The sequence below is a fragment of the Chiloscyllium plagiosum genome, unplaced genomic scaffold (genome assembly GCF_037043375.1).
Source record: "Chiloscyllium plagiosum isolate Xiang-an unplaced genomic scaffold, Cpla_swu_hap1 HiC_scaffold_27, whole genome shotgun sequence".
Taxonomy (NCBI): domain Eukaryota; kingdom Metazoa; phylum Chordata; class Chondrichthyes; order Orectolobiformes; family Hemiscylliidae; genus Chiloscyllium; species Chiloscyllium plagiosum.
This window is the reverse complement of record NW_028270165.1, coordinates 29,086,839-29,231,017: the sequence shown is the minus strand read 5'-3', so window position 1 is coordinate 29,231,017 and position 144,179 is coordinate 29,086,839. Positions and strand designations below refer to the sequence as shown.

The 144,179-nt window shown below is 43.8% G+C and overlaps 6 protein-coding genes across 17 annotated transcripts; 5 read left to right on the top strand and 1 right to left on the bottom strand.

Moving 5' to 3' along the window:
- Positions 1 to 24,670: 24,670 nt before the first annotated feature.
- LOC148143502 (putative G protein-coupled receptor 139) lies at positions 24,671 to 27,971 on the top strand. The gene is made up of 2 exons (XM_087975218.1): positions 24,671 to 24,759; positions 26,993 to 27,971. Exons 1-2 carry the CDS (start codon positions 24,671 to 24,673, stop codon positions 27,969 to 27,971), a joined length of 1,068 nt encoding a protein of 355 aa, XP_087831344.1.
- Positions 27,972 to 43,964: 15,993 nt separating this feature from the next.
- On the top strand, positions 43,965 to 49,260 carry LOC148143501 (putative G protein-coupled receptor 139). Its single transcript, XM_087975217.1, has 2 exons — positions 43,965 to 44,034; positions 48,335 to 49,260. The coding sequence occupies exons 1-2, from the start codon at positions 43,965 to 43,967 to the stop codon at positions 49,258 to 49,260; spliced, it is 996 nt and encodes a 331-aa protein (XP_087831343.1).
- Positions 49,261 to 72,833: 23,573 nt separating this feature from the next.
- On the top strand, positions 72,834 to 81,618 carry LOC148143500 (putative G protein-coupled receptor 139). The gene is made up of 2 exons (XM_087975667.1): positions 72,834 to 72,903; positions 80,664 to 81,618. The coding sequence occupies exons 1-2, from the start codon at positions 72,834 to 72,836 to the stop codon at positions 81,587 to 81,589; spliced, it is 996 nt and encodes a 331-aa protein (XP_087831793.1). The 3' UTR covers positions 81,590 to 81,618.
- Positions 81,619 to 93,514: 11,896 nt separating this feature from the next.
- Positions 93,515 to 110,622, top strand: LOC122543625 (uncharacterized). Of its 4 annotated transcripts, none has more exons than XM_087974216.1 (4): positions 93,515 to 93,794; positions 94,384 to 94,544; positions 97,136 to 98,516; positions 109,227 to 110,622. In XM_087974216.1, exons 3-4 carry the CDS (start codon positions 97,246 to 97,248, stop codon positions 109,231 to 109,233), a joined length of 1,278 nt encoding a protein of 425 aa, XP_087830342.1. In that variant the 5' UTR covers positions 93,515 to 93,794; positions 94,384 to 94,544; positions 97,136 to 97,245; the 3' UTR covers positions 109,234 to 110,622. The 4 variants fall into 4 exon arrangements, with proteins under 4 accessions (XP_087830342.1, XP_043538383.2, XP_087830341.1 ...); XM_087974215.1 differs by lacking the exon at positions 93,515 to 93,794 and adding an exon at positions 93,826 to 94,199; XM_087974214.1 differs by lacking the exon at positions 93,515 to 93,794 and having other exon boundaries at positions 93,826 to 94,544.
- Positions 110,623 to 112,352: 1,730 nt separating this feature from the next.
- LOC122543467 (uncharacterized) lies at positions 112,353 to 133,783 on the bottom strand. Of its 9 annotated transcripts, XR_015751235.1 has the most exons (3): positions 119,858 to 120,373; positions 115,388 to 115,578; positions 112,353 to 112,906 (listed from the first exon to the last, which is right to left on the bottom strand). XR_015751235.1 is itself a non-coding variant. In XM_087974238.1 (2 exons), exon 2 carries the CDS (start codon positions 118,981 to 118,983, stop codon positions 118,309 to 118,311), a length of 675 nt encoding a protein of 224 aa, XP_087830364.1. In that variant the 5' UTR covers positions 118,984 to 119,355; positions 133,439 to 133,783; the 3' UTR covers positions 116,106 to 118,308. The 9 variants fall into 9 exon arrangements, 6 of the variants coding, with proteins under 6 accessions (XP_087830364.1, XP_087830359.1, XP_087830360.1 ...); XR_015751234.1 differs by lacking the exon at positions 112,353 to 112,906 and having other exon boundaries at positions 115,196 to 115,578; XR_015751236.1 differs by lacking the exon at positions 112,353 to 112,906 and having other exon boundaries at positions 115,196 to 115,578; positions 119,862 to 120,373.
- Positions 120,219 to 124,755, top strand: LOC148143499 (uncharacterized). Its single transcript, XM_087974223.1, has 2 exons — positions 120,219 to 120,496; positions 122,167 to 124,755. Exon 2 carries the CDS (start codon positions 122,512 to 122,514, stop codon positions 123,436 to 123,438), a length of 927 nt encoding a protein of 308 aa, XP_087830349.1. The 5' UTR covers positions 120,219 to 120,496; positions 122,167 to 122,511; the 3' UTR covers positions 123,439 to 124,755.
- Positions 133,784 to 144,179: the final 10,396 nt, after the last annotated feature.

The following is a 144,179-nucleotide window of genomic DNA, read 5'->3' as shown; positions in this document are numbered from 1 at the left end:
TTTGCCTGACACGATCTGTCCTCATGGTGCCTAAGGCAGCACGTTTTCACTGTATCTAGGTATATGTGGCAACAATAAATCAATCAATTTTACTCTTAGCCTCACTGACATATGGCACAGGAAGTAATCCTGAAAATAAAATTCTAGAGTTTCGGTTCTCGTCTTCTGACCCAACTCACGGAATCCCCTTCACAGGACCTCATCTCTTTTTCTACCTGTCTGGTCAGAACCTATATGAACTACAACCTACGGCTGTTCATTCTCCCTATTCACAGCATTCTTTGCCCGCACTGAGACAAGCTTCATCATGGCACCAGAGGAGCAACGTAACATCCTGATATTTCGTTTGCGACCACTGCAACTCCTATCAGTGCCCTCACTACAGAATCCACTATCTGCCGGCCTGCAAGATTTTTTTGTCCTGTTATTTTTAACCATTTGTCTTGAATATGAATGCATTACATCTTTATACACTTCTGAGAATGCCTCAATAAAGTCGATTTTCTCCACGTAATGAACATTTGCATTTATTGAGCGGTTTGGATTTCAAATGGTTTGGTTATATCTTTGTCCTGTTAAGACTTTTGCACGAATTTAAGGCACATTAATTTCAGCATTAGAAAGGGAAACATTTCAGAATTCCAATTCACCTGCTCTGAGGAGGGATCAGTGAACCTGAAACGTTAATTCTGATTTCTCTTCACGAATGCTGTCAGAAACAGCAACTTCTGTTTTTTTTATTTTGCTTCATGTGTTACTTCTGTTGGCCTAATACAGAACTTACACTCTGAGTTACTTCCGGTTCATTTAGGCGATTGTGTTCGTGTCCTGCGGACTTTACAATTTTTCCCAACATATCACCTACTATCTGGTCTCCATGGACGTTACTAAAAATACTGCTGGTACTGCGTTTATAATCAACCGTTTTCGTGACAAATACTTTCCAGGCAATTGTCAATTTACAAGCGTATGCTGACAATAATGCCATTGTCCATGAATCAAGAGACACTTCTGTCTGGGTTAACGTTGCTTTCATACTTGATAGACGTTTGTCCATTTTTCTTCTGAAGCTGAAAAGAAACTATTTCCCTGACAGACGACAGCAACGATTAGAGGAATGATTTGTGTGCTGAGACGTTTGAAAGGCATTTTCTTGATGAGCCCATCTATGTCATTGATAACATCACTTGTTGGTGCAAATTGCAAGATATCCAGCGGGTCTTGAGAAGATTTGGACCTCAGGTTGATGTTTTTGATGTAGTTTTGCTCACTGAGCTTGAAGGTTCATTTCCAGACGTTCCAACATCCACAAACGAAGCTGCATCAGAACATTATTTCAACGAGCGAACACACACAGCAGCACAGAGGAACTACGCAGAAGGAAATCACCTATACCGTGTATTCAAAGGGAATGGGCACCCAATGAACACAGTCCGCAGATTTCTCAGCAACAAACCCAAACAAGCAGACAAGACACGTCCAGAAACCCTAGCCACTCTCCCCTGCAACAAAGACATCTCGGAAATGACTGCCAGACTACTCAGACCCCTTGGCATCATGGTAGCCCACAAACTCACCAACACACTAAAACAGCTCATGAACTTGAAAGACCCCTTACAGACAACAAGCAAAGTAATGTCACTTACAAAATACCGTGCAAGGACTGTAACAAATATTACTTGGACAAACAAGCAGAAACTTAGCCACCAGGATATTTGAACACCAACTTGCCACAAAAAGACATGACCCTCTCTCACTAGTATCCGTCCATACGGAGGAGGAAGGACACCACTTCGACTGGGACTTCACATCCATCCTAGGACAGGCCAAACAAAGACACGCACAAGAATTCCTCCAAGCATGGCATTCCAACCGGAACTCTATCAGCAATCACATCGAGTTAGACCCCATCTACCACATCCTGAGAAAAGGGACCGGAAATGACTTCACCACAGGAAATTACATCACCACAGGAAATGACATCACAAACCCAAAGAAACCCAAAGATATAAATAGAAAGCAGAAATTTTCAGCAGTGCTTCGTCTGAGGCCCACTGAAGATGTTACATAGTAAGGTGACGAAACATCTGGAAATGAACCTTCAAGCTCAGTGAGCAAACCTACATCCTGGAAGATATCTACTTTATCCCACTTGTGGTCAGTGTTTAATTATTTTACTCATTTTTGCATCCCTTGCCTGCTGTTTGTTTTGGCTTTTTCCCTGATTACTCTGACATGCAAGCATATTTTACTGGTTCAGTACTGCTTGGAAATATTCTGCTATTCGGGCAATAAAGACAGTCATCATGACCATGCATGGAAATCCTTCATGTTAGTCCTCACCATTCCGGGCGACTTTAAGCACGTGTGTTCCTCAGTTCTCTTATGAATGTTTTGCAAATGATTATACGACAAATATGGCACCTAATTATGTTCCAAGAAAGTGTGAACGAGGTTCAGTAGCTCAGTTGCTGCACAAACACATTTATTGATGCAAAGGTTCAAAGAAAAGTTAGGGAAATTTTCCAAAACATGCTGTACCATCCGAGAAATTAATAAATAAATTGGTTTAATAAATTAGTAATTCGCGGTCTTCATAATAAATATTGCAATTCGATATGTTGTGACGTGGAGGTCGACCCTCTGTCAATTCAAGCCAAACATAATCTGTAAAAATGTGAGTTAGTGACAGAGAACTCCTAGTTTCCACTATTTGAAGAAAAATAGCAATTTAGTTACCTTACTCTAATAGTGAACACTCAACAAAATCTATTCATAAATGCAAGCCCCTTTTTCTTAACAACTTATTATCTGTCCCCAACTCTATAGAAATGTTGTTCCAATAACACACATTAACTTAATCTCAAGTCCACACACTCTCTGTCTTCCCGGATGTCCTCAAGCTTCCACCTGCTGATGTCCCAAGGTCTTGTTTCTTTTTACTGCAGGTATGTTTTCCATGAAAAAATCCTTTTGATAGAGAGTGCTTTCTAATTTCTCTCAGAGCAAGATGTTCGATGGCGAGTTCGCTCTCCAGTTCAATGGCAGTTGCTCTGCTGTTTGGTGTCAGTTACTCTCCGACCAAATTTTCAAAACGCCCTGGTTTTATAATCTCCAACTTTGCTCCCTGCTTTTGGTCCGATATTGTGAAAATAATAAATTCAAACTCAATTGGGTATTAGTAACCTGAGCATAATTTTAACTAATTGGTTAAATTCGAATTGTTGTCAAAACAACAATCAAAACTCAGGAGTCAATTTCACAGCCATTAGCTGCATGTACACTTTGGAATAGAGCATTCTCCAAGCCTTTCCATTCAGCCAGCTGAGTCCGCACTTTAGGTTTACTTCAATATTCATAAAATACTCTCGATCTTAAAGTGAGCATACACTCATTCGACCTCATAACACCTCCCCACCCCCACGCTCCCCATTTAAAAATAAAATTAACCATCACAATGAAACTATGGCTTCATTTTGTTTTCCCTGATTCATGATACAATGACCATGAAATGCATATGCTATTATTCAAGTTATACCTCTCATACCTCGCCAATCTTATCGATACGTTTTCTTTAAAATTTGCAATGTCACAGCTGCTATCACATTTTTATGACCCACAATATGTACAATTAAAAGTCTGCAAATTCAGACTCCATCCATGTAGTCGCATATATTTATCTTAAAATATTTCCAAGAACGTGAAAGGTTTGTGGTCCGTGTGCACTACTCTCTCCGACGCATTGTTTGTCACATAAATATAGAAATGTTGTAAGGCCAGTACAAAACTCAATTAGTCTTTTTTTCGATGGTGGAGCATTTTCTTTGGTGTGGACTGAATTTCTTTGAAAGTAGCCAATTGGCCACTCACTTCCATCATCGTCTTCCTGCATCAATACAGATCCAACCCCTATACCGCTAGCATTGGTTGCAACTTTGAAGGCTTTCATAAAAAAATTGGTGTAGCTAAAACTACTGGAGTATGTCGCTTAAGTTGTCAAATGCCTCCTGACATTGTTATGTCTACCGAAATGTTGTCTTCTTCTTTAGTAAATTCATCAGCAGTGCCACCACGCAGCTGAAATTTGGAATAAACTTCCAAACACGGTTAATCCGAAAAAATGTAGCACCTCTTTCTTCGAGGATAGTTGCACAAAATTCCTCAATAGCTTTGCTTTTCACAATTGTTCAAAGAGCTCTTCCAACTGTGCCATGTGACCATTCCATGAATGGCTAAAGATCATTGTATCGTCGAGATGAACTGAACAATTTAACAACATAAATCTGTTCATGAGACTTTGGCATGTGGCAGTTGGGTTCTTCATTCCAAAGGACATCACGTTGAATTGATCTCATCCATTTGGGGTTGTAAATATAGAAACTTCACTCTCATAAAGGTACTTGCCGATAACCACGCAGTAAGTGCAACTTTGTGATCTAATTGGCTTTCTAACTTTCTCTATGCAGTCCTCCAACTTGTATTGCATAGGAGTCCGATTTAGTTACAGTGTTGACCTTCCAATAATCAACACAAAATCATTCAGTCCCATCAAGTTTGGGACTAACACGACCGGCAAACTCCACCCACTCTGAGTCAGTTCGATGAGGAGTAAGCCTGTAGGTGTGTTGTTTTACTGGGACAATAGTCCCTACTCCTACCTCATGCGCAATAGTTTTAGTTCTTCATTTTCTATTCCTGAATATAGCCTCATTATGCTGTAACAAACCTTTCAACTCAGTTCTTTGATCCTGAGTCAGATAGTGCATGATCCTATTCAATTCTTCAAGGACTTCTTCGCCCTTTAACGTATTTTGACGAACATTAAAATCCACACCATCTGGATTGGTTCCTCACTCTACAGGGCAGTAACTAACATCTGTTTTTTTTTCCAGTTGCCTGTCTCTATTATAGTAAAGTTTCAACATATTCACATGACATAACTGAAACAGTTTTTTTTTTCTCTACCTGGCATCATTAGCAAATGGATTACCTGCCTCAACTTTTTCTCAATTTGATAGGTACCACGAAATCTGGCTTTGAATGGATCTCCTACTACTGGTAACGGGACTAATATATCATCTCCACGGGAAAACGTCCGAATTTGTTTTTTTTCTACCTCCTGCTTCTTACTATGCTGTGCCCTCTTCCGGTGCTGTTTAGCGAATTCGACTAACCGATTCAATCTCTCCCTCGCCTCAGATATTTAATCCATGTGTGAGATATCTGACTTCAATCCTATCAATTTTTCTTTAAATGGTTTCTAAGGCCCGCTCACTTCATGCCTGTATATTAACTCAAAGGGAGTAAACTGAGTAGACTCGTTTGGTCACGTCGTAAGGTAAAAAATGTGAATGCAACACCTTGATCCCAATCATTCTGTTATTCCTGACCGTATGTTTTTACCATGGTTTTCAGTGTCTGATGCCACCTTTCCAATGCTCCTAAGGATTGAGGATGGTACGCACTTGATTTAAAGTACTGTATGCAGAAACAATCCATGACTTCCTTAAAAAGACGAGCAGTAAAATTAGACCCTTCATGTGACTGAATCTCTCTGGGTAGCCATACCACGTGTAGAAAGCTACTAACTCCTCCATCAATCGTTTTGCCCTAATATTTCATAATGGAATTGCCTCCAGAAACCTGGCAGATACATCCATTATGTTTTGTAAGAACTTGGTGTCCCCGTTTAGCTTTAGGGAGGGATTCAAACAATTAATGGGAACCCACGTGAAAGGTTCTTCGAATGCGGGAATTGGCTACAAAGGTGCTAGTTTAATTACCACCTGTGGCTTACCTATCATTTGCCCTGTATGGCATGTAAGACAAATGGTCACCGCATTCTTGTGCATTCCTGATGAAGGGCCTATGCCCGAAACGTCGATTCTCCTGCTCCTTGTGTGCTGCCTGACCTCCTGTGCTTTTCCAGCCCTACACTTCAACAGGATGGAAAGTGGGAAAGGGCAGGCCCTTCACTACAAAACAAAGACTAGATCACACTGGGAGCAGTTTACCACAGGTAGAAAAACAAGCCCTGGGGGTGAAAAGGAAGTGAACGGCCTCAGGTGTTTCCACTGTAATAGGGCGGGACACGTAAAAATACGGCCCTAGTCATTGAAGGAAGGGACTCTGGGTAAAATGTGGTAAGTTAAGTCAGTGGGGTTAGTGAAAGTAGTAATGGAAACCCCAGGAAAAGTTGAGAAGGTGCAGGGGAGTGCACAGCCTAGGAGCGGGCTGATTAATGAGTTAGTGCCCGATCTCTTATGAGACTTCAAGTCAGTGATTTAGTTTAATCAGGAAGAACAGCGAGAGGAGGGAAAGCAATTACAATTTTAAGGTATCTCCCCAGTCTCTACTTGTAAGAGATAAAAATATTTGCACTCTTTAGAACATAGAATATAGAACAGTACAGCACAAAACAGACCCTTCAGCCCACAACGTTGTGCCGACCATTGATCCTCATGATGTACCCTCAAATTTCTGTGACCATATGCATGTCCAGCAGTCTCTTAAATGTCTCCAATGACCTTGCTTCCACAACTGCTGCTGGCAACGCATCCCATGCTCTCACAACTCTCTGTATAAAGAACCCGCCTCTGACATCCCCTCTATACTTTCCTCCAACCAGCTTAAAACTATGACCCCTCGTATTAGCCATTTCTGCTCTGGGAAATAGTCTCTGGCTATCGACAATATCTATGCCTCTCACTATCTTGTATACCTCAAATGGTCCCCTCTCCTCCTCCTTTTCTCCAATGAAAAATGTCCGAGCTCAGTCGAACTTTCTTCATAAGATAAGCCCTCCAGTCCAGGCAGCATCCTGGTAAACTTCCTCTGAACCCTCTCCAAAGCATCCACATCTTTCCTATAATAGGGCGACCAGAACTGGATGCAGTATTCCAAGTGCGGTCTAACCAAACTTTTACAGAGCTGCAACAAGATCTCACGACTCTTAAACTCAATCCCCCTGTTAATGAAAGCCAAAACACCATATGCTTTCTTAACAACCCTGCCCACTTGGGTGGCCATTTTAAGCGATCTATGTACCTGCACACCAAGATCCCTCTGTTCCTCCACACTGCCAAGATTCTTATCCTTAATCAGCTTTAAATTCGACCTTCCAAAATGCATCACCTCGCATTTATCCAGGTTGAACTTCATCTGCCACCTCTCAGCCCATCTCTGCATCCTGTCAATGTCCCGCTGCAGCCTACAACAGCCCTCTATACTGTCAATGACACCTACAACCTTTGGTCGTCTGCAAACTTGCTGACCCATCCTTCAATCCCCTTATCTATGTCATTAATAAAAATTACAAACAATAGAGGCCCAAGGATAGAGCTCTGTGGAACACCACTCACCGCAGACTTCCAGGCAGAATATTTTCCTTCTACTACCACTCGCTGTCTTCTGTTGGCCGCCAATTCTGTATCCAGACAGCTAAGTTCCCCTGTATCCCATTCCTCCTGACCTTCTGAATAAGCCTACCATGGGGAATCCTATCAAATGCCTTGCTGAAGTCTACATACACCACATCCACAGCTCGACCCTCATCAACGTTTCGAGTCACATCCTCAAAGAACTCGAAAAGATTTGTGAGGCATGACCTGCCCCTCATAAAGCCGTGTTGACTGTAATTAATCAAGCCATGCTCTTCCAGATAGTCATAAATCCTATCCCTCAGAATCCTTTCTAACACCGTGCAGACCGACAGACTTATTGGTCTGTAATTGCCGGGGATTTCCCTATTTCCTTTATAAAGAGAGGAACTACATTTGCCTCTCTCCAGTCCTCAGGTACGACTCCAGTGGAGAGCGAGAATGCAAAGATCTTCGCAAGTGGTGAAGCAATTGCATTTCTCGTTTCCCAAAGCAGCTGAGGACAAATCTGGTCTGGGCCTGGCGACTTGTCAATTTTTAATGTTTGACAAAATTTTCAGCACATCAGCTTCCTCTATCTCTATCCATTCCAGCATGCACACCTGCTCTTCAAAGGTTTAATTCACTACAAAGTTCGTCTTTCTGACAGGTTAATCGAGAGATGGCGATTTGTGGAATAGATGGACAGAAAATTTGTGTTCCTGTGTGTAATATCAGATTGGAGACCCAAATAAAGACTGGGGAAATAATAGTGGGAATGATGGACAAAGTATCTGTTCCAGGATTACAATTTATTCTTGGAAACGCCCTAGCAGAATTCAAGATGGGAGTGACGCCCCTTGTGGTGGAAAAGCCAAGTGAAAGCTAGGGAATGAAGGAGTTAAAAGAAAATGTCCTGAAATTTTTCCAAACTGTGATGTAACAAGATCCAACTTCCATAAGTTACAATAAGAAGGAAAAACTAAAGAGAGAGATGAAGGAGTTGATATTCAGTTGGCTGACACCCTGTTTGATACAGTGGTACAGGAACAGCCCGAACAAGTAGAGGGTCAGGCAGGAGTGTTTATTCCTGAAAAGCTAATGGACTTAAACAGGTAAATGGTACACTAAAAGATATATATACCACACACACACACACACACATATACATACGCATATATGTATGTATATGGATATATGCTCAGAAAAGAAATCCGAATTTATTCACAAGAGTTATTATTCTAAGGATAGAATTCTAAAACGAAAATGGAGACCACGGCAAATTAGTGCAGAGGAAAAACATGTGGCTGTGCACCAGAATGTGTTGCTGGTAGCATACGGACAGGAATTAATGCAGGTAAGGCATGAATTACTAGTGGGAGGTCACCTAGAGGTGACGAAGACTCAGGCTAAAGTGACAAAAGCACTTCTATTGGCCTGGACTGCATAAAACTGTGGTCGAACTTTGCTGTAAATGTGGCAGAAATGTCCACTTAGTCCCAGACATCACAGTACTGCTCTTTTTTTCCCGATATCATATGAAATTCTCGAATTACGTTTGTTTTTGCATACTGTCGGGCAATCTGTCCATGTCCATTAAGATGGCCAAGCAAGGTGACTTGGGCTTTGGCAAATTAAATCTCAGCCATGTTTAACACCAAGCCTGCCGACTGACGTTGATTGAACAGTTCTGATCAATGTTGCAAATGTTCTTTTCACGTGTGACCGAAAACGGCTGGGTCATCAATACAAACTACACAACTGCGAGATGCGAAAGTGACCTTATTGGTTGGTCTTTGCAATATGGCTGGCGCATTTTTCATACGCAATGGCATGACTTTAAATTGATACAGTCCAGTCGGCATGACGAAAGCCAAAAGTTTCTTCGCTCTTTCAGAGAAAGGGACCAGCCAATCCCCTTTGAATGAGTTCAACTTAAAAATGTAAGCTGATTGCCTCTCATTCTCAAAACAGTCTTTCAAACGTTGAATTGGTTTTTTTTCAAACTTTGTAACTGCATCGACTTTAAGATAGTCCACACATAACTATTGAGTACCATATGGTTTTGACAACATTGCTATTGATGAACTCCATTGACTGCAACTCAATTCGATTATGTCGTTTGGAGCATGCGTTCAATCTCCTTTTAAACTTGAGAGTGTGAAACCAATAAGAATGTTGCTTAATCAGAACAACATTTCCTATCTCTACGTCATGCATAATGAGGTTAGCACTTCTTAGCTGATTTCCACACTCTCCTTTTGATTTCCTTCCCTGTCAAAACATATTTTGAGCATATTCACATGACACACTATGAAATTTCTTTTCATCTGGAGTCCTTACCTAATAATTCACCTCACTCAATCTTCTTTCGACTTGATCTGGTCCACTAAACCTTGCTTTTAAAGGTTCACTTACCACTGGAAGTAACACTAACACTTTACCTCCGATCGCAAAATTGCGAGTTTTTCATTTGTTAACTGCTTCCTGTTTCACTGAATGCTGTGATACTTTTAAATGCGGACTAGCCAACTCCCCCGCTCTATTTCGCCATTCCATAAAATTTGATAGAGTCCAAATGTGTGTTCTTTGAATTCTGACTTGCCAGTTTCTCTTTTATTAATGTTAGCAGTCCTCTCACAGCATGCTGAAAAACCCATTGAAATGAATTGAATTTGCTCGATGCATTTGGCGCATCTATGCGTGCAAAATGTAAAAAAAAAACAGAATACCCTAATCCCAATCATCTGGATAGTCTTGGCTATAACGCTTCAATTTGAATCTTAATGCCTAATGGCATCTTTCTAGCGTTCACTGCGATTCTCGATGGTGTGCAGTAGATTAGACTTGCTTTTTTTTCCAGAAGCTGTCCATAACGTCCTTGAATAATTTTGACGCAAGGTTTCAACCTTGAAATGATTGTGTCTCTGTGGGTGCTCCAAAAATTTGAGTAACTCTTCTTCAATACTTTTAGCTTTGGTAAGTGTAACGGAACGGCTTCTGTAAATCTAGTGGACGCACCCATTACTGTTAACAAACACTAATTTCTACTTTTTTTGTTTTAGGTAGGAGTCCTTCACAATTAATTAAGACTCTTGTAAAAGATTCCTCAAATCAGGAGCAGGTATTAAAGGTACGGGCTTTATTATTGTCAATAGTTTTCCAATAACCTGACATGTATTACAGTTGAAAAATGTGGTGCTGGAAAAACGCAGCAGGCCAGGCAGCGTCTGAGGAGCAGTATTACAGTGTCTGGCAAAATTCAACGACATCCTTGTGCAGCCCGGGCCACTAAAAATGTCTTTGCATTTTGGCTTGAGCTTTTCTTACCTCTAATTGACCTTCATGTGCTACCCGCAACACCTCCTTTCTGTAACTCACTGGCAATATGACTTGGTGAACTTTTGCCCATTTCTCATCTGCCTGAATCTGCCATCTCATCATTAAGACATAATTTTTAAGATAATCGCACTTAGGAATACATTCAGATTCTTCCTCTGTGTATGTTTTTTGATATGACTGCTTTAGTTTTTCATCTTTCTGCTGTAACTCAGTTAATATCTCTAAGCTAAAGATGTTTACTTTATCGTCCATCTCCTCCTGGCGTGTCGCAAACATTTGATCATACAGGCTCTCCAATAATTCCACTTAAGCTTTCTTATCCGAACTCTTTGATGTCTCCTGTTTCAACTAGTGACTTTGTGACCTCGTTGCCATGCAGTCCAGAAAAGTTCCTTTAATAGCTCAGTTTCCCGATTTTACAGTGGCAGCGCTCCTACGCGTGAACCAGCAAGGACAAATGGTATTCCTGGAGACAAGATGTCCAGTATTCTTGCCACATTTGTCTGCACTTCACCGGACACCTGAACATTATTCTGCATAATTCAGTACTTCTTGTCCTACTGTGAATTCCCGTTACTTGCACTTTTGTTTTCTGACAATAGACCTCTAAAGGTACATATCTCGTCATCTTTCAACATCAAAGATTGAGAGGATCCTGTATCTCTTAATATTGTAACCTCTTTAACTGCTCCGTGAGACAGGTGTGGGTAAACTTTACCTTCGCAAGTGTATGGTTTAAGAAATCTGGCACTTACTTCTTAACCAAGCTCCGACCAGTTTGTACATTCTGGTGCAACTTTTTAATCTCCACTGTGTTTTCTGTTACAACTCCAACCAGATTCAGTGGCTTGTCCTGTTTTGCTACGCCTGTCATCCCAGCGTTTGTTTTCTAAACCACCAACACTGACATTTCACATGGCTTACTTTATTGAAGTGAAAACACCAGAGCTTTTTAATTACTCTTTCCCCATCTAGAGTTTCCCTTTTCTCCCCTGCAGTAAATTACCCTCGTGATCTTCACTGAAATCTATTGAATTCATTGAGGATGTGACAAGACAGTTGATGCAGGTCGAGCAGTGCATGAGGTGTGCATGGATTTCAGTAAGACATTTGTTAAGGTTCTACCCGGTATGCTTATTCGGAAAGTTAGGACCTCTGGGATATTTGGACATTTGGATGTCTGGGTATAGAATTGGCTGTACGAAAGAAGACAGTGAGTGGTGGTGGATGGCAAGTATTCTGCTTGAAGGTCAGTGAGCAGTGGTTTTCCCACAGAGAACCGTTCTTAAGCCTCTGCTCTTTGTAGCTTTTATAAATGACTTGGATGAAGAAGTAGAAGGGTGAATTATTTATTTTGCCGATGACACAAAGGCCAGTGGTGTTGTAGATAGTGTCACGGGTTGTTGCAGGATACAACAAGACATTGACACGATGCAGAGCTGGGCTGAGAAGTGGCAAGTGGGTTTCAACCTGGATAAATGCGAAGTGATTCAGTGTGGAAAGTTGAATTTAAGTGCTGTATACAGGGTTAAAGACTGGATTCTTGACAGTGTGGAGGAACAGCGGGATATTGGGGTCCACAGACATAGATCCCTCCATGTTGACACACGGGTGGATAGGGTTGTTAAGAAGGTGTATGGTGTTTTGGCTTTCATTAACAGGGGGATTGAGTTTAAGACCCGGGAAGTTTTGCTTAAGCTCTATAAAACACGAGTTAGAGAACACTTGCGGTATTGTGTACAGTTCTGGTCACTTCATTATAGGAAGGGTGTAGAAGGTGCAGAGAGGGTGCAGAGGAGATTAACCAGGATTGCCTGGTTTGGAGGGTTTGTCTTATGAAGAGAGATTGATTGAGCTCAGTTTTTTTCACACTGGAGAGAAGAAGGAAGTGATGTGAGTTGATAGAGGTGTACAAGGTAATGACAAGCAAAAATAGATTAGAGAGCCAGAGACTTTTCCACAGGGCAGAAATGGCTGTCACGACGGGGGAGTGGGGGTCATAACATTAAGGTGATCGGAGGAAGGTATAGGCGACAGATCAGAGGTAGTCACATTACACAGAGAGTGGTGGATGCACGGAGCGCACTGCCCGCGGTCGTCATGGAGTCAGAGACATTAGGGATATTTGAGTGACTGCTGGACAAGCACATAGACGGCAGTAAATTGAGTGGTGTGTCGGCTAGGTTGATCTTAAATTAAGATAAATGCTCGGCATAACAACGTGAGTCGAAGGTGCTGTACTGTACTCTACTGTTCTGTGTTCTATGTTCTGTATTCTACCGTGCTTACAACACACTTAAGACTGACTGGTCTGCAATTCCCAGGGATTTCCCATTTCTCTTTCTTGAACAGAGGAACAACATTCACCTCCCTGCGATCATTTCGTGCTACTTCCGTGGAGAGTGAGGATGCAAAGATCATTTGCAGAGGTGCAGCAATCCCATTTCTCACTTCGCGAAATAACCTTGGATATATTTGATCCAGTCCTGGGGATTTATCTATTTTGATGCTTCCCAGAACTTGCAGACCCTACATGCTTCTCACCAAATTTTAAAAATGCTTGAATATCTTTAAACAGATCCCCACCAGGCCTTTGCCTATCCTGGGTTTGCTCATCCTCACTCCCCTCCTCACTAAGCATGCCTTCAGCCTTCATTTCCATCTTTTGACACCAACCTTCTGGTCCAAGTGTTGGAGAGAGGCGCGTACCCTTGTTACAACTGATTAAATAACAAAGTGATTAAATAATAATAAAGCAGATATATCCATACAGAGAATATCTCAGAAAATGTGCATCTTTCAGCAAGTAGAGCATGGATGACACCAAAATTGGAGGTGTAGTGGACAGCGAAGAGGGTTACTTCAGATTACAGCAGGATCTTGACCAGATGGGCAAATGGGCCGAGAAGTGGCAGATGGAGTTTAATTCAGATAAATGCGAGGTGCTGCATTTTCGGAAAGCAAATCTTAGCAGGACTTATACACTTAATGGTAAGTTCCTGGGGAGTGTTGCTGAACAAAGAGACCTTGGAGTGTAGGTTCATAGCTCCTTGAAAGTGGAGTAGAAGGTGGATAGGATAGTGAAGAAGGCTTTTGGTATGCTTTCTTTTATTAGTTAGAGTATTGAGTACAGGAGTTGGGAGGTCATGTTGCGGCTGTATAGGGAATTGGTTAGGCCACTGCTGGAATATTGCGTGTAATTCTGGTCTCCTTCCTATCGGAAAGATGTTGTGAAACTTGAAAAGGTTCAGAAAAGTTTTACAAGAATGTTGCCAGGGTTGCAGGGTTTGAGCTATAGGGAGAGGCTGAACAGGCTGGGGCTGTTTTCCCTGGTACATTGGAGGCTGAGGGGTGACCTTATAGAGGTTTACAAAATTATGAGGGGCATGGTAGGGAAAATAGGCAAAGTCTTTTCCCTGGGGTGGGAGAGTCTAGAACTAGAGTGCATAGGTTTAGGGTGAGAGGGGAAAGATATAAGAGATCGAAGGGGCAGCTTTTTCACACCGAGGGTGGTATGTATGTGTAATAAGCTGCCAGAGGAGCTGGTGGAGGCTGGTACAATTGCAACATTTAAGAGACATTTGGATGGGTATATGAATAGGAAAGTTATGGAAGGATATGGACCGGGTGCTGGCAGGTGGGACTACATTGGGATGGGATATCTGGTTGGCATGGAAGGGTTGGACCGAAGGGTCTAGTTCCACGCTGTACATCGCTATGACTCTCTTGCTCTATGACACGACTATAATGGATTGAACCATGGTTCCAACCGCTTCTTAAAACCAAAGCAGCTACAGCTCTGTTATTGTCTGGGTATTTCACTTTGGAATCTTGTCAGGTCCCTTGAAGAAATATTTAATTTCACCAAAATGTAAACACCAGCTGAATAATAGCTGCAACAACATGTTGGGTTTCCATGAATTTAATTATTGCCGAAACTGGAACAAACTAATCATCTCTCTGGAGGATAAGATGAAGTATAATTGTGCCTGGTTGTCATCAAATTTCAGAATGTACTTCGACTTTCCGATAGAAATGCACGCTCTGCTGAGAGGCCTGGTGTTTGCCATTTATTATCCCATCATTGCAGTTATCGGGGTTCCAGGTAAAGTACTACAGATATTTAAGAACCATTGAATCATACTTGTCTGTGCCAATCTATTAGGTTTATCAACAGAACCTTTTCATGTTCGATATATCATTTATTATATTTAATGGAGATACCTTCTCCTTTCTGCGATTTAATGTCTTTATGGTAATTTTTATCTTCCTCCCTGCAACGGAGTCACTTTTTCCAGTTTTAGTAGTGAAGTTTTATTTACTTTCCGCAAAAGTTGCGAGTATTAATTCTTAATTCTTCAATTTATCAAATTTAACATCGTCACTCTCCATTCAATCAGAACAGTCTGATCATAATAAATGGCATAGTTACTTCCCATGGAAGTTGTCATTCCATCGTTTCAATTACGTAATTTCTTGCGTTAATATTTCATATTTAATGCGTCAAAGGTTGCTCAGTTGTGTTCGATCAGTTGATCAGTTCATGTGGGTAAATATTCACACAGCTATCACGATCTAAACGAAATTCTGTCAGGTTATTGTCACCCTTGTTGTGCATTAGTTATCAAGTTGTGCCTGTGCCATTGTGAAATTGCACAAAACCCAGGATAAGAGGATCTCAACGAGCCTTCCGCTCGTCAGGGATACTATCACCTACATGCAAGACACGGGGTGTGGATATCTGCCTTATGAACCTGGGCAGGAGAAGGCATTTGACAGGATATTGCACACCTGCATGTGCGTTGTTCGGATGGATTGGATCTGACTGCTCCATACCAACATCTTCGTGCAGTCCTCATCAGAAGTGGTAATCAGAACGACTCCCACTCAGGTCCGGAGTCAACAAACTGTCCACTTTGCCAGCCTTGTTTGTGTTTGTACGGAATTTTTGCTGGGCAAGCCCAGCAAGGTGAATACTCCAAGCAGTGAAGACATGCAGAATAAAAGCTCGCTGTGCTTGAATGACGTTATCATTTTCTACTTGGATCCACCGTCAGAGCACAAAATCCTGAACGTTACCTACCAGTGCAAACTGGCCTCTGGAACCGAGGTGTGTGCAGTCAAGAGCACGTTCATGTTCTTTGAGAACTGGACTTATCAATCGTTTGTCCCCTTCCGCATCAGGGCACATTGTCTGAAAGTGTCAGGAATACGCTTCAGAGGACCTGTGGTGTGCACAACTACTTGGGAGGAGCGTACCACCGGGGTGAGGCAGTAACCGGGCTTATGGGAGCACCACTCCCTTTTCATTGCGACTAAAAACCTGATCAGCAGGTGTGAGGTACCCTTGGTGTTGCTGTACGTGGCCTAGGTGTGTTCCACTCCCCGAACCTGTACCCTTGCAACTACCCAAGTCATCTTTCATTTCTTCTTGAGGTCAAGAAAGGAACATATTCACAGAGGTATCATGTACAAAGCTCTGGATAAGGAGAGGTGAAAGGCATACTCAAAGCTGCACTCGTCCTAATGGCCGCTTTTGTTCACAAGCTGCATTAACCTGTGCATAGACCCTCAAAATACAAGCACCACTGTTACTACGTAACTAACGTTCTCCTGGTCCCCGGTGTGTTGAAGGATGGATCTGACCACATTGCAGCTGAATATTGACAACCGTTAGACTTTTCCAAATCACCTATCTCTCTTTCATGGAGAAATTTAGATGGAAAGCGCCTTTAATGATCAGGCCATCAGGGAATTGTCAGCATATCGGGTCCTCAAGACAATATGGCAAAAGCAGAGAATAGATCCCTTCACGTGGATCGCTGAGCAGGCAGTCAAAGTCATTAAGCAGACTGCCTCATCGCGAAAACTTTCCAACAAGCACCAAGACATCTTCTGGCTGGTGGTGAGAAGGGAATTGCCTGGCAGATCATTCATACATGCACAGACTCTCTCCACACCGACACACTGCACTCGATGCAGCTAGGGCTTGGTGAGGGTGAAGGGTGTGTGGGGCAATGAAAGAGGCTTTCACGCATATCCTTCTGGAATGTGCATTTGCAAAGAAGATCTCGAGAGAGAAGCATAGTTTTTGTCAGGTTTCATCCCAAACAGTTTTGTGACACAGGAATCTTCCCTATGAGCTTTTCCATGGAATGACCATTGACTGTGAATGGAGAGCCATCAATTTGGTGAAAAAGACTTATTGGTCTTCCAGTGCAGAGCTGACCTCGACTGGATGTTGCAAACTGGCACATTTCAAGGTCCAGGATCACGTCCTGATGATTGTATTAATGCTAGGAGCTGCTGCTGCCAATATGGGGAAATATTGCTGTCTAAGGTACTTCTTCCAAAGTATAGAGAGGGTTTGTTCAGTTCTGAGAGCCCTTTCAGGATTTATCCGAGAAGTATACAATTCCAATGCATTTGTTTTTATCTCTATATATATAAAGAGTAAGAATTGTTTAAGGGCCACTTGTACGAGTACATGCTTTTTTTTTTTACGAATGAACTTTATGTTTGCAGTGATGGAAAGTCTGTGATGTATCCTTGGCAGATGAGGAATAGTTCCATAAAACGGGTTATTAAGTGAATAAAGAAACGTTATTCATCACCAGGATATCGGACGAAATATATAAAATGTAGTTCTGACCTCAGGATAAGAACCCCAGCAACAGCACACAATTGTATGATTGAATTTATATTCAGTTGAAGTGGAGAAACATGAGATAAGACTAGCATTTCAAATTGAAATAAGGGCAACTATGCAGACAAGAAGGCTGATCTGGCTGACATAACCTGTACTTCTTGAAAAGAGGATAGATTATTAGAGGTCCATTGACAGTCATATTATGGGACGTTCTCGAATGATCAGAAGTAGGATAACCCCACAATAGCGAAGATCTCTAAAGAAGGGGACCACCTTCACTATTTAACTAAAAAGAAGAATCACGCCAAACTTAAGGGAAAAAAAATCACTGCACAAAGAGGAGTGGCAAGTCAATTGACTGAGCAGAATGTTGTGATTGTCCAAGCCAGACCCACTCAAAGCATTTCAAGCCCAGACGCCAACTTTGCTATTTGTTTTCAGTAGGTGTAATGCGGATTTTCTGGGAGGGCTGCAGTTGGTCAAACTGCTTAGTTTTAAAGGAAACAACATTTATTTACAAGATTACCGAATGAAATACAAGCAAAAGGGAATAGAATACAGAATAACTTAAACTATCCGAAAAAACAACTGATCATCCCAACTTAATGGTGCTGTTCCAATTGCTTGTAACACTCCCCATAAACACCCCTTGACGTAAAAAGTGAAATGGTACACAAGGTCTTACAGGGGAAACGTCAGAAAGAGGGTACTAACGTGAACCTGCTTCCTTAGGTCCAGCAGCTTCAAAACACTACTGTGCTAAAACCAAACCAAAGCCGAGCTGGGAGCACTTTCATTGTGCAAGTCTTCTTTTTAGAAAGCTTAAAAGCCTTCTGTGTTAGCTAAAATAAAACTGGCCCAATAACCCATCCAAATCTAAACTTTTCAGAGTCTGTGTCAGTTCTGAGCACTCTGAAAAAAACGAAGGAAAACATTACCTTGTCAAAGGAGAAGCATCGTCACAGTATAAGGAAAGACTGAGAATCACGGAAAGGTTAATCATGAGGAAACGCGAGATGAACCTAGTTAGAATCGTGAAATGAATGATAACAGATTCTAGACACAATAATACAGAAGAGGAATGGAAAGAGTAAGCCAAGTGAACGTTGATCATCTCCTGAAAGAGACTGTGGAGATTATGGCGGATAATAAAGAAGTGGTGGGTGATTTTTTTTTTGTCTTTCCTACGGAAGATAAAGAAACCATCCCACCTATAGCTGAGAATCAGATACAAGGAAGGGAGAGATGAACTTAGTGAAACAACAGGCATAGGGAAGAGGCATAAGCAAGTGTGTAGCTCGGCGATTCACAAGACTCTGAGTCCAGAAAAGTTCACGACAGGCCTTAAAGGAACTTCTCAATGAGGTAATAGATATGTTGGTGCTAAATTTATGAAATGTCTTACTGTCATGATAGGTTACATGGGAAAGGAAAGTAGCAAATATGCCCTTTCTGGAAGAGAGGGAGATAGAAAACGGGACATTGTAGGCCATTCTGTGTGACATCTGTCTGTCTCTGAATAAGGGTTTTAAAATGGAAGATCTCGAATCTTCTGGGACATTCCCTGAATCTAAAAATTCATCGACGATTATTACCACTGGTATTCCTTTTTTGTAAATCCAAGAACACAACCCAAAAGCTCCAGGGATGCTGCTATCTCCCAAACACCCATTCCCCTTCAGCCCTGAAATATTTGGAATTTTTGATATGTTATCAATGCTCTCCACCAAGAAGACTGATGCAGATTAATTACTCAACTTGTCTGCCATTTTATGATTTGTTATTATTATTTCCCCAGCCTCATTCTCTAAGGGGTGTTTGTTCGCTTTGGCTGCTCTTTCCAGTTGAATATTTTTAAAGAAACCATTATTGTTCGTCTTCATAATCCTCCTTTCTCTGACTCACTAGTTTATTCCATCCCTCTTAATTTTAGATGACCTTTTGTTAACTTTAATAAGTTTCCAAATCTTCAGGTTTACCAGTATTATCTGCATATAATTGTATCATTTTACTTTTCCTTTTTCATTTTGATACTGTTCTTGTCTGTCATCCCTATGTCATTAATTCATTTAAATTCTGTACCTGATCTAATTTTCACACTCCAAAACTAAATGATAAATTTCACCAATAGAGGAACTCTTATTCTGAGATTATTTTTTAAATTGGTTTCATTATACATTTAATGATCTCAAATTGCCTGATCAGAGATTGGATTTATAGCATATTGTTCCAGGAAGCTCTCCCAGATACACTCCATGAATTCTTCCTCATGCCAATCTTTGCCAATTTGATTGCTTCAAACTACATGAACATTTACCCCATTTATAGTTACTGTGTTTGGCTTTGTTTTCAATGATGTAATTCCGTTATTCTGTATTCTCTGAATGCTGCTTTTGTTCGGGGCCCTATGGTGTAATGCCTTCTGTGTTTTGGGTGTCCAAAAGATGTTGGAGCACAATTAGGCCATTCTGCTCATTGCTCCACCATTCAATTATGGGTAGTACACTTTTAAATTCCATTTTCCTGCTTTCTCCCTTTGATGTCTTTCCAAATCAACTACTTATCTATGTTTATCTGATGTGCACTGAGATAGATATGTTCTTCTTCCCCTTGATAATTCTGGTCTCCACATTGTGGATTCCACACTACCAAATCCAAGACCTTTTTGTGTATCACACTCATTTTACTCATGCTAGCAACGCTACTGCAACATCCTTTCTTCCATGCCTTATCTTTTGACAAGTCACGTGACCCTGAATATTTAGTTACCAACTTTGACCTCTTTCTAACTATGTCTTTCGTAATAAAATCATGCCCATTAACTGGTTTTTCAGTTGTTAATTCATTTTGTTTTCTGAATAAAGCACAAATTTAATTAAAAAGTCAATAATTTTGTGCTTTTATCATTTTTCCGACCTTGATACTTTTGCTTTCTTATGTAGTTGCACTCTGTCGTTTTGGTTCACACCTATAATATCGTTATATAAGCAGTTGCCCTGTAATGCTGACATACAATTTGCTGTGTGTGTCGACATATTTCTCACAGCGAAACCTCCTCACGCTCTCATTAGTTTAAATCCCCCACTCTCCAGCCTTTGCTATTTGCTGATCCCAAGATGGCTTAAATAAAGCTCGTCTCATTGAACTGTGTCTTTGTACTCCAATATTAATGTCAATACCCCACAAACAGAAACTCATTTCAATCACAATATTGTTCAAGCCATGCACTTAACTCCTCACTTTTTATACCTCATGTTAGTTATCCCACAGCTCAAGCAATCATTACGATATTACCTTTAGTTTCTCTGGAGCCATAACACTATATTCGTTGCTCTGTTCTATTATAGTCAAGCTTGTGGTGATGGAAAAGCAGAGCATTTCATGCTGCTGCCTGATCTGATGTACTTTTCTAGTACCACACTCTCGACTATGATCCCCAGTCCTCACTTTCTCCCCTCTGCTGTGTTCTGTTACCCTCATACACTTTATTTGGTGTGATCTGCCTGTTTGGCGTGCAAACCAAAGCTTTTTTTCTGTACCTCGGTATATGTGACAATAATGAATCAGATAAAATCAAATTGTTTGAGCAGAACATGCTTTCAAAATAAATATATGTCTCATACCAAAGAAGATCTTTGCAACTGTATCCGTGTTAAGGATTTCGCCAGCTCTGAGGCAATGTGTTTCAATCTTGCATGAGGAGAACACAGCCATTTTGACTGCTGCTCTTGGTTCCAAAAAGGGAATTTATTTCCCAATTATACTATCTGCCAACACAATTTTATTCGCATTCCTCCCCGCACGTAGAAGGCTCCTTATATCACAACGCATTGTCACTTGTTCATCCTCCCTGCCATTCTCATTCTCGTCCATGCATCTTGAAAGAACATCAAAACTGTTGGATGATTGTAGGGAAGGAAGATCCTTGAGGAATCCCACGTGAGTTCCCATAGCTACCTCAGCTGCATTCACGTCTATCAGTCCCTGATTACAGGCTAAATTTTAATTACCTCCTCTAAGGGTTGTGTCATCCACCTAGAGCAAAGCTTCCATGTAACTATCCCCCTACCTGATGCAACGCAATGACTGCACCTCAGCTTCCAGCTCCATGGTTCAGTTCTGCAGCTGCTTGAACAATGAACATTTGCTACTGAGGCATTCGCTGCAGATCACTTAGATGTACAAAACCTTCCAGTGCTACAGTAGTAACAGAGTCAACATTTCGAGATTGATGTAACTCTGTTGAGAAGGGAAGAAAAGTAATATTATGCAGTTGGTAGAGGGGCAAGAAGAGATAGTGGAAAGGTGGCATGGGTGCCCAAACCAAATGGTGTGCACGTGATGGGAAAGGAGTGATTGAGACGTAAGATACGTGTTGATTGTACGTGTGTAAAGGAGAAAATTGGTCATCTCTGCTTGGACCAAAGCCACCAAGACAGAGATAAGGCATGGTGGAGAGGGCAGAGGTTGCAACCGAAATGTAAGAGAGTGAAATGCTCTATATTTGATGAACCCATTATTGATTCCGGAAGGATGCCCATTCAGAAAATGAAAGTTATTCCAAACCTTTGCTCTTCGAGTTTGTTTTGTACTCTGCTGGTACATAGATGATTGACTTTGGGACTCTGTAGCTTCGAAGATAGTGGAAATAGGCTCATTGAATACTTATGGTCGCAATTAAATCGGTTCCTTTCTCGCAAGTGAGAAAAAAAGTTTATTTGGTAAACAGGAATGTTGTACTCCACAGATGAACTGTGTTATGGACCAAGTCAGAAATCCTCAATACATTTTAAGAAGGTTGCCCTAGACCCTAGCTTTTTCATACTTTAAACACAGCTGTGAAGTCCATGTTTCAGGTGTGATGCAACTGGTCAAACCACTTAACTTTAGGCAAAACAGAATTTATTTAAATACTACACGTGAAATTCAAACAAAGCAAAGTGGAATTTAGAATGACTAAACTGTTGGAAAACTTAAGCGACCCGATATTACTAAGTAACTGTTCCTATACAATCCCATGAACACTCCCCTTGCCACAAAGGGAAATTCAAGCTCAGATACTTACAGGCGGGAGACAATAACATCCAGAAGGGATATTTCACAAGAAGTCACGGAATTCTTTGCTGAAGCTCGCAACTCACACATCTTGAAACTGCTACAGGTAAAAGAAAACTTCAAGAAACATGTATTGGGAGAACTGGCCTTTCCTGATGAAGGGCTTATGCCAGAAATGTCGATTCTCCTGCTCCTCGAATGCTGCCTGACCTGCTGTACTTTTCTAGCAACGCATTCTCGACTTCCCTTTCATTGTTCATCGTCCTCTTCCGATTTCTCTTCAAAAAAAAACAAACTCAAAATAGTCTTTTTTAAAGTGATAACATTTTCATATCTCCCACCTTTAAAACATGAACCATCAATATACAAAGCTGGCTTCGTTTTAAACCCTTTAGTCTCATTCTGTTAGTACACAACAAAATATACATATTACATTGACTCTAAGTATGCAACATTTCACGATTCAACGAAATTTTCTGCACTTCTTCAATAAGTCAGTGAATGGAGCAAGCACACTGCTAACATTTGGCACGAATACTTGATTAAAAAAATCCATGCAATCTCAGGAAACGTAGCACTCTCTTTTCGTCGATGTTTCGTCCTCAACAAACTTTGTTTTCACATTCTGTGGGGGTCATCTGTCCATGTCCGATAACATGGCCCAGTAGTGTGACTTGGGCTTTGGCGGATTAAGTCTTCACCATGTTTATCGACAAGTCTGCATCCCAAAGCCAATTGAATACTTCCAATAAATGCTGCAAGTTTTTCTAATGGGAAAAGGTGCAAACGATTTTCTTTATCCTAACCGTCTGGATAGCCTTGACAAGGTGCCCATAACATGCCCTTTAAAGTTTGATGCCACCCTTCTAACTTGCGCTGCAATTCTGAGTGGAACGCAATGGATTGGAATTGATTTATTCCTAAGCTATCATTTCTGCCTTGAATATTTTTGATGTAAAATTTGACCCTTGATCTGTTGTATCCCTGTAGATAGTCCGGATCGAATGTAAAATTTTAATAACTAATAGACGTTCCTTTCAGTTGTAGTATTGCGTAATGGAATGGCCTCTTTAACTATAGTGGATACATCCATTATTGTCAACAAATACTGATTCCCACGGTTTGATTTAGGTAAGGGTCCTATGCAATTAATTAAGACCATTGCAAATAGTTCTTCAAATACATGAATGGGTTTTTAAAGTGCTGCTTTTAATACTATCTGAGGTTTTCCAATTACCTCTCGTGTATGACATGTCTGTCAAAATCGAACTGCATGCTTATGCAGTCCAGTCCAGTTTAAAGATATTTTTTGTATTTTGACTTAAGTTTTCCCCACCCCTAAATGACCTCCTATTACCCATAACACCTCCTTTCGTAACCCACTTGTAGTACAATGTAATGAATTTCTGTCCATTCCTCATCCAACTGAATATATAATGGATCTACATTTCCTCGTCAAGTTATCATTTTTTTAAGATAGTAGCATTCGGCAATAGACTCAGATTTCTGTTCTGTGCCTGTTTTCCAATACAATTGCTTCAGATTTTCATCTTTCTCTTGCAACACAGTTAATTTCTCTGAGGTAGAAATATTCACTTTGTCCTCCATCTGCTCTTGCTTTGACTCAACCATTCGATCAAACACGGTCTCCCATAATTCCACTTCAACTTTATTATCTGGATTCTTTGATTTCTCGTCTTGTTCCAATTGGTCGCTTTGTGACCTTGTTATCACACAGTCCGGAAATATCTCAGGATGTGCTTCCAGTAATACCTCCATTGCCTGGCTCTCCACTAGCTTTTCAACCACAGTAGGCAGCACTCCAGCCTGTGACCCAACTATGTTGTCAGCAAGAACAAATTGCATTCCTGGAGCTGAGAGTTTTTCCACTACTCCTACCAGAACGTCTCTACTTTTCACTGGACACTCTAACCTGCATAATTGAGCAGTTCTTGTCTCACCATGAATTTCACACACTCAGATATATTCCAGTAAGAATCCTTCTGAGTTGCATATCTCTTCATCTTTCAACTGCAAAGATTGCATGATCCTGTATCTCGTAATACCGTAAATCATTTATCTCCTGCTCTTGACTGCTGCGAATAAATCTCATCTTCATGAGCAAATGCTTTAAAAATATCCGGCACTTCCTTCATAACAAACCTCTAATCAGCTTTTTGCCTCCACTGTTCTTTAACAAAATTGGCTGGCTTATCCCGTTTTCCTACATCCGTCTTCCCAGTTCTTTTTCTAAACCACCAACGCTATGAATTTATGTAGCCTACATTATCACAGTGAAACACTTGAGGTTTTTAACTTCTCTTTCCCGTTCAAGGGATTCCTCTTTACACTGTGGTAAGCTATCTTTATTATCTTCAATGAGATCTACTTTCATAACCACCTGAGGGTTTCTATCCCCCACAGATTGAATTTGATCATGGAAACCAAGATTTATGAAGAACACATAATCTTCAGCCATTTCAGCAGCTAAACGTGCCGTTTTAACTCTCTGCTCTTCCACGAGAGTTCTCACTACCTCTGGATGTGAATTTTTTAACTCTTCCAAAATGATCGTCTCTCTAAGACCATCATATTTTTATTGTCCTTATCCACCGATCAAAATTATTTTGTTTGGTTCTTTCAAACTCAATGTATGTTTGAGCAGGGTCCCTTTTTCGATTCCTGAAGCGTTGTTCGTAGGCTTCTGGCACAAGCTCATATGCACTTAAGATGGCTTTCTTCACCTCCTCTTACTCCCTACATACCTCCTCTGATAGTGATGCAAATACCTCCTTGGCTGAACCGACCAACTTTGTTTGGATCAACAAAACCCATATATTCACTGGCCATTTCATTTCTTTCACCACTTTCTCAAATGAGATGAAGACGTCTTCTACATTCTTCTCATCAAATTTGGGCTGTACTTGGATATATTTAAATAGATTCCCACTAGGCCTTTGGCCACCATAGTTTTGCTCATCATCACTATCTTCACTAAGCTTACTTTTTACCTCCATTTCTTTAAGCCAACTTTCCTGTCTAATTGCAAACTTCTGAAGTTCAAACACTCTCTCTCTCTTCTCAGTTCTCTCTCTCTCTCTTCTTCCCTTCCTTCTGCGACGACCTTCCTCTTCTTTGCTTTTTGTTCCGCCAGAGTGAAGCTTTCCTCTTCCGATTCCTTTGCTTTTTATCATAAATCATGCTGTTTCAGTTCTCTTTCATGTTCAAGCTGTTTCATATGCCATTGAATTCTACCCATTTCCTAGATTCTGATGGTGTTTCCAGCGACCTTAAATGTCGAGCTGTTGCTGTAATTGCTTCTCGTTTTCTCACAGCTTGCCTTGCAATTTCAACAGCTTTGCGTTGCTCACCTTTTGTGAAACTCGCAAAGTTATTTCCTCCACCCCCAGAAAACTCGTAGTGACTGAAAGAGCCATTGCTTCACAAATTAAAGCGTAACACAATCGAATTCAGCACCTACCTATCGCTCTGTGTGTGTCGAACAATCCAAACGCTCAAGTGGAATTATAGAATCAATCCTAGACGATCCCCCAATCTGTTATGGACCAGGCCAGACGTCCACAAAATATTTTATAATGTAGCCTAGACTCTCACCTTTTTCTTAAAGTCAGATGTGAAGTGCGTGTTCCAGGTGTGATGCAACTGGTCAAATCATTCAGCTTTAGGCAAAACAGAATTTATTTAAACGCTACAGTTGAAACACAAACAAAAGAAAGCAGAATTTAGAATAAATAAACTATTGGAAACCTTAACCGACTTGAAACAGTAACTAGCACAAAGTAAATCTTCCGATGCACGCCGTCAACACACGCCTTGTTAAAAAGACAAATCCAAAAGATAATTCTAATAGGCAGGAGGGAACAACATCCAGAGAGGGAGATTTCAGAGAAAATCAGAGGAATTGTTTACTGAAATTTGAAACTGTCCGGGAATCACACATCTTGTGACTGTACAGCTAAACACAAACGAGACAAAACATGACCTGAGGTAACTGGTCACTCTCTTTCCATTGTACACATAGACTTCTGTATCTCTGTCTTTACGACTTCTCTTCAAAAAACCCATCGTCACACCTCGCACATTAAAAAAAAATCATCAACATTCAAAGATGGCTTCATTTTAAAGCCATTAGTCTTACTCCGCAACATCTAACTAACAAACAATGAGAACTCTGACCTGAGAGAGCGGGCTACTCCCCTTCCATTGTGAAACTAGACTATCCCGCGCCTGTGCTTTATGGCGTCTCTTTTCAAAAAAGAAAAAAATAGCCTTTTAAAGTGACAGCCTCGTCACAACATTGCTTTTACACATGTCCGATAGGGTTAAGGGGGCTGATGTCTCATTTTTGCTCCAAATTTACAGTAAGCATACACTTTGGTCGGTCTCACTGAATTATTTTCAGATCTTATACACGTGATCTGCTAAATTGTTTACCAGAATGGTTGTATTAAAACAAGGAAATAAGTACCCAAAACAGACACAATCTTTGTCAAAGTTGTGCCACGTTTCAAAATGTATATTTCACACAAAAGTCTGCAGCATTCGTTATTTTGTTGGCTTACAATAGTCATGTCCACAATCTTTTCTATCTTTATATCTCTGTCTCTCTATCTGTTACAGCTAACCTGGCAGTAATTGTGATCCTGTCTCAAAGAAGATGTGGTCTATCTGGATGTATCACATATTACATCGTGTCCATCGCAGTGGCAGATCTTCTGGTTATGTTCGTGACCGTAATATTAAACCGGATTGCTGGGATTTATTTTCCCTACAGCTTCCTGTCTATCACACCAGTATGCAGTGTACGTAATGCTCTAAATATGGCAGCTACTGACAGTTCTGCCTGGCTGACAGTCGTTTTCACCTTTGACCGATTTGTGGCCATCTCTTGCCAGAACCTGAAAGTAAAATATTGCACCAAGAAGATGGCAGCGTGGGTTATAGGAATTGCATGTGCATTGACCTGCCTAAAAAATATCTTCCGGTATTTTTATTTTGAACCAAGGTACGTAATTAATGGCATACCCTGGTTCTGCGACATCAAATCAATATATTATACTTCACCAGCATGGACTGCATATGATTGGATTCGGCCTATTTTAAACCCTTGTCTCCCATTCATTCTGATTTTGCTGCTTAATGCCCTGACCATCAGACACATTCTCGTGGCTAATAGAGCCCGTGAGAGACTTCGGAATCAGAGAAATGAAGAGAATCAGAGTGACCCAGAGGTAGAGAGGCGCAAAAAGTCCATTATTTTACTCTTTGCCATCTCAGGCAGCTTCATCCTGCTGAATTTATTATATTTTGTAACAATCCTCTATGTCCGAATTGCGAATGCTACTTATTCCTCAGGTGCTGATGTCAATAATTCCACATTTGTTCTCCAGCAGAGTGGATTTATGCTTCTGCTTTTGAGCTCTTGCACCAACCCATTTATTTACGCTGGGACGCAACGTAAATTCAGAGACGAGTTAAAGAATGTGATTAAATATCCAAAGAACCTATTCTTTAAAATAGTCAAACTGGAAAATAGAAAAATCTAACATGACCTATTTTTTTTACCTTATGTTTTCCTGAGGGACGCCATTTGAAATCTGAATGTAGTAAGGGAACTTCAGTATATATTAGAAGTGCTGCAAATTTCAGTTTTACTCGCAGATAGAGTTCACCTCTCCCTCCTGTTCTGATTCAGGTTTTGCATATTCCCAATTCCTAATTGTCCTCCTCAGTGCAGATTTTGACCTGCTCTCATGCTTTGTATTCATTCCTCAACTGGGAATACTTAATTACGCAAAATCATTTCAGATATCACATAATGCTCACACACTGCAATGTCTGCATCTGCAGATTGACAAAGATTCCAAGGTCATGACACCAGCCTGAATGATGAAGATGACTGACCGTTGTTTCACGCTTGATTGGTTGCATGCATTATTGCCTCTTCTACCCCACAGCATCCAAGGTGTTGCGAATGGCCAGGTACACATTGTTTCACACAGAGACCTCGCAACCTAAACTTTCCAGGGAGACGTTCTGTGAAACAGGTCTAAGCTGCAGATGAAATAGCTTTGCAGTTCCTAGTCAATAATAATACAGTAGATTCATGCAAAATCACAAGTGACAACAGATTGCAAAACCGACTAAGGACACATAATTTCACACTGCTGTAAACCACCAAAGTTTCAACTTAGGCACCTGATAGTCTCGAATTCTGTGTACCAGAATGTTCCCATATCGTTACATGTGCATTTTCTTCACTTAAGGTCACTTTCAGCAGATATAATTTTCGGCAGAAAACCAACATTTGAAGATGGCACACAAATGATCGCACAGCCAAGGTCAACAATCATTGCAGTGAGCTTGAACATGATATAGACAGTGCAGTGAAACAAACTGCTTATGTTCAATTTCCTCTTCTAAAACACACTAACCAGATTGCTATGACTCCTGTCAATCTCACAGGGCAACGTCTGATAGACATTCCTAAACAACTAGCACATGGCAAATCCTAAACTATTTCATGTTCCACCCCTTCCTCCCCTTCCTCTTCCCATTGAGCTCTCAGTCAAGTAGTTTTTGATGTAAACCGAATGCCAAACTTTACTTCAAAAAAGGGGAGTAGGGATCCACGATGCAAAGCATTGAGACGTGAGCTGTTTACTGATGGCAAGTTAAAGAGACATGAGCATAGCATTGCCCTTGCACTTCCATAATGATTCTAAGAATGAGCACTGTATCCATCTTCCCAGATTAAGTCTCCTTCCACATTTGCGGACGTTATTGGGCTATGAAATTGTGACATGTTCACACTAGATTTCAATGTGAGGAAATTAGAGTCGGACTGATCTCATGCTGTGCAGCGCTTGGTACTACAAGACAGTGCAGCACAGGCTGTGGAACAGTGCCCGTTTCAATGTGCTCAGCTGCAGGAAAGGGATTGAATCTTCCCTGCACGCCCGCCAGTGCCAGTACATCCTTTCTCAAGTAAGGAGTCCAAAATTGCAGGTTTGGCCTCACAAGAACCAACACAACGGCAGCATCATCTCCCTGTTTGTAAATGTAATCCCTCTGAAGGACAGTCTTCCATTTGTCGTCTTGGTTACCTGCTGCACCTGCAAACTAATTGGTTTGACCTGACTGGTTGATCGAGACTGATATATGTCCTATTATAAAGAGCAGGAAGTTAAACCTTTCACATTATCGCTGAGTATTTGCCGTGTACCAATATCTGTATATTCGCTATATTCTGTGCTTGCAAACCGTTGCCACCTTTCTTTTCATGCCAGCATTCCGTCTCTACTTTGTGTTATGGTTTTACAAGATGTATTCATCACTGGCCAGAACCAGCATTTTATTCTCCATCCCACATTTGCCGGGAGAAAGTGGGGATGAGCTGCTTTATTGAATCACTGCAGTCCTTGAGTTCAAGTTCGTGAGTGATTGCAGATGACATTTGTAGTTCTGGTGCAAAGCATCAACACTAGCTCTACTGATTATCGTAGAGCTATTGACCCTTTTAAATTTTCAATCTGTAAGAAATGGCTGTTCATGTCGGCTGTTCATTGCACATAATGTATAAATCTTCATTGACTGAGGACAGAAACCAAGCCCTGTTGGTTAAAACACGAATTCCTAGCCACGAGAACACCACAGAAACGGCCTCTAAACTTTAACACTTCATTTGTCTGCACTATCTTTCCACTTTCCTCTTTCAGTTCCACCATTTTCACCAGAGTCAAGTTTCTCTATCAAAATGGTATGTTTAAGCAGAACTCAGCCAATTCCCTCAGTGAATTACACCCGTTGCTTTGAGCTGGCATGTAATGCCGACACTTTTCCTCCTTTAAGACAGTTCCCAAAGCCTACTATCTTTGCCCAAGCTTTGTCTCAACTCCCCAGAAATGTATCTCGATGTATAACTGTGCAGAAGATGCGTCTGGGCAGCACCTTGGGATACTTCATGACTGCTAAAGAAGTTATGGCAATATAAATTCTTGCCAGACAGAAACAGACAGAGACAAAATCATCTCTTGTGAAGAGATTCTTCACAAAACCTCCGCCAGCAGGAGTTATCTGATTAGCTACTGTGCCCAATACATCAGGGATTGGAAGACTTCAGAAAAATACAATCTTCTGTTTGCACGGCAGAGTAGTTCCAACTAGTCCCAGAGTTTTCCACAAGTGCCTTATCCCAGCTAATAGCCTTCTTAATATTCTGTGGAAAATATCTCGTGTTTTCCAATTTTCAAAATGGTTAGTGCCCAGAACTGGATGCAAGTCCTTGGATGAAGCAGCTACAATCATGACAAATGTTTTCTATGTCTCACTGTACAAAGTCTACAATGTCCCTCGTTCATCTTGGTCTCAATGTATCGTGGTGTATTCACATTTCATTCAAATATGCATGCCAGGAGCCTCTGTTTATGCAATATGTTTGTAGTTACATACGTTCTGTTACATTGATTTATTGTGTTCTTTTAAAAAGAATTGAAACACTTCACAGTTCTCTGCATTAAATTTCATCTCCCTCTTGGCAACCATTCTGAGAATCGCTTTTTATTCGCTTTGATGTTCTATGTTATGAACGCACTTATCGACTATAGCAGAGTCTCTTACTGTCCATAAAATTTGCAGTTGCGCCTGGTGCACCAAATTCAAGTCATCATTAAACATCAAGAAGGCAGGATCCTAAACTTGAACCATGAGGGGTTTTGCTATGACATTGTATCTGGTCGGGAAATTGAAATGAAAATCGCCTCGGTGAATAACACAATTCCACCAGCAATGGGAATTTAAGTTAAAAATAATCAAAGAAAATGCTGTAACTTAACAGAACATCGGGCAGCAAATGAACAGCTAGAATAGGCTTTACTTTTCATGTTGTGACATCCACCCATACCTCTGACTGATCTTCATTTTATGTTTTCTCTGAAAGTATTTAATACAAAGGTCCACGCAGAAAAATAGAAGTGATTCAGTAGTCCGGAAATAAATCCACTTCGTTCACCAGAGGGGAAAAAAAATCTAAAATGTAACACACTCTCATGTCCTTTGTTTTATGAAAAGTTAACGAATCCCTTGCACCATTATGATTAACATTTGTTTGGAAATATAGTAGCAATGACCAAATGTGTAACTATCTACCTTTTATTAACAATCACCGGGGGAGACTTTTCAACCAAAAAAGTACGCAATGTGAAGGCGATAAAGAGCAATCGAGAGAAAAAGAAAACAAATTGGGTAATAGATGTATGCTAAATAAGATGAAAGAAACAGACAAATTACTATAGACAACCGTAGAGACACCACAAGGAAACAGAACTTATCCATGAGTATGGAACCTGTGCATCCAGTCGTTTTCTTTTTAGTGCAGATTCATTCTTAATCCCAAAACCACTTTCAAATTATCTATATATTCGAGAACGACTTCCTGAAGTTTCACGATGGCCACAAAATAAAGTTCAATTATTCAAGTAATTCAAGGCATTCACTTCTTGACTCGTATTTTGTACATACGCTGGCTGTTAGCCAGCCATACAGTAGCTCTCAAGTTCCTGTTACAGTCTACACTGAAAAATTGCAATTAGTTATTTACTGGCACCTTGTATCACTTTAGATTGCCCTTTATTGAGGAACAACATAGCTTTCACGTTCACAGTTGTCTGAATGAAGAGATCCAAAGTGATATAATGAGAAATCGGAGAGAGTGAAAAGAGGACCTCGTCGGAAGAAAATATCGAAAAAGTAACTGACAAAACTAACTAGAGCACACGCAAACATATGGGCACAAGCATGAAACATCTATTCACAAGAATGCAACAACACGCAGACACTCAAAAATAAATGTTTACCTGCGTGTAACAACTTGCATTATTTTAGACATAAATTGCAGTGGTCAAGCTCAGAAATAGTGGACATTATTTGACTGATCTGTTGAAAAGATTCATACATTTAAGCACCTAACAATATGGTCAAGCAGTTAGCACACAATACATGTGACCTCAGGACTGACCTTCATCTTCAATGAGTGGCACTGAAGCCTGTTTCTCAAACAGTTCAACGTTACTTTCATTTCATGATCTTGTACTTCCATTAAGTCACCAAGGCATTAAAATAGTCTACAGAGTTCAAAGTTACCTACATTTCCAGCAAAGCATTTCACAAATATTTGAAAGATCACTATTGTTCAGGTTCAAATGTTTATTTTGTTTTCTTTTTTTTTAGATTAGATTACTTACAGTGTGGAAACAGGCCCTTCGGCGCAACAAGTCCACACCGCCCCGCCGAAGCGCAACCCACCCATACTCCTACATCTACCCCTTACCTAACACTACGGGCAATTTACCATGGCCAATTCACCTGACCTGCACATCTTTGGATTGTGGGAGGAAACCGGAGCACCCGGAGGAAACCCATGCAGACACGGGGAGAATGTGCAAACTCCACACAGTCAGTCGCCTGAGGCGGGAATTGAACCCGGGTCTCTGGCGCTGTGAAGCAGCAGTGCTAACCACTGTGCCACCGTACCGCCCACTTTCTTCACCATGTACTTTTCATTTTTTTTTTCTTTTCACTTTCGTAGATTCACAGAGTTATAGAGACCTACAGCACGGAGCAGGCCCTCGGTCCCAAATTGGTCCACGTTGAGCAAAATGTCCATCAACGCGAATCCTATTTCCTTGCAACTGGCCCATATTCTTCTGAACCTTTCTGGACCATGTATTATTTCCCTTTTTTGTCTTTAGGAGCGGTGTCAGTGGGGACAGTGGCTGTAGCATTGGCAATGAGATTTGGGAGTCCTAGTGGCTGTTGGTTAGAACCTTGGCAATGACAGTGGCCAGGGATGGGAATCCAGCAATAGTAGTCGGCGGCACGGTGGCACAGTGGTTAGCACTGCTGCCTCACAGCGCCAGAAACCCGGGTTCAATTCCTGACTCAAGCGACTGACTGTGTGGAGTTTGTACATTCTCCCCGTCTCTGCGTGGGTTTCCTCCGGGTGCTCCGGTTTCCTCCCACAGTCCAAAGATGTGCAGGTTAGGTGAATTGGCCATGCTAAATTGCCCATAGTGTTAGGTGATGGGATAAATGTAGGGGTATGGGTCAGTTGCGCTTCGGCGGGTCGGTGTGGACTTGTTGGGCCGAAGGGCCTGTTTCCACACTGTAAGTAATCTAATCTAATCTAATATAGACTCAGAGCCTGGACACTTGACAGTGGCAACAGAGCCAGCATATCTTGGAGCTTCGCCATCGTTACTGCTGTTTGAAAATGGGACTCCTTGTGGAGCGGAACACGTTACAGAAGCTTCAAATATACATTGAACAGAAGATGTACTCTTATTTCAGTAATTTGTTTTTGTAACTCAAAATGACACGGAGTCTGACGAAGTAATCATTCAAATCATTCATTTTATGTTAATTCAGACAGACAGAGTACAGACAAACTCATGTTACAGCTTTACAAAACTCGGGTGAGGCCGCACTTGGCGTATTGGGTACAGTTCTAGTCACCGCATTATAGGAAGGACGCAGACGATTTCGAAAGGATTCAGAGGCGATTTAGAAAGGTATTGCCTGGTATGGAGGAAAGGTCTTATGAGGAAACGCTGAGGGACTTGAGGCTACTTTTGTTAGAGAGAAGAAGGTTGAGAGGTGAAGTAATTGAGATATATAAGATAATCAGAGGGTTAGAAACGATGGAGTGGGAACCTTTATCCACAGATGGTGATGAATAGCACGAGGGGTCATAGCTTCAAACTGAAGGATCACACAGGATAGGTGTCAGAGGTAGTTTCTTTACTTAGAGAGTATTGGGGCGTGGAACGCCCTGCCTGAAACAGTGGTAGACTCGCCAAATTTAGTGACATTTAATGAGTCATTGGATAAACATATTTATGAAAATGGAATAGTGTAGGTTAGATGGGCTTCAGATTATTTCCACAGGTCAGCGCAACATTGAGGGCTGAAGGACCTGTACTGCACTGTAATGTTCTGTGTTCCATGTTCTATGTGAAAGTTTACAAATATTACTTATGCGAATTTGAAGTTGATATGGTGCAGTAAATCAAATATAATATACACGTTTTGATATAACAGTCTTGTATTTAGTGGCACTAATATAAATGTTGCAACTAACATCCAAAAAGTTGCAACTAATCCCAAGGACGAATATAAATGTTGCAATTAACATTCAGAAAATAACAGAAGCATCCACGTTTGTTTGATATTGCAACGAATTTGGGTAAAGTAACAACAGATTAAATGTTCTAAATATCAAGTTAAGAGTTAAAATGTTTTTGGATTAAAGAGCTGAATTCTGCTGGCACGATTTTGATGTGACCAGTAATCTCTTCTGCTCCAAACTATTCTAAGCTCAAAAGATTCTATGAAACATCCTCTCATTTGGGAAGATTGGAGGAATGATCACTCTGATTCTCATTCAACAATGAAATCGAAGGATTCGTGGGTAGTTGAGAATTAGAAGTGTAAAGAACGCGTTTGTGTTCTTACAGACTTGTCCCACTCGCCTGTGCCAAATAGATATCCTGAACTGATCTCGTCCCATTTGCCAGCATTTGGACATATTCCTGTAAACCCTTCTTATCTTTATGCCAATCCAGATGACGTTTAAATGTTGTTATTTTGCCCACTTCCACCAACGCCTCTGGCAGCTCGTTCCCTATACAGAGGAACCTCAATTATCCAGCATCCGATAATCCGAATCTCAGTTTATCTGGTAAGATCAAAAGGTCCAGATGCTTGGCTGAACTGTTTTATGTGGCATTCGATTATCCGAATTTCGATTATCCGGACAAAATACTCCCTGTACTTTACTTATTGACCTATCGAGCAAACTTCAGGGGTCAAATTATTCACTTAGGTCCATAAATCAGATTTTTGCAGCTTGTTTTTGTTTTGGTAGACAAGTCAACTGATGTTCAAGAGCAAAGGTATATGGATGGAGTGAAGGCACAAATGAGATATGATCCAATTTACAATCAAGCAAACCTTGGGAGAAAACGCAGAGTGGATAAAGGTTAAGTTTGTGCTTCGAGAACTTGGGGAATATAATCTGGAAATTAGAAAGACACTGTTGGGGAGAGTGAATAGGAAGCACATCAGGTGATAGATGTTTGGAAGTCTCCTCCACAAACGAAAGTGCTCCATGGATTAACTGATCATTTTAAATCTGAGACAGATTTTTATTTGTTTCGCAAAAATATTAAGAGAAATGGGCCAGAGGCAGGTAGGTGGAGATTGGCCACAGATCAGCCGTCATCACATTGGATGGTGAACAGGTTTGAGGGGTTGAATTGTCTACCCCTGTTCTTATGTTCTTGAAAACCCATTCCTATTCTTTTAAATGTATTCAGCATATTGAATATAGAGCAGATTGAACTTTGTAATATCTAGGACCATGTAGAATGTCGAACCCTCAATAACTCTTCTGAAACCATTCGACCACCTTATGCAAGAACCAACAAATCATGGGGAAACAAAGTGTGAACTGTGGATGTTGTTCTCTGACGATCCGAGAGTTGATAGCATTATGATTATCTTATATATCTCAATTACTTCACCTCTCAACCTTCTTCTCTCTAACAAAAGTAGCCTCAGGTCCCTCAGGGTTTCCTCATAAGACCTTTCCTCCATACCAGGCAATACGTTTCTAAATCTCCTCTGAATCCTTTCCAAATCTTCTGCGTCCTTCCTATAATGCGGTGTCTAGAACTGTACCCAATACGCCAAAATGCTAAAAGAGAATTTGCAACTGACTGACATTTATTCGAGAAGTGAATTCAAATGGAAATTTCTTTTTTTTCACGACTGATTACTTTTCACAAAGGGTCGAGTAATGCATTTAGTAATGCAATTGAATTCCAGAATTTTGGCACGACTGAGGCAGTCTCTGAATTCTTTCTATCACTTTTGTTTGAATAATTAGCAAACATATGGTTGATGACTAGATTGCTGAACAGAACTCAAACATAAACGTACAGTGATTTTACTTTAAGCAGAATGAAAATTAAATACTGGACTCACAAATAATTCATCACAATTCAATATTAAGAGCAGGCTGCCAAATTCATGTGTACAATTTGCACGTTCAGTTTTCTTCCCCTCTTCACTTACGACAGATATCGGACTCAAAATGGTAACTCCACTTTCCCGCCACAAACACTGCCAGACCACTGACTTCCTCCAACAATTTCTGTTTTTGTTTTTCCCATTGTCGTTTTAACCTTTCCTAATGCTAATTCATAGATTCCCACGGAAAGAAGCCATTTTGCCCATCAGATCTGCACTGAACCTCTGAAGAGCATCCCACCCTGTCCTTGTCAGCTTACATTTACCAAGGCCTACCCATGTTGCCTGCAAATCCGGGGACACGATGGGGCAATTTAATATGTTCAGTCCATCTAATCCTCATGTCTTTGGATTGTGGGAGGAAATTCACGCAGGCACGGGGGAAATGTGAAAATTCTGCAAAGTCACCAGAGGCTGGAGAAGCAGCAAGGAAAGCGACCAGAGCGAGGACCCGGGACTGCCAGGAAGGCAAATTAACATTTGAAACACATACCTCATTAGAGGAGCGGTCTTCATTACAACTGAATTGCGGTTTGGAAACGTGAATGAATTGATATAGCTTCTAACTCCAGGTGGCTCATTTGCAATATAATGTTTTCTAACTCCACTGCAATTGTCCGTTTCTGATACACCTAAGTGCTTGACCAATTCCATTTCGGATGTAGCTTTCCCTTTGTCCCTGTTTAAGCCCAATCCTGACCTCTTTCCTAATTCTAAAATTATATTCTTCCTCTGTCTTTCTAAACTTTCTTGGCTAAATTTGGGAAGCATCTTCAATCTCTTCAAAATTTTTAAGAGCCATTTTCTTCATTTTTAATCGAAATTTTAAATATTTTCTAACTGAAGTTTCATTTAAAGATCTACGAGACTGATCGCCAAGTGTTTCATCTTGTTATGCACCAGGGCAGGGTCCCTCAAAACATTTTAAGAAGGTAGACCAATACCTAACTTCTCGTGCTGTTTTAAGCAAATTTAAGGTGAATATCTCAGGAGCAAGATAGATGGGTCAAACCACTCGGCTCGAAACAAAACAGAGTTTATTTCCACACTAAAGAAAGAATATGGAATCTGGAATAACACAACTATTTGAAAACACAACCGACACAAAAATGAAACATTACAAAGAGCTGTTCTGATTTCCTGCTACAGCTAATAACACGCCCCTTGGCAAAAAGGTAAATTCACTCAGGTTCATACAGGAGGGAGATGTCAGAAAAAGACAGGGAGCTCTCTCTTTGGGACCCCAGCTGAAACTAAACCAAAACTCGAAATAACATGGAATTGGGAGAAATAACCGCTCCCCTTTCATTGTGCAAGTTTCTTTTTTTTAAGAAAAACGCTAAAACCTTTTCTGATTTTTCATTTAGGTAGCATCAGTTAGTCATTATTTAAGAAGCTATTTCAGTCATCTTATTACCTCCGGTTTTACGACCCCTCCCCCCAAAAATTAAAAACTTTGCAACAGGAGCAGAATCGTCACAACTTCACCATTAAAAAATGAAATAGTAATATTCAAAGACGTCTTCATTTTACAGCCTCTGAATCTTACATTGTCAGTGCAGTACAACACATATACTTTACATTAACTATGACCACCCAAACATGCACTACTGCGTTCCATTTCTATCCATTTTACCCCTGCCACCGAATGACTCGGTTTCTCATTCAACTGTCAACAATGCGTCAGAATCAGGTTTTCTCATCTTGCCACAAGCACAACTTTCCAATTAAAAGTCTGTAACAATGAGTTCCGTCTGAACAGTCTGGCATTTTTGTCCTTTAATTGCTCCCCAAATTTCATTGGATTGTGTTCAGTATTTATGATAATCTCATATACATTACTGGTGACATAAATGTTAAAATGTTGTAACGCCAACACAAACATCCAAGTCTCTTTCTCAACTGTTCAATGTTTCGTCTGATGAATGTTGAATTTCCTGGAAAACCTTCTGAAAGATGTTTCTTCCTTCTTATTGTCTTCACGTAAGAGCACAACATCGAAGTCCACATTGCTCCCATCGAAAGCCACCTTGAATGGCTTTGCATAGTTAGGTGCAGCTAATGTCGGGGCGGTGGTGAACACAGCTGCCAGGCTGTCAAATACCTTCTGACAGTCAGCTGTTTAGGGGAGCTTCTTGCCTTTCTTTATTACGTCAGCGTGTGAGTGCAGCAGCCACACTGCTAACGTTTGGCACAAATTTCCGATAGAAACCACGCAATCCCAGAAATCCCAGAAATCCCAGAACTGCACTGTTTGTTGATGGTCTTTCAAATTCACCAATTACCTTTGTTTTATATTCTGTGGGGCCATCTGTCCACGTATAGTTACATGGCCCAGGAAAGTGACTTGGGCTTTGGCAAATTCAATCTTAGCCATGTTTAACACCAAGCTTGCCGACTGAAGTCGACAGAACAATTCTGATAAATGTTAGAAATGTTCCATCCATGTGTGACTAAATATCACCGGGTCATCAATACAAACTACATAAGTGAGTAATGCGGAAGTGACCTTATTTGTTAGTCTTTGAAATGTGGCTGGCGCATTTTTCATACTAAATACCATGATGTCAAATTGATGCAGTTCAGTCAGCATTCCAAAAGCCGAAATTCACTTCGATCTTTTAGACAAAGGTACTCGCCAGTATACTTTGAATAAGTTCAACTGAGAAATGTAAGTTGTTTGTCCAACCTTCTCAAAACAGTCTTCCAAACGTGAATTGGTGATTTTTTAGACTTTGTATCTGCATTGGCTATAGAATAGTACACATATAAGCGTTGAGTACCATCTGGATTTGACACCATTACTATGGGTGGGCTCCAGTCACTGCAACTTACTTTGAATATGCCATTTTGGGGCATGCGTTCAATCTCCTTTTGAACTTGTGCCGACTTGAGAGTGTGAATTCTGGAAGGATGTTGCTTAATCGGAACAGCATTTCTGATCTCTACATCATGCATAATGATTTTAGCACTTCCCAGCTTATTTTCATATTTCTCCATGCGAAAGCAAGAGCTCATTCATTTCATTTCGATTTTCCTCTGGAAGGTAACTCTATAATTTAGCCCAATTTTTGGCAACTTCCTCATTGTCCAATTTAATTTGAGGAATGTCAAACTCTGAATCTTCAGAACTTGGTTCTTGACTCTGTATTGTAACAAGCTTCACTATCAAAATATCTTTTGAGCATATTCACATGACACACTCTGTGCGACTTTTTTTCATGTGGAGTCCTTAACAAATCGTTCACCTCACTCAATCTCCTTTCACCTTGCTAAAGTCCTCTAAACATAGATAAGCTGCAGAGCTGGGCTGAGAGGTGGCAAATGAAGTTTAATGCGCACAAGTGTGAGGTGATTCACTTTGGTCGGAGTAACCGGAATGCAAAGTATTTGGCTAATGGTAAGATTCTTGGTAGTGTAGATGAGCAGAGAGATCTCGGTGTCCAGGTACACAGATCCTTGAAAGTTGCCACCCAGGCAGACAGGGTTGGTAAGCAGGCATACAGTGTTTTAACTTTTATTAATAGAGGGATCGAGTTCCGGAACCATGAGGTTATGCTACGGCTGTACAAAACTCTGGTGCAGCCGCACTTGGAGTATTGTGTACAGTTCTGGTCACCACATTGTAAGAACGATGTGGAAGCTTTGGAAAGGGTGCAGAGGAGAATTACTAGGATGTTGCCTGGTATGGAGGGAAGGACGTACGAGGAAAGGCTGAGGGACTTGCGGCTATTTTCGTTGGAGAGAAGGAGGTTGAGAGGTGACTTAAAAGAGACATATAAGTTAATCAGAGGGTTAGATAGGGTGGACAGGGAGAGCCTTTTTGAAAGTATGATGACGGCGAGCACGAGGGGGCATAGCTTTAACTTGAGGGGTGATAGATATAGGACAGATGTCAGAGGTAGTTTCTCTACTCAGAGAGTAGTAAGGGTATGGAATGCTTTGCCTGCAACGGTAGTAGATTCACCAACTTTAAGCGCAATTAATTCATCATTGGGCAAGCATATGGACGTATATGGAATAGTGTAGGTTAGATGGGCTTCAGATTAGTATGACTGGTAGGCGCAATATCGAGGGCCGAAGAAACTGTAATGTTCTATGTTTCTAACTTCACTTTTAAAGTTGCACCTATACTTGGAAGTAACACCAACACTATCACCGATAGTAAAATTGCGAGGTTTTCATTTTGTAACTCCTTCCGGTTTCATTCAATGCTCTGATACGTTTAAATGATTAGATTAGATTAGATTAGATTACTTACAGTGTGGAAACAGGCCCTTCGGCCCAACAAGTCCACACCGACCCGCCGAAGCGCAACCCACCCATACCCCTACATTTACCCCTTATTACCTAACACTACGGGCAATTTAGCATGGCCAATTCACCTGACCTGCACATCTTTGGACTGTGGGAGAAAACCGGAGCACCCGGAGAAAACCCACGCAGACACGGGGAGAACGTGCAAACTCCACACAGTCAGTCGCCTGAGTCGGGAATTGAACCCGGGTCTCTGGCGCTGTGAGGCAGCAGTGCTAACCACTGTGCCACCGTGCCGCCCAAATGCTGTTGAGCCAACTCCCCCGCTCTGTGTAACCGTGCCCTAAAATTTGATAGATAGTCCAAATGTGTGTTCTCTGAATTATGACTTAGCAATTTCTCATTAATCAATTCTAACAGTTTTTTCACTTTACACACGAAAACTAATTCAATACACTGAATTTGTTCGATGCATTTAGCGCTTCCCTGATGGCAAAAAGTACAGACGATATTCCTTTGACCAACTCATCTGGATAGTCTTGACTTTCAGCCCTCGACGTGGTGTTTAATGTCTGATGGCACCTTTCTACCATCTGCTGCGTCTCTCGATTGTATGCAGTAGGTTTGATTGTTTTATTCCTAAGTTGTCCATAACGTCGTTGAATAATTTTGATGTAAGGTTTGACTCTTGACCTGATGGTATCTCTGTGGGTAGTCCATTTCTAGCGAAAAATGTGAGCAACTTTTCTAAAATCCTTCTAGCTGTGACAGGCTTCTGGAAACCTCGTGGATTGTGCACAACACTGATTCAAACTTTTTGTTTTAGGTAGGGGTCCTATGCAATCAATTAAAACTCTTGTAAAATATTCCTGAAATGCAGGGATAGATATTAAAGGTGTGGTTTTTCTTACTGCCTATGGTTATCGAATTACCTGACATGTTCGACATATATGGCAAAAATCAACTACAACCTTGTGCATCGCAAGCCAGTAAAAATGTTTTTGCACTTTAGCTTAAGTTTTTCTTACCCCTAAGTGACCTTCGTGTGCTAAATGTGACACCTCCTTCCTGTAACCCACTGACAATATGACTTGATGGACTCTTACCCATTTCTCATCTGCCTGAGTATGTAATGGCTTCCAATTCCTCGATAACGCATCCTTTTTAAGAAAGTCGCACTCAGGAATGCATTTCGTTTATTTCTTAGTGTATGCTTTTGCATATGACTGCTTAAGTTTTTCATCTCTCTGCTGTAACTCAGGTCATCTCTCCGAGCTAAAGATGTCTACTTTGTCATTCATCTGATCCTGGTTTGTCTCGTCCATTTGATCAAACAGGGTTTCTGATAATTCCCCTTCAAACTTGTTATCTGTACCTTTGATCTCTCCTGTTTGCACTGGTGAATTTGTGACTTCGTTACCACACAGTCTGGAAAAGTTCCATTAATGGCTCGGATTCCTGATTTTACAGTGGCTTTTCAACCACAGTCGGCAGCACGCCTTCCTGTGAACAAACTGTATCATTAACAAGAGCAAATGGTATTCCTGGTACCAAGATGTTGTCCAATACTCCTACTACGACTTCTTCATTCTTCACTGGACACACTAACATCACTCTACATAATACAGTGCTTCTTGTCTCACCGTGAATTCCAGTTGCTCGTACGTTTTCGGGCAAGAGCCCTTTACAGGTACATTTTTACTCATCTTTCAGCGTCAAAGATTGAAAGGATCCTGCATCTCTTAATATTGCAACCCCTTTACCTGCTCCTCTTGATCAATGCAAGTGAACTTTACCTTTGCAATTATGTGGTTTAAAAAGATCTCCTTAAAAAAGCCTCCGACCAGTTTGTATATTCTGGTGCGACCTGTTCACCTCCACCGCACTTTCTGTTCCCACTCCAACAAGGTTCAGTGACCTATCCTGTTTTCCTAAATCTATCTTCCCAGTGCTTTTCCTCACGCACCAATGCTGCGATTTCATGTGGCCTACGTTATTGCACTGAAAACACTGGAATTTTTTTACTTCTCTTTCCCCTTCAAGGATTTCCTTTTTAACCTGTGGTAAGCTGTCCTTGTGATCTTCACCAAGATCGAGCTTTCCCTGACCAGGTGAGGATTTTTTTTCCCTAATTTCTGTCCCTCACGAATTGAAATTGATGTTAGAAGCCAAACTTCGATTTATGGACCAGCTCATAATTATTAACCATCTCAGCTGCTAAATATTGCTGTTTTAAATCTTTGCTCCTCCACATGAGATCTCACCATTTTACTCTCCACCAAAATAATTGTCTCTCTAAGAGTGTCATAGGTTTGCAGTATCTTTAAAGCCCTTATCCACCTCTCAAAATTACTTTGTTTGATTCTTTCAAATCATATAGGTTTGACCAGGATCCCTGCTGAGATTCTCGAAACGTTGTCTGTCGGCTTCTGGCACAAGCTCATATGCAGTTCAAATGGCTTTTTTCCCTCTCTCATTTGCCCCAGATATCTCCTCTGATGGTAATGCAAATACCACACTAGCTCTGCCCTCAAGATTTGTTTGTATCAATAAAACCCACATGCACTAGCCACTGCATTTGTTTGGCCACCTTCTCAAATGAGATGCAACTGTATTCCACATCCGACTCATCAAATTTCGACAACGCTTGAATATATTTAATCAAATCACGACTGGGTCTTTGGCTACCATCCTCACTCTCTTCCTCACTTCGCTGCCTTCAGCCTTCACCTCACCCTTGTAAACCGACTTTGCTGTCCAAGTGTCTACGATTCGGAGAGAGGTGTGTACCCTCGTTCCTCCTGATTAAATAACAAAGTGATTCAGTAATGATAAGGAAGAGACAGCAGGACTGAGATTATCTCAGAAAATTTGCATCTTTCACCGCGTTGATTATGGAAGCCACTGCTATAGATTAAACCGAGGTTCAAGACCGTTTCTTAAAAATACAGCTGTGCAGCTCTTTGACTTCTGGATATTTCACTTTAGAACCTTGTCAAATCCCTTGAAGAAATATTTTGTTTCATAAAATGTAAACACCAGCCGAATAATAGCTGCAACAATTTGTTGGGTTCCATGAATTGAATTAATGCCAAAACTCGAACAAACTAATTGTCTCTCTGGAGGATAAGATGAAGTATATTTGTGTCTGTTTTTCAACAAATTTCAAGGTGCACTTCGACCTTCCGATAGAAATGCACGCTCTGCTAACAGGCCTAGTATTTGCCATTTATTACCCCGTCATTGCAGTTATCGGGGTTCCAGGTAAAGTACGACAGACATTTATGAACCACCTGAGTCATGCTCGTCTGTATTAATTTATTAGGTTTATCAACAGAACCTTTTCATGGTCGATACATCATTTATTATATTTAATACGGGTATTGTCAGTATTAATTCTTCAATTTATCAAATTTCGGATCAAAGCTCTCCTTTTAGTCAAACAGTTCCATCATAATAAATGGCATAGTTATTTTCCATGAAAGCTGTCATTTTGTCGTTTTAATTACGTACTTTCTTGCGTTAATTGTTCATCTTTTCTGCGTCAAAGGTTGATCGGTTGTGTTGTTGGGACTTTGCAGTTCAGAGGCAGCATAAGTATATTGCTGTCACAGCCCAATGATGATTCTCGTGATATTGGCTGTGCTATTGGGAATCAATCAGTGAGCAGTCACTTTGAGAAAAGAATTCCTGTGTGAGTTTCGGCAATGTTCATGTGGGCGAATATTCTTAGAGCTATCATGACCTAAAATAAATTCTCTCAGGTTATTGTCACCCTTGTTGTGCATTAGTTATCAAGTTGTGACTGTGCTATTGTCAAGTTGTACAAACCTAGGATAAGAGGATCTCAGAGAGCCTTCTACTTATCAGGGATGCTATCGCCTAGGTGCAAGACACGGGGGTGGATACCTGCCTCACGAACCGGGGCCAGGAAGAGGCCTTTGACAGGATATTGCGCGCCTATATATGTGTTTTTGCGAGGGAATCCCAAATTGGATCCGACTGTTCCATGCCAACATCATTTCTGCAATCTTAATCAAGGTGGGGTGGGGGGCGGTGTCAGAACGACTCCCAATCTGACCTGGAGTCAACAAACTGCCCACCTTTCATGCCTTGCTTCTTTACTGTGTGGAACTTTTTGCTGGGCCAGCCCAGAAAGATGAATACTCCAGGCAGTGGTGGCATGCAGATTCGAGCCTCCCTGTGCTTGAATGAGGTTATCATGTTCTATTCAAATCCATCATCTGAGCGCAGATTCCTGAACACCACCTACCAAAGCAAGCTGGCCTCAGGAACCAAGGTGTGTGGAGTCAAGAACGAGGTCATGTCCTTTGGGAACTGAACTGACCAATCCTTTATCCCCTTCCACATCAGGGCATATGTCTGAAGGCGCTAAGAACATGGAGCCAAGGAGCTGGGATGTGCACAAACACTTGAGAGGAGTGTTTCACAAAGGTCACGCAGTAACTCGGCTCATGGGTGCACCGCTACCGCTCCATTACGGGTAGAAAACTGATCAGCAGGTGTAATGTGCTCTTGGTGAAGCTGTATATGTCATAGGTCTGGTCCATTCCCCGCACTGGTGTCTTTGCAAATCATCTTTCACTTCTGCTGAAGGTCTGCATGGGGGTGGGGGTGAAATACATACCCAATGCCACCCTCACCCCAATAGACGCCTTTGTGTACAGTTGACTTAACCTGCGCATATTCCCTCAGCATACAAACACCAGTATCACTACAAAACTAAAGTCATTCTGGTCCCCAGTGTGGTCAAGGATGGATCTGGCCCCATTGCAGCAGGATATTGCTACTGGTGAGATTTTTCCATGTCACCTGTCACTCCTTCATGGAGAAATTTGCAGACGAGAACAACTTTGACCATCGGGCCATCAGGAAGTTGTCAGCGTGTAGCATCCTCAAGATAGTATTGGAAACGGGAGAGTACATTCCTTCACGTGATTGTCTGAGCAGATTGTCAAAGTCATTAAGAAGAATGCCTCATCGCAAAAACTTTCCAACACGCACCAAGATGTCGCCTTGCTGGAGGTGAGAAGGGCACTACCTGGCCGATCCTTCATGCATGCCCGGACTCTCTCTGCACCTACACACTGCCCTCGATGCAACTGAAGAGCGGTGTAGTTGGGGTGTGTGTATGTGGCAATGAAAGAGACTTCCACACATGTCCTTCTGGAACGTGCCTTTGCAAAGAAGATCTGGAGAGACAGGCATAGTTTTTGTCAGGTTTCATCTCGAGCAGCTTCCTGACGCAGGAAGCTTCGAGCTTTTCCCTGGGATGATCATTGGCTCGGAATGGAGGGCCATCAATTTGGTCGAAAAAGCTTAGTGGTCTTGAGTGATGAATGCATTAATGCATGGAGCTGCTGCTGTTAATGTGAATTATAGAAAGACTGTTGTCGAAATTCTTTCTGCCTAAGTATACAGAGGGTTTGTCAGTTCTGAGATTCCTCGTTGATCGAATGAATGGAAATAGTTTATTTCAAGAGTAGCAAATGCTTTTGTTTAGTAACTGCAAGGATTCTTCAAGAAGTGCAAACTTCCAATGCATTTGTTTTTTTTCTTCTCTCTCTCTGTACAAAGACTAAGAACTGTTTCACGACCTTTTGTACGATTTTTATTTTGCGATTGAACATTGCCTTTGCAATTAAAAAAATGTCTGTAATTTGTCCTTAGCAGTTGAGGAATAGTTCCATTAAACAAGTCATTGGGTGAATGGCTGGAACCATGCTTCAGACTGAATAACATTTACATTTAAAGAACGAACGTTATTCATTACCATGATATTGGAAGAAACATGTAAAATATAGTTATACTTTAACTGGTGATTTTTTCTTTGCCCCATGACTCAGAGAGAATTGTGTTTCAGTTCTCATTCACTGATTCTAACCTGCCCATATCTTCAATATAAAATTCTGCTGATGAGTTTAAAGTGATAACTGCTGTTGTGTAAACTAATTTTGTTGCTCAGCACCAAGCAAAGCCTCCAAATTTCTTCCCAATTTTCCTGTTTTCCACATCAAGAGAAGCACAGTAGCTATTGTATATCTCATGTAAAGCGTAAGACATTTCATGTCAAATAGCAAATACAAAATCAAGTTGATCCATTATTCTGACAGATCACGTTTGCACAAAATAAATGTTGCAATGCTGATGGGACTTCCCACCTTGCCCATCTGGAAGCTTCCCCCAACAGCCAAATGTTCCACCTACTATTACTGGTAGTGCGGATTAATATTTAGAATGCTTGCTTATCCAACTCCGGGTTGTAATGGCCTCACACCCAAAAATATATCTGTGAAGTTGGTGTGAAAATAATTCACACTAGTGGGTGTGTATTGGTGCGAATAACTAGTGGGTGATTTTAGAGACTCAATAACAGTTACCATTATGAAGAGAGAGAAAAACCAGATGAGAAGGAATATTGAGTGCTGTGAACAATACATTCTAAGCTTCATAGAAACTGCAAGAAAATTGAATTGGCAGCCGTCGAGTCGATAAGGAGTTTATTGAATATTTTCTCACAGCAACACATTCTGGATCCAACTAGAGAGCAGCTTAAGTTAGATTTGGCCTTGTATAATGTTGCTAGGTTAATTCGTGATTTCAGGATATGAACCACTTTAACAGCATATAATTACATGAATGAATTTACTTTCAGTTGAAGGGAAGAAGCGTGAGTTAAGACTAGCATTATAAATTGAATAAAGGCAATTATGCGACATGAAAGCTGATCTGGCTGACATGACCTGGCCAACTAGAAAAGAGGGTAGATTATTAGAGGCCCTTTGACAGTCATATTATGGGACGTTATCGAATGATCAAAAGTAGCATATCCCCACAATAGAGAATCTAAAGGGGGGGACCACCTTCCCTATTTAACTGGGAAAAAAAATGAAACACACCCAACTTGAGGAAAATAAAACGATTCGGCGCACAAAAATGAGTAGCAGGTCAAATGACTCAGCAGAATGTTGCTATGGACCAGGCCAGACCGCCTCAAAACATTTCAAGAAAGTAGCCTAGACCCTGACTTTGTTACCACTTTTAAGCAGGTGTAATGCAGATTTTTCTGGGAGGGCTGCATTTGGTCAAACCACTTAGTTTTAACAAAACAGAATTTATTTTCAAGACTACCAAATTAAACTAGACTGCTCCACGCCTCTGCTTTCTCACCTCTCCAAACAAATCGCAATAAACATTTTAAATTAACAGCATCGTCACAACTGTGCTCTTAATAATGTCAGAGAAGGTTAAGTGACAGAAGCTTTATTTTTGCTCCACTTTTACTGTAAGCATGCACTTTGTTAGGTCTCACTAAATTCTTTTCAGATCTTATGATTTGATCAGCTAAATCTTTCACCTGAATAGCTGTGTAAAAGCAAGGAAATCAGTACCCACAATACAAACAATGATTACCAAAACTGTGCCACATTTCAAAATGAATATTTCACACAGAATCCTGGAAGATTGGTTATTCTGTTGGACTTCAAATGTCATACACACAATCTGTTATATAGTTATCTCTGTGTTTCTCTATCTATTACAGCTAACCTGGCAGTAACTGTGATCCTCTCTCAACGAAGATGTGGTCTGTCTGGATGTATCATTTATTACTTCGTGTCCATAGCAGTGGCAGATCTGCTGGTTATGGTCATGACTGTAATATTAAACCGGATTGCCGGTATTTATTTTCCATACAGCTTCCTGTCTATCACACCAGTATGCAGTGTACGCAATGCTTTAAATATGGCAGCTACAGATAGTTCTGCCTGGCTAACAGTCGTTTTCACCTTTGACCGATTTGTGGCCATTTCTTGCCAAAACCTGAAAGTTAAATATTGCACCAAGAAGATGGCAGCATGGGTTATAGGAATTGTGTGCACATTGACCTGCCTAAAAAATATCTTCAGGTGCTTTCAGTTTGAACCGAGGTACATAATTAAAGGCATACCCTGGTTCTGTGACATAAAATCAATATATTATACTTCACCAGCATGGACTGCATATGACTTGATTCGATCCATTTTAAACCCTTGTCTCCCATTCATTTTGATTTTCCTGCTCAATGCCCTGACCGTCAGATACATTCTCGTAGCTAACAGAGTCCGTAAGAGACTTCGGAATCAGAGAATTGAAGAGAACCAGAGTGACCCAGAGGTAGAGAAGCGCAAAAAGTCCATTATTTTACTCTTTGCCATCTCAGGTAGCTTCATCCTGCTGAATTTATTATATTTTGTAACAATCCTCTACGTCCGAATTGCTGATGTTACTTATTCCTCAGGTTCTGATGTCAATAATTCCACATTTGTTCTCCAACAGAGCGGATCTATGCTTCTGTTGTTAAACTCTTGTGTCAACCCATTTATTTATGCCGGGACACAACGTAAATTCAGAGACGAGTTAAAGGATGTGATTAAATATCCAAGGAGCCTATTGTTTAAATTAATAAAATTGGAAAAAAGAAAATTCTAACATGAAATATTGATTTCTTCCCTTGCCTTTCCTAAGGATCACCATTTGAAATCTGAATGTACTAAAGGAATTTAATAATATGCCAGAAGTGCTGTGAATTTCTGTAAACTGCTCCCAGGTAAAACTTAGCTTTTTTTTCTGTTCTGATTCACGTTTTTCACATTTCCAATTCTCAGTTGCCCTTCTCAGACCAAAGTTTGGCCTGTTCTCATGCCCTGTGTTCATTCCTCAACTGAGAATATTAAATTGCCAAAATCATTTCAAACATTGCTTAATGCCCACACACTGCAATGTCTGCATCGGCAGCTTGATGAAGATTGCAGAGTCATGACGCCAGTGCGAACAGTGAGCCTGACTAAGTGTTATCTCAGAGTAATTTGACACCTCAGCGGCTACATGCCTTACTGCCTCTGCTGCCCCATGGCATCTAAGGCACTGCTAATGGCCACGCTTACATTGTTTCGCATAGAGAACTCACAACCTAAACCTTACAGGGAGATGTTCTGTGAAACAGATTTAAGCTGCAGCTTCAACAGCTTTGCAGTTTCTAGTCAAAACTCATACAGAAGATTCATGTAAAACCGTAAATGACAACAGCTGGCAAAACCGACTTAGAACACAGAATTGTACACCACTGAGAACCAGCTAAGTGTGAACTTTGGCAGCTCGTCGTCTCGAATTCTGGGTGCCCGAATTTTCTCGTGTAATATCTTCACTTAAGGTGACTTTCACCGGAGACAATTTTCAGCAGTAAAGCAACATTTAAAAATGTCACACAAATGCCAGCAATCATTGCTGTGAGCTTGAAAATGACAGAGACTGTACAGAGAAACAAACTACTCATGTTCAACTTCCTTTTCCAAAGCACACGAACCAGATTACTACGACTCCAGTGAATCTCACAAGGCAATGCCTGATGCGCATTCCTCAGTTAAAGTAAAACAAGTGACTCATGGCAAATCCTAAACGCTTTCATGTTATATCTCTTTTTGCTTCTGTCCATCCCTCCCCTACCTCTTCCCATGCAGGACCTAGTCAAGTAGTTAGAATAAGGAACATAGAACATTACAGTGCAGTACAGGCCCTTCGGCCCTCGATGTTGCACCGACCTGTGGAACAAATCTGAAGCTTATCTATCCTATCCTGTTACATTTTCATTATTTATATTTCATATGGAATTTGTTTATCTATTGACTATTTAAATGCCCTTAAAGTTGGCGAGTCTGCTACTGTTGCAGGCAGTGCACTCCACGCCCTTACTACTTTCTGAGTAAAGAAACTACCTCTGAGATCTGTCCGATGTCTATCACCCTCAATTTAAAGCTATGAACCCTAATGCTCGCCATCGCCACCCGAGGACAATGGCTCTCACTGTCCACCCTACCTAACGCTCTGATTATCGTATATGTTTCAATTAAGTCACCACACAACATTCTGCTCATAAACGAAAACATCCTCAAGTCCCTCAGCCTTTCCTCCTAACACCTTCCCGCCATACTAGACAACACCCTGATATACCTCCTCTGCACACTTCCCAAAGTTTCCACATCCTTCCTGCAATGCAGTGACCAGGACTGTATGCAATACTCCAAGCACGGATGCACCGGAGTTTTGTGCAGCTCCAGCATGACCTCCTGGCTCCAAAACTCAATCGCTGTACCAATAAATGCTAACACAACGTATGCCCCCTCAATGTTGAGTGGTGACTTAATTGAAACATATACAATAATCGGAGCATTAGATAGGGTGGACAGTGAGAGCCATTATCCTCGGATGGTGATGGCGAGCATTAGGGTTCGTCGCTTTAAAATGAGGGGTGCTAGATGTCAGACAGATCTCAGAGGTAGTTTCTTTATTCAAAGAGTGGTAAGGGCATGGAATGCACTGCCTGTATCATCCTGAGCAGCAACTTTCAGTAATTTTACTTGATGAAAACCCAGGCCGAAATTTTACTTCGAAAATAGAAAGCAGGGATCCAAGATGCAAGACATTGAGGAGTGAGCTGTTTACAGACCACAAGGCATGAGGATACAATTGACCTTGATCTTCTACATTGATTCCAAGAATGTGCACTGTGTATATTTTACGCAGATGAAGTCTCCTTCTACAGTTGTGCACGAGATTGAAATATGAAATTGTTACATTCTCGCACTGAATTTCAAAGTGTGAAAAGTAGAGTAGCAGTGATCCCATGGTGTGTGGCACTTGTACTACAAGACAGTGCAGTACAGGCTGTGGAACAGTCTCTGTTTCGATGGGTTCATCTGCAGGGAAGGGTTTGCATTATTTAAAGAATCACTAAATCAGTCCTGTTCCGAATGTGTAGCAAGAAATGACAAGAAAACATCCCACTGCATTTGATCATTGTCTTAACTTTAAAAACACATCATAAATGCTGAGGAAGTAGATTTCATTGGACTGGGTTGGAAAATGTTAAAATGGCTGTGGGTGAAACCGCGATGACATTGGAACTTCGAAACGATAGAGTTGAGGCACAGAAAGCGATAATTCAACAAGGTGCATTGCTTTGAAAGAACAATTACGAGTCGGAAGATATGAACGTTCAGTAAGATCATGTCTGATGTTTTCGTGGACTCAGCTCCATTTACCCGCCAACTCATCATAACCCGTAGTTCCTTTAAATCTACCTATCTTTGTCTTAAAAGCATTCAATAAGGTAGCTTCAAATGTTTCACTAAGCAAGGAATTCTACAGACTCACAATCCTTTGGGTGAAAAAGTTCCTCCTCAACCCAGTCCTAAATTCCCTCCCCCTTATTTTGCGTCTGTGACGTCTAATCCTAGTTTCATCCTCCAGTGGAAACAACCTCCCTGTTTCTATCTTATCTATTTGCTCCATAATTTTAGATGTATCTATAAGAACCTCCTTCCTTTTTTCTAAATTCCAACGTGGGTCTGTTTCCATACTGTAGGCATTCTATTCTATTCGAAAGTCCCAGTCTTCACAATTTCTCTTCATAAACAAGCACTGTTAACTCTGAAATGATTTGGAGGTGCCGGTGTTGAACTGGGGTGGACCAAATTAAAAATCACACGATACCAGGTTATAATACGACAGGTTGATTTGGAAGCACTAGCTTTCGAGGGGCTGCATCTCCATCAGGTAGTTGTGGAACATAACCATACAGTACAGAAACTATACCAAAGTCATTACAGTGTCCTGGAGTTCTAATGATATATTAAACAACTTCAGTTGGAAGTCACACAGGACCGGTTTCAGTTCTTCAACAAATTTAGACGAAGACTTTAGTCTTTGAAAATGACATGTAGTGAATTCGGTTCTTTAATATATATATCCCAGAGTTATATTGTCAAGATGGCATCAGCTTATCTAATAATAGGTGTCATCTCAGCTCAGACAATGCATTAAATCTGTGAAGATAAAGTCTGTTACAATGCTTAGTCAATTCTAATTCGAAAGTGCGGCCGACAGAATCTTACATGGATTCATGAAGTTTCTGAGTGAAACAAAATGCAATTCTGCAAATATAAATTCACCCCATAAGCGTATATGTGTGCTTGTGCAGGAGAGACAGCATGGGGTTGTATGTGTGAGTGTGTGCGTGTGGGTATGAGTGCATGTGAAAGAGTGTGTGTAAATCTGTGTTGAAGCTTGGTCAAGTACGTGTATGTGTGTGATGGTGTGTAAGCCTGAAGAGGGTGCGTGCGTGGGAGGGTGAGTGTGAGGGACGCATGTGTGTGCGTATGAGAGAGAGCTTGTTTATGAGAGAGGGTCTGCGTGGGTGTGTGAGTATGTAGGAGTGCGTATGCGTGCATGTGTGCATGCGCGCACGCTCGGGCACTAGTCTGTGTGCGAGAGAGAGAGTGTGAGAGAGAGAGACAGAGAAAAGAGAGTAGAGCAGTGGTGTCTCCTGTAGTGTGACATTAACCCAAGGTCCCAGTTGATGCCTTCCCCATGGGTATCCAAATTGGCTATCAGCCTCTGCTCAGCCACTCTGTGTTGTTGCTTGTCCCGAAGTCTGCCCTGGAGGATCGTCATGCAGAAGTCGAATATCCCAGACGGCTGGCGTTTTCTTCAACTGGGAAGGAGCAGTCTTGTCTGGTGATCATTGCACGGAGTTCCGAAGTACCATAGCAAGAAACCGTAATGACCTCCTCTGGAGACAGGCACGAGCTGCAACTAATAGTGTACTTTTCACTGTCCAGTAATTCCCAGGAGCCGAAAGACTATGCCATGTTCTTCGCACCCTGCAATGCAGTATCGATGAGGACAAGCACCTCGCCAAGATCTTCCCCACGCCTCCACTCGCTTTTAAAAAAACCACCAAACCTCCTGCAGATCATTGTCCACGGCATACCGCCCAGCATTCAGGACAACATAGACCAAGACACCATACAACCCAGTCACTGCAGCCGCTACAAGATGTGTCAGAATGTGGACTCAGACACCACCATAACACGTGGGGACACCTCCCACCATATATGCAGCAGGTACTCATGTGGTTCAGCCAACGTTTCCTATCACATACGCTGCAGGAAGGAATGTCCTGAGGCTTGGTACATTGACGAGACTGAACAGAAGCTACAACAACTGATGAATGAACACTGTGCAGCGATCAGCAGGCAAGGGTGTTCCCTACCAGTCGGAGAACACTTCAGTGGTCCGGTACATTCGGCCTCGGAAATCTGGGTGACCTTCCTTCAAGGTGTAGTTCCAGTGCAGAGGAGGATGGAAGTACAGAGGGCATGGAAAGGATTTCACGGTCTCAGCAATGTGCTGGCAGACAGCAAACTGGTTTGAATTGTGTCTACTTCAATGCCAGAATTATCCAAAATAAGGTAAGTGCGCTTGCAGCATGGATAGGTAACTGGGACTTCGATGTTATGGCCATTTTGGAGTCATGGATACAGCAGGGTCAGGAATGAATATCGCAGGTTCCAGGGTTCAGATCTTTCATTAATAACCGGGAAGGCAGTAAAAGAGGGGGAGGAGTGGCCTTGTTAGTCAAGGACAGCAAAACAGTGGCTGAAAGAATTTTTGAGGAGAAAGTGAGGTCTGCAGATGCTGGAGATCAAAGTTGAAACTTTATTGCTGGAACAGCACAGCAGGTCAGGCAGCATCCAGGGAACAGGAGATTCGACGTTTCGGGCACAGGCCCCTCTTCAGGAATGAGCAGAGAGTGTTCAGCAGGAGAAGATAAAAGGTAGGGAGGAGGGACTTGGGGGAGGGGCGTTGGAAATGTGATAGGTGGAAAGAGGTCAAGGTGAGGGTGATAGGTCGGAGTAGGATGGAGGCGGAGAGGTCAAGAAGAAGACTGCAGGTCAGGAAGGCGGTGCCGGGCTGGAGGGATCCGGCTGAGACAAGGTGGGGGGAGGGGGGATGAAGAAACTGGTGAAGTCCAAGTTCATCCCCTGCGGTTGGAGGGTTCCCAGTCGGAAGATAAGACGCTCCTCCTCCGACCGTCGGGTTGTTGTGGTTTGGCGGTGGATGAGTCCAATGACCTGCATATCCTCGGTGGAGTGGGAGGGGGAGTTGAAATGCTGTGCTACAGGTTGGTTGGGTTGGTTCGTCCGGGTGGCCCAGAGGTGCTCTCTGAATCGCTCCACAAGTAGGCGGCCTGTCTCCCCAATATAGAGGAGGCCACACCGGCTGCAGCGGATGCAGTAGATGATGTGGGTGGAGGTGCAGGTGAATCTGTGGCGGATATGGAAGTTTCCTTTGGGGCCTTGGAGAGAAGTGAGGGGGGAGGTGTGGGCGCAAGTGTTGCACCTCCTGCGGTTGCAAGGGAAGGTGCCGGGAGTGGAGGTTGGGTCGGTGGGGGGTGTGGATCTGACAAGGGAGTCGCGGAGGGAGTGGTCTCTACGGAAAGCTGATAGGATTTTTGACAAGGACTATTTTACTGAGGTAGTATGGGCTGAGGTTAGAAACAGAAAAGGAGAGATCACACTGCTGGGAGTTTTTTATAGGCCTCCGTGGAGTTCCAGGGATGTGAGGAGAGGATCGGCAAAATGATACTGGGCAGGAGTGAAAGGACAAGGATGGTCATTATGGGGGCTTTACCTTCCCCAACATTGACTGGAAAAGCTCTAACTCTGGTATATCGGATGGATCATTTTTTGTGCAATGTGTGCAAGCCACACTGGATCTGATGCTTGGTAATGAACCAGGCCAAGTGTTTGATTTAGTGTCAGGTGAGCACTTTGGAGGGAGTGACCATAATTCAGTTACATTTAATTTAGCGATGGAAAGGGATAGGTCCGAACCACAGGGCAAGAATCATATATGGGCGGGAGGGCAATTATAATGCGATTAGGCAATGCTAAGGATGCATAGAATTGGGCAGCAAAATGCAGGGGATGTGGACAATCGAAATGTCGAGCTGGTTTCAGGAACAGACATTGCATGTCTTTGACAAATGTGTCCTTCTCAGGCAAGGAGGAAGTGATAAGGTAAGGGAACCGTGGTTTATTAAAGGAATTGCATCTCTTATTAAGTGGAAGAAGGGAACTTATGTGACGATGAGACGAGATGGTTCAGATGAGGCGATGGAGAGTTACAGATTAGCTAGGAAGGATTTAAAGAGAGAGTTAAGAAGAGCAGAGAGAGGACATGAGCAGGTGGAATAAAGGAGAACGCTAAAACTTTCTATAGGAATGTGAGTAATAGAATAATGAATAAGGTAGAAATAGGGCCAGTCAAAGACAGAAGTAGGAGGTTGTGTGTGGACCCTGTACAGATCAAAGAGGTGCTAAACGAACATTTCTCATCCGTTTTCACTCAGAAAGGGAGAATATTGTAGAGGAGAAGAATGAGATACAAGATATTAGAATAAAGAAAGAACAAAGAAAATTTACATCCCAGGAACAGGCCCCTCGGCCCTCCAATCCTGAGCCGATCCAAATGTACTGTCGAAACCTGTCGGCCAATTCCTAAGCATCTGTATCCCTCTACTCCCCACTGACGCATGCATTTATGCAGATGTAACTTAAATGAATCTACCGTGCCTGCCTCTACCACCTCTGCTGGCAACGCGTTTCAACGCGAACCACTCTCTGTGTGAAGTACTTGCCGCGTGTATCCCCGTTAAACATTCCACCTTTGGACTAGAAAGGATCGAAGTTTGTAAGGAAGAGGTGTTACCAATTCTAGAAGGAGTGAAAGATGACAAGTCCCCCGGACCAGATGGGATTTATCCAAGGATTCTCTGGTAAGCTAGGGAGGAAGTGGTGGAGCCTTTGGCTTTGATCTTTCAGTCATCATTGCCAACCGGTTTAGTACCGCAGATTGGAGAATTGCAAATGTTGTGCCCTTGTTCAAGAAGGGCAGTAGAGATGACCTCGGTAATTGCAGACCAGTGAGCCCTACGTCTGCTGTAGGAAAAGTTTTGGCAAGTGTTATAAAAGGTAGGATTTATAATCATCTCCATGGACATAGACGTGTACATGGACATCAGCAAAGCCTTTGACAAGGTTCCACATAGTAGGTTGTTGGTGAAAATGCGGAGGCATGGGTTTGAGGGTGATTTAGCAGTTTGGATTTGACAATGGGCATTCTGTAAGAAGGCAGCGAGTGGTGGTTGACAGAAAATATTCAGCCTGGGGTCCGGATGCTAGTTGTGTGCCACAAGGATCTGTTTTGGGACCACTGCTGTTTGTCATTTTTATGAATGCAGACATAAGTGGATGGTTTACTAAGTTTGCAGATTACACAAATGTTGGTGGAGTTGTGGACAGTGTGGATGAATGTTACAGGTTGCAGGGGGACTTGAATAAACTGCAGAATTGGGCTGAGAAGTGACAAATGGAGTTCAATGCAGATAAATGTGAGGTGATTCACTTTGGGAAGAATAACAGAAAGATAGAATACTGGATCAATGGAAAGATTATTGATTGTTTGGATGTATAGAGGGATCTTGGAGTCCATGTTCATAGATCCCTGAAAGTTGCTACTCAGGTTGATAGTGCTGTTAAGAAGGCATATAGTGTGTTCGGTTTTAATGGTAGAGAGATTGAGTTCGGGAGCCATAATGTCATGCTTCAACTATACAAAACGCTCTTGCAGCCTCCCATGGAATATTGTGTACAGTCCTGGTCGCCCCATTACAGGAAGAATGTGGAAGCATTGGAAAGGGTGCAGACGAAAATTATCATGATGTTGCCTAGTCTAGAGGGAAGGTCTGATGAGGAAAGGCTGAGTGACTTGGATCTGTTCTCTTTCGAAAAAAGAAGGCTAAGAGGACATTTGATAGATACATACAAGGCGATCAGAGGATGAAATTGGGTGGATAGTGAGAATCTTTTTTCCTTGAATGATAACATCAGCTTGTACGAGAGGGCATAACTACAAATTGAGGGTGATAGATTTCAGACAGATGTCAGAGGCAGGATCTTTACTCAGAGAGTGGTAAGGGCATAGAATGCCCTGCCTGCCAATATAGTTAACTCAGCCACATTAGAGAGATTTAAACAATCTTTGGATAAGCACGTGGATGAGTATGGGATAGTGTAGGGGGATGGGCTTAGATGAGTTCACAGGTCAGCACAACATCGAGCGCTCCACACGCTCTCTCATACACAGACACACATACACAGAGGTGTGCATTCACACACACATGCATGCACAGGCACACACACACATACAGATACACACTCCAACTAACTCACACAGACCCTCTCACATACACAAGCTTTCTCTCATATGCACACACATGTGCCCTTCACACTCAGCCTCACGCATACGCCCTCTCACAGGCTTATCCTTCATCACACTCAGACACATACTTGACCAAACTTTCACATGCGCTCACGCCCATGCACACGCACTCAGATGCACCCATCCACCCTGTCTGTCCTGCACACATATAAGTTTATGGAGTGAACTTGTATTTGCAGAATTACATTTGGTTTTGCTCAAAAACTGCATGAATCCAAGTAAAATTCTGTGGGCCCCACTTTCGAAATAGAATTGACACAACATTGGTACAACATTACCTTCAAACAATTAATGCATTTTCTGAGCTGAGATGACACCTATTATTAGATAAGCTGGCGCCACCATGCGAATGTAATTCTGGGATTTACATATTAAAGAACCTAAATCAACACATCCCATTCTAAAAAATGAAAAACTTAATTAAAATTTGTTGAAGGACGACAGCCTGGTGCTGTGTGATTTTTGACTGAAGTTGGTTAATATATCATTACAGCTCCATGACACTGCAATCATTATGCTATAAACTCTGTGTTGTATGGCCATTTTCCACAACTCACACCTGATGAAGAGGCTACGCCTCGAAAGCGAGTGCTTCCAAATAAACCTGTTGGACGATAACATCGTGTGGTGTGATTTTTAACTCTGGAATGAATCTAGTAAACCTTCTCTCACGCCCTCCAGTGTATGGAGACCAAAACTACACATTTGTCGAAGTGTGGACTCACCAGAATCTATATAGCTACAGCATACCCTCCCTGTTCTTAAACTCAGTCCCTCTGATGGACAATATTCCAATTGCCTTCTTAATTACCTGCTGCACCTGCAAACCAACTGGCTTGTCCTGTTTTGTTGATCAGGAATAATATTTGTAGCGATGCAAGCAGCAGGAAGTTAAATCTTTCACGCTATCGCCGAGTATTTGCTTTGTACCACTACCTGTATATTCGATATATTGTGTGTTTGCTACCGGTTGCAACTTTGCTTTACATGCCATCATTCTGTCTTTACTTTGTGTTATGGTTTTACATGATGTGGCCATCACTGGCCAAAGCCAGCATTTTATTCTCCATCCCTCATTTGCCTGTAAAGAAAAGTGGGCTTGCGCTGCTTTCTTGAATCACTTCAGTCCTTGCATTCAATGTACATGATATTTGCAGCTCTGCTGCGAAGCATCAACACTAATTCCACTGATTCTTGTAGAGCTATTGCCCCTTTTAAATTTTCAATCAGTAAGAAATGTCAGTTCCTTTCAACATTTGCACAAAATGAATAAATCTTCATTGACTGAGGCCAGAAATCACGCCCTGGTGATTAAAACACTAACTCCTAGTCACTGGGGCACCAGAGAAACTACCTCCAAACTTTAACACTTGACTTGTCTGCACTACATTTCCAATTTCCTCCTTCATTTCCACTATTTTCACCGCAGACAAGCTGCTCTGTCAAAATTGCATGTTTAAGTAGAACACAAGCAATTCCCCCAGTGAATTACACCCGTTGCTTTGAGCTGGTAGGTAATACCGACACTTTTCCTCCTTTAAGACAGATCCTAAACCCCACAATCTTTGCCCAAGCGTTTCCTTAACTCCCCAGATATGTGTCTCGGTGTCATACTGTGCTATATAATGTGTCTGGGCAGCACTTTGGGATTTTCCATGAGGCTAAAGGAGCTACGTCAATATAAATTGTTGTCAGACAGAAACAGAAAGAGACAAAATCATCTCTTGCACCTTTTTACAAAGAGATTCTTCACAGAAGTTTCACCAGCAGGAGTTTTCTCACTATCTACTATGCCGAATACATCAGGAATTTGAAGACTTCAGACAAAATACAGCCTTCTGTTTGCAGGCCAGAGTAGTTCCAATTGGTTAAAAATTTTCCACAGAATGGATCTGCCTTATCCCTGCTCGTAGCCTTTTTAATTTTCTGTGGAAAATATCTCGTGCCTTTGCATTTTTTCAGATGGTTAGTGACCAGAACTGGATGCAATGTCTTGGTTGAAGCAAGTTACTATTTGATATTCGATTAAAATAAAATCTCTGCGAATGTTCACTGTACCTGAATGTGCTCAGTCTACAATGCTGTATCCCTCATCCAATTTGGTCTCATTGTATCATGGTGTATTCACACTGTCATTCAAATATGCATGACAGGAGCCTCTGTTTAAGCAACATCTTTGTAGTTACTTACGTTCTGTTACATCGATTCATTGGAGTTTTTTCAAAAAAGAATTGAACCACTTCACACTTCCCTGCATTAAATTTCATCTCCCCCTTGACATCTATCCTGTGAATCTCTTTTTAATTGCTTTGATGTTCTGCTCTACGAATGCACTTACGTATATATCGGAATGTGTTACTGTACTTAACGTTTTGCAGTTGCGCCTGGTACGCCAAATTCATGTAATCACTGAATACCAAGTTAGCAGGGTCATACAAATAGAAACATGTTGGTCTTTGCTATAACATTGCATCCCATCGGGAAAGTGAAAAGAAAATCGACTTGATTAATAACAAAATTCCGCCAGTATTGGGAATCCAAGTTTAAAATGAGCACAGAAAATGTTGTAAATTAACAGAATCTGGGGTAGCACATGAACAGCTAGAATACGCTCTACATTTCATGTTGTGACATTCAGCCATACCTCTATTCGATTAAAATAAAATCTCTGCGAATGTTCACTGTGCCTGAATTTGCACAGTTATCTCTGAAACCATTCAATACCGACGTCCACACAGAAAAATAGAAGTGATTCAGTAGCCCAAAAATACGTAAGCTTAATTCACTAGAGGAAAAACAAAACGTAATCTCAAAAGTAATACATTGCTAAATGTTCGCCAATTCCTTGCACCATCATCATTACCTTTTGTAAATGTCGCAGCCAGGACCAAGCTTGCAACAATCGTGATTTTATTACAAACCACCAGGGGGAGACGTTTCAAAACAGAAAGTATACAATGAGATGGAAATAAAGAGCAATAGTTTTTTTTTAACAACAGATTTGGTGATGGATGCACGCTAAATAGGGTGAAAGAAACAGGCAAGTTACTACAGGTAACCACGGAGACACCACAAGGAATCAGAAATTATGAATGACGATAGAATCTGTATATCCAGTCGCTTTTGTTTCGTGCAAGTTTTAACAATGTAAAGGTTTGTTGAGATATGACATGCTCCACAGTTTAAGTCTCATTTGTCCACGGGTCCATAAAAAAAGGCAACAAAAAGTAATAGGCTGTGAATCTGTGGCCATTGACACTTTTTAATCCCATATGCGTATTCAAATGATCTATATATTGGAGAAGGACTTCCTGAAGTTTCAAAATAGCCACAAAATATATTTGAATTATTCCAGTTATTGTCTACCAGAAGAGGCATTTATTTTTTGGCTCGTAGTTTGCACGCAGAGATCATGTAGGAGCTCTCAATTGTTTGCTCCCTTCTCCAGTGAAACAACGCAACTGGTTATTTAATAGCATTTGGTATCACTTTAGATTGTCCTTTATTGAGGAAAAACAAATCTTTCACGTTCACAGTTGTCTGAATGATGAGATCCAAAGTGATATGATGAGAAATCGGAGAGAGTGAAAAGGTGACCTCGTCAGAAGAAAATATCGAAAATGTAACTGACAAAACTAACTAGAGCACACGCAGACATGAAACATCTTTTCTCAAGAATGCAACAACATGCAGAGACTCAAAAGTAAATGTTTACCTGCCTGTAAACAATTTGTATTATTTTTAGACATAAATTGCAATGGTCAAGCTCAGAAAATGTGGACGATATTTATCTGATCTGTTAAAAAGATTCATACATTGAAGAAGCCAACAACATTGTCAAGCAGATAACACACAATACATGTGATATCAGGACTGTCCAACATCTTCAATGAGTGGCACTGAAGCCTGTTTCTCAAACAGTTCAACGTTGCTTTCACTTCACAATCTTGTACCTCACTAAGACATTAAAATAGCCTACAGAGTCCAAAGTTTCCTCAATTTCCAGCTAAGTTTCACAAGTATCTGAAAGATCACTATTGTTCAGATATAAATGTTTACGTTATTAAGGATGGCATCCTTTTATTTGCGATGTACTTTTCATCTTTTCCTTTTTCCTTTCGTAGATTCACGGAGTTATAGAGACCTACAGCATGGAGACAGGCCCTCGGGCCCAAATTGGTCCACCCTTACCTAAATGTCCATCAACGCTAATCACATTTCCTTGCACTTGGCCCAAATTCTTCTAAACCTTTGTTAACCGTGTATTATTTTCCTGATTCATCTTTGCAAGCGGTGTCAGTGGGTACAGTGGCTGTAGCATTGGCAATGAGAATTGGGAGTCCTGGTAGCAGTCGGCTGGAATCTCGGCGGTGGCAGTGGCCAGAGATGGGATTCCTGCAGTGGGAGGCACAGAGTCTGGACACTTGACAGTGGCAACAGAGCCAGCGTCTCTTGGAGCTTCGTCGCTGACACTGCTGTTCGAAAATGGGACTCCTTGAGGACTGAAACACTTTACAGAAGCTTCATATACACATTGAGCAGAAGATGTACTCTTATTTAAGTATAGAGGACAGATGTCCGAGGTAGTTTCTTTACTCAGAGAGTAGTAGGCACGTGGAACGCCGTGCCTATAACAGTGGTAGACTCGCCAAATTAAAGGGCATTTAACTGGTCATTGGATAAACTGGTCATTGGATGAAAATGGAATACTGTAGGTTAGATGGGCTTCAGATCGGTTCCGCAGGTCAGTGCAACACTGAGTGCCGAATGACCTGTATTGCACTAGAGTCATAGAGATGTACAGCATGGAAACAGACCCTTCGGTCCAACCTGTCCATGCTGACCAGGTATCCCAACCCAATCTAGTCCCACCTGCGCCCGGCCCATATCCCTCCAAACCCTTCCTATTCATATGCCCATCCAAATGCCTCTTAAATATTGCAATTGTACCAGCCTCCACTACATCCTGTGGCAGCTCATTCCATACACGTACCACCCTCTGCATGAAAACGTTGCCCCTTAGGTCTCTTTTATGTCCTTCCCCTCTCACCCTAAACCTATGCCCTCTAGTTCTGGACTCCCCCACCCCAGGGAAAATATGTTAAGGTCTGCGTTCTGTGTTCTATTTAGATTTTTATAAATATACCATATGAGAAATTGTAGTTGCTATGATGCTGTAATTTTAATATAATGTACGCATTTTTATGTAACAGTCTTGTATTTTCTAACACTAATATAAATGTGCAGCTAACATTCAAAAAGTTACAAATATTCCCATGGACGAATATAAATGTTGAAACTAACTTGCAGAAAGTAACAACAAGTTCCATTTTTGTTTGATATTGTAATGACTCTGCGTTAAGTCACAACAGGTTAAATATTCTAAATATCAAGGCTACAAATTAAGAGTTTAAATGTTTTGGGATTGAAAAGATGAAATCTGCTCGAAGAATTGGTGTGACCAGTATTCTCTTCTGTTCCACAATATTCTAAGTTCAAATGATTCTATGAAATATCCTCCGATTTTTGGAAGATTGGAGGAATGATCACTCGGATTCTCGTTTGACAATGAAATTGAAGGATTTAGAGTAGTTGAGAAGTGCAAAAAAAAATTTGTGTTCTTACAGACTTGTCCAGCTCGCCTGTGCCAACCAGATATCCAGAACTGATCGAATCCTATTTGCCAGCATTTGACCCATATCCCTCTAAACCCGTCCTATTCATATGCCAATCCAGATACCGTTTAATTGTTGCAATTGTGCCCAGTTCCACCAGCACCTCTGGCAGCTCATTTCATATACAGAGGAACCTTGTTTATCCCGCATTTGATTATCCAAATTATGGATTATCCGGCAAGATCAAAAGGTCCTGATGCTTGGCTAAACTGTTTTACACAGCAGTTGATTTTCCAAATTTTGATTTTCCAGACAAAATAATCCCTGCAGTTTTCTTATTGATCTATCGAGCACACCTCAGAGGTCAAATTATTCACTTCTGTCCAGAAATCATATTTTTGCAGCTTGTGTTTTTGTTAGTCAAGTCAACTGATGTTCAGGAGCAAAGGTACATGGATAGAGTGAAGGCATGTATGAGAAATGATCCAGTTTACAATCAAGCAAACCTTGGGAGAAAATGTATGGTCGATACAGATTTGTGTTTCAAGAACGTATTGATACATTCTGAAAATTAGGGTGACACCCTTGAGGAGAGGGGCTAAGAAGCATATACACACACACAAACTGACAGAGGTTTGGAACTCTACTCCACAAGCGAAAGTGCACCATGGATCAATTGAGCATTTTAGATCTGAGACTTTTGTTTGTTTAGCAAATGTATTAGGGGAAAAGGGACAGAGACAAGTATGCAGAGATTGGCCACAGATCAGCCGTCATCACATTCGATGATGGAACAGGTTGCAGGATCTGAATGGCCTACCCCTGTTCTTAGGTTCCCAATAGCCCATTCCTGTTCTTTTATGCTTAATAAGCATATTGAATATATAACAGATTGAACTTTATAATATGTAATACCATGTAGAATGCAGAACCCTCAATAACTCTTCTGAAACCATTCTACCACCATATGCAAAAACTACCAAATCATGGGAAAAATATGTGGGAATTGTGCATGTGGTTCTCTAACTGTCCAAGAGCTGAAAACATTATCTGAAATTAAAAACGAATTATGTATTGATTGACATTTATTTGAGAAGTGAATTCAAATGGGCATTTCCTTTTTTCACACTTGATTACTTTTCATAAAGGGTTGAGTAATACGTTTAGTAATATAGTTGAATTGCAGAATTTTGTCACAACTGAGGCAGACTCCGAATTCTTTCTATCACTATTGACTTAATACAATATAGCTGATGACTAGATTGCTGAGTAGATCTCAAACATAAAAATGTCGTGAATTGATTTTAAATAGAATTAAGTAGTAAATACTGGTCTCACAAATAATTCGCCACAATTCAGCATTAAGAGCAGGCTGCCAAATTCATGTGTACAATTTGCATCTCATATGTTCTTCCCTTCTTCAAATCCGCCAGAGATGCTGGACTCAAAATGTAACTCTGCTTTCCCGCTACAAGTACTTCCAAGCCCGCTGACTTCCTCCTGCAATTTCTGTTTTTGTTTTTCCCGTTTGTCGCGTGAATCTTTCCTCATTCTAATTCATATATTCCCGTGGAAAGAAGCCATTTGGCCCATCATATCTGCACTGAAACTCTATACTGCATCCCACCCTGTCCTTGCAACTTCAATTTTACCAAGGCCTACCTACCTAGCCTGCAAATCCCGGGATAATCTGGGTCAATTTAATATGGTCACTCCATCTAACCTGCACATCATTGGACTGTGGGAGGAAACGGACGCAAGCACATTGCAGATTTCCTTTTGCCATTGTTTAAACCCAGGTCTAACATGTTTGCTAATTCCTCTGTCTTTCTGAACTTTCTTGGCTGAATTTCGAAAGCATCTTCAAACGTCAGAATCTCTTCAAAATTAGTAAGAGCCATTTCCTTCACCTCTTATTTAACCAACAACAGGTAATCGAACTTCTTAAAATATTTTATCTCCGAGGTTTTATTTAAAATCTTGGTCACTAATCGCGAAGTGCTTTAATCTTGTTACACACCAGGCCAGAGCCCATCAAAACATTTCCAGAAGGTAGCCCAGGACCTAACTTCTCAACTTGTTTATGCAAATGTAAGGTGAATATACTAGGAGCGATGTAGAACGTCAAACCACTCGGCTTTAAACCGAAGAGAGCTTATTTACACACTGACAAAAGAAAACCGAGTTCAGATTAACATAACCGTTTGAAAACACGGCCGACACGAAAACGCAACATAACAAAGACCTGTTCCGATTTTCTGCAACATCTCGTAAAACACCCCTTGGCTAAAAGGTAAATTCAAACAGTGCTTACAAGAGAGAGAGGTCAGCGAGAGAAGATCAGCATGGAGTTCTCTCTTTAGGTTTCCAGCTAAAACTTAACGAAAACTAGAAAAAAACACTGAACTAGGAAAAATGGACTTACCCTTTTCATTGTACAAATGCTGTTTTTTTTTCAAACAGCACGTTAAAAATCTTCCTGATTTTTGACCTAGGCAGCATTTGTTAGCCATTATTTAAGCCACAAGTTCAGATACTTCGGTATCTCTGCCCTTACCACCCCTCCCCAAAAAAAACATAAAACCTTCCTAAAGCAGCAGCATCATCAAAACTTTCCCCTTAAAAACTGAACAGTCAATATCCAAGGGTAGATTCATTTTCAAAGCTCTTCAATGGTTTTGCGTAATTAGTTGTGGTTAATACCAGGGTGGTGGTTAACAAGGCTGTCAGACTGTCAGATACCTTCTGGCAGTCATGGTACACTGAAACCCCTTGCCTTTCTTTAGCAATTTAGTGAGTGCAGCAACCACACTGCTAATGTTTGGCTCAAATTTCTGAATACGTCCACTTAATCCCAGAAATCACAGTACTATTCTTTGGTATGGGAAACACTCCAATTACCTTTGTTTTTGCAGTCTGTGTGACCATCTGATCATGTTCAATAACATGACCCAGAAGGTGACTTGGGCTTTGGCAACTTCAATTTTAGCTAGGTTTATCACCAAGCCTGCCTCCTGGAGTCGATTGAATAATTCAGATAAATGTTGCAAAGGTTCATTCCATGGGTGACTAAAGATCATCAGGTCATCAAAATAAGCTAAACAATTGGGTAATCACGAAATTACACACATTGGTTAGTCTCTGAAATGAGGTTGGCGCATTTTTCATACCAAATAGAATGACCTTAAATCAATACAGCCCATTCGACGTTATGAACGCTGAAATCGTCTTTGCTCTTTTGGACAAACGTACCTGCCAGTATTCTATGAATACATCCAACTTAGAAACATAAGCTGTTTATCCCAACTTGTCAAAACAGTCTTCCAAACGTGGAATTGGTTATTTTTCAAACTTTGTGACTGTGTTGACTTTGCGATAGACCACACGCATAATCATTGAGTACCATTTGGTTTCCACAACATTACTCGGGGTGAACTCCGGTCACTCCAACTCAATTCGATTATGTTGTTTTGGAGCATGTGTTTAATCTCCTTTTCAACTGGAGAGTGTGAAGCATAAAAGGATGTTGCTTAATCGGAACAGCATTTCCTATCTCTACATCATGCATAATGAGATTAACACTTCCTAGCTTATTTCCATATATATCACCATGTGAAAACAATAGTTCGTTCAGGACATTTCGATGTTACTCTGGAAAGTAACTTAATATTTCTTCCCAGTTTTTGACAGCGTCCTCATTGTCCAAGTTGTCCAAGCATAATCTTCAGAACTTGATTCTTCACTTTTTGTTGCAACCAGCAACACAATCTCGTTTTGCTTTCCTTCTCTGTCAAAATATCTTTTGAGCATATTCACTCTGTGACATTTCGTATCATATGGAGTCCTTACCAAATAGTTCACCTCACTCAATCTCCTTTCGATTTCAAGTACAGGGCTCTGGCACAGCGTCTGTCCCTGCTGCTCAGAGGGGGAAGAGGAGCAGAGCAGTAGTCACTGGGGACTGCATCGTAAGTGGGATAGATAAGAGGTTTTGTGGGGACGAGAGAGACTCACGGTTGGTGTGTTTTTAGGATCCTTAAGGGGGAGGGGGAGCAGCCCCAAGTCGTGGTCCACATAGGCACCAACGACATAGGTAGGAAGAAAGATGGCGATTTAAGGCAGAAATTCAGGGAGCTTGGATGGAAGCTTAGAGCTAGGACGAACAGAGTTGTTGTCTCTGGTTTGTTGCCCGTGCCACGTGCTAGTGAGGCAAGGAATAGGGAGAGAGAGGAGTTGAACACATGGCTACAGAGATGGTGCAGGAGGGAGGGTTTTGGATTCTTGCATAATTAGGGCTCTTTCTGGGGTAGGTGGGACCTCTACAAGCAGGATGGTCTTCATCTGAACCTGAGGGGTACCAATATCCTGGGGGGGGGGGGGGGGGGAATTCGCTAAGGCTATTGGGGTGGGTTTAAACTAATCCAGCAGGGGGGTGGGAACCAAAATTGTAGTTCAAATATAGAAAAGATTGAGAGTAGGGAGGTCCAAAATCAAGTTTCAGGGATGCAAGATGGCACCGGAAAGCAAGACGTTGGTTTGAAGTGTGTCTACTTCAACGCCAGAAGCATCCAGAATACGGTGAGTGAGCTTGCAGCATGGGTTGGCACTCTGGGACTTTGATGTCGTGGCCATTTCGGAGACATGGACAGAGCAGGGACAGGAATGACTGTTGCAGGTTCCAGGATTTAGGTGTTTCAGTAAGAACAGAGAAGATGGTAATAGAGGGGGAGGTGTTGCATTGTTGATCAATGACAGTATTACAGTTACAGAAAGGATGTTTGGGGACTCGTCAACTGAAGTAGTATAGGCTGAAGTTAGAAACAGGAAAGGAGAGGTTACCCTGTTGGGAGTTTTCTATAGGCCTCCGAATAGTTCCAGAGATGTAGAGGAAAGGATAGCAAAGATGATTCTAGATAGGAGTGGAAGAGACAGGGTAGTTGCCATGGGGGACTTCAACTTTCCAAATACTGACTGGGAACACTATAGTACGAGTACTATAGATAGGTCAGTTTTTGTCTAGTGTGTGCAGGAGGGCTTCCTGACACAGTAGGTAGACAGGCCAACAAGGGACGAAGCCACATTAGATTTGGTACTGGGTAATGAGCCCGGCCAGGTGTTAGACTTGGAAGTAGGTGAGCACTTTGGTGATAGCGATCACAATTCTGTTATGCTTACTTTAGTGATAGAAAGGGATAGATGCATACCACTGGGCAAGAGTTACAGCTGGGGGAAAGGCAATTACGATGCTATTAGGCAAGATTTTGGAAGCATAGGATTGGGAAGGAAACTGCAGGGGATGGGCACATTAGAAATGTGGAGCTTATTCAAGGAAAAGCCACTGTGTATCCTAGATAAGTATGTACCTGTCAAGCAGGGAGGAAGCTGTGGAGCACGGGAGCCGTGGTTTACAAAGGAAGTGGAATCTCTGGTCAAGAGGACGAAGAAGGCTTATGTTAGGATGAGATGTGAAGGCTCAGTTAGGTGCTTGAGGGTTACAAGGTAGCCAGGAAAGACCTAAAGATAGAGCTCAGAAGAGACAGGAGGAGTCATGAGAAGTTGTTGGCGGAAAGGATCATGGTTTGTCGGAGAGAAAGCAGTTTGGATCAGTAATTGGCTTGCGGAAAGAATAATTCCCTTATCCCAATCATCTGGATAGTCTTGACTGTGATGCTTCAACATGGTACCAACTGTATGTAGCACCTTTCTTGCGTGGACTGCGATGCTCGATGGTATGCAGTGGATTTGATTTCTTTTATTCCTAAGCTGTTCATAACTTCCTTGAGTAATATTGATGCAAAGGTTGACCCTTGATCCGTTTGTAACTCTGTGGGTACTCCATATCTACTGAAAAATTTCAATAACTCCTCTACAATTCTTTTAGATGTGATCTGTGCAATGGAACGGCTTCTGGTAATCTAATGGATACACCTGTTATCATTAACAAACACTGATTCCGACTTTTTTTCAGTAGGGGTCCTACAAAATCAATTAACATTCTTGTAAAATATTCCTTAAATCAGGAATAGGTACTAAAGGTACAGGCTTTATTATTGCCCGTGGTTTTCCAATTACCTGACATGTATTATAGTCTGGTAAAATTGAACTACTGTACACCCTTGTGCAGCCCAGGCCACTAAAAATGTTTGTGTATTTTAGCTTGAGTTTTTCTTAACCCTAAATGACTTTCATGTGATACCCACAACAATTCCTTTCAGTAACCCACTGGCAATATGACTTGATGAACCCCTGCCCATTTCTCATGTGCTGTAGTATGCAATCGTCTCCATTTCCTCATTAAGACTTCAGTTTTAAGATAATCGCACTCAGAACTATATTCAAATTCTTTTCCTGTGTATGCCTTTTGATACAACTGCTTGAGTTTTTCATCTTCCTGCTGTAACTCAGTTAATTTCTCTGAGCTAAATATGTCCACTTTGTGATCTATCTGCTCCTGGTGTGTCGTAATCATTTAGTCAAACCAGGTCTCTGATAATTCCACTTCAACCTTCTTATCTGTACGCTTTGATCTCTCCTGTTTCAACTACTGACTTTGTGAGCTCGTTGCCATACAGTCCAGAAAATTTCCTTTAATATCTCAGTTTCCTGAATTTACAGTGGCTTTTCAACCACAGTCGGTCGCACTCCTCATGTGTGAACTCGCCATATCATTAGCAAGGACAAATGCTGTTCCTGGAAAGGAGATGTTGTTCAGTATTCCTACCACAATTCTCAACTCTTCACTGGAAACTCTAAAATTAGTCTGGATAATTGAGCACTTCTTGTCTCACTGTTAATTCCAGTTACGAGCAATATTATTTCTGACAAACGTCCTTTAAAGGTACATATCTCCTCATTCTTTGAGATCAAACTTTGACAGGATCCTGTATCTCTTAGTATTATAACCCCTTAAATTGCACTTTCTGGTGCAAGTAAACTTTACCTTCGCAAGTGTATGGTTTAAGAAGATCTGGCACTTCCATCTTAACCAACTTTCGACCAGTTTGCATATTCTAGTGCAACGTTTTAGCTTCCACTGCGCTCTATGTTACTACTCCAAAAGGATTCAGTGGCTAATCCTCTTTTCCTGCATCTGTCTTCCCATTGTTTATCTAAACCACCATCACTGTCATTTCAGCTGGCCTATTTTAGTGCAGTGAAAACAACGGAACTTAATAACTTATCTTTCTTCTTCAGGGCTTTCCTTTATACCCTGCGTAAGTTATCCTTATGATCTTCACTGAGAACTATTGAGATCATTAAGGCTGTGACGAGACAGGTCGAGCAGCGGATGTGGTGTGTTTGGATTCCAGTAAGGCATTTGATAAGGTTCCCCACCATAGGCTCATTCAGAAAGTTCGGAGGTATGCGATATCGGGAAATTTGGCTGTCTGAGCACGGTATAGGCTGGCCGAAAGAAGGCAGTGAGTGGTAGTAGATGAAAATAATTCTGCCTGGAGGTCCGTGTGAAGTGGTGTCCCCCAGTGATCTGTCCTTGGGCCTCCGCTGTTTGTAGTTTTTATTAATAACTTGGATGAAGAATTGGAAGGGTTGGTTACTAAGTTTGCCGGTGACATAAAGGTCAGTGGTGATGTAGATCGTGTCGAGGGCTGGTGCAGGCTACAACAAGACATTGACCAGATGCAGAGCTGGGCTGAGAATTGCCAGATAGAATTCAACCCGAATAAATGCGAAGTGATTCAGTGTGGGAAGGTTGCATTTGAATACTGAATACAGGTTTACAAACAAGATTCTTAACAGTGTGGAGGAACGGCGGGATCTTGGGGTTAACTTAAAAAGATCCCTCAAAGTTCCCAACCAAGTTGATCGGGCTGTTAAGAAGGGTTATGTTGTTTTTGCTTTCATTACCGGGGGATTGAGTTTAAGAGCTGCGAGGTTTTGCTGCAGCTCTATAAACCCCTAGTTAGAGCATACCCGAAATATTGTGTACAGTTCTGGTCGCCTCATTACAGGAAGAATGTAGATGCTTTAGACCTGATGCAGGGGAGATTTACCAGGGGGCTGCCTGGATTGCAAGGCTTGTCTTATGAAGAGAGGTTGAGTGAGATGGGCTTTCCACACGAGAGAGAAAAAAGGAAAATAGGTGATTTGCGAGAGGTGTACAAGGAAATGACAGGCATCGATAGACAGAGACTTTTCCCTCTGGCAGAAATGGTTGTGGTGATTGGAGGAAGGTATGGGCAGATGTCACAGAGAGTTGGTGCCTGCGTGGAATATACTGCCAGCGGTGGTCGTGGAGTCAGAGACATTCGGGACATTTAAGCGACTGCTGGGCAAGCACATGGACGGAAGTAAATTGAGGGGTGTGTACATTAGGTTCATCTGAGATTAAGATGAATGCTCGGCACAACATCGTGGGTCGAAGGGTCTGTAATGTGCTGTACAGGCCCTATGTTTTATGTTCTGTGTTCTACCGTGATGACCACAGACGTAAGACTGACTGGTGTGTAATTCCCAGCGATTTGCCTATTCCCTTTCTTGAACAGAGGAACAGCATTCACCTCCCTCCAACCATTTGGTGTCACTGCCGTGGAGAGTGAGGATGCAAAGCTCATCGCCAGAGGCACAGCAATCTCATTCCTCACTTCCCTTAGTCACCTTGGATATGTCTGATCCGGCCCTGGGGACGTATCTGTCTTGATGTTTCCCAGAATTTCCAGCTTCTTCATCTTTCTCATCAAATTTAAGCAATGCTTGAATATCTTTAAACAGATCCGCACCAGACCTTTGCCGACCCTGGGTTTGTTCATCCTCACTCTCTTCCTCACTTAACATACCTTCAGCCTCCATTTCCATCTTCTGAAAGTGACTCTCCTGTCTAATTGCGGAGGGAGGTGTGTATCCTTGTTACACCTGATTAAATAACAAAGTTATTCAATAAGGATAAGGAAGAGAAAGCCAGATGAGAATTTCTCAGAAAATGTGCAACTTTCAGTGCGTGACCATGAATATCACTGCTATAGACCGAACCGAGGTTCCAGACCATTTCTGAAAAATACAGCAGCACAGCTCTGCGGCTTTCTGGATACTTCACTTTGGAAAGTTGTCCGATCCCTTGAAGAAATATTTAGCTTCACAAAATGTAAACCAGCCCGTATAATAGCTGCAAAAACTGGTCGGGTCGAGTCAATTTAATTAATGCCAAAAATCAAACAGACTAATTGTCTCTCTGGGGGGAATAGGACGAAATATAATTGTGCCTGTTTTACAGCGAATTTCAGAACGCACTTCGACCTTCCGATAGAAATGCACGCTCTGCTGACAGGTCTGGTATTTGCCATTTATTACCCTGTCATTGCAGTTATCGGGGTTCCAGGTAAAGTATGACAGATATTTACTAACCATGCTCATCTGTACCAATATATAGGTTTATCAACAGAGCTTTTTCATGGTCGATATATCATTAATGATATTTCATGGGGGTACATTCTCTTTCAGCAGTTAAATATCTTTATGGTAAATATTATCTTCCTCCTTTGAACAACGTCACCTTTTCCATTTTTATTAGTGCAGGTTTATGTATTTGCTGACAAAAGTTGCCAGCATTAATTTTTAATTCTTCAATTTATCAAATTTAACATCATCACTCTCCATTTAATCAAAACAGTTTGATCATGAAAGTTGTCAGTCCATCGTTTTAATTAGGTAATCTCTTGAGTTTATTGTTCATTGTTTTCTGCGTCAAAGGTTGATCGGTTGTGTTGTTGATACTTTGCAGTTCAGAGGCAGCATAAGTATATTGCTGTCACAGCCCAATGATGATTCTCGTGATATTGGCTGTGCTATTGGGAATCAATCAGTGAGCAGTCACTTTGAGAAAAGAATTCCTGTGTGAGTTTCAGCAATGTTCATGTGGGTGAATATTCACAGAGCTATCATGACCTAAAATAAATTCTCTCAGGTTATTGTCACCCTTGCTGTGCATTAGATTCCCTAGATTAAATTAGATTCCCTCCAGTGTGGAAACAGGCCCTTCGGCCCAACAAGTCCACACCAACCGTTCCAAAGAGTAGCCCACCCAGACCCATTTCCCTCTGACTAATGCACCTAACACTATGGGCAATTTAACTTGGCCAATTCATCCTAACCTGTACATCTTTCGACTGTGGGAGGATACCGGAGCACCGGGAGGAAACCCACGCAGACACGGGGAGAATGTGCAAACTCCACACAGACAGTCACCCGAGGGTGGAATCAAGCCTGGGACCCTGGTGCTGTGAGGCAGCAGTGCTAACCACTGAGGCACCGTACCGCTCTTTAGTTATCAAGTTGTGACTGTGATATTGTCGAATTATACAGAATCCAAGATAAGAGGATCTCAGAGAGCCTTCTGCTCATCAGTGATACTATCGCCTACTTGCAAGACATGGGGGTGGATACCTGACGCATAACCTGAAGCAGGAGAAGGCCTTTGACAGGATATTGCACACCTATATGTGTGTTTTTTCGGAAGGAATATAAAATTGGATCCGACTGCTCAATACCAGCATCATTCGTGCAGTCTTAATCAGGTGTGGGAATCAGAGCGACTCCCACTTATACCTGGAGTCAACAAACTGTCCACTTTGCATGCCTTGATTGTGTGTTGTACAGAACGTTTTGCTGGGCCAGCCGAGAAAGGTGAGTACCCCGGGCAGTGGAGGTACGCAGATTAAAGCCTCCCTTTGCTTGAATGACGCTATCATTTTCTACTTGGATCCACTGTCAGTGCACAGATTCCTGAATATCACCTACCAGTGCAAGTTGGCCTCAAGTGTGCATGGAGTCATGAGCGAGGCCATTTTCATTGGGAACTGCACTGACCAATCCTTCAACCCCTTCCACATCAAGACATATTGTCTGAAGGCGCTAGGAATGTGGATCCGAGGAGTTGGGATGTGGACGAAAACTTGAGAGGAGCGTATCATACATATCAAGCACTAACTGGGCTCATGGGAGCACCGCTCCTACTCCATTGTGGGTAGAAACCTGATCAGCAGGAGTGAGGTACTCTTGATGCTGCTGTATGTGGCATAGGTCTGGTCCATTCCCCGAACTGGTGCCTTTGCAAATCATCCTCCACTTTTACTGGAGGTCTGCATGAGTGGGATGAAAGACATACCCAAAGCCACCCTCATCCTGATGGACGCCTTTCTGTACAGCTGTCTTAATATGTGCATATTCCCTCAGTGTACAAACACCAGTGTCACTACAAAACTAAAAGTTCTCCTGGTCCCCAGTGTGGTCAAGGATGGATTTGACCCCATTGCAGCAGGACATTGCAAGTAGTGAGACTTTTCCATGTCACCTGTCACTTCTTCATGGAGAAATTTGCACAGGAGAACACCTTTGACCATCGGGCCATCCGGAAGTTGTCAGCGTGTGACATTCTCAAGATAGTATGAGAAAAGGGAGAGTAGAATCCGTCACGTAGTTTTCTGAGCAGACTGTCAAAGTCATTAAGCAGAATGTCTCATCGTAAAAACTTTCCAACACGCACCAAGATGTCGCCTGGCTGGTGGTGAGAAGGGCACTACCTGGCAGATCCTTCATACATGCCAGGACTCTCTCTGCGCCTACACACTGCCCTCGATGCAACTGAAGATTGGTAAGTTTCACAGTAGGTGTGTGGGGAAATGAAAGAGACTTTCACACTTGTCCTTCTGGAATGTGCCTTTGCAAAGAAGATCTGGAGAGAGAAGCATAGTTTTTGTCAGGTTTCATTCTGAGCAGTCCCGTGACACAGGATTCTGTTTCTCTTCGAGCTTTTCCTTGGGGCGATCATTAACTGGAAATGGAGGGCCATCAATGTGGTGAAAAAAACGTAGTGGTCTTCCACTATGGAGCTGACTTCGACTGGCACATTTCAGGGTCCAAGATTACCTCCTGATGAATGCACTAATGATTGGAGCTGCTGTTGGCAATGTGCAATGGGGAAACACAGCTCTCTAAGTCTCTCTGCCAAAGTAAAGAGATGGTTTATTCAGTTCTGAGATCCCCCTCATTGATCGAATGAATACAAATAGTTTACTGCATGAGGAGAAAATACATTTTATTGGTAACTGCAGGGATTCTCTGTGAGTGTAAAATTCCAATGCATTTGTTTTTACTTCTCTCTCTCTCTCTACAAACTGGTTTAGGACCTTTTGTACTAACTTATTTTTTTTACGATTGAACATTGTTTTTGCAGTAGAAAACGTCTGTGATTTGTTCTTTGCAGATGAGGAATAGTTCCATTAAATAAATCATTGGGTGAATTACTTGAACGATGCTTCATATTGAATAAACATTTACATATAAAGAAGGAACGTTATTCATTACCATGGCATTGTAAGAAATATGTAAGATGTAGTTATACTTTAATTGGTGATTTATTCTTTGCCCAATGACTCAGAGAGAATTTTGTTTCTGTTCTCATTCATTTTAATTCTGACCTACTCACCTCTTCAGTATAAAATGCTGCTGATGAGACTAAAGTGATGAGTGCTGTTGCAGAAACTAATTTTGTTGCTTAGCACCAAGTAAAGCCTCCAACTTTCTTCCCAAATTCACTGTTTTTCCACATCAAGTGAAACACATCAACTGATTATACACCTCATGTATAGCGTAAGACATTTCATGTCAAATAAGCAACTGCAAAATGAAGTTGATCTGGCAGATCCCGTTAGCACAGAACACATGTTGCAATGCAGATGGGACTTTCCGACTCCCCCATCCCGCCCCCTCCCCCCAACAACCAAATGTTCTACCTACTGGTAATGGTAGTGCAGATTTATGTTGATAATCCGATTTGACTACCCAGCTCGGGTTTGCAATAACCTCATTCCCATAAATATATCTGTCAAGTTAGTGTGCAACTAATTCACACGAGTGGGAGTATTTTGCTCGGAATATCTAGTGGGTGATTTTAGACACTCCCTAACAGTTGCCATTATTATGAAAAAGCTGTAAGAAAAGAAATATTGAGTGCTGTAAGCAATACACGTTGGTGGTGGTTTCAATCTTCATAGAAACTGAAAGAAAATTGAATTGGCAGCAGTAGAGTCTTATATGTCTTAAAGGAACTTCCTAATGAGGTAATAGATATGTTGGTGCTAAATTTATGAAATGTCCTATTTTCACGATAGGTTACTGGGAAAGGAAAGTAGGAAATTTGCCCTATCTAGAAAGGCAGGTATTGAAAACGGGAAATTGTAGGCCTTACTGTGTGACATCCGCCTGTCTCTGAATGAAAGTGTTAAAATGGCAGTTTTCCAACCTTCTCAGACTATGCATGAATCTGACAATACATCGACGATTATTCCCACTGGTATTCCTTCTTTGTAGATACTTCTTTGAAAATCCAAGAACATAATCCATCAGGTCCAGGGATCTTGCTAGCTTTTAATACCAGACGTGTCTCTAGTGCTGTTATAAATGATGTGTTTATTTATTCCAAACCACCCACTCCTCCTCAGCCCATAAACATTTGTGATTTTTGATATGGTATTAGTGTTCTCCACAAAGAAGATTAATGCAGATAAATTCTTCAAACCGCCTGCCATTTCATGATTTCTTATTACTATTGTCACTGCCTCATTCTCTAAGGGGTGTCGTTCACTTTGGCTGCTCTGCAGTTTAATATATTGAAAGACACCGTCACTGTTCGTCTTCATTTTCCTGCTTTGTCTGCTCCAATAGTTCATTCGATTCTGCTCATTTTTGATGATCTTTTGTTGACTTTAAGAATTTTCCAAATCTTCAGGTTTACCATAATATTTGCATGAAGTTATATGCATTTTTTGTTTCCTTTCTCCGTTTGAAACTGTCCTTATCTGTCTTGACAACAGTTGTCAGTTTATTCACTTCTGCCAACTCTTCTTAATCACTGGGATATATATTTGCTATGAATGGTAAACTATTTTCCTAAATGTGTTTCAATGTCGTTTCTGCTAAACCCCTTTCCAAGCCTGCTCCAGAAAACTCATCCCCTATCCCTACGCCACTAGTTCATCTAACTTTCTGTATCTGATCCAATTCTCACACTCCAAAGCTGAACGATAAATTCCACCAGCAGGGGATGTCTTACTCTGAGATTATTATTTAAATTTCTCTTCTTGGACATTACATAATCCAAAATTGCCTGTTCTCTGAGTGGATCCATAACATATTGTTCCAGGAAGCTATCCCGGAGACATTCTATGAATTTTCCTCATGACAACCTTTGCCAATCTGATCGTCCCAAACTGCATGAATATTTAAGGCGTCTATAGTTGCAGTGTTTAGTTTTGTTTGCAATGCCGTAATTGTGTTATTATGTATTTTCTGAATTGTTAGGGGCCCGGTGGAATAATGCCTCCAGTGTTTTGGGTGGCCAAAAGGGACAGTAGCAGAATTAAGCCATTCAGTCCATTGCTCCGTCATTAAATCATGAGTAGTACGTTTCTCAACTTCATTTTCGTGTTTTCTCCCTTTGATGCCTTTACTAATCAACACCTTATCTATTTTTGTCTTATGTGCACTGAGATAGATATGTTCTTCTTCCCCTTGATAATTCTTGCCTCCACCATTGTGGATTCCACATTACCCAATCCTAAACCTTTTCTTGTATCACACCAATTTCATTTCATTCTAGCAAAGCTACCCCAACATCCTTTACTCTCTGCCTGATCTTTTGTCAAAGTCATATGATCCTGAATCTTCAGTTACGAATGTTGACCTCTTTCTAACCATGTCTCTCGCAATAAAATCATGCCCATTAAATTCTTTTTGGACGTTATTTCATTTTGTTTTCTGAATACAGCACAGATTCAATGAAAAATTCAATAATTTTGTCCCTTTATCATTCTTCCGACTTTGATGCTTTCTTATGCATTTGCACTCTGTCCTTTTACAACTTTAGTATCATAACATAAACAGTTGCCCTGTGATGCTAACATAGCATTTTCTGTGTGTCTGGACATATTTCTCCCAGCGAGACCTCTCCACTCCCTCATTAGTTTAAAACGCCCTCTCTAGAGCACTTGCTACTTGCTTTGCCGAAATGCTGATCCAAGGATGGCACAAATGAAGGTCATCCCATTGAACTGTTCCTTTCTACTCCAACATTAATATCAGGACCCCACAAACTGAAACTTATTCCAACCACAATAATAAAGCCATGCACAAAACTCCTCACCTTTTCTATCGAAGCTAGTCATCCCGCAGCTCAAGCAATCATTCTGATGTTACCTGAAATGTGCTGCTCTTTTGCTAATGTGCAGCCATAACATTGTATTCTTCGCTTTCCTTTTTGTTCATCGGCTCCGTACAGTGTGAAAACGGGCTCTTCGCCCCAGCAAGTCCAATCCGACCCGCCGAAGTGTATCCTTCCCAGACCCATTCTTTTAACCTATTACTCAAATAACTATGCCCTGATTAATGCACGTATTCTATATATCCCTGAACACTTTGAGCAATGAGAGTCGTCCGAGGCTGGAATTGAACTTGGGTCTCTGGTATTAGTGAGGCAGTAGTGCTGACCACTGAGCTACAGAACCACACTGCTCAGTTAAAGTCCAGAGTGTGGTGTTGGAATAGCACAACAGGTCAGGATTCTGTCCGAACTGCTGTGTTTTTCCAACACCACACTCTCGACTCTGATGTCTAGCATCTGCAGTCCTCACTTTCTCCCTTCCGCTCTGTTCTATTACCTGAATACACTTTATATGGCATGATCTATTTGTTCTGCATGCAAACCTAAACGTTTTCTGTACCTAGGTTGATGTGAGAATAATAAATCATATCAAGTCAAATTCTTTGAGCAGGACATGTTTTCAAGTTAAATCTTTGCCTTATACCAAAGAGGATCTTTGCAACTGGATCCCTGTTAAGGATTTCTCCAGCTCTGAAGCAATGTGCTTCTATCTTACACGAGGACAGCACAGCCATTGTGACTCCTGATTCTGGTTCCAGGAGGAGAATATATTTTCCCAATTACACCATCTGCAGCACAACTATATTCTCATTCCTCCCCGCACTTAAATGGCTCCTGGTATCACAACGCCGTTGTCGTTTTGCTCATCGTTCCTGCCGTTCCCATTCTCGTCCATGCAACTTAGAATAACCTCGTAATCATTGGACAATTGCCACGGTGGCACGGTGGATAGTACTGCTGCCTCACAGTGCTAGAGACCCGGGTTCAATTCCCGCCTCAGGTGACTGTCTGTGTGGAGTTTGCACATTTTCCCCGTGTCTGTGTGGGTTTCCTCTGGGTGGTCCGGTTTCCTCCTACAATCCAAAGATGTGCAGATTGTATCAGGTGAATTGGCCATGCTAAATTTCCCGTAGTGTTAGGTGTAGGGGAATGGGGCTGGGTGGGTTGTGCTTTGGCGGGTCAATGTGGACTTGTTGGGCCGAAGGGCCAGTTTCCACACTAAGTAATCCAATCCTGGAGGAATCCCCGCTTGCGTTCCCATAGCACCCATGGGGTTTTGGAGCCTGGAGCAAAGCTTCCATGTAACTACCCCTCTGCCTGAGGCAGTGCAATGACTGCAACTCAGCTTCTAGCTCCTTGGCTCAGTTCTGCAGTTGCTTGAGCAGTGAACATTTGCTATTTAGGTATTAGATGCAGATCACCTAGATATCCAAAACAATTGCTACTGCTAGAAATCAAACAAGAAAAAGACATGAGTTGGGAGAAGGGGCCACTCCCCTTCCATTGTAAAACTGAATTGTTCTTGCCTCTGCTTTATGACCACTTTTCAAACAACATGCTTTGTTAAATTACTTTGTTAAAGTGACAGCATCATCACAACTGTGCTCCTGTTAATGCCAGAGAAGTTTAAAGGGGCAGATGCCTTATATTTGCCCCAATTGTACACTAATCATGCACTTTGATGGGTTTCACTTTTTTTTTCAGGTCTTATGCTTTTGATCTGTTAAATGCTTCACCTGAATGGCTGTGTTAAAGCAAGGAAAACAATACCCATAACACACGCCTTACTTATCGAAGTTGTGCCATATTTCAAAATGCATATTTAACACAGCATCTTGAAAAATTGGCTATTTTGTTGGACTTCAATAGTCATATCCACAGTCTGTTATATCTTTATATCTCTGTCTCTCTATCTATTACAGCTAACCTGGCAGTAATTGTGATCCTGTCTCAACGGAGATGTGGTCTATCTGGATGTATCATTTATTACATCATGTCCATAGCAGTGGCAGATCTTCTGGTTATGGTCATGACCGTAATATTAAACCGGATCGCTGGGATATATTTTCCATACAGCTTCCTGTCCATCACACCAGTATGCAGTGTACGCAATGCTTTAAATATGGCAGCTACGGATAGTTCTGCCTGGCTGACAGTCGTTTTCACCTTTGACCGATTTGTGGCCATTTCTTGCCAGAACCTGAAAGTAAAATATTGCACCAAGAAGGTGGCAGCGTGGGTTATAGGAATTGCATGTGCATTGACCTGCCTAAAAAATATCTTCAGGTGCTTTCAATTTGAACCAAGGTACATAATTAAAGGCATACCCTGGTTCTGTGACATAAAAGCAATATATTATACTTCACCAGCATGGACTGCATATGACTGGATTCGACCCACTTTAAACCCTTGTCTCCCATTCATTTTGATTTTCCTGCTTAATGCCCTGACCGTCAGACACATTCTCGTGGCTAACAGAGCCCGTAAGAGACTTCGGAATCAGAGAATTGAAGAGAATCAGAGTGACCCAGAGGTAGAGAAGCGCAAAAAGTCCATTATTTTACTTTTTGCCATCTCAGGCAGCTTCATCCTGTTGAATTTATTGTATTTTGTAACAATCCTTTATGTCCGAATTGTGAATTCTACTTATTCCTCAGTTTCTGACTTCAATAATTCCACATTTGTTCTCCAACAGAGTGGATTTATGCTTCTGTTATTGAGCTCTTGCACCAACCCATTTATTTATGCTGGGACACAACGTAAATTCAGAGACGAGTTCAAGAATGTGATTAAATATCCAAAGATCCTATTTTTTAAAACTGTCAAACTGGAAAATAGAAAACTCTAACATGAGCTCTTCATTCTCTCTTTCTTTCTCTTTTCCTGAGGAACACCATTTGAAATCTGAATGGACGCAGGGTACTTAAGTATATGTCAGAAGTTGTGTAAATTTCAGTCTTGTAAAATGCTCCCAGATAGAATTCAGCTCTCCCACCTGTTCTGATTCAGGTTTTGCTCATTCCCAATTCCTAATTGTCCTTCTCAAACTAGATTTTGACCTGCCCTGTGCTCATTCCTCAATTGGGAATATTTAAACTTGCAACATCATTGCAAACATCGCTGACAGCTCACACGCTGCAACGTCTACGTTTGCAGCTTGATGAAGATTCCAAGCTGTTGTTTCACTCATCAGTCATCAGTCATTGGCTACATGCATTATTGCCTCTACTACCCCACAGCATCTAAGGTATTGCTAATGGTCACGTTCACATTGTTTAACCAGAGTGCACACAACCGAAACCTTACAGGGAGGCATTCTGTGAAACAGATCTAAGCTGCAGATTAAGCAGCTTTGCAGTTTCTAGTCAAGAATCATACAACAGACTCATGCAAAACCACAAGTGACAGCACCTTGCAAAACGACTTATGACACATAACTTTACACTGCTGAGAACCACCAAAGTTTTAACTGTGGCTCCTTGTCGTCACTAATTCTGGGTGGCAGAATTTTTCCATGTCGTTACTTGTGCAATATCTTCACAAAAGGTCACTTTCATCAGAGACAATTTTCTGCAGTAAAACGTTTAAAGATGGCACACAAATGACCCGCACAGCCAAAGCCATCAGTCGTTGCTGTGAGCTTGAACATGATACAGACAGTGCAGTGAAACAAACTGCTCATGTTCAACTTCCTTTTCCAAAACACACGAGCAAGATTACTGTGACTCCTGTGAGTATCACAAGGCAACGCCTGATGGGCATTCCTCAGTTAACAAAAAAACTGACTCATGGCAAATCCTAAACACTTTCATGCTGTATCTCGTTTTGTTTCTGCCCCTGCCTCCCCACCTCTTCACACGCAGGTCTTAGTCAAGTATTTAGAACATAGAACATAGAACATTACAGTGCAGTACAGGCCCTTCGGCCCTCGATGTTGCGCCGACCTGTGGAACCAATCTGAAGCCCATCTATCCTACTCAATTCTATTTTCACATTTCATATGGAATATGGAATATGTTTATCTAGTGACCATTGAAATGCCCTGAAGGTTGGTGAGTCTGCTGCAGTTGCAGGCAGTGCGTACCACGCCCTTACTATTCTCTGAGAAAAGAAACTACCTCTGATATCTGTCCTATATCTATCACCACTCAATTTAAAGTGATGTTCCCTCGTGCTAGCCATCACCATCCGAGGAAAATGGCTCTCACTGTCCACCCTATCTAACCCTTTGATTATCCTCTATGTTTCAATTGTCTCCATCAACGTTCTTCTCTCCAGTGAAAACAGCCTCAAGTCCCTCAGCCTTTGCACATAACACCTTCCTGCCATTAACAGGCAATATCCTGGTACATCTCCTCTGCACCTTCTCCAAAGCTTCCACATCCCTCCGATACTGTGGTGACCAGAACTGCACATAATACTCCAAGTGTGGTGCACCAGAGTTTTGTACAGCTGCAGCATGACCTCGTGGCTCCGAAACTCAAGCCCACTATCAATAAAATCTAACATACCCTATGCATTCTTAACAACCTTATCAACCTGGGTGGCAACTTTCAGGGACGTTGCTCGATGAAAACCCAATGTGAAACTTTACTTTGAAAATGGGGAGCAGGGTTCCAAGATGCAAGGCATTAAGAAGTGAGCTGTTTATAGATGGAAAGTTAAAGAGACGTGAAGTTATAATGCCCTTGATCTTCCATACTGATACTGGGAATGTGCACTCTGTCCATCTTCCCCAGATAACATCTCCTTCCACATTTGTACACATTATTGGGCTATGAAATTGTAACATTTTCATACTGGATTTCAATGTGAGGCAAGTAGAATTACAGTTATTTCATGCTGTGCAGCACTTCAACTCCAAGACAGTGCAACACAGGCTGTGGAACAACTTCTGTTTCAACGTGTTCAGCTGCAGGAACGGGTGTGCACCATTTCAAGGGTCACTGAATCAGTCTGATTCCGATTTTGGTTTTAGAAATGACAGGAAAACATCCCACTGAATTTGATCATCGTCTTAACTTTAAAAAGCTGAGATGGTATATTTCATTGGAGTGGGTAGTAAAATGAGAAAATGGCTGTGGTTGAAACCACTATTGTATTGGAAACTCCAAATGATAGAGTTCTGGCACAGAAAGAGGTAATTCCACAAGGTGCGTTACTTTGAAAGAACAGTTGAGACATAAAACGTAAGAACATTCGAAAAGATCATGGCCAGTCTTTTTGTAGACGCAGCTCCACTTACCTGCCAACTCATCGCTATCCTTAATACCTTTACTCTTCAAAAATCTATCTATCTTTGTCTTAAAAATATTCAATGAGGTAGCTTCACCTGCCTTCTTGAGCTGGGAGTTGCTCAGATTCACAACCCTTTGGGTGAAGACGTTCCTCCTCAACTAAGTTCTAAATCTGCTCCCCCTTAATTTTGAGGCTATGACCCCTCGTTCTAGTTTCCCCCACCAGTGGAAATAACCTCCCTGTTTCTATGTTATCTACTTGCTGCGTAATTTTATCTGTTTCTATAAGAACCTCCCTCCTTCTTCTATTGTCCCAGCCTTCTCAATCGCTCTTCATAAGCCAACACTGTCAACTCTGGAATGAATCTAGTCAAACTTCTCTGCACTCCCTCTAGCGCCAGCACATCTTTTCTCAAGTAAGGAGACCAAAACTACACAGTACTCCAAGTGTGGCCTCATCAGAATCTACACAACTGCAGCATAACCTCCCTGTTTTCAAACTCGATCGCTCTGAAGTACAATATTCCCTTTGCCTTCTTAGTTACCTGCTGCACCTGCAAACCGACTGGTTTTTCTTGCCTTGTTGATCGAGAGTGATATTTGTAGCAATGTTAACAGCAGGAAGTTAAATCTTTCACATTATTACCGAGTATTTGCCTTGTACCACTAGCTATACATTCGCTATATTGTGTGTTTCCAATCCATTGCAACCTTTGCGGCACGGTGGCACAGTGGTTAGCACTGCTGCCTCACAGCGCCAGAGACCCGGGTTCAATTCCTGCCTCAGGCGACTGACTGTGTGGAGTTTGCACATTCTCCCCGTGTATGCGTGGGTTTCCTCCCACAGTCCAAAGGTGTGCAGGTCAGCTGAATTGGCCATGCTAAATTGCCCGTAGTGTTAGGTAAGGGGTAGATGTAGGGGTATGGGTGGGTTGCGCTTCGGCGGGGCAGTGTGGACTTGTTGGGCCGAAGAGCCTGTTTCCACACTGTAAGTAATCTAATCTAATCTTTCTTTTCATGCCATCATTCCATCTTTACTTTGTGTTATGGTTTAACAAGATGTGGCCATCACTGGCCAAAGCCAGCATTTTATTCTCCATCCCTCATTTGCCTGGAGAAAGTGGAGATAATCTGCCTTATTGGATCACTTCAGTCCTTGTGTTCAGGTTCCTGAGTGATTGCATGTGACATTTGCAGTTCTGGTGCGAAGCATCAACGTTGAGAGTGTGGTGCTGGAAAAGCACAGTAGGTCAGGCAACATCCGAGGAGCAGGAAAGTGGACCTTTCAGGTGGGAGCCCGTCATCAAGAATGAGGCCTCATTCGTGATGAAGGGCTCGGGCCGTAAAGGTCGTTTCTCCTGCTCCTCGGATGCTGCCTGACCTGCTGTGCTTTTCCAGCAACACACTCTCCAACTCTGATCTCCAGCATCTGCAGTCCTCACTATCTCCTGTGAAGCATCAACACCAACTCCACTGATTCTGGTCGACCTATTGTCCCTTTTAAATTTCCAATCAGTAGGAAATGTATGTTCCTTTCAACATTTGCACAAAATGAATAAATCTTCACTGACTGAAGCCAGGAATCGCGCCCTGGTGGCTAAAACACCAAATCCTAGTCACTATGGCACCAGAGAAACTGTCTCTAAGCTTTAACACTTGACTTGCCTGCACTAACTTTCCCATTTCCTCTTTCATTTCCACCATTTTCACCAGAGACAATTTTCTCTGACAAAATGGCATGTTTAAGTAGAACACAAGCAATTCCCTCAGTTAATTACACCCATTGCTTTGAGTGTATCGGTAATGCCAACGCTTTTCCTCCTTTAGGACAGTTCCTGATACCTACAGTCTTTGCCCAAGCTTTTACTTAACTCACCAGAAATGTGTGTCGATGTCAAACTGTGCGTCGGGGCAGCACCTTAGGATTTTTCATGAGGCTAAATGAGCTGCATCAATTTGAATTGTTATCAGGCAGAAACAGAAAGAGACAAAATCATCTCTTGCACCTTTTTATAAGGAGATTCTTCAACAGGCGTTTTCTTACTATCTACTATGCCCAATACACCAGAAATTTGGAGACTTCAGTCAGAATACAACCTTCTGTTTGCAGGGGACATTAGTTCCAACTATTCATAGTTGTCCACAGAGTGAAGCTGCCTTATCCCTGCTAATAGCCTTCTTAATCTTCTATGGAAAATCTCTCAGGCCTTTCCATTTTTCCAGATGGTTAGTGCCTAACTGGATGCAATACTTTGTTTGAAGCAAGCTACTGCTCAATATTCGTTCAAAATAAAATCTTTGCAAATGTTCTCAATGCCTCAGTTTTAAAAGTCTGCAATGCTGTATCCCTCATTCATCCTGGTCACAATGTATCATGGTACATTCACATTTTCATTCAAATATACATGCCAGGAGCCTCTGTTTATGCAATATCTTTGTAGTCACATGTGTTATGTTACATTGATTCATTGTGTTTTTCAAAAAAATTGAAATACTTCACAATTCTCTGAATTAAATTTCATATCCCTCTTGACATCTATTCTGAGAGTCTCTTTATAATCGCTTTGGTGTTCTACTCGATGAACGCACTCATCAACATATCAGAGTGCTTTACTGTACACAGATTTTCCTGTTGCACCAAATTCAGGTCATCTCGAAATACCAAGTAAGCAGGGTCCTATAATTTGAACCATGAGGGTCTCCACTATAACATTGCATCCAGTTGGGTAAGTGAAAAGAAACTCGGCTTGGTGAATAACACAATCCCACCAGTAATGGGAATTCAAGTTTAAAATAATCATAGAAAATGCTGTAAATTAACAGAATCTTGGGCAGCACATGAACAGCTAGAATAGGTTTTACATTTCATCTTGTGACATTCAGCCATACCTCTTACTTATCTTAGTTTTACGTTTTCTCTGAAACCGTTTAATACGAAGGCTCACGCAGAAAAATAGAAGTGATTCAGTAGCCCAAAAACAAATACGCTTCATTCACCACAGGAGAAAAAGAAATCTAATCTCAAAAGTAACCCATTCGGCTGTCCATTATTGTACATTATTGCACCATCATGATTACCTTTTGGAAATATAGCAGCACTGACCAAGTTTGTAACAATTTTAATTTTATTAACAATCACTAGGGGGAGTCATTTCTACCCAGAAAGTACACAATGAGAAAGAAATGAAACGCAGTAGAGAGGGGGTAAAAACAGATTTGGTGTTAGATGCGTGATAAAGAGGGTGAAAGAAACAGACAAATTACCATAGAGAACCATGCTGACACAACAAGGAAGCAGAAACTATGTGTGACTGTGGAACCTGTGCATCTCGTCGCTTTGTTTGGTGCATATTTAAACAATGGAAAGGTTTATACAGGTGTGACATGTTGCACAGTTCAATTCTCATTTGTCCAGTGCTCCATAAAAATAGGCAGCAAAATGTAATAGGCTGTGAATGAGAGGACAGTAACATTTTTTTAATCCCACAAGTGTTTCCAAATGTATTTGAGAATGACTTCCTGAAGTTTCACAGTAGCCACAAAATATATTTGAATTATTCCAGTAATTGCCTACCAGAAGAGGCACTCACGTCTTGGCTCATATATTACGCATAAAGATACTAACAACTCCGTTAACCAGCCATGTCGTAGCTCTCAGTCTCTTGCTTCCTTCTCCAGTGAAACATTGCAACTAGTAATTTAATGGCATTTGGTATCACTGTAGATTGTCCTTTATAGGGGAAAAACAAAGCTTTCACATTCGCAGCTGCCTGAACTACGAGGTGCAAAGTGAGATGATGAGAAATCGGAGAGAGTGAAAAGGGGACCTCATCAGAAGAAAATATCAAAAATGGAACTGACAAAACTAATGGGAGGCCACGCAAAGACATTGGCACAAACATGAAACATCTATTCACAAGCATTCAACAACACGCAGACACTCAAAAGTAAATGTGTACCTTTATGATTTTGATATTTTTCCTTGGATAGTGATGGCGAACACGAGTGGACATGGCTTTAAACTGAGGAGTATTAGATAGTAGTAAGGGTGTGGAATGCACTGCCTGCAACAGTAGGACACTCGCCAACGTTAAGGGCATTTAAATGATCATTGGATAAACATATGGATTAGAATGGAATAATGTAGGATAGATAGGCTTCAGATTGGTCCTACAGGTCAGCACAACATCGAGGGCCAAAGGGCCTGGACTGCACTGTAAAGTTCTATGTAGATGATAATGAATATTACTTATCAGAATTTGCAGTTGCTGTGGTGCTGTAAATTAAATATAATGTACACATTTTGATATAACACTTTTGTATTTAGTGGCACTATTATAAACGTTGCAACTAACATCCAGAAAGTAACAAATATTTCCATGTTTGTTTGACATTGTAATGACTCTGGCTTATGTCACAATGGGTTAAATGTTCTAAATATCAAGCCGACAAATTAAGAGTTAAATATTTCTGAATTAGAGTCATAGAGTCATAGAGATGTACAGCATGGAAACAGACCCTTCGGTCCAACCCGTCCATGCCGACCAGATATCCCAACCCAATCTAGTCCCACCTGCCAGCACTCGGCCCATATCCGTCCAAACCCTTCCTATTCATATACCCATCCAAATGCCTCTTAAATGAACCGAGCATTATGGGCAATTTAGCATGGCCAATTCACCCTAACCTGCACATCTTTAGACCGTGGGAGGAAACCAGAGCACCCAGAGGAAACCCACGCAGACACGGAGAGAATGTGCAAACTCCACACAGACAGTCGCCCGAGGCTGCAATCAAACCAGGGACCCTGGTTCTGTGAGGCAGCAATGTCACCATTCAGTATTAATAGCAGGCTGCCAAATTCAAGTGTAAAATTTGCATCTCATATGTTCTTCCCTTCTTCACTTCTGATGGAGCAATACTGGACTCAAAATGCTAACTCTGCTCTCCTGCCACAAACACTGCCAGACCCATTAATTTCCTCCTGCAATTTCTCTTTTCCTTTTCCCCTTTGTTGTGTCAACCTTTCCTAATTCCAATTCATAGTCTCTCATGGAAAGAAACCATTTGGCCCAACAGATCTGCACTGAACCTCTGAAGAGCATCCCACCGTGTCCTCTAAACCCCACATTTACCAAGGCCTACCCACCTCGACTGCGAATCCCTGGACACTATGGTGAAATTTAGTATGGTCAATCCATCTAAACTGTACATTTTTGGACAGTAGGAGGAAACTAATGCAGGCACAGGGAAAATGTGGAAAGTGACCCAAGGCTGGAATCGACCACAGGACCCTGGCGCTGTGAAGTAGCAGTGCTAACTACACTGCCACCTATTCATAGGAGCTAACTTTATTTGTCACTGTTTATCATATCTGTTCACTTCATGTTTCATTTCTCCCAGACAATTGGTATTTCTTTTGATACTCACCTCAAGATTTGGATTGATCTTTTTTTGTGGTCACGTGTGTCAAAGTGCATTGAAAAGCTTTGTTTTGTGAGTAATACAGGCAGACCACAGCAAACAAGGACACACAGATCAGAGGTGCTTAGACAGAGAGAGGAATACAAGGTTACGATCGCACAGGTGTACAAAGCAAGATCACCATTTGCAAGATCAACATTATTTGAAGTTAGAGAGGTCCATTCAGCAGTCTAATAACAGTGGGGAAGAAGCTGTTCCTGCACCTGTTAGTGTGTGTGTTCCAGCTTCTGTATCTTCTGCCTGACGGGAGAGTTTGGAAGACAGCATTACTGGGATGGGAGGGGTCTTTGATGATTTTAGCAGCCTTTCCGTGCAAGAAGAAGTACAAATGGAGTTCTTGGATGGGAGGTTGGCTTCGGTGAGGGTCTGGGATATGCACATAACTTTCTTCCAGTCCTGGGCAGAGCAGCTGCCATACCAGCCCATTATGCACCAGATGGTGCATCCGTAAAGGTTGGTGAAGGTTCTTTTGCACATGCCTAATTTCCTCAGCCACCTGAGGCAGGAGTCGCACTACTGCATCTTCTTGATCATTGTAATTGCATGGGAGATCCAGGACAGATCATCGGTTATGGTCACTCCTAGGAACGTAACACTCCCAACCCTCTCCACCTCAGCTTCCTTGATGTGGGTAGGGCGATATTCTCCTCCTTTCTTCCTGAAGTCAATAATCAGTTATTTTATTTCACTGACATTGAGAGAGAGGTGGTTGTCATTGCACCATGACACCAAACCCTCCATCTCCTTCCTGTACTCTGACTCATCAATGTTTGATAGCCATCCAACCACAGTGTTGCTATCAGCAAACTTGTGGATGGTGTTCATGTGCAATTTGGCAATACAGTCATGGGTGTAACAAGGGGTACTGTAGCAGGCTGAGAAAGCATCCTTGCGAGGTGTTAGTGCTGAGGATTATTGTGGAGGAGACACTGTTGTCTATCTTCATGGATGCCTGTGGATCGGAAACTGAGGATTCAGTGGCAGAGAAGGGAGCCATGACCTTGGTTTCAAAGTTTCGAGATGAGTCTGGAAGGGATTACGGTGTTGAGGGAAGAGCTATAGTCGATGAGTGAGTTCCTGATGTCAATGTCCTTGCTGTCTAGATGTTCCAGGGATGAGTGTAGGGCAAGGGAATGGCCCTCCCAATTTCTTTGCTCAAAACCAGCAATCATTTTAATGCTCTCCTGCTGACCTCTGTCTTGGTGTGTATTGGTTCAAGCAAATAGGTCTGACCTTTGGATTTTCCACATGTATGTGAGTTCAATGTGTTTTCATCCTGACTACGAGGTTTAGCTTCATTCAGTCGCCTATTTAGAGCCGCAAAGCAGACAGAATCCAAAGCTCAGCATTTGCTGTCCTCATAGTCATTCCATTATGGACTGCCCACAGAACTTCAATGTTGTTTGACCTGGTCTTCCATTTACTTCTGTGTACCATTTCCTGTGACCTGAGTTCACATCATAGTATTCTGGGTTCATACTGCACAATGTGTTAAAATCCTAATATATTGTCATTGTCAGGCTGTGATTGCTGGCTACTTCACTGAAATCTCTGGCATTCACTCAATAGAATAACTGTGTCACACAGTGTCACTTAAATCTGTATCTCTACTGGAGGTTGTACAGGATGTTCAGAATAGTATTGTCCACCTAATAGACGATTGACTGAAGACCTGAGGCTTGTGCCAGATGAAAATACATGGACCTTGCATACAAATGAGAAATTGAAATGGTAGACAGCCTATTTCAGACCACATAGAGAAATACATAGAGTTAGAAATATTAAGAATGGGTCTGCATACTTGATAAAATAGTGCTTAATCTGATTAGGTCCTGTTGATTTGGGAAGTATTTATTTTCCATCAACACTGCCATTTCTATGGTATCAAGTCAAATCTCTCTATTTTGTTTCAATGCCTGCATTATATGAGTGAACTTTTGAATCTGTGAGCACGAAACATTGCTACTGTGCTGGAAAGCGGTCAGAGACAAAGAAACAATAAGGCAAAACATCCAGAAATTTTGTTCTGTTGTGAGAGTGGTTTGAAATCTGCTATGATTTTTGTTTAGTGTATTGCAGCTTTGATTTGATTCTCTTTCAGTTCATCATAGAATCATTATCATACAGTCCTACAGCACGGAGGCAAGTCCTTCAGCACAAACAATGCTTGCCAACCAAAATTACATCCACACTAACCCAATTTCCCTGCACTTGGTTGAAAACTTCCTTTATTTAATTTTGCATGAAATACTTATTGCTGCATTTAATTTAAAATAGAAGCATTAGTCCTTTCAATAACTTGGACATCTTAATTCATTCTAATCATGGTTCTTTCCCTTTCAGTTTGTGTTATGTTTCATTCTCCAGATGTCTGTGGGCTGTGTCTGCTGCATGAAATAGGGGTATCAGTTGCTATCATTTCAACTAGCAAAGCTCTGACATTTGATCTCAGCTCCAGCAGATATCCTTGATCCCCAGAAGCTTGCTCTGCAATTAAATTAAATCAAAGTGATTTGCCGAGGTGTGGTAGATGCACTCGGCATATTTTGTTGGCTGCAAGTAAATTCTGTGCAACATGATTTCATTCCCTTTCATTGAATCTAGTGGTGATTGTGATACTGTCCACAGGAAGGTGCAACCTCTCCAGAAGATATAAAACAGACCTAAGAGGAAACTTATTCATGCAGAGTGTGTGTGTGTATGGAATGAGCTGCCAGAGGATGTGGTGGATGTTAGTACAATTGCAACATTGAAAAGGCATCTGGATGGGTATATGAATAGGAAAGGTTTGGAGGGATATGGGCTGGGTGGTGGCAGGTGGGACTAGATTGGGTTGGGATACCTGGTTGGCATGGACGGGTTGGACCAAAGGGTCTGTTTCCATGCTGTACATCTCTATGACTCTATGCATCGTGCTGTTTATGGCAGTACAGACCTCCTGGTCATTATCGCTGCAGTGATATCAAATTGAATTGCATTCTTTATTTTCCAGATTGTTTCTTAATCATTACGCGGGATTCAGTTTCAGCATTGCATTATTTTATGCACACTGACTCCGTTCTATATGATTAACTATGATTTTCACATTTGACGAACGTAAAACATTTTGTTGCCTGAAACCAAAACCAAAATATTACACTGAGAAAACAGCTGCTGCTGTTATAGGAATGGTGCAAATGTGTTAGCTTTTTCACTTAATATTCCCCGGTATTTTATGCATAAGTGAATTTGCAGAATTGATAGCACAACATGGTTTTAGATTAAATTCCCTACAGTGTGGAAACAGGCCCTTCGGCCCAACCAGTCCACACCGACCCTCCGAAGAGTAACCCACCCGGACCCATTTCCCTCTGACAATGCACCTAACACTATGGGGCAATTTTGCATGGCTAATTTACCTGACCTGCACATCTTTGGACTGTGGGAGGAAACCGGAACATGCGGAGTAAACCCACACAGACACAGGGAGAATGTGCAAACTCCACACAGTCGCCCGAGGCTGGAATCGAACCTAGGACCCTGGTGCTGAACCACTGTGGACAGAAGAATACACATTATACTTTCCCTTTATGGAGCTCTTTGATTGGTTTGACCATATTATAGCTCCTCAGCTCCCACTCTTTCTGTCTGTTCTGTTTAATGCTGTGACTGTTAGACATAAGTATGTAAGTTAGCTCACAGAGCTGGAAGGTTTGTTTTCAGATGTTTCATCACCACTACTAGGTAGCATCATCAAAGGGAGTCTCCGGTGAAGTGTTGGGACATACCACCAGAGCTTCACCGGAGACTCTCACTGATGATGTTACCTAGTCATGGTGACGAAACATCTGTAAGCTAACCTTCCAGCTCAGTGAGCGAACTTACATACTTACCATCAACCTGGGCTACAAATCTTCTCAAAAACCACCAACTGTTGGACACATTCTGCCGGCCAGTAGAAACCGTAATGGGGCTCTGTGCTCAAGTGGGGAAAACAAAGGTCGTCAAAGGGGCAGAGAGCCAGAGAAAGTCTGTCATTTTACCACAGGTATTTGCAGTATCTGGTATTTTCGCCATGACCAGAGTGCACTTCCTATTTCTCATAGGGTAGGGAAGCTTTTGCAACACTCCATGCACACCGCAGAAACTGGGAAACTGGTGCAGAAACACAACTTGCTACCCAACAACGCCCCCTGTCCATGACTGGGCTCTGACATTGACCAAGGGAGGGTTTGCAAACCCCCGCGCGGGCGCAGTGGCGTCCCCTGACGCAGGCGCGCGGCGCACGCGGGCGGAAGCGCGCATGCGCGATGCAGCCTGCTGCGGCCTCCCCCTCTCGCCTCGTTCCCCCCGGTGAGAGGCTATAACAGGATGCGGGCGGGAGAGCGAGAACGGGGGTCGACTAGCCTGGGGAGGCTTCTTCAGCACACAGCGGAGGTCCCGATACCGGAATTAGGCCTTCCCGGTCGCGTGTTGACAGCGAACGGGCTGGAAGGCTGCGGGGTGCCGTCTCTCGGCGGCAGGCCCCGGGTGCCGGTCGCCATCTTTGTCGGGGGCAGCGGGCGGCCTGGGCGCATGCGCGGTCATTGCTTGGGGCCAGGATCCAGAACATTGTTCCTGTCTTTCCTGAGCAGGCTGGAGGTGGACACCATAAACTCCTTTGACCAGGGGATTTACACACTTGGGGGAGCCAAGCCAACAGGAACGTTACAGAAAACAGAAAGTGCCGGAAAAACTCAGATTCTGCGTGTTGAAGAAGTCAGTGGATTTGAAATGTTAATTCAGATTTCCTCTCTGCAGATGCCACTGGACCTGCAAGTTCTCCTTTTCCTGTTTCCACTCCAGGCCCTCAGTATTTTGCGTCTACTCAAGCGAAATGTTTGCCTCTTCCGAGTTTCTATTCTGAGCTGACAGTAAAGAGTCTGTGTCTGTTCTTTTGCAGGACATCGGGAGCAGCAAATTGACGCCTGGAAACTGAAATCAAGGGTCACATCAAAGTCTGACAGAGTCACTCAGTTCATCCGGACCCAAAACATCAAGTTTTAAAATTGGAAGACAAGCGTTCGTATCTTCTGTGGGCAAAGACTTCAGCTAAGAATTCAAGTAAGTAATTGGGAGAAAGCAAACTTCAATTGGGTATGAATGGATCTGATTCAGATTAACTGGAATCAAAACTGCAACTGAACATTGTACTGCTTTTCAGTAGAGAAAGTTCTGACATTGTCAACGTATATACTCACGAATGAGGGCACACATCTCCAAAGCTCCCGAGATGACAAATTAGATAAATTAAGATGGAAAAGGAAAATGCACTTATGACAGATATGAGGTTGATAGTTCGACCGATATCCAGGCTAAATTTGGAATGTTCGGGGAGAATCAAATGATGAGCTATCCGAAGCAGAGCAGACGTACGAAAAGAAGCCAAAATTAATATAGACGTGAATCAAAATGTCTTCAGTACGCATATAAGTAGTAAAAATGTGTTAAAGAAGTAGATCCAATTAGGAACTGAAAAGGGAGCAGAGGAGATGGAAATTGATAGAATTTGTGATAGAAACAAAATAAAATAAAAAGATAGAAACTGAAGAGGAGATGGCTGAGATTTCAAATATAGATTTTGTACCCCCTGTGTAAAGAAAGAAAATGCTATTCAGGCTTTAGAAAAAGAGAAGGAAATTAAGAGACCTGAAAGGTTTAACATTGTAACAGATATAAAATTGAATAAGCTGTGAGCTGAAAAATGTAACACTTTGAATGAGAAGTGTAACATTTGCAATTCTCCAGCCTTCTGTCACCAGTGGTTAGGTAAAAGCAGGGACTGCAGATGCTGGAAACCAGAGTCTAGATTAGAGTGGTGCTGGAAAAGCGCAGCAGGTCAGGCAGCATCTAAGGAGCAGGAGAATCGACGTTTCAGGCATAAGCCCTTCTTCAGCTCTGATCTCCAGCATCTGCAGTCCTCACTTTCTCATAGTTGAATAAGCTGTGAGTCATACTTGATGAGATGCGTCCAAGGATTATTGAAGGCAGTTACAGTAGAAATTGTAGTGGCAAAGACTAATTTTCCCTGAGACTTGGGACTGGTGACAGTCCCTGATTCTATTCCTGATGAAGGGCTTTTGCCCGAAACGTCGATTTTCCTGCTCCTCAGATGCTGCCTGAACTGCTGTGCTTTTCCAGCACCACTCTAATCTAGACTCTGGTTTCCAGCATCTGCAGTCCCTGCTTTTACCTAACCACTGGTGACAGAAGGCTGGAGAATTGCAAATGTTACACTTCTCATTCAAAAAAGATAAGGTCAGCAACTACAAACCAGTTAAACGTGGTGGGGAAGCTTTCAAAAATGATAATTCAAATTAAAATGAACAGTAACTGGAGCAAATTTGGCTTTATTAAGGAGAGCCATCATGTCTAATGACATGATATTTTTGATGAGGTAATGAAGTTAGTTGTTAGGGTAATGTTGATGTGCTTTACATGGACTTCTGAAATACATGCTGTGCAACAGAAACTTGAAAGGGCTCAGAAAAGATTTACAAGATGTTGCTAGGGTTGGAGGGTTTGAGCTACAGGGAGAGGCTGACCAGGCTGAGGCTGTTTTCCCTGGAGCATCGGAGGCCGAGGAGTGACCTTACAGAGGTTTATAAAATCATGAGGGGCATGGATAGAATAAATAGACAAGGTCTTTTCCCTGAGGTGGGGGAGTCCAGAACTAGAGGGTGTAGGTTTACGGTGAGAGGGGAAAGATTTAAAAGGGACCTAAGGGGCAACTGTTTCAAGCACAGGGTGGTGCCTGTATGGAATGAGCTACATGAGGAAGTAGTGGAGGCTGGTACAATTGCAACATTTAAAAGGCATCTGGATGGGTATATGAACAGGAAGGGTTTGGGGGGATATGGGCCAGGTGCTGGCAGGTGGGACTAGATTGGGTTGGGATATCTGGTCGGCATGGACGGGTTGGACCGAAGGGTCTGTTTCCGTGCTGTACATCTCTATGACTCTATGACTGAGGCGGAGCTCATGGAATAACAGAGGGGTTGTCTTGTGGTGCAGTGTTAGTGTCCGTACCTCTGGACCAGGAGACCCAGGGTTCAAGTCCTACCTGCTCCAGAAGTGTGTGATTACATCCCTGAACAGGTCAATTAGAAAAATCGATTAGAAGGGACAGCATCACATTTAATCTGAAACTGACTGAGTGGCAGGAGAGAGAGAGAGAGAGGTTTCTCGTTCATAGATGCTTTTCAGATTGCGGGAATGTTAATCGTGGAGCTCCCAGGGATTGCTTTTTCTAAGTTGCGTCAAGACCCTTGAGTACAGAGTATAATTTTAGATTACTTACGGTGTGGCAACAGGCCCTTCGGCCCAACAAGTCCACACCGACCCTCCATAGAGCAACCCACCCAGACCCATTCCCCTACATTTACCCCTTCACCTAACACTACGGGCAATTTAGCACGGCCAGTTCACCCTACCCTGCACATTTTTATATTTTGGCAGAGTCTCCCGTGAGTTTGGACTGTCTGGCAGTTCCCATTCCCAGAAGGAATTTATGACAATCCAGCAGCTTTCGCGGTCACACTTTTTTGCCACTGCTGGCCCCACAAACGCTCGTTCATTTCCATTTCACGACGTGCCTTTGTGTTTCCATGGGTTCTTACTCACTCTGGTTTTCCTTTCTGACATCCGTTTCACAGGGCGTTCGGATGAGGGACGCCTCCGGTCGGGGAACCGGCGCCCAACCTCCCACCTGGACCTGATCGAGTCGCCCAATTTGTGACAACCCCAACTCCGTCAAAGATTGGGTATGGAAGGAGGGAACAGCGGAGGAGAACTGTGCGCCGAGTGCGGGCAGAGCTTCCCTCGGTCGCCTGACCTGCCACGACATGAGTGCGGGCCCGTCGGGGTGAAGCCGTGGAGGTGTGGAGTCTGCGCAAAAGCGTTCAATTATCCGTCGGATCTGGACCTGCACCAGCGCAGTCACACTGGCGAGAGGCCGTTTATCTGCTCCACGTGCGGGAAGGGATTCGCTCGTTCCTCCTACCTGCTGTTACACCAGCGAGTGCACACCGGGGAGAAGCCGTTCACCTGCTCTGTGTGTGGGAAGGGATTCACTCAGTCCTCCAACCTGCAGACACACCAGCGGGTTCACACCGAGGAGAGGCCTTTTGAATGTCCGGACTGCGGGAAATTCTACAAAAGCTCCTGGGACTTGATGCGGCACCAACGTGTCCACACCAACGAGAGGCCGTTCAGGTGCTCATGCTGCGGGGCCGGTTTCAAACGTTCATCTCACCTCACTGTCCACCAGCGGACTCACACTGGGTGGAAGCTGTTCACTTGCTCGACCTGTGGCAAGGGATTTACCCAGTCGACCTCCCTGCTGTTGCACCAGCAAGTTCACAGCGGGGAGAGCCCGTTCACCTGCGCCTTGTGCGGCATGGGCTTCACTCAGAAATCCCATCTGCTGACCCACCAGCGGGTTCACACTGACGAGAGGCCGTTCAAGTGCCTGGTTTGTGGAAAGGGCTTTAAGAGTCCCGGTGAACTGACGCGGCACCAGCGCGTTCACTCGGACGAGAGACCGTTCAGGTGCTCCGAATGCGGGACTGGCTTCAAGCAGTCGTCTCAACTGACTGTCCACCAGCGGGTTCACACCGGGGAGAGGCCCTTCACCTGCTCCGAGTGCGGGAAGGGCTTCAGTTGCTCGTTCAACCTGCTGACCCACCAGCGGGTTCACACCGGGGAGAGGCCCTTTATCTGCTCCCAGTGCGGGAAGGGATTCACTCAGTCGTCCAGCCTGCTGACGCACCAGGGCGTTCACACCGGCGAGAGGCCGTTCGCCTGCTCCAGTTGCGGGAAGGGGTTCGCCCGGTTGTCCACCCTGCTGACCCACCAGCGCGTCCACACCGGGGAGAAACCCTTCAGCTGCTGCGAGTGTGGGAAGGGGTTCACTCAGTCGTGCCACCTGCAGAGACACCAGCGTGTCCACACTGGGGAGAGGCCTTTCACCTGCACCGTGTGCGGGAAGGGATTCACTCAGTCGTCCAACCTCACGATGCATCAGCGAGTTCACAAGTAAGTGCAGCGGTTGGGGCTTGCTGTCGGTCGCTGAACCACGTTTGTTGAGTCTATTTCCGCTGATGTTCATAAAGTCCAGCCCAGTTATCAGGGACAACACGGTAGAAAAACAAATGAGTTTTATTAAAGGTCAGTAAGTTCCTTTTGGAAGGGCTGTCTCCTTCTTGGGCCCTTGTTTTTGGAGGTGGGAGAGGTCTGGGATACCTTCTCCGGCAAGTTCGAACAGCACTCGTGGATCCCGGATATCTGGCGCTCCTTCGGGAATCCGTCCAGCTGAGGAGAGACATAGGGTCGGGGGGAGGCCATTCAGCCGCTTGTGCCCATGTCACTTTAACCACACTGTCTTGCCTGCTTCCCGTAGAGGGCTAGGCAAAAGTGAAGGCTGCGGATGCTGGAGACATCAGAGTCGAGAGTGTGGCGCTGGAAAAGCGCGGCAGGTCAGGCAGCATCCGGGCGACGCTCGATTGAGAGATTGTTTCCTCTGGTGGGAGAAGTCGGAAAGTACAGGGGCCCGGTCACGGGAGGGAGGGGACAATCTCTCATCAGTGAGATAAGGAGGCGCCGCCTCAATTGAAGGAACGTGAATTTGGAATTGTCCACCCCAACAGGTTGGGGACGCTTCATTGCTGGATATATTTCGGGCTGAGACATAAACTGGGTCTTACAGGGAATGGGGTGGGGGGGGGGGATGTAGGGGTGGACAAAAAAGGTGCAGTGAAGCCTGAGATCAGCCCTTATCCTATCCAGTAACACAGCAGGCTGGACTCACCAAATGGTCTCAAAAACATCACACAGCAGAAGAGGAACCATAATGTCTGCAGAGTCATACAGCACAGAAACAGACCCCTCAGTCCTACTCATCCATGCAGACCAGATGTCCCAACGTAAGCTAGTCCCATTTGCGAGCACTTGGCGCGTATCCCTCTAAACCCTTCCTATTCGTATACCCAGCCAGATGCCTTTTAAATGTTGTAATTGTACCAGCCTCCACCACTTCCTCTGACAGGTTACACCCGAAACTCGACTTTTCCGACTCCTGATGCTGCTGTGTTCTTCCAGCCTCCTGCCTGTCCACATTCCATACACGTACCACTCTCTGTGTGAAAAGGTTTTCCCACCACAGGGAAAAGACTTTGTCAATTAACCCCGTCCATGGCCCTCGTGACTTTTTAAACCTCCATAAGGTCACTACTCAGCCTCCGACGCTCCAGGGAAAACAGCCCCAGCCTGTTCAACCTCTCTCTGTAGCTCAAACCCTCCAACCCTGGCAACATCCTTGGAAATCTTTTCTGAGCCCTTTCAGGTTTCACAACATCTTTCCGATAGGAAGGAGACCAGAGTTGCACGCAATATTCCAACAGTGGCCTAACCAATGTCCTGTACAGCTGCAACATGACCTCCCAATTCCTATACTCAATACTCTGACCAATAAAGGAAAGCAGACCAAACACCTTTACTATCCTATCTACCTGTGACTCCACTGTCAAGGAGCTATGAACCTGCACTGCAAGGTCTCTCTGTTCAGCAACACTCCCTAGGACCTTACCATTAAGTGTATAAGTCCTGCTAAGATTTGCTTTCCCAAATGCAGCACCTTGCATTTATCTGAATTAAACTCCATCTGCCACCTCTCAGCCCATTGGCCCATCTGATCAAGATCCTGTTGTAATCTGAGGTAACCTTCCTCGCTGTCCACTACACCTCCAATTTTGGTGTAATCCGCAAATTTACGCAATGTACCTCTTATGTTCACATCTGTCATTTCAAGTTACACGTCATCCTGGGTGGCACGGTGGCTCAGTGGTTAGCACTGCTGCCTCACAGCGCCAGGGTTCAGGTTCGATTCCGCCCTCAGGTGACTGTCTGTGTGGAGTTTGCACATTCTCCCCGTGTCTGCTTGGGTTTCCTCCGGGTGCTCCGGTTTCCTCCCACAGTCCAAAGATGTGCAGGGTCAGGTGAATTGGCCATGCTAAATTACCCGTAGTGATAGGTGCATTAGTCAGAGGGAAATGGGTCTGGGTGGGTTACTCTTTGGAGGGTCCGTGTGGACTGGTTGGGCCGAAGGGCCTGTTTCCACACTGTAGGGAGCCTAATCTAATCTTTCCTATAGCTGGGAGACCAGAATTGCACACAGTATTCCAAATCTATTGTTGTAAAGGAGTCCAGTCTCACTTACAATGTCCAGTACAGTCGCAGCATGACCTCCCAATTCTTATACTCAATGCACTGACCAGTAAAGGAAAGCCTACCAAATACCTATAGCTTTACATTGAGGGGTGATAGATAGCGGACAGATATAGGGGTAGTTTCTTCACTCAGAGTAGTAGGGATGTGGAACGGCCTGCCTGCAACAGTAGTAGACTCATCGACGTTAAGGGCATTTAATCGGGCATTGGTCGGACATATGGATAATAATGGAACAGTGTAGGTTTGCTGGGAATCGGATTAATTTCACAGGTCAGTGCAACATCGAGGGCCGATGTAACGTTCTATGTTCCACGATGTCTCTCCTGCCCGATGGGGGAGATCAGGGAGTTGTCTCCTGTCCCTGATGGCTGTGTCTGCAGGAAGTGTGACCGGCTACAGTGGTTGGACACACGGAGAAGCAGAGAGGGGTCAGAGAGTGTGATGGACTCTAGTTACAGGGAGGTGATCACACTGCAGCTTCAGTCAGGTAGATGGGTGACCCCGCCGGGAGAGACAGGCGGGTAATGCAGGAGTCGCCAGTGGCTATTCCCCCTCTGTAACAGGAGACGCTGTTGGAGGGGTGGGGGGTGGTGAATAGCGCCTCAGGGGAGCAGCAGCCAGGCCTGTGGCACTGCAACTGGCTCTGCTTTCCATCCGGGGTCAGGCAAGGTCCAAGCAAGCAGCAGTGTCATAGAGATGTACAGCATGGAAACAGACCCTTCGGTCCAACCCGTCCATGCTGACCAGATATCCCAACCCAATCTAGTCCCACCTGCCAGCACCCGGCCCATATCCCTCCAATCCCTTCCTATTCATATACCCATCCAAATGCCTTTTAAATGTTGTAATTGTACCAGCCTCCACCACTTCCTCTGGCAGTTCATTCCATACACATACCACCCTCTGTGTGAAAAGGTTGCCCCTTAGGTCTCTTTTATATCTTGCCCCTCTCACCCTATACCTATGCCCCGTAGATCTGGACTCCCCGACCCCAGGGAAAAGACTTTGTCTATTTACCATATCCAAGCCCCTCATAATTTTGTAAATCTCTACAAGGTCACTCCTCAGCCTCTGACGCTCCAGAGAAAACAGCCCCAGCCTGTTCAGCCTCTCCCTGTGGCTCAAACCCTCCAACCCTGGCAAATCCTTGTAAATCTTTTCTGAACCCTTTCAAGTTTCACAACATCTTTCCAATAGGAAGGAGACCAGAATTGCACGCTATATTCCAACAGTAGCCTAACCAATGTCCTGTACAGCTGCAACATGACCTCCCAACTCGTGTACTCAATACTCTGACCAATAAAGGAAAGCATACCAAACGCCTTCTTCACTATCCTATCTACCTGTGACTCCACTTTCAAGGAGATATGAACCTGCACTCCAAGGTCTCTTTGTTCAGCAACACCCCCTAGGACCTTACTAGTATAAGTCCTGCTAAGATTTGCTTCCCCAAAATGCAGCACTTCGCATTTATCTGAATTAAACTCCATCTGCCACTTCTCAGCCCATTGGCCCATCTGGTCCAGATTCTGTTGTAACCCGAGGTAACCCTCTTCGCTGTCCACTCCACCTCCAGTTTTGGGGTCATCTGCAAACTTACTAACTGTACCTTTTATGCTCACATCCAAATCATTTATGTAAATGACAAAAAGTGGAGTGTCGGAGATTCCCTAGTTAGCGGCATTTCTGTGGCCACGTTCGAGACTCCGGGATGTCGTGTTGCCTCCCTGGGGCCAGGGTCAGGGATGGCTCGAAGCGATTACACAAACTTGTTTAGAGGGAAGGTGAGCAGCCAGAGGTCGTGGTGCAGGTTTGTACCAACGTCCGAGGCAGAAAGAGGGATGAGGTCTTGCGCACTGAGTATAGGGACTTAGGAAAGAGGTTATAAAGCAGAGCTTCGAGAGTAGTAATCTCAGGGTTACTGCCAGTACCACCTGCTAGAGAGGCAAGGAGTAGAAAGATAGGACAGATGAATACAGTGGCTCAGTGGTTAGTACTGCTGCCTCACAGCGCCAAGGACCCGGGTTCGATTCCAGCCTCGGGGTGACTGTGTGGAGTTTGCACGTTCTCCTAGTGTCTGCGTGGGTTTCCTCTGGGTGCTCCGGTTTCCTCCCACAATCCAAAGATGTGCAGGTCAGGTGAATTGGCCTTGCTAAATTGCCCACAGTGTTAGGTGCATTAGTCAGAGGGAGACAGGTCTGGGTGGGTTGCTGTTCGGAGGGTTGGTGTGAACTTGTTGGGTCGAATGGCCTGTTTCCACACTGTAGGGGAATCTAATGCAATCTAATCTAAACTAACATGTGGCTAAGGAGCCGGTTCAGGGGGCAGGGTTTCAGGTTCTTGAATGATTGGGACCACTTCTGTACCAGAGGGACGGGTTGCACACAGACTGCAGGAGAACCTCACAGGGAGGTTCGCTAGTGCTACTCGGGAGATTTGAAACTCGAGTGGCAGGGGACTGGGAAACACAGCAGCAAATGGAGGGATTGAAGAAAAGATCGATGTTAGGACCAATATATCAGAAAGAAAGGACAGGCAGAGACAGGTAAATGAACATGATGGTACTAATGGGCTGAAGTGTGTTGATTTCAAACCAATGAATCTTCCAGGTAAGGCTCAGATCCTGAATCAGTACGTGGGGCTATGACTTTGTGGCCATTACGGAGATCTAGTTGAGAGAGGGTTCTAGGTTATCATTGTTTTAGATGGGATAGAGAGGAAGGCAGAAGAGGTGGGGGAGTTGCATTAGATTACATTAGATTCCCTACAGTGTGGAAACAGCCCTTCGGCCCAACCGACCCTCCGAAGAGGAACCCACCCAGACCTGTCTCCCTCTGACTAATGCACCTAACACTATGGGCAATTTAGCATGGCCAATTCACCTAACCTGCCCATCTTTGGATATACTAATCAGGAAGAATGTTCCATCTGCAGTCAGAGAGGACGTACTGGAGGGCTCATCCACCTGAGGCAGTCTGGCTAGAGCTCAAAATTAAGCTGGGTGCAGTCACTCTGATAGGATTTTACTATAGGCCCCGTCCAACAGCCACCAAGAGACTGACTGAGGGAACAAATACGTCAGCAGATTATGGAAAGCTGCAATAAAAACAGAGTTGGCATAGTGGGTGAGTTTCATTCCCCCAATATTGACAGGGGACTCTCTTCCAGCAAGAGGCACAGACGGTGCATCCAAGAGGGTTTCTTGAAACTGTGTGTGGATAGTCCAACCCCACTTGAGGAGGGGCCTCACTGGACTTGTATTGGCAAATGGGCCTGGCCAGGTGACTGACCTTTCAATGGGAGAGTGTTTTGGAAACTGTCATCACAACCCCTTGAGTTTTCAGACAGCTATGAGCATGGATGAGTTGGGGCCTTGCAGGGACTTCCCAAGGGGGAAGGCAAGTTGGGTCAGTATTAGGCAGGAGCCAGGGAGTGTGAATTGAGAGGGACTGTGATCAGAGTTTAGATCAGAGTGGTGCTGGAAAAGGACAGCAGGTCAGGCAGCATCCGAGGAGCAGGAAAATCAACGTTTCGGGCAAAAGCCCTTCATCAGGAATAGAGGCAGGGAGCCGCCGGGGTGGAGAGAGAAATGAGAGGGGGGTTGGGGCTGGCGAGAAGGTAGCACTTCAACCCCAGGGCATCAAAGTCGATTTCACCAGTTTCCTCATTTCCACTCCCCCCACCTTACCTCAGTTCCAACCTTCCAGCTCAGCACCGCCCTCATGACCTGTCCTACCTGCCAATCTCCCTTCCCATCTATCCACTCCACCCTCCCCTTTGACCTATCACCTCCATCTCCACCCCCATTCACCTATTGTACTCTTTGCTACCTTCCCCCACCCTCCCCTCTGACCTATCACCTCCATCCCCACCCCCATTCACCTATTGTACTCTTTGCTACCTTCCCCCACCCTCCCCTCTGACCTATCACCTCCATCCCCACCCCCATTCACCTATTGTACTCTTTGCTACCTTCCCCCACCCTCCCCTCTGACCTATCACCTCCACCCCCACCCCCATTCACCTATTGTACTCTTTGCTACCTTCCCCCACCCTCCCCTCTGACCTATCACCTCCATCCCCACCCCCATTCACCTATTGTACTCTATGTTACCTTCTCCCCAGCCCCAACCCCCCCATTTATCTCTCCACTCTGCAGGCTCCCTGCCTCTATTCCTGATGAAGGGCTTTTGCCCGAAACGTCGATTTTCCTGCTCCTCGGATGGATGCTGCCTGACCTGCTGTGTTTTTCCAGCACCACTCTAATCTAGACTCTGGTTTCCAGCATCCGCAGTCCTCACTTTTGCCTAGGGACTGTTATCAGGGCAAGTCCACATTTGACAGGCAGGAATTGTTTAAAGATCACTTGATGAGAGTTCAAGACTGACATGTTCCAGTAAGGAGGAAGAACAAGGGTGGCTAGGTAATGGGACGCTTCGATAACGAGGGAGGTTGCAAATTTAGTGAAAAGATAAAAAGAAGGTAAAATCGGACAGGGCCCATGAGGATTATAAGAAAAACAAGAAAGTACTCGAGTAGGGAATTAGGAGAGAAAGAAGGGGCCATTGAAATGACCTTAGTAAATGAGATTAGATTAGATTCCCTACAGTGTGGAAATAGGGCCTTCGGCCCAACCTGTCCACACCGATCCTCCGAAGAGTAACCCACCCAGACCCATTCCCCTACCCCTGACTAATGCACCTAACACTATGGGGCAATTTAGCATGGCCAATTCACCTGATCTGCACATCTTTGGATTGTAGGAGGAAACCGGACCACCCAGAGGAAACCCACGCAGACACGGGGGAGAATGTGCAAACTCCACACAGACAGTCACCCGAGGCTGGAATCGAACCTGGGTCCCTGGCGCTGTGAGGCAGCAGTGCTAACCACTGAGCCAGCGTGCCACCCCACACGTTAAGGTTAAAGAGAATCCCAAAGAATCCCATTAGATTCAATAAAAACAAGAGGGCAGTTAGGGAGAAGGTCGGACCACCTAAGGATAAAGGAGAGAACTCGTGCTTGGAGGCCGAGGATGTGAGTGAGATCCTGAATGAGCACTTTACATCGTAGTCACCCAGGAGAACGATATGGAGGATGGTGAGATTTGTGTGGAGCATGCTCAGATACTCAGGCACTTTGAGAACAAAGGAAAGAAGTGGTGTTGGATCTCTTGAAGAGCAGTAAGGTGGCTAAGTCACCCGGGCCTGATGGGATCTACCCAAGGTTACTGAGAGAGGAGATTGCTGAGGCCCTGACCAAGATCTCTTGTATCCTCACTAGCCACTGGAGGGGTCCCAGCGGACTGGGCAAGTTGCTGATGCTCCTCTGGTTAAGAAGAGAAGTAGGGATAATCCTGGAAACCACAGACCAGTGAGTCTCAAATCGGTGATTGGGAATCTATTGGAGAGAATTCTTCTGGATAGGATTGACACACATTTGGAAAAACACTGCCTAGTTAGGGACGCTCATGGGCAGGTCATGTCTTCCTAACTTGATTGAATATTTCGAGGAGGTGACGAAGATGATAGATGAGGGTAGGACAGTAGACGTTGTTTCCAAGGATTTCAGCAAGGCTTTGGACAAGGTCCCTCATGGTAGGGGAGAAAGTGAGGTCTGCAGATGCTGGAGATCAAAGTTGAAACTTTATTGCTGGAACAGCACAGCAGGTCAGGCAGCATCCAGGGAACAGGAGATTCGACGTTTTGGGCACAGGCCCTTCTTCAGGAATGAACATGGTAGGCTAATCCAGAAGTTTAGGATGATTGGGATCCACGGTGACTTGGCTACATGGATTCAGAATTGGCTTGCCCATACAGGGCAAAGGGTAGCGATGGAAGGGTGCTTTTTCAGGCTGAAGGTCCCTGACTAGTGTTGTTCTACAGGGATCGGTACTGGAACTTCTACCATTTGTGATATACATAAATGACTGAGATGAAAACATAGGTCAATGGGTTAGTAAGTTTGCAGGTCAGGCAGCATCCGAGGAGCAGGAAAATTGACGTCTCGGGAATCTCCTGCCTGAAACGTCGAATTTCCTGCTCCTCGGATGCTGCCTGACCTGCTGTGCTTTTCCAGCACCACTCTGATCTCCAGCATCTGCAGTCCTCACTTTCGCCTAGTAAGTTTGCAGTCAACGCACAGATTGGTGGAGCTGTGGATAGTGTAGAAGGTTATCAGAATATAGATCGGTTGCGGATATCAGCCGAGAAATGGCAGATGGAGATCAATGCGGATAAGTGTGAGATGCTGCACTTTGGAAGATGAAACGTTAAGGGAAAGTGTACAGTTAATGGCAGGACCCTTAACAGCACTGATGTACGGAAGGATCTTCGGGTTCAAGTCGATAGCTCTCTGAAATTGGAAACACAGGTAGGTAAGGTGGTTGAAGAAGGCCTTTACTGGTCGACGAATTGAGTACAAAAATTAGTTGGATAGAGCTCTTAAGGATAGTGGAACAAGGGTTATGGGGATAAGGCAGGAACAAGATACTGATTGAGGATGATCAGCCATGATCATAATGAATGGTGGTGCTGGCTCGAAGGGCAGAATGGCCTACTCCTGCACCTATTGTCTATTGTTAGTTATCTTGATGCAGCTTTCGAAGACTTTGCTGAGAATACTGCATTCAGTCCTGGTCGCCACATTACAGGAAGGAGGTGGAGGGTTTGGAGAGGGCACAGAAGAGGTTAACCAGGATGCTGCCTGGATTAGAGAGCCTGAGAGGCTGGAAAAACTCGGGTTATTTTCTCTGGAGTGGCAGGGAATGAGAGGAGACTGGATAGGAGCCGAGGAAACGATGAGCTGCATAGACAAGGTTGGCAGTCACAATCGTTTTCCCAGGATTGAAATGTCTCATGCTCAGGGGAATGCATTGAAGGTGAGAGAGGGACTGTGAAAAGGAGACGGGAGGGGCAGGTTTTTTACACAGAGTGGTAGGAGACTGGAAAGCAGTGTCAGTGTGGGGCTGGTTGAGGCACATACAATAAGGGCATTTAAGGGACTTTGAGATAAGTGTATGAATGTGCAGGGAATGGAGGGATATGGTCCAAGGTTTGGTTTCATTTAGCATCATGTTTGGCACATTCCTGTGCTGTACTGCTCTATATTCTAACTGCCCTACTCTCATCCAAACACTTGGTCACCTCCTCAACACACACTGTTAGGCATAACCTCCCTCTGACAACATTGTTAACTCTCCCTAATTAAATCTTGCCTCTCCAAATGGAAATTAATTTTCTTCTGCATTTTTTTTTAAGATTCCCTACAGTGTAGAAACAGGCCCTTCGGCCCAACAAGTCCACACCGATCCTCGGAAGAGTAACCCACCCAGACCCATTCCTCTACCCTATATTTACCCCTGTGGGCAATTTAGCGTGGCCAATTCACCCTAACCTGCACATCTTTGAGTTGGGGGAGGAAACCCATACAGACGTGGGGAGAATGTGCAAACTCCACACAGACAGTCGCCCTGAGGCTGGAATCGAACCTGGGACCCTGGCGTTGTGAGGCAGCAGTGCTAACCACTGAGCCACCGTGCCACCCTGTTTTCCTGTAACCTGACACCTTACTCTTCACTCAACCATCCTACCAATCTTACCATCATCAGCAAATGTACTTATCATCTCTCCCAATTCTCATCCACAGAGTTGTGGAGTTATTTAGAATTTTTTTTTCTTAGAATTACAGAACACCTACGTGTGGAAACAGGCCCTTCAGCCCAACAAGTCCACACCGACCCTCCGAAGAGTAACTCACCCAGACCCGTTCCACTACCCTATATTTACCCCTATGGGCAATTTAGCACGGCCAATTCACACTAGCCTGCACATCTTTGGGTTGTGGGAGGAAACCGGAGCACCCGGAGGAAACCCATACAGACACGGGGAGAATGTGCAAACTCCACACAGACAGTTCCCCGAGGCTGGAATTGAACCCGGGTCCCTGGCGTTGTGAGGCAGCAGTGCTAACCACTGAGCCACCATGCCACCCCCTATTTTTCTCCACTACGTTACTTACCACCGATGTTAGACTCATTGGTCTATAGTTCCTGGTCTGTCTCTATCACCCTCCTTATTAAGTGGAACCGCATTAGCTATCCTCCAATCCTGTGGCCAAAAATGATTTAAAACTTTGGGTCAGGGCGCCTGTAATTTCCTCCCTCATCTCCCACGACAGCACGGGATACAGTTCATCCCGCCTAGGCTATTTGTCCACTTTTAAATCAGTCAAAAACAACCTCATTTCTTAGGAACTGCTTTTGTGTGTTGTGTTCTTCTACAACTGGAGGAGATCTCGGGATAAAAATTGTCTCAGCCGCTGCCGATAATATCCTGCTTTAGTTAGGAAGGTTCTCTTTGCTTTCAATGGAAATCTGTTGTTGGTTTTGATTTCTTAATTTCATTACCCCATCGGTTTGAGGGAGTAAAAAAGGAAATGAATTCCAGAGAAACTGGAGTTGTCTGTTCTGAATTTCTAAGCTGGATTCACAGTTTTAGTAAACATCAACTCTTTACACAGGGAATGATTTGCAGACAGGAAACTCAAACCAAGCATCACATCGAGATCTGGAGTCACTCGACCGATCAGAGCCGAAATAAGAGGGGCCTTTGACTGTGGAAGGAGAAATGTTCTGTGACAGAAAGTGTTTTTTTAAAAGTAAGTGTGACTGAAAGATCACTGCAACACGCTTTGGAGTGAGAGTGTTCCTGTGTACGGACAATGGAAAGAGCTTTAAACAGTTCCACAGAGTGGGGAGAAAGCGGCGCACCGCCAGCAGGGAGAAACCATATGTGTGTAGACGAGGTTTCAAATGATAATCCAATCTGGAGAGAGAGGGCAGCACAAGGACAGCTGCATCATGGAGAAACCAGGGAAATGTGTAAACTGGGAGAAAGGATTCAATTCCGATCTGAGTTTGAAATCCCTTGGTGCGATCACATTGGGGGGAGAGTGCTCCCAAGTATGGGAAAGAATTCACGTGGTCATGGCCGAACGATGGACCAACTTACTGACTCTTGACTCAAGACCCTTTAAATGTGCTGACTTTCTGAGATGAGCTTTCAAAGTCCGAGGAATCTGTTGATCCACCCAGCGGATGGGGAGAAACTATTCACCTGCTTCGTGTGTCGGAAGCAGTTCATTCTCAGTGAGTTTGTGCTGAGGCAAAACCTTTTAAATGTTCTGGGGGGACTTTTAAAAGCAGCGATGATCTGCTGAGACACGAACAGCAGGGACTGGGTTCTGCTGAAGTTGCTGCTGTTAATCACATCCAGAACCTGACCATCCTCATTCTAAGAGAACTTGTCTCTGTTGATGTAAATAGTCACTCTGACGAGGTTGAAGTGTAATATTCTGGATGTAGATTAAATAAATCAGCTTTGTGTCAAATGCACAGTTGTCAAGTCCTTGCGGGGAGGCTGATGTCCTGTTACTGATTGATTCATGTTTTAGCTCCTTTCTCCTCTTGATGTAAGACTTTTTATAGAGTCGTAGAATCCCTATATTGTGGAAACAGGCCCTTCATCCCAACAAGTCCACACTGACCCCCAGACCCATTCGCCTACCTTATTACTCTGCATTTACCCCTGACTAATGCACCTAACCTACACATTCCTGAACACTCTGGGCAATTTAGCCTGGCCAATCCACCCTAACCTGCACATCTTTGGACTGTGGGATGGAACCAGAGCACCCAGAGGGAACCCACGCAGACCCGAGGGGGAGAATATGCAAACTCCCCACAGTCGCCCAAGGCTGGAATTGAACCAGGTCACTCGCACTGAGAGGCAGCAGTGTAAGCCACCTTCCACCACTTCAGACTGTAACCTCTGATTTAACGTAGGAAAATGCTACAGTAAACACGCACAGGAAGATCCCATACTTAGAAATGTGATTATAGGGGTGGCAGAGTGATTAGCACCATTGCCTCACAGCGCCAGGGACCCGGTTCGATTTCAGCCTCGGGTGACTGTGCAAACTCCACACATACAGACATTCTCCCCCCCGCATCTACCTGGGTTACCTCCGAGAGCTCTTGTTTGCCATGCTAAATTACCCATAGCGTACAGTAGATCTGTTAGCCACAAGGTTACAGGGATAGGTTAGAGGACTGGGTCTGGGTGGGATGCTGTTTGGAGGGTCGGTGTGGGCTTGTTGGGCCGAAGGGCCTAAATGGATTCTCTAATCAGAATCGCTACATTGTGGAAAGAGGTCACTTGGCCCATCAAGTCTGCAACAACTCTCTGAAGAGTATCCCACCCAGATGCAGCGTTTTCTACCCCCGCCCCCCCACATCCCCAACCCTCACACTTACTATGGCCAATCCACCTAAAGTGCACATCTTTGGGCTGAGAGAGGAAACCAGAGCACCCAGAGGGGACCCAAGCAGACACTGGGAGAATGTGCAAACTCCTCATAGACAGTCACCCAAAGCTGCAATCCAATCTGGGGCTGTTAATCTGCCGCCCAGTCCATTGATTCATTGATGGTTCTTGAGGGATGAGTATAGAACAGTTCACCAGCAAAACCCGCCGACCCTTCACAATAACCTCATGAGAACTTGCCCATCCATCTTCGAGGGCCCACCTGTAGCTTTAGTTGGAGATTTCATCTGACAGGTTTTTTTTATTCATTTGTGGGAGTTGGGCATCACTGACTGGCCAGCATTGACAAGGTGGTGGTGAGCTGCCTTCTTAAACGGCTGCAGTCCACTTGCTGTGGGTTAACCCACAATGCCGGTAGGGAGGGAATTCCAGGATTTTGACCCAATGACTGTGAAGGAACAGCAGTATATTTCCAAGTCAAGATGGTGAGTGGCTTGGGAGGGGAACTTGCAGGTGGTGGTGTTCCCAAGTAACTGCTGCCCTTGCCCTTCTCGATGGAAGTGGTCGTGGGTTTGGAAGCGGCTGCTTAAGGATCTTAAGTGAATTTCAGCAGTGCATCTTGTAGATAGTACACACTGCTGCTACTGAGCCCCGGTGGTGAAGAGATTGACTGTTTGTAGATGTGGTGCCAATCAAGCGGGTTGCTTTGTCCTGGATGGTGTCAAGCTTCTTGAGTGTTACTGGGGCTGCCCCATCCAGGGCAAGTGGGGAGTGTTCCATCCCACTCCTGACTTGTGCCTTGTAGATGGTGTTTAGACTTTGGGGTGTCAGGAGATGAGTTACTCGCCACAGTATCCCGAGTCTCTGACCTGCTCTTGTAGCCACAGCTTTTATGTGGTGAGTCCAGTTGAGTTTCTGGTCAATGGTAACCCAAACGATGCTGACAGTGGGGGGTTCAGTGATGGTAATACCGTTGAATGTCATGGGGCAGTGGTTAGAGCGTCTCTTATTGGTGATGGTCATTGTCTGGCATTTGTGTGGTGTGAATGTTACTTGTCACTTGTCTGCCCAAGCCTGGATATTGTCCAGATCTTGTTGCATTTGAGCATAGACTGCTTCAATATCTGAGGGGTCGGGAGTGGTGCTGAACACTGTGCAACCATAGGCGAACATGCCCACTTCTGACCTTATGATGGAGGGAAGGTCATTGATGAAGCAGCTGAAGACTGTTGGGCCTGGGACACTACCCTGTGGGACTGCTGCAGGGATGTCCTGGAGCTGAGATGACTGACCCTTCACAACCACAGCCATCTTCCTTTGCGCCAGGAAGATGGAACATCTGACAGTGCATTGCCCCTTCAGTAGTGCAATGGAATATCAACCTGGATTTTCTGCTCACGTTTCTGGATATGAATGTCAACCCTTGTCACTCAAAGATGGGAATGCAATCATTAAACTGTGACTGACACGCTGGATTATTTCAGTTCACAGACGTTCGGTTACTCTCGTGCACTAGTGTTAGATTTGGGTCTGGGATTAGCCAGAGGTGATCTAAAAACATTTTATTAAGAAGCAAGAATTTCAAGATGATACAGAAGAGGCAGAAAACACAGATGAGGGTAACAGGCGAGAACTGTTTACTGATCCCAGACTGGACAAACGGAAAACATGTTGTTTCTCCGTCTTCCTGGGCTGGCTGGAACATTAGGCTGAAGCCAGCCCAGATTAATCTGAAAACCTGCTTCACACATGAAGCATGGGATTCTCCCTTCCCCTTCACTGTCACTCTCCATGTTTCATGTTCTTTTTATATACGTGGTAACAGGCCTCAATTGCCAACTCCGGACGCTCTCTGCATAAGAGGGAGCACTATTCCTATAATGTTCTACAAAGATAAGATTTTATTGAAGGTATTTTAGATTAGATTCCCTACAGTGTGGAAACAAGCCCTTCAGCCCAACACGTCCACACCGACCCTCCGAAAAGCAACCCACCCAGACCCATTCCCCTGCGTTTACCCCTGACTAATCCACCTAACATTACGAGCAATTTAGCATGGCTAATTCACCTAACCTGCACATCTTTGGACTGTGGGAGGAAACCGGAGCACCCGGAGGAAACACATGCAGACCCAGGGGAGAACGTGCAAACTTCACACAGACAGTTGCCCGAGGTGGGAATTGAACCCGGGTCCCTGGCGCTGTGAGGCAGCAGTGCTAACCACTGAGCCGCTTCCAATTAGTGATTCTTGCAGCTCTCCCAACATTGGGATGGGAATGTTATTATTAATATATGCATGGAACCCGTGAATCCCTACAGTGCAGTAAGAGGCCATTTGGCCCATCCAGTCTGCAGTGACCCTCTGCACAGCATCCTATTGCCCCAACCCTGCATTTATTCAGAAGTGGGAGCACTGTTCCTATAATGTTCAACAAAATTAAGATTTTAATGAAGGTAATAAATAGTGATTCTTGCAGCTCTCCCAACATTGGGATGGGAATGTTATTGTTGATGTATACATGGAACCATTGAGTCCATACAGTGCTACATGCTAAATTGCCCATAGTGTTAGGTGCATTAGTCAGAGGGAAATGGGTCTGGGTGGGTTACTCTTCAAAGGGTTGGTGTTGACCTGTTTCAGTACTGCAGGCAATCTAATCATTTGACATGGCTAATCTGCCAAGCCTGCATATCCCTGGACATGATGGGGCAATTCGCCATGACCAATCCACCTAGCCTGCACATATTTGAACTGTGGGAGGAAACTAGAGTACCCAGCAGAAACCCACGCAGACGATCTCTTCAGAGTAAATGTGCAAACTCCGCACAGACAATCACCTAAGCTTGGAATTGGACCTGAGTGCCTGGCAATGTAAGGCAACAGTTCTCACCACTGCACCACCACGCTGCCCAATCAATATATTCCACTGAACTAGAGTCAGGGAGTTGCTTCAATCCCCAAATGCTTTTGTGATTTTTCTGTCTTTTTTATTCTAAGTGGGGCATCCTATTGATCCTGTTCAATCACATTCAAGAGCCCTGGAGGAATATTGCTGAGTGATTCAATACTCTCGTTATCTGGTGGGATTATCTGCTATCCCCTTACGGGAGAGTCTCGCACAAAAGGGGTCTCAGAATAAGGGGTCACACATTCAAAGCAGAGAGAATGGAGGGATTCATTTTTTTTTTCAGAAGGTGTGAATCTGTGCAATTCTTTACTGAAGAGGGCTGCTGAGGCCACGATGTTAAGTATATTCAAGTCTGAGATAGATTTTTGATCAGGCAGGGAAGTGGAGGATTATCAGGATCAGCCTTGATCTCATTCAGACCCGACGGACTGAATGACTTATTTCTGCTCCTACATCTTCTACTGTGTGTAGATCAGCAGCAGAAGTACTTGCAGTCAGTTTGAAATTAACTCCAGTATTTCCTCTTCTTGAACATCTAGTCTTGAAAGATAGGGAATGGGACAAAGCCAGATTTCTAAAAGGGCAAAGTCTTTTGTTTCAATCGTCACTGTGCTGTCTGCGGAAAGGGTTCATTTTTTGACCAGTTTTCAAAAAGGCAGTGAAAGGTTTCGCAAATGTTCACAAATTTCCAGGTCAAAAATCCAAATGCCAGTTTCGCGGCTGCTTGCTTTTGGCATTTTCTCAGCTTTGCCCAAGGTTAGTCAGTTATTTTGTTCTTTTCTTTTCCCCAAAGTTCTCTAATAGGACTGTTGGAAGCTAAGACTCCACAAAGATTTGCTTTTATTGGTAAGCTTTAAACTTCTCAAATCAGAAAGAGTTAAAGAGAATGGGGGTTTCCCACAGCTGCTGAGCTCCAGATTATGACCTCCGTTCTATAATTACCTTCAGGGAATCACACCCTGTGCTGCTTTTACAAACAAGTTGTCACACATGGTGGATCAGTGGTTAACACTGCTGTCTCACAGCACCAGGGTCCCAGGTTTGATTCTAGCCTTGGGCGACTGCGTGGAGTTTGCATGTTCGCCCCGTGTCTGTATGGGTTTCCTCCCACAACCCAAAGATGTGCAGACCAGGTGAATTGGCCATGCTAAATTGCCTATAGTGTTAGGTGCATCAGTCAGAGGGAAATGGGTCTGGGTGGGTTACTCTTCGGAGGGTCGGTGTGGACTGGTTGGACCGAAGGGCCTGTTTCCACACTGTTGGGGAATCTAATCATCATTAAAATTTACTCCTCCTCAGTATTTTCTCTCTTCTCAGTACAAAAGCTGGCACAATTTTAGATTAGATAACAATTGGGCACTTCCCTTGCAGCTGGCATATGGAGACAATCGTGCCCATTGTCAATCTATCATCACAGAAACTGCACAGGAGATAAACAGTTTCAAACCTGTTTAATAAATGCGATGATTTTAGCATCAGGCTAGTCCTCTGCGGCATGGTGGCTCAGTGATTAGCACTGCTGCCTCACAGCAGCAGGGTCCCAGGTTCGATTCCAGCCTCGGACGACTGTCTGTGTGGAGTTTGCACATTCTCCCCCTTGTGTCGGCGTGAGTTTCCTCCGAGTGCTCCGGTTTCCTCCTACAATCCAAAGATGTACAGGTCAGGTGAATTGGCTGTGCTAAATTGCCAATTTAGCCACATTAGTCAGAGGGAAAAGAGTCTGGGGGGTTGCTCTTCAGATCATCGGTGTGGACTGGTTGGGCCGAAGAGCCTGTTTCCACACTGTAAGGAATCTAATCTAAACCACACTGCCCAGCAAAGGAGGTGGTGAAAATGTGACGGTCGATCGGAGTTTCTGTGCTTGAGCAGGTTGTTTGGAATGCCAGCTTTGGGCATTCCGATGTCTTTCCGCTTGCTCGGGAATCAATGGCCTTTTCGAGTGGTAAGTGATGAGGGTTGCTTATCTGACACAACAGTGACAGGAAGCTGCAGAACAGCATCAGACAGAGACTGCGAGGTGTCTGACTCAGGAGCACTGTTCACTCGCTGCTTACTGCTGTCAATGAGGACTTCACCATCTGCTGATATCAGGGAGGCAGTTTTGATGACGGTCAGACCGAGCACCCTCTCAATCCCATCACAGCATGTAGACTTCCGTGGCCACATTGAATTACTTGACGTCAACGGGTCCAGTGTTATTTGCACAGTACCTCCCGGTCCACAGCATCATTCTCTTGGCTCCTTGCAAGTGAGTTGATGAGTCAGCACTGGAAAGGCACAGCAGGTCAGGCAGCATCTGAGGAGCAGGAGAGTCGAGGTTTTGGGCATTAGCCCTTCAGGATGAAGGGCTTATGCCTGAAATGTCTACTCTCCTGCTGCTCAGACACTGCCTGACCTACTGTGTTTTCCAGCACCACACTTATGGACTCTGATCTCCAGCATCTGCAGTTCTCACTTTTTCTCTCTCTCTCTGCTTTCAACTGAGGCAGTCTTCTGTCAGTTGTACTAATGCTGTGCATCAGGTCGGTTTTGAAACAAACCATCCCGATTTGGAAATATATCGCTGTTCCTTCACCGCACAGGCAGAAAATCCTGAAATTCCTTTCCATACCTCACTGTGGGTGTCCCTCCACCTCAAGGACTGCAGCAATTCACGGACACAGTCCATCACCACCTTCTCCCAGACAATTAGGGATGCACAATGAATGCTGGTCTCGCCAGCAAATCCCAAATCTCTTCGGCTGACTTGTAAAAACTGCACCGAAAATCAATTTGAAATATAAATTCATAATTTTATTGCAGGGGTTTGTGTTGAAGCATTTTTTAAAATGTTTGTCTTTCATGGATTGGGATATCGCTGTCAGGTCTGATACATGTTGTTCATTCCTCAGTGAATGCTTGACCAATTCAAAGGTAAATAAGACTCAAACACCTTGCTGTGGATCCAGAGTCACGTGCAGACCAGACTATGAAAAGACTGCAAATTTCCTTCTATAAACAGCATTAATGAACCAGATGGGTTGAAATTCGGGCAGCACTGCTGCCTCACACTGCCAAGGATCCAGGATCAATTCCTATTGGTCAGAGTATTGAGTACAGGAGTTGGGAGGTTATGTTGCACATATATAGGACATTGGTTAGGCCACTGTTGGAATATTGTGTGCATTTCTGGTCTCCTGCCTATCGGAAAGATGTTGTGAAACTTGAAAGGGTTCAGAAACTATTTACAAGAAAGTTGCCAGGGTTGGAGGATTTGAGCCAAAGGGAGAGGCTGAACAGGATGGGGCTGTTTTCCCTGGAGCGTTGGAGGCTGAGAGGTGACCTTATGGAGGTTTACAAAATTATGAGGGCATGGATAGGGTAAATAGGCAAAGTATTTTCCCTGGGGTCGGCGAGTCCAGAACTAGAGGGCATAGGTTTAAGGTGAGAGAGGAAAAATATAAAAGAAACCTACGGGACAACTTTTTCATGCAGAGGGTGGTGTGTGTATGGAATGAGCTGCCAGAAAAAATGGTGGAGGCTGGTACAGTTGCAACATTTAAGAGGCATTTGGATGGGTATATGAATAGGAAGGGTTTGGAGGGATATGGGCCGGGTGCTGGCAGGTGGGACTAGATTGGGTTGGGATATCTGGTCGGCGTAGATGGGTTGGACCGAAGGCTCTGTTTCCATGCCGTACATCTCTATGACTGACTTTGTGGAGTTTGCACATTCTCCTCCGTATCTGCATAGATTTCTTCCAGGTACTCCAGTTTCTTCCCACAGTCCAGAAATGTGCAGGTTGGGTAGATTGGCTATGAGAAATGCAGGGTTAAAGAGTGGGTTGCGGGGGGGGGGGGGAATCATGATGGGCTGCTTTTCAGAGGGTCGGTGTGGACTTGATGGGCCAAATGGCTTGCTTCCACTCACTGGGAGGGATTCAGTGAAATTAAGGGTGAGCATCACAGATACTTTTTCAAGCCAATTTGGAGTCTGGGCTGACACCAATTGTTAAAGGTTCACTTGAGAATGTAAGTTTTTAAAAAGTTTTGCGATTTCCATATGAAAGAAGAGAAACTAACATGGTCATTCTAACAGATGAGAGACTTAACAAACAATCAAGGTATTTTTCAATGTATAATTTCAGTTCCATCACAGTGTAACCATTTGCTATAAATTCTGTATCTTACAATTGTATACTCCACAGCCACCTGATGAAGGAGCAGCGCTCCGAAAGCTAGTGCTTCCAATTGAACCTGTTGGGCCAGAACCTGGCGTTTTAACTTTTCAAACTGCAGCCACAAAAATCAGTGACATTTACAGAATACTAAACTCCAGACTCTTCTGGGAGGTGTTCGCGTGATTAACAGCAGGATCTAACCCCAGCTATCATTTGTGAACACGCTGATGTGTCAGCAGGTTTGATGGCTGACTGAAACCCTTCCCACACACACAGCAGACAAATGGTTTCTCCCCAGTGTGAGTTCGCTGGTGTATTACCAGGTTAAAAGACTTTGTGAAACTCCTTCCACACACAGAGCACATGAACGGCCTCTCCCCTGTGTGAATTCGCTGGTGTATCAGAAGGTTGGATGGATGAGTGTATCCCTTCCCACACACAGAGCAAATGAAGCATCTCTCCCCAGTATGAACCCGTTGATGAGCTATAAGGTTGGGTGAAGACCTGAACATTTTCCCACAACTTGCACAGCTGAAAGGCCTCTCCTCCGTGTGTGTTTGTTGGTGTTCGAGCAAATGGGAGGACCGAGTGAATCCTTTCCCACACTCGGAGCAGGTGAACGGTCTCTCCCCTGTGTGAACTCGCTGGTGTGCAGTGAGGTTGGATGAAGACCTGAACCGCTTTCCGCAGGAAGAGCACTTGAACGGCCTCTCCTCGGTGTGAGTTTGTTGGTGAGACTGGAGGCAGGATAACTGACTAAATGCTTTCTCGCAGACCGAGCAGGTGTATGGTTTCTCACCAGTGTGACTGCGTCGATGGTTTTCCAGTAGGGATGGGTAGTTGAATCCTTTACCACAATCCTCACATTTCCATGGCTTCTCCATCGTGCTGATGTCCTTCTCCGAATTGGACAATCATGAGAAACATCGTCCACTCACTGGGCGCACACAAACAGACGCTCTCTGCTGTGATGGTGCAATGTTTGTTCAAACTCCAGAACTGGTTCACATACTTTGCTGGAACACTCCTATTTAGGAGGACGGGACAGGGGTGCTTCTCCAGTCTCTCAGTACCTCTTCAGTCACACGGAACGTCTGAAACATTTTCTCACAGAACTGGCAAATCCTTCCTCAGTCAAAGGCTCATCAAAGTCGTGGCCTGGTTCTTTATTTGGGTCCCCCCTCGAGAACACCTCCCTCTTTTTTAAGATCTTGCAATAAGGAGTTCACGAACTCTGTGCAACCAACCCGTATGACCTGGGGTGTGGGGGGAATGCAAGAAAAAAGAGTTTACAACATTCTCCTCCCCCACTCCCTCTGCAACCAAACCCCCCCTGACCTGGGGGGAAAATGCAGGGAAGTGGGTTTACAACATTCTCCTCCCCCCACTCCCCCTGTAACCAACCCCCTTGACCTGGGGGGAAAATGCAAGAAAGAGGGTTTACAACATTCTCCTCCCCCCACTCCCCCTGTAACCAACCCCCCTGACCTGGGGGGAAAATGCAAGAAAGAGGGTTTACAACATTCTCCTCCCCCCACTCCCCCTGTAACCAACCCCCCTGACCTGGGGGGAAAATGCAAGAAAGAGGGTTCACAACATTCTCCTCCCCTCACTTCCTCTGCAACCAACCCCCCTGACCTGGGGGGAAAATGCAGGGAAGAGGGTTGACAACATTCTCCTCCCCCCAACTCCCTGTGCATCAAATCGTATGACCTGGAGGAAAATGCAGGGGAGTGTTTACAACATTGTTACTCCCACCTACTCCCTCATCTGCAGGTCCGCGCAGGCGCACCCACTGTCCGGAGCAGGCGCAGTACACCTGTCGCCAGCTGCAGGGCTCGATCTGCCTCGCTTTGGAGCGGCCGACGCCGGGGCTGGGGTGGGATCGAACAGCGAGCGGCGTCTCGCGCTGGCCCGAGCCGGTTGCCCTGGAAACCTTTGTCTCGGCGAGCAAGTGGAAAAGGAAGGGGAAACAATGGGTGGAGGGGGCGGGGCTTCGTCGCCGTCCGCTTTGCCTCCAGCCTTGGGATCCGAGGACGTCACTGTCGAGCGCTGCTGCCGTCCCTCTATTGGCTTCTCGAGTCGTTCCCCGCCCCCAAAGGATGTCGTCACAATGCGTCTCAATGCCCAATGAGCTTCCAGAGTAGGACTGCCTCTTCTGTGCAACCTCTGGGTGCAAATTGATGTAACCCTTTCTATTTCTCTTCTCACCCTGGGAGGCTGGGAAGGAGGGGAGAAACTGGCCACTTGTGTCATAGGAAGGAAATGCAAGGGACGGGCAGATTTTGCAATGGTTAGTTCTTCAAAGTGGGCCTGAATTTTCAGGATTGTCAAAGAAGCAAAGGTGGTCAATGGTGACTTGCCAAGTGCTTCGTGGAACAGACAGGGTAAATGCAGGTAAGGTGTTTCCCCTGGCCAGAGAGTCAAGAAACATGTGGCAGAATTTTAAAACTTACCGGCATGCCGTTTAAGATCAAAACGTGGAGATTTTCATTTTAACTCTTGAGATCTGTGGAAGCCTGGTCTTTAAGGGTGTTTCGAGGAAAGGTTAATGGAGTTCTTAATACTAATGGCATAAAGAGTTAAATGGATACTGTGGATGCAAGGTTTTGAAGTGTTTGATCAGCCATGAACAACTTAAATGGCAGTTTTGGCATTTCTGTTCCTATTCAGGGCTCTCTCTGTTAAAAGTATTGTCATTCTTTACTGCCTTGGCTTGGCACATTTATTTTTCTGGTTAAAAGGATGGACTGTATCCTAATGTTCACAATTAAAGGGATGGCTTCCTAAGAAAAGACTTAATTTTAAAGGGACAGTAAATTTATGTAAGACTCAAGGTATATCTAATATTGTTCCTTGGTATGTATTTAATATATTGCCTATAGTTGTTTAAACTTTATTCACAATTCTTTCTAGTCTAACAATACAGTGCTGTCGGTACAATATATATTTCTGGATTGATTCAATATGGAATAGGAGTCCATTCAGCAGTTTGAGTACACACTAACTCTGTGGACATGATATGGTGGTGCCGCTGTTGGACTGGGTGACATTAAAAATCACACAAATCCAACAGGTTTAGTTGGAAGCACTAGCTTTCGGAGCGCTGCTGCAACTATTGGGGCAGCATCATAGGACACAGACTTTATAACAAAAGATCACAGTGTCATACAACCGATGCGACATATTGAACTGTATATCTTTCATCTCTTAGAATGTGTTGCAAGTTTCGATTCCTTAATATGTAAATCCCAGAACTTCTTTCAAGTCATGTTCCTGAGATAACTTAAGGTTTTATTGGAAAAAAAAGTGACATCTCAGCTCAGGACACCTTTAATGCATTGTCTGAGCTGAGATGTCAACTTTTTTGATAAAATCTTAAGTTATCTCGGGAATGTGACTTGAAAGAAGTTCTGGATTTACGTAGTAATGAACTGAAACCTGCAACCCAGTCTAAAAGATGAAAGGCTCAACAGCAATCCAGGTTTGTTCAATATATCACATCAGTTGTATGACACTATGACCTTTTACTGTAAATTCTGTGTCCTATGATCCTAACCCACTAGCATCCTGACAAAGGAGCAGCACTCTGAAAGCTAGTATATCCAAATAAACCAGTTAGAGTATAACCTGGTGTTGTGTGATTTTTAACTAATTCTGTGCAGCAGTCCAATAGGTTCCATGATCCCACTATATCCCCATAGCCTTGCAAGACTTTTACCTCAGTGCACACACAATTTCAGTTTGATTTCATGGATTGTCTTTGCTTTCACCTTGCTCACTGGCTCTGATTTCAGGTCATGACCACTGAATGTCTGGCAGTATTTCTAATCAGAAATAGTGGACTGTATATAACAGATTTTTTTTTAAGATCCACTAATACGTACGTATATGTAGGGTGAAGATTTTCAGAAAGGACGTGTTAAGTGTCAATCAGCCTGAGTAGAGTGTGGGAAGATTGCTCATGGTGTTTGGAGATTAACAGAGAAAAGAAAGAAATTAGAATTATCTGTTCTGAATTGATTTCCTCTACTGTCAATCCTAACGTTTGTAAACTCCTTTTACAGTAAATTGGAAGGGAAGGATCTGCAGACATAAATGTCAAGTCAAAGGCCAAGTCAAGATCAGACTGAATCACTTAATTCATCCGGATGTGACTATCACCAGTCTGTGAATCAATAAACAAAGTCGTGTTTAGCCAACTCCAGTAGTTATTAAGCATCAGGAACTGGAAAAACAGGAGATATAACTGAGTGAGAATTCTTCCGTGCATTGACTGTGCAAAGAAACAGAAGCAGTTCCACAGCCTGAAGTTGAATTGCGTTGTTCCCCATGGGGAAGAGCCGGTTCTGTGTGCAGATGAAGCTTCCATCAATCATTTAACCTGAACTTTCGTGGGACACACACACACCATGGAGAAACCGTGGAAATGTGAGGACTGTGGGAAGGGATTCCGCTCCCCATCGGTGTTGGAAACACATCGACGCAGTCACACTGGTGAGAGGCCCTTCAGCTGCCCTGAGTGTGGGAAAGGATTCGGTGATTCCTCCACTCTGAAGAGACACGAGCGAGTTCACAGGCAGCAGAAGCCGTTCGCCTGCTCCATGTGCGGCAAGGGCTTCACTCAGTCCTGCCACCTGCTGACCCACCAGCGGGTTCACACCGGGGAGAGACCCTTCACCTGCTCCGAGTGCGGGAAGGGCTTCACTCAGTCGTCCGTGCTGCTGCGACACCGACGCGTTCACGTCGAGGAGAGACCCTTCACCTGCACAGCGTGCGGGAAGGGCTTCACCCAGTCCTCGGACCTGCTGACGCACCAGCGGGTTCACACCAAGGAGAGGCCCTTCACCTGTTCCACCTGTGGGAAGAGGTTCGCTCACTCGTCCACCCTGCTGAGGCACCAGCGGGACCACACTGGGAAGAGGCCGTTCGCTTGCTCCGAATGTGGGAAGGGCTTCGCTCAGTTTTCCGACTTGGTGCGCCACCGGCGGGTCCATACCGGGGAGTGCCCTTTCACCTGCTCCACGTGTGGGAAGGGATTCAGTCAGTCGTCCAGCGTGCTCAGGCACCACAGCAGCCACTCCGACGAAAGGCCTTTCAAATGCTCCGACTGCGGGGGTAGCTTCAAAACAGCTGAGGACCTGATGGTCCACCAGAGGATTCACACCGAGGAGAGACCGTACGGCTGCTCCCGCTGCGCGAAGAGGTTCCGAACAGTATCCAGCCTGCGGAGACACCAGCGCATTCACACTGGGGAGCGGCCGTTCGAGTGCTCCGTGTGTGGGAAGGCATTTGCTCAGTCGTCCAACTTGCTGACGCACCAGCAAGTGCACGAGTGATTACCGTCATTTGGATTCTGCCGTTATCGCCGCTGTCGGTCACATCCTGGGCCGAACCCTGTTCATTCTGACAGTGAGCGAAGTGGGAGAGTTGGCGGGATTTCCTTTTGCTGCACTGGCCGCTCTCACCCCTTTGCTTCCAGTGGGGCGGATGATCTCGGAGTCTGGAACTGCACATACCCACTGAAATGAGCCTTTGAAGTTGATGACACGGCTTTGTCTTTTTGGAAACCGTCAAGGATCGAGCTAAAATGAATGCATTTCTCTCTTCTTTTTCCATTGAGTGTCCAACCCATGGCCAGAGAAGTCGGCTCAGTTGATCTCTGTCAGTATCTACGATCCATATGAACCTCTCTAAGCTCCACCTCCATCATCACATAGAAGATATGATTAGATTACAGTGTGGAAACAAGCCCGTCGGCCCAACAAGTCCACACCGACCTGCCGAAGCGCAACCCACCCAGCCCCATTTCCCTACATTTACCCCTTCACCTAACACTATGGAGCAATTTAGCGTGGCCAATTCACCTAACCTGCACATTTTTGGATTGTGGGAGGAAACCGGAGCACCCGGAGGAAACCCACGCAGACACGGGGAAAATGTACAAACTCGACACAGACAGTCACCTGAGGCGGGTCTTTGGCGCTGTGAGGCAGCAGTGCTAACCACTGAGCCACCGTGAACATTCCAGTGCAGTACAGGCCTCTGTTCCAGGCTCATGAACATGTATAGATCCTTTCCAGATTAAGCCAGAGCTTTACAGATAATTCGGGCAGTTGTAAATCTGGGAGATGAAGCTGGATCGCTCAGCAGGATTTGCCAGTGCCCTGGGTGGGTGGGTGGTACCCACTTTGAACCTGACCACTTCAGTCCGGCCCTATCCCTGTGATCCACCGACGGGCACAACCGACATGGTCGAGAATGTCGAAAGGACCAACAGCGAGGGTGAGCACTTTTGTGGCCAAGCCTAAACCAAATGGTGCCATCAAACTCTTGTGTTGCTCTACGACAGAGGAGTGAAGGAATGTCACTCCCATCCAACTGTGGTGAAGGGGTTAGCACATTGAACAGTACAGCACTGTCCAGGCACTTTGGTCCTACAGTGTGGAAACAGGCCCTTCGGCCCAACCAGTCCACACTGACCCTCCGAATAGTAACCCACCCAAACACATCTCCCTCTGACTAATGCACCTAACACTACGGGCAATTTAGCATAGCCAGTTCACCCTGACCTGCACATCTTTGGACTGTGGGAGGAAACCGGAGCACCCGGAGGAAACCCACGCAGACACGGGGAGAATGTGCAAACTCCACACAGATAGTTGCCCGAGAGTGGAATCAAGCCTGGGACCCTGGTGCTGTGAGGCAGCAGTGCTAACCACTGAGCCACTGTGCCGCCCCACTCTAAGATTAGACTAACCCACATACCCTCCATTGTATTATCTTCCATGTGCCTATCCAAGTGTCGCTTAAGTGTCCCTAATGTATCTGACTCTGCTGGCAGTGTATTCCACGCACCCCCCACTCTCTGTGTGAAGAACTCTGACATCTCCCCTAAGCCTTCCTCCAATCACCTTACAATTATGCCCCCCCTCCCTCGTGATAGCCATTTCCACCCTGGGAAAAAGTCTCTGGCTATCCACTCTATCCAAGCCTCTCCTCATCTTGTACACCTCTGTCAAGTCACCGTTCATCTTTCCAATGAGAAAAGCCCTATCTCCCTCATCCTTTCTTCATAAGATAAGCCCTCCAGTCCAGGCAGCATCCTGGGAAATCTCATCTGCACCCTCTCTAAAACTTCCACCTCCTTCCTACAAGAGGCGACCAGAACGGAACACAATATTCCAAGTGTGGTCGCACCAGGAATCGATAGAGCTGCAGCATAACCTTGCAGCTTTTAAACTCAATCCCCCTGCTAATGAAAGCCACACAGTGGCTCAGTGGTTAGCACTGCCGCCTCACAGCACCAGGGTCCCAGGTTCAACTCCAGCCTTGGGTGACTGTCTGTGTGGAGTTTACACATTCTGCTCGTGTCTGCATTGGTTTCCTCCCAGAGTCCAAACATATGTAGATCGGGTGAATTGGCCAGGCTAAATTGCCCACTGTGTCAGGTGCATTAGTCAGAGGGAAATGGGCCTGGGTGGGTTACTCTTCGGAGGGTCAGTGTGAACTGGTTGTGCTGAAGGGCCTGTTTCCACACAGTAGGGAAGTGAAACTTGGAAGCCAGCAGCTGGAGTTCCATCCCTGTTTAAGGAAGAGAATAACCTTTTCCCTCATTTTGGACTTCCCTAATACAGGTGTTTGCTGTTTGCCTGTGCCAAGGACACCGTTTCTTAGCGAAGGAGCCCAAAACTGCGCACAGACTCCAGGTGTGGTCTCACCAAGCACTGCATGCCTGCTGTCAGACCGCCTTGCTCCTGTGGGCTTCACCAGTTTCCTCATTTCCCCTCCCCCCACCTCAGCTCAGCACCATCCCCTGGACCTGTCCTACCTGCCAATCTCCCTTCCCACCTATCCATTTAACTCTCCCCTCTGACCTATCACCTCCATCCCCACCCCCATCCACCTATTGTACTCTATGCTACTTTCTCCCCACCCCCACCCCCCCTCTCATTTATCTCTCCTTCCCGGAGGCTCCCTGCCTCTATTCCTGATGAAGGGCTTTTGCCCAAAACGTCGATTTTCCTGCTCCTGGGATGCTGCCTGACCTGCTGTGCTTTTCCAGCACCACTCTGATCTGAACTCTGGTTTCCAGCATCTGCAGTCCTCACGTTTGCCTCCCTGCTCCTGTACTGAAAAACCCTTTTGCGATAAAGGACAACATTCCATTTGTCTTCCTTGCCATACCTACATGCTTCCTTTGAAAGAATGGTATACAAGGCCATGCAGGTCCCTTTCCATATCAACATTTCAAAATCCCATCACCAATAAGATCGTACTCTGCCATCCTGACTTTCCTGTCAAAGTGGATAACTTCACACTTATACTACAATTGCTGCACAATTGCCCATTTGCTTAACTTTTGTCAATTCCACCTTCCCCCCCCACCCCTCCACACACATACACTCTTCCTGGAAGCCTCTTTATATCCTGCTCACTCACAATCCACCTAGTTTTGTGTGAATAAACTTAAAAATCTTACGTTTGATTCTCCCACCCAAATTGTTGATGTATACCCTGACTGGCTGGGGGCTGATCATTGTGGTGCCCGACTTGTCAAAGCTAAACACTCCAAGAAAGATTAATTTATTTCTACTGTCTGTTTCGTGTCTGCTAACTCATTCTCGATCCATGCAAGTATATTCCTACCAAATTTTGCACGCTAACTTCTCATGTATGAAAAATTCAGATTCTCCCATTTACTGGTTCTCCCATTCCTATTCTGTTAGTTATCCTTAACACTTCCCGTAGTATTAGAACATAGAACAGTACAGCGCAGAACAGGCCCTTCGGCCCTTAATGTTGCGCCGACCTGTGAACTATTCTCAGCTCGTCTCCCTATACGATCCCAAAATCTACCATGTGCTTATCTAAGGACTGTGTAGTTGTCTGGATACAGAATTGGCTGGCCAACAGAAGGAAGGGTGGAAGGAAAATATTCTGCCTGGAAGTCAGTGGTGAGTGGTGTTCCACAGGGCTCTGTCCTTGGGCCTCTATTGTTTGTAGTTTTTATTAATGACTTGGATGAGGGGATTGAAGGATGGGTCGGCAAGTTTGCAGATGACACAATGGTTGGAGGTGTCGTTGACGGTATAGAGGGCTGTTGTAGGCTGCAGCGGGACATTGACAGGATGCAGAGATGGGCTGATAGATGGCAGATGGAGTTCAACCTGGATAATTACGAGGTGATGCATTTTGGAAGGTCGAATTTGAAAGCTGAGTACAGGATTAAGGATAGGATTCTTGGCAGTGTGGAGGAACAGAGGGATCTTGGTGTGCAGGTACATAGATCCCTTAAAATGGCCACCCAAGTGGACAGGGTTGTTAAGAAATCATATGGTGTTTTGGCTTTCATTAACGGGGGTATTGAGTTTAAGAGTTGTGAGATCTTGTTGCAGCTCTATAAAACTTTGGTTAGACTGCACTTGGAATACTGCGTCCAGTTCAGGAAAGATGTGGATGCTTTGTAGAGGGTTTAGAGGAGGTTTACCAGAATGCTGCCTGTACTGGAGGGCTTGTCTTATGAGGAGAGGTTGACTGAGCTCGGACCTTTTTCATTGGAGAAAAGGAGGAGAAGAGGGGACCTAATTGAGGTATACAAGGTAATGAGAGGCATAGATAGAGTCGATAGCCAGAGACTATTTCCCAGGGCAGAAATGACTAACATGAGCGGTCATAGTTTTAAGCTGGTTGGAGGAAAGTATAGAGGGGATGTCAGAGGCGGGTTCTTTACACAGAGAGTTGTGAGAGCATGGAATGCGTTGCCAGCAGCAGTTGTGGAGGCAGGGTCATTGGGGACATTTAAGAGATTCCTGGACATGCATATGGTCACAGAAATGTAAGGGTGCATACTTGAGGATCAGTGGTCGGCACAACATAGTGGGCTGAAGGGCCTGTTCTGTGCTGTACTGTTCTATGTTTAAATCTCCCTAATGTGGCTGAGTTGACTATATTGGCAGGTAGGGCATTCCACACCCTTACCACTCTCTGTGTAAAGAACCTGCCTCTGACATCTGTCTTAAATCTATCACCCCTCAATTTGTAGTTATGCCCCCCTCGTAAAAGCTGACCTCAACTATTGTCAAACATCGTTCCCCTTTCATAAATCTGTGTTGACTTTGTGGAACCCTATATTTACTTTGTAAATGTCCAGTTATCACATAATTGACTTCAGCATTTCCCTGCTACTGATGTTAGGCTCATCAGGAATCAAGGAGGAATATTTCTCTATTGTGTCTGGAAAAGCCTATGTTTGCGCTCATGCACACACACATGAGTGTTTCAGTGCACTGACTGGGGTAAGACCTTCAATCAGTTGTACAACCTAAAAAACTGTGGCAGTTACAGTGAGCAGAGGCTGCGTACATGCTCTGTGTGAGGATGAGGCTTTCACCCATCATCAAGGGTGGAATGACACGAGCAGGCGCACACACCGGAGAAAATGTGGGGACTGTGGGAAGAGATTCCATTCCCCGTCTGGGCCGGAAACTCCTCAAGCACTGCTGCACTGCGCTGAGGCTGCTTACCTGGGAAGGAACTCGCCCGGCCGTCCAGCCCCGCTGACACACAAGCACAGGTACACCGGAGAGGGACCACGTTCCTGTGTCAGAAGGGATTCGCTCAGCCCTCCATCCTGTGGAGGCCTCAGTGAGTCCACAGCAGGCAGAGGCTGTTGACCTCTTCATCAACTATGGTGAGTTCACAAATGATCACCATGTTACAATTTGGCAAGAAGTGATCAACTGAGTCCCTTCCGTTCAACCTCCTCCGTGGGTCACAACAAAGGTCTCAGTTCCTTTTGCTTGCTGCCGTACCCCTCTCTGATTGAAAATGAGATGTACTCTGCTTGGCTGTAATAAGGAACCAATCAATGCAATTCACAAGTCAAACAAAGAGCAAATCTATTACCTGTGAAAGCTAATTTTAAAAAACACTTGGTGTTAAGTGTGGAGCCTTTGTTCAGTCACTTGTGCCCACATACATACAGGTATGCAGAGAAATGGTGTCTAATGTAAAGGAAGATGAAAGAACATAATGTTTGAATGTGGTTGTTTTGAGGTTTCACCTGAACCCGTGTGGTTTTGCTTGTTTCTTGGATGAGGTCAGTCGGGGCCAAATTCATTCATAATCAATTTTCTCTAAAGCGCGAATCACCTTTTTTTTTTAAACATGGGCACTAATTCCAAAGGGAGAGAAAGTTCTTAGACTGGATGTTAGTGTAATTTTTTTTCAATTCATTTGTAGGACTTGGGCATCACGATAGCCCATCCCTATTTATTAGAATGAATGAATGCATCCCAACAGTGTGGAAACTTCGGTCCAACAAGTCCACACCGACCTTCCGAAGAGTATCCCACCCAAACGCATTCCTCCTCATTTCCCCCTGCCTAATGCACTAACCTACACATCCCTGAATACTATGGGGCAATTTACCACGGACCTAACACAGCCAGAGACCCGGGTTCAATTCCCGCCTCAGGCGACTGACTGTGTGAAGTTTGCACGTTCTCCCCGTGTCTGCGTGGGTTTCCTCCGGGTGCTCCGGTTTCCTCCCACAGTCCAAAGATGTGCAGGTCAGGTGAATTGGCCATGCTAAATTGCCCGTAGTGTTAGGTAAGGGGTAAATGTAGGGGTATGGGTGGGTTGCGCTTCGGTGGGGCGGTGTGGACTTGTTGGGCCGAAGGGCCTGTTTCCACACTGTAAGTAATCTAATCTAATCTAAACTGCACATCTGTGGATTATGGGAGGAAACCAGAGCACTCGGAGGAAACCCACGCAGACACGGGGGGGGGGACAATGTGCAAACTGCACACAGACAGTCGCCCGAGGCTGGAATCGAACCTGGGTTCCTGGTGCTGTGAGGCAGCAGTGCTAACCACTGAGCCACCGGGCCACCCCTTAGAAGGTGGGGGTGAGCTGCCTTGTTGAATCGCTGCAGTCCACTTGCTGTGGGTTGACCCACAATACCGGTAGGAAGGGATCGTCCGGTTTCTATTCTTTGTTGTGACTTTCTAGCGATTGATACAAGCGAGTGGCTTGCTAGGCCATTTCAGAGGGCAGTTGAGAGTCAGCCGCATTGCTGTGACCCTGGAGTCACGTGTAGGCCAGACCAGGTAAGGATGGCAGTTTCCTTCCCTAGAGGACATTGGTGAACCAGATGGGTTTTTCACACCATTGACAATGGATTCATGGCCATCAGTCAACTCTTAATTCCAGATTTTGTTCTAATTGAGTTCAAATTCCACCATCTGTCGTAGTTTCTGGATTAATAGACAAGCAATAATACCACTAGGCCATCATCTCCCCAACCAAATCCCTGAATGTTATTCAATTTTTAAAAAAACTCTTTCTTGAGCAAAACCCACAGGCTCATAATCAGGGTTACCTGCAGGGGACCCAATTTTGTGTCACAGCAACTTATTTGACACCTATTCAAATGCCTTGTGAAAATCTAACCCCACTCTGGACAAGACTTGTTTATGTTCAACCATTCAATGTGATTCGGAGTTCATTCCCACGAAAGTCAGCTGGAAGGAAATTCAACTGGTTCCTTCCAAAAAAGAGAGAGGGCATTTTCTCAAAAGGGAGTAACTCGCAGGGCAACACGATTCATTGGATTCCTCTTCCAAAGGGAAAGCATGAGCGCAATGGGGTGAATGGCCTAATTTCAAGCACATTTAAAGGGGTGGGAAGGATCATCTTGAGTTGTGGAATGATGTATTAACAAAAGCAGGGCCTCCTCTGTATGACCCATTTTAAGCCTGAAATACACCCCCCACCAACCCCTCTCACATTCTCTGAAATATCAGGTGGAATTTAACACAGAGAAGGGTTCAGAAAAGATTTACAAGGATGTTGCCAGGGTTGGAAGGTTTGAGCTGCAGGGGGAAGCTGAATAGGCTGGGGTTGTTTTCCCTGGAATGTCAGAGGCTATGGGGTGACCGTATAGAGGTTTATAAAATCATGAGGGGCATGGATAGGGTGAGTGAATAGCCAAGTTCTTTTCCCTGGCGTGGGGGAGTTCAGAACCAGACGGCATGTGTTTAAGTTGAATCATTGAATCCCTACAATGTGGAAACAGGCCATTTAACTCAAAAAGCCCACACCAATCCTCCTAAGAGTAACCCTCCCAGACCCAGTCCCCTATTCATCTATATTTACCCCTGACTAACCTACACATCCCAGAACATTATGGGGCAATTTAGCATAGCCAATTCACCTGACCGGCACATCTTTGGATTGTGGGAGGAAACCGGAGCACCCGGAGGAAACCCACACAGACACAGGGGAGAATGTGCGAACTCCACACAGGCAGTCGCTCGAGGCTGGGATCGAATCTGGGTCCTTGGTGCTGTGAGGCAGCAGTGCTAGCCACTGAGCCAACATGCTAAGCTGAGAAAGGAAAGATTTAACAGGGACATAAGAGGCTACCTTTTCACGCAGAGGGTGGTGTGGGTATGTGAGAGAGAGATGAGCTGCAAGAGGCGTTGGTGGAGGCCAGTCCAATCACAAAATTTAAAAAGCATCTGGATCGATATATGAAAAGGAAAGCTTTAATGAGATTGCTGGCAAATGGGACTAGATTAATTTAGGTTATCTTGTCGGCATGAACAAGTTGTGCAGAAGGGTCTGTTTCCAAGCTATGCATCTATAAGAGTAAGTGTGATCAGATTTGATTTCACAGAAGGACGAGGGTGAGGCAATACAGATCGAATGCAAAGTTCTAAAAAGTGATTAGGGACAGAGGAACCTCGGAATTCAGGTGCAGAGATTGGTAAAGATTGCAGAATAACTGTGTAGAATTAACAAAGCAGATAGGAAATTTGGATTCAGAAATGGAGACATCAAGGACCCTGGCAGTGAAGTTCTGATGAATATTTCTAAAAGCTCCAGTTAATTCACAATTAGAGTATTGTATCCAGATCTGGTCATCACATGTTCATAACAATGTGGAGGTCCCTGTCAGTGGAGAGGAGATCCAGGAGAAAGGATCCAGGGATGAGGTAGATGATAAACAAGGTTAAAAGAAGGAGCTGAGGATGTTCTCCTTGAAGTAATAAAGGTTGAGGGGAGATTAGTAAGAGATGAAGATGATTCTGGCTCCGGTTTCCTCCCACAATCCAAAAATGTGCAGGTTAGGTGAATCAGCCATGCTAAATTGCCTGTAGTGTTAGATGAAGGGGTAAATGTAGGGGAATGGGTCTGGGTGGGTTGTGCTTCGGCGGGTCGGTGTGGACTTGTTGGGCCGAAGGGCCTGTTTCCACACTAAGTAATCTAAAAAATCTAGAACAAAGCTGGCAACCCAGTAGTGGACAGTCATGCCCAACTGGAGACTTTGTCTTAGCTTCTCTCAGATGCTGCCAGATCTGATGAGTATGTCCAACAGATAACAGAGTTGGTCAGCAAGCACAAAGGGCGCTGGTTGAGCGGAAAGCACACAGACAGAAGAGTTTTGAACGATCTTGGGCATCCGGGAGAGACGCCAAGCAGGAGCTGTATTGCAACGGTCAAGTCGAAAGGTAGCACGAGAGTTGATGAGGAGCTGTGACTGGCTGGTGATGGATGACATTCTGGAGATATCTGGGACTATTATTAGGATTATGTAAGAGTCAGAAGCTCAATTTGTGATTAAATATGAGATCAAGAATGTGAACTGTGTGATTCAAAGGAGAGGGGGTGGGGGGTCAATTGGTGATTAGAATTTGTAGCGATGACTCAAGACAATGGTTTTCATCTCCCCCAGTTTGTAAATGGAGAACATTTCCTGTCTTCTAATATTGGACGTGGGATAATCAGTCTGATAACTTGATAACATCGAACCTCAACTAGCCACCAAAAGACATGACCCACTATCACTAGTTTCTACACATACAGACAAAGGACACCACTTGGACTGAGACAACACACACATCCTAGAAACAAAGACATGAACGAGAATTCCTAGAGGCATGGCATTCTAACCAGAACTCCATCTATAAACACAGTGATTTAGATCCCATCTCCCTTCCCTTGAAAAAAAGAATTGGAAATGACATCACCCACCTTAAGAAACCAAGGCCTATAAATAGAGTGGCAGGACATACCACCAGTGCTTCACCGGAGTCTCTCACTGATGTTGTTACCTAGTCATGGTGACAAAACATCTGAAAACAAACCTTCCAGCTCAGCGAGCTAACTGGCAGACTGATTTGATTATTGTCACATAGCAAATACATTGAAAAGTACTGATTTGTATGCAAATCAGACAAACCAAACCTTACACAAGTACGTCAAGGTTACAGGACAGAATTCAGAATATCACCACGACAGAAAAGATGCAGAGAAAGTCCACTCCAATACCTGAGAGATCCATTCGTAAGTCTGTGAACAGCAGGGAAGAATTTGTTGGTGTGGTTTTCCAAACTTTTGTGGAAGGTGGCACAGAGTATGATCAGGGTCGGACAGGTCTTTGATGATGTTCGTTGCTTTCATAGAACATTCCAGCGCAGTACAGATCCTTCAGCCCTCGATATTGCACCGACCTGTGAAACCAATCTGAAGCCCATCTAACCTGCACTATTCGATTCTTGTCCATATACCTATCCAATGACCATTTAAATGCCCTTAAAGTTGGCGAGTCTAGTACTGTTGCAGGCAGTGTGTTGCATGCCCCTACTTTCCCAAGGCAGTGGGAGGTATAGATGAAGTCATAGAGATGTACAGCACAGAAACAGACCCTTCGGTCCATGCCGACCAGATATCCCAATCCAATCTAGTCCCACCTGCCAGCACCCAGCCCATATCCCTCCAAACCCTTCCTATTCATATACCCATCCAAATGCCTCTTAAATGTTGCAATTGTACCAGCCTCCATCAGTTCCTTGGGCAGCTCATTCCATATCCATACCACTCTCTGTGTGAAAGAGTTGCCCCGTAGGTGTCATTTATATTTTTCCCCATGGAAGGGAGGCTGGATTTTGTGATGGACTGGGCAGCATTCACAACTCTCTGTGACCTCTTGTGGCCTTGGGTGCAGACATTGCCAAACCAAGCTGTGATACATCCGGATGGCAAGCTTTCTATGGTGCGTGTATCCAAATTGGTAAGAGTCATTGTGGACATGCTGAATTTCCCTCGGTTTTGGTGTGCTATCTTGACTGTGGCGTTGATGTCAATGGGCCAGGGTACATGACTGATGATACTGACAGCCAGAAACGTGATGCTTTCGACTACCTCAACCTCAGCACCTTCGATACAGACAGGGGTCGTGTCCTCCACTCCACTCCACTTCCACGACCAGCTCCTTTGTTTTGCGGACATCAAAGTAGACCACGCCACTAAGCTCTCTGCCTTCTCCTGCACCCTGTGTCGTTGGTATTTGAGGTCTGACCCAATACGGTGGTGCATTAGCAAATTTGTAAATGGAGTTAGAGCCGAATTTGACCACACATGGTCAGACGCATGAGGAGTGCAGTAAGTGGGCTGAGTACGCAGTATGGCAGCACGCCAGTGTGGAGGATCAGTGCAGAGGAGTTGTCGGGTGCCCGTCCTTACTAATTGTGGTCTGGAAGTTGAGAATCCAGTTGCAGAGAGGGGAGCAGAGCCCTAGATCTCGGAGTTTGGAGATGAGTTTGGCTGGAACTGGGGTGTTGAAGGCTGAGCTAAAATCACTAAATAGGAGTCTATTTAGCAACTGCAGAGGAATGTAGAGGGACGACACTGAGTTGGAACTGGGTTTCATCAGTGTACATGTGAAAACTAGTGCAGGGATTCTAAATAATGTCATCTAGTAACAGGAGGAGCCAAGAATCGGGGGACACCAATTTCGAGGTCTATGGGAGAAAGGGAGGTGTGCTGTAGTTGATTCCGATGGTGTAATGGAGAACTTTTCCTCCCCCCTCAGGAGGGGAAATGATCTGGATTTCAAGGAGGCACCTTCAATAAGGGTGTTCAAAGGTCAGACGGGAGGAAGTATAGAGGGTGGTTTTACTCAGTGAGTCAATGAAAGGGAGCGAAGCAGCAGAGACAGCCAGTGAGATGATCTCACTCTCAGTGAGAAGGATGCTCCACAATCTCCTGACACTTGTCACTCTTGGTGAAGATGGAGAGGACGGGGCAGAGGGACAGCCCCTCAAAATGAACCTTGTTCAGAACGAACATGTCAGCGACATTAAAAAGATTTGCCACACTGTGCTGAATTACAAAGCTGATTCAGTCATCTCGAGAACATTGACAACTAAAACCAAGCTGGGGTTTATTAACCAATAAACATGGTTCAGTCCTGGATTTGACGATGAGCAAAGTCCAGCTCCTGTAGTTACGCAGTGCTGACTTAGCAAGAGGCTGTTCTGAGTGTATGCCATCCCCGACTCAGTGCAGGTGAACAGCCTCACCCCAGTGGGTATTCTCTGGTGTACCGTGACCTCAGACAATGGGTGCTTTCCCACAATGACTGCATCGGAGACTGGGGAGCAAGGTTAGATCTCATGGAATACAGGGACAACTAGCCATTTGGATACAGAACTGGCTCAAAGGTGGAAGACAGAGGATGGTGATGGAGGGTTGTTATTCAGACTGGAGGCCTGTGACCAGTAGAGTGCCACAAGGATCGGTGCTGGACCCCCTACTTTTTGAAATTTACTTAAATGATTTGGATGTGAGCATAAGAGGTACAGTTAGTAAGTTTGCAGATGACACTAAAATTGGAGATGTAGTAGACAGCGAAGAGGGTTGCCTCAGATTACAACAGGATCTGGACCAGATGGGCCAATGGGCTGAGAAGTGGCAGGTGGAGTTTAGCTCAGATGAATGTGAGGTGCTGCATTTTGGGAAAGTAAATCTTTGCAGGACTTATACACTTAATGGTAAGGTCCTAGGGAGTGTTGCTGAACAATGAACCTGTACTCCAAGGTCTCTTAGTTCCTTAAAGTGGAGTCATAGATAGATAGGATAGTGAAGAAGGCGTTTGGTATGCTTTCTTTTATTGGTCAGAGTATTGAGTACAGGAGTCGGGAGGTCATGTTACGGCTGCACAGGACATTGGTTAGGCCACTGTTGGAATATTGTGTGCAATTCTAATCTCCTTCCTATCGGAAAGATGTTGTGAAACTTGAAAGGGTTCAGAAAAGATTTACAAGGATGTTGCCAGGGTTGGAGGATTTGAGCTACAGGGAGAGGCTGTTTTCCCTGGAGCGTCGGAGACTGAGGGGTGAACTTATAGAGGTTTACAAAATTATGAGGGGCATGGATAGGATAAAGAGACAAAGTCTTTTCCCTGGGGTCGGGGAGTCCAGAACTAGAGGGCATAGGTTTAGGGTGAGAGGGGAAAGATATAAAAGAGACCTAAGGGGCAACGTTTTTCACACAGAGTGTGGTACGGGTATTGAATGAGCTGCCAGAGGAAGTGGTGGAGGCTGGTACAATTGCAACATTTAAGAGGCATTTGGATGGGTATATGAATAGGAAGGGTTTGGAGGGATATGGGCCGGGTGCTGGCAGGTGGGACTAGATTGGGTTGTGATATCTGGTCGGCATGGACGGCTTGGACCGAAGGGTCTGTTTCCATGCTGTACATCTCTATGACTCTATCTGACCAGTCTCTCCGCATTGTGAACAAGTTGTTGGGACAGCAGTTCCCCATCACATTTATAGCAATTCCTGCTCTCTCTGCAAATTCAAAGATCTCTCTCCAGTGTGAACTTGCGCATGGACCAAGTGGGAAGAGCAAATGAATCTCTTCCTATGCTCGGATCACATGAACGGTCCCTTCCCGATGTGACCATGCCAATGGCTGTCCAGCTGAGGCACGAATCAGAAGGCTTCCTGAAGAAGGGCTTATGCCCGAAACGTCGATTCTCCTGTTCCCTGGATGCTGCCTGACCTGCTGCGCTTTTCCAGCAACACATTTTCAGCCTTCATCACAGACCAACATGTCCAGGATCTCCCTTCAGTGTGACTGTGTTTGTGTCTCTAGAGGTCAGGTGATTGATTGAAGCCTTGTTCACCCAGAGAATACATGTAGGACTTCTCCTCCCGATGAACTGTGCTTTCCTTCCACGTCCAAAATCCAATTCACGTTCTGGTTGTGATAAATTGGAAGTCTCCATCAGTTACTGACATCCTGCTGGATCTATGATCCCTGGCTGTAATTCCTCCCCCGTCTGGCACCTTCCAAAATGTGTTTTATATCAGGAGAGAAAGGAGAGTAAGAGAAAAGACCAAGGCCGGCCTGCAACATTGAGCTGAATGAGTGATAACTTATTGGGGCAGCCGAAAGAGAAACGTATCACAAAAACCTGCCAGAATCTTAGAAAAGCCAAACTCGTTCACTAATGTCCATCAAGGAAGGGAATCTGGCACCCAGTCTGAAGATGCACAAGATGGGTTGAAAAGAGAGAGACAGAGGCAAAGGAGAGAGATCACCCAGTGTCGTGCCCAAGCTAAACTTCAAATATTATATTTAAATATGACTTGGAAGTGCCGGTGTTGGACTGGGGTGGATAAAGTGAAAAATCACACAACGCCAACAGGTTTATTTGGAAGCACTAGCTTTCGGAACACCGCTCCTTCATCAGGTGGTTGTGGAGTATAAGATCGTAGGACACAGATTTTACATATAAAAGAACTGAAACCAACATGCCTATTCTAAAAGATGAGAGACTGAACAAACAATCCAGGTCTTTTTCAATATATAATTGCAGTTACATCACACTGTAAACTTTTGCTATAAATTCTGTGCCTTACGATCTCATACTCCACAACCACCTGATGAAGGAGCAGCGCTCCGAAAGCTAGTGCTTCCAAATCAACCTGTTGGGCTCTAACCTGGTGTTGTGTGATTTTTAACTTTGAATTTAAATATATTTACATCACTACTGAGACCATCTGGATGTAGGTTTGCTCGCTGAGCTGGAAGGTTCATTTCCAGACGTTTCGTCACCCTACTAGGTAACATCTTCAGTAGGCCTCAGGCGAAGCACTGCTCATAATTCCTGTTTTCTATTTATATCTTTGGGTTTCTTTGGGTTGGTGATGTCATTTCCTGTGGTGAGGTTATTTCTTGTGGTGAAGTCACTTCCTGTTCCTTTTCTCAGGGCATGGTAGATGGGGTCTAACTCAATGTGGTTGTTGATAGAGTTCCGGTTGGAATGCCATGCTTCTAGGAATTCTCGTGCGCAACTTTGTTTGGCTTGTCCTAGGATGGATGCGTTGTCCCAGTCGAAGTGGTGTCCTTCCTTATCTATACGTAAGGATACTAGTGAGAGAGGGTCATGTCGTTTTGTGGCTAGTTGTGGTGTTCATGTATCCTGGTGGCTAGTTTTCTGCCTGTTTGTCCAATGTAGTGTTTGTTACAGTTCCTTACACGGTATTTTGTAAATGACATTAGTTTTGCTTGTTGTCTGTATTATCCACCTCAGTGCCATCACCCATTTCAACTCACCTGGTTCTGACTGAACTCAGTGTTCTCCTTATTTCTAGACTTAAGCATGTGCTCCTGGCTGGCCTCACACATTCAGCACTGCAGTAATTTTGGAATTGTCAAAAAAATAATGCTGCTTGCGACCTTACACTTCAAAGCTCTCCCTGTGTTTCCAGACTTGGTTGTAATTTCTGAGTCAATCTGATACGAAAGGAGAAAATAATTGAAATAACTGGGGAGAGAGAGAAAAACAATAATATTATAGGGTGTGCTGAATAGATGAAAGGGAATAAAGATGGCACTGGGTTTGACTTTCTGTATCAACTCAGAAATAGAAAGGACCTCCAGTGGAGGAAGTACCATTCCGAACGTTGGCAAATATAAATCTAGTTAATCGGGGCTTGAGTGAGGAGCTAAAATTTGAATTTAGGCTGTTGTCAGAGGCAACAAGTATATGTAGCTTTTTATTAACCACAAAATGGCTTTTCGATTTAAAATTATATATCAAAATGGCGGGTTTTTTTTGACACTGTGAACTTGCCGAGTTGCTTGCATTTAGAGATGAGGAAAGAATGGAGTTTTCATAATATGAATCATAAGACAGCGATTTGGGATTCGAACTAACCTTGAACTAGCAAGCACGGGATGATTTCGTGCGTCGAACAATCTGTTTCTCAGGAAATATCATTGGATTAACCTGCTGTCAATCATGTCACCTTATTACATTTGACTGGTCTTGTAATTAACGCTGTGCTGTCTCTTAAAAAACATATAAAGAATGTGTAATTTTCGAATGTAATGGTGCCATTTCTCCACAGAACACAGAAGCTTGTAACCTCCGTGTTGCTGGACAAATCTGCACCAGGCTGCCTTCATTTATTAAGCTGGTAACCTTGCTTTAAACAGATCGCATTCCTAGTGACTCTTTTGACCGATCTTGAACCGAGAGGCCCCTTTGTGGGGTCCATATCTTCGTGAGCAGCAGTGGAAACCTGCACGTACCTTACAGAAACATCAACAAACTGCTAAACATGATCGAAATACATCCATTATTTGAGAAAGAGGAGTGAAATAAGGGGAAATAGGTGACCAGGAAGGGCGTAGGGTTGACAAAGCAATGGATGGATATGGATTTGGATCTACAGTAAAGGAGCCATCCCCAGTGCCATGGAAGAACAGTGTAGCACTAATATTTCAAATTACAAATGGAAGCTCAATAATTCTAAGCTCTGAAACAATTACAGTGCCTCCAATGTTAAAGATATCAGAAACATGGGAGGCAGAGAAAAATCACTCAGTCTTCAAATCTTCTAACTCCCTGTTTGGATCAGAAATCGGCTAGTTGAAAGAAGACACAGGGTGATGATTGATGGGAAATGTTCATCCTGGAGTTCAGTTACTAGTGGCGTACCACAAGGATTTGGGGCAACTGCTGTTTGTCATTTTTATAAACGACCTCTGGATGAGGGCGTAGCAGGGTGGGTTAGTAAATTTGCAGATGACACGAAGGTGGGCGGCACAGTGGCACAGTGGTTAGCACTGCTGCCTCACAGCGCCAGAGACCCAGGTTCAATTCCCGCCTCAGGCGACTGACTGTGTGGAGTTTGCACATTCTCCCCGTGTCTGCGTGGGTTTCCTCCGGGTGCTCCGGTTTCCTCCCACACTCCAAAGATGTGCAAGTCAGGTGAATTGGCCATGCTAAATTGCCCGTAGTGTTAGGTAAAGGGGTAAATGTAGGGGTATGGGTGGGTTACGCTTCGGCGGGTCGGTGTGGACTTGTTGGGCCGAAGGGCCTGTTTCCACACTGTAAGTAATCTAATCTAATCTAAAGGTGGGTGGGGTTGTGGATAGTGACAAAGGATATTGTAGGTTACAGAGGGGCATAGGTAAGCTGCAGAGCTGGGCTGAGAGGTGGCAAATGGAGTTTAATTTGGAAAAGTGTGAGATGATTCACTTTGGAAGGAGTAACAGAAATAAAGAGTGCTGGGCTAATGTAAAGATTCTTGGCAGTGTAGATGAGCCGAGAGATCTCAGTGTCCATGTATGTAGATCCCTGAATGTTGCAGCCCAATTTGATAGGGTTGTTAAGAAGGCATATGATGTGTTAGCTTTTATTGGTAGAGGAATTGAGTTTTGGAGCCACGAGGTCATGCTGCAGCTGTGCAAAACTCTGATGCGACTGCACTTGGAGTGTTGTGTACAGTTCTGGTCACCGCATTATAGGAAGGATATGGAAGCTTTGGAAAATGTTCAGAGGTGATTTGCTAGGATGTTGCCTAGTATGGAGGGAAGGTCTCATGAGAAAAGGCCGAGGGACTTGAGACCGTTTTCATTAAAGAGAAGTTTGAGAAGTTACTTAATTGAGACATATAAGATAATCAGAGGGTTAGATAGGGTGGACAGTGAGATGGCTAGCACCAGGGACGTAGCTTTAAATTGAGGGGTGATAGATATAGGACAGATGTCAGAGGTAGTTTCTTTACTCAGGGAGTAGTAAGGGCTTGGAGCGCTCTGCCAGGAACTGTACTAGACTTGCCAACTTTAAAGACATTTAAATGGTCATTGGATGCAAATGGAATAGTGTAGGATAAAAAGGCTTCAGATCGATTCCATGGATCCACACAACATCGAGGGTCAAAGGGCCTAAACTGCGCTGTAATGTTCTCTGTTCTAAAAGGATATGACTGAAGTCAAGACTGTCGGTAATAGACAGAACTTGAGAGACAAACATTTCTCTTGGTCTGTGTTTGCCATGTGTAAATCGTCTGCCTCCCTCCCCGTGCAAGAGGAGTATTTGAAATCCGTTCCAAACAATCCAGGATTTGAACGTGCAAGAGGAGCTTTCTGCTTCTTGGGTGAAATTGGTCATGCACATGCTCAGTCTTTATTAAGATGGCGACTGTTCCCCTGGGTTTCTCAATTATTTTTCGAAAACAAAAGCTTGTCTGGAAATAACGAGGAATCAATGGTCTGACAAGATGGGAAAGTTAATGAAATCAATATGAAATTAAGTAGTAATAGTGTCGAGCTAAAAGGAACTAAATTGCAATAAATGCCTGAACCATGGTCAAGCATTCTTAGATTTTAAAAGAGGAGCTGCAGAGACTGTGATTCTTTTGCATCAAATCTTCCAGATATTCACTGGAACACTGAAATGCCACCCACTTTGCTCCCTAATGGGTTTTTAGGTAGATTCCCAATGACAAAAGAGTCCAGAACAAAGGGTCACAGTAAGAACACGGGGTAGGCCATTTGGACTGAAAAGAGGAAAAATTTATTAACCCAGAGAGCAATGAGAATTCTCTTCCACTGACAGCAATTAAAGCCAAAGCATTAAATGTTTTCAAGGAGTTAGGCATAGCTCATCAGGTTAAACGGTTCATTGGATTTGGAGATGCCAGCATTTCAGTTACATCACACTATAAATTTTTACTATAAACTTCTGTCCCTTATAATTGTGTCCTCCACAACCACCTGATGAAGGAGCGGCGCTCCGAAAGCTAGTGTGTTTCCAACTAAACCTGTTGGACTATAACCTGATGTTTTTGAGGAGAAAGTGAGGTCTGCAGATGCTGGAGATCAGAGCTGGAAACGTGTTGCTGGAAAAGCGCAGCAGGTCAGGCAGCATCCAGGGAGCAGGAGAATCGACGTTTCGGGCATAAGCCTGAAGAAGGGCTTATGCCCGAAACGTCGATTCTCCTGTTCCCTGGATGCTGCCTGACCTGCTGTGCTTTTCCAGCAACACATTTCCAGCTATAACCTGATGTTGTGTGATTTTTATCATTGTGAATAGTGGAGCAGTTCGAAGGGACAACTCCTGTTTCTAATTTTCCTATGTTTCCCACCCAAGGTGTCTGCTAATGTGAGCTGTATGAGGAATAAATTCAGTTGTATATTTGTTCGTCCCCCACCTCAAGGGGCAATTCTGGTCACCTCATTACAGAAAGTTTGTAACTGTACGCTATGTCAACCATGCTTCCAACAGCGTGGCGTAGTGTACCTAGTGTTCAGGTCCCACATGCACTGGAGGTGTAACATGATTTGTCCAAGTGCTGCACTGGAGTTTGATGGAAAGCAATGCCAATACACTAGTGATAGTGGCCAGGATTGGAGGTTGCAGCTACGAGGAAGGTTTGGCACGGCTGAGGTTGTGTGCGCTCCTAAACCGTGCAAAATTTGAGTGGGGTGCCTGGCTGGACTGGATGAGAAGCTGGCTTTGCCTCAGCAGAGGGGGCTCGTTGCCCCTGCGTGGGGCTCTGGGGGCTGACAGGCTGCAAGACCACAGGGAGGGGCGGAGACAGACGCTCAGCCCTCTGTGACGTCACAATGGCGGCCGGTTCCCTCGATCAGGGGGAAATCCGACTCCATCACCAAGATGGCGGCCGAGATCCAGCTGCTCTTGGGGGGAGGGGGGGGAAGGGCCTGTCTCCGTTCGCGGGTCCAACGCTGCCCCCGAGGGGGGGGGGGGGTGCTCTTCCTTGCTCCGAGGCTTCCTTCAGGAATCTGTAAGCGCCCCAGAGCCCGCCCGCCCTTTTTCCGTTTCCGCCCCGACTCACGTTCTCCTTCAGCGGACCGCGCCTCCTCGGTCTCCTTCAAATACTGACACTGATCATGCGCTTATCATCGTAGTCCACTGCGCAGACGCAAGACCGGGACCGTGCACGGCACATGCGTATTGTTGTTCCCTTCCACCACTCTTCCTCCCTACCCCTCCACCCAACAAATCCCAACCTTTGTGGTGGTGGTGGTGGAGAGGCCAGGAGGAGTTGGGAATACTTACATCCATTTCTAATCTTCAACTGATGTGTTCTGTTTTTGTCACCAAAAGTGAAAATTGATAAATACGCCTGTCTTAGTAACCAACTGCACTGAAAATTTAATTGTTCGTAAAGAGACAAATCGAAATTGAGAAATCTTGTTTGACACAGATGTAATTATTAATATTTGAGCCACAAAAGGGGTGATACCAAGATAAAACTTAAGAACTGAGATGAAAGGAATCGAGTGTGTTGAAAGGAAAACAGATTTCAAGTTTCACAGCAGGAAACAAATCAACACCAATTTTTTTTTGTTTTCCAATCCAGTGTTTAAAATTGTTCAGTCAGCTAATTAACCAAAACAAGACCAGACAGCATGTGTACAAAAAAAAACTGTCAACCATTTTAAAGAGTATCCTCAGAAAAGATTTACAAGGATGTTGCCAGGGTTGGAGGATTTGAGCTCTTGGGAGAGGTTGAATAGGGTAGGGCCGTTTTCCCTGGAGGGTCGGAGGCTGAGGGGTGACTTTATAGAGGTTCATAAAATCATGAGGGACATGAATAGGATAAATAGAGAAAGTATTTTCCCTGGGGTGTGGGAGTCCAGAATTAGAGGGCATAGGTTTAGGGTGAGAGGGGAAAGATATAAAAGAGACCTAAGGGGCAGCTTTTTCACTCAGAAGGTGGTGCAAGTACGGAATGAGTTGCCAGAGGAAGTGGTGGAGGCTGGTACAATTGCAACATTTAAAAGGCATCTGGATAGGTATGTGAATAGGAAGGGTTTGGAGGGATATGGGCCAGGTGCTGGCAGGTGGGACTAGATAGGGTTGGGATATCTGGTCGGCATGGACGAGTTGGCCTGAAGGGTCTGTTTCTGTGCTGTACATCTCTATGACTCAATGGAATATGAAAAACTATGGAGAAG

Coding starts and splice junctions, on each gene's coding strand:
- LOC148143502 (XM_087975218.1), top strand. CDS start 24,671: ATGAATTTATGTAGCCTACATTATCACAGTGAAACACTTGAGGTTTTT. Junction 24,760..26,992: donor GGATTCCTCTTTACACTGTG/GTAAGCTATCTT, acceptor GGCTTACAATAG/TCATGTCCACAATCTTTTCT.
- LOC148143501 (XM_087975217.1), top strand. CDS start 43,965: ATGCACGCTCTGCTAACAGGCCTAGTATTTGCCATTTATTACCCCGTC. Junction 44,035..48,334: donor TGCAGTTATCGGGGTTCCAG/GTAAAGTACGAC, acceptor TATCTATTACAG/CTAACCTGGCAGTAACTGTG.
- LOC148143500 (XM_087975667.1), top strand. CDS start 72,834: ATGCACGCTCTGCTGACAGGTCTGGTATTTGCCATTTATTACCCTGTC. Junction 72,904..80,663: donor TGCAGTTATCGGGGTTCCAG/GTAAAGTATGAC, acceptor TATCTATTACAG/CTAACCTGGCAGTAATTGTG.
- LOC122543625 (XM_087974216.1), top strand. CDS start 97,246: ATGGAAGGAGGGAACAGCGGAGGAGAACTGTGCGCCGAGTGCGGGCAG.
- LOC122543467 (XM_087974238.1), bottom strand. CDS start 118,983: ATGGAGAAGCCATGGAAATGTGAGGATTGTGGTAAAGGATTCAACTAC.
- LOC148143499 (XM_087974223.1), top strand. CDS start 122,512: ATGGAGAAACCGTGGAAATGTGAGGACTGTGGGAAGGGATTCCGCTCC.